This window comes from Cydia pomonella, chromosome 15 (genome assembly GCF_033807575.1).
Source record: "Cydia pomonella isolate Wapato2018A chromosome 15, ilCydPomo1, whole genome shotgun sequence".
In the NCBI taxonomy this organism is placed as follows: Eukaryota; Metazoa; Arthropoda; class Insecta; order Lepidoptera; family Tortricidae; genus Cydia; species Cydia pomonella.
In genome coordinates, this window is record NC_084717.1 from 16,328,293 (window position 1) to 16,472,471 (window position 144,179).

A 144,179-nucleotide genomic window follows, 5' to 3' on the forward strand; every position below is an offset into this window, starting at 1 on the left:
GAAGGGTTGTCCTCCCATAGAAAATTTAAATTTCGCTCCTTTTTCTTTGCCCTTTTTTGCCAGAGTAAAAACGTCCATTTCACTAGTTTGCTAAAGATTATTTTAAATGTTGTTCCAGCGCAACAAGAGTTACGTGCTGGCCTACCTGAGATTCGGCATCACCGTGTTGGTCCTGAGCGTGCTCGCGTGTCTCGTGATGATCGGAGTCCAATGGGGGGAAATTGTCATGATGTACACGCTGATCCCTTTAGGACTTTGCGGTAAGTCTAATGTTTTATACAATATACTGTATCTATACCTACACACATATCATAAACCATTTATGATGGGTTCAGAAACTGCAAATTACGTGCAAAACTCTGCGTAGGGGGCGCCACTAGTACAAACTGTAAACAAACCTGAAAACTTATCAAAATACTCTTTTAGGCATAGTATATATAAGTAATATAAGTTACGCTATGGCTTACGATTTGTGCTAGTGCTGCCTCTAGCGGCAGAACAATGCAGTATATAGGGAGCTATTACGACCAGCATAAAGATAAAATGTTTTGTTACAGCAATTTTCTTATCATGGAATTGTTATTTTAGCGTAATAATAACATCGATTTCGATTTTAGAATGACATGAATGTCCTGAAGGAACGTCCTTGATTTGATCTCCATTGGATTCGAAGTGAAATGTCAGTTGAAAAACAATTGTGACAAAAATAATGCAAATTATCTCGCATGTTACCTACTTCATATCGAACGATAAGGCAGTTGGGCCGACTTTAATTTGTCTCTGAATAAATAAATAAAACTATGGTTGCGTGGCTTTCGCCGCGTAGGTACTTACCTGTTGTAACTGGGAGAATCAACTTTTTAGCGTCACTCGTTGCCATGGTTACGATTAGTTGTCCAGGGGACAAAAGTTCATTGAAATACTGATTTTATGGCACTTAAATGTATTAAACTTGCGTTTTTGTGGTCGTTATAACCAATGTCCATAATGGGCCCCCTACTAAGCATGTTAATAGAACGGCATACAACGTCTCTTCAAACAAACTGTGCCACTGTTGTCCCTTGGACAACGGGACAGGATAACAAAACAAAAAAAAATGATTCACCCAACTGTTTAGTTCTTAGTGCTTGTTTAAGAAAGAGCTACTTAAAACCTGAAAGCCTTAACAGCAGCTATAAACTAATTAATGTTTGTTTCTTTTCAGTTATATACTCCTTAATACTAGTACTCGTCTACCAGACCTACCGGGTATTTTCGGAACGCACTCCCGCTACACACACAAAACTGCTCAACACCAATGATTTTTGACAACCATAAAACTCTCACCTGAAGGCCGACACACGCTAACAAGTGCGCCTGAGTGTACAGGGAGCTCCAAAAATGCATACTAACTCAAGCTAGGGACAAATTATTTCAATTCATGCAATGGAACGTGGGACAGATGGTGCGCGCGCAGGCTTGTCCCGCGTATACGACGTATATTGATATGAGACGCTTAAGTGCCAATTTGCACAACAGCAACGCGATTGGTTGATGACTTGATTGGACGCAACTAGTTGCATAAAGGTCACAGCTCATTAGAGCCACCCCGCACCCGACCCTCACCGCCTCGCCTCGAGCGGTTAGTATTCTTCGTATGGATTTCTATGGGCATGCGCTCACTACATCAACTTATCCGGTGGTGGTACGAAGTTGATGTAGTGAGCGCATGCCCATAGAAATCCATACGAAGAATACTAACCGCTCGAGGCGAGGCGGTGAGGGTCGGGTGCGGGGTGGCTCTAATGAGCTGTGACCTTTATACTGCACGATTTGGCTCGAATTCGTGAGTGACACCACTGAACTAGCACCATTCTTAGTGCCCGTAAGGCCCGTCCTTAGATAATATATATGTCAATGGGAAAGCGGTGACATCCGAATGTCACATTAAAGCTTACGCTGTCAGCGTCCAAAAAAGTCAAATTGACGCCAAAATTCAAACTAACCTTTATATGGCCTAAAACCAGAATACTCAATAGTATACTAAGTTTTTCTAATTACGTAATGGTGACTACCTTCCTCTTGGATTTACTGAATGTGCCAATTAAAACAAGAGGCTAACCAAACTCCAATGAAAACAGATCTTTACATAGAGATGTCCATACAATTTCCAAAATGTGTTTACAATTCAGATGCTCCATAAAATGAACTGTCAGGGATTATCATTGGACGCGCGAGGTACAACATGGCCCGAATCTAGCTTATTTGGTTAGGGAGACCTTGTTCCCACTTGTGGGACAACGGGTCCGGATTTTAATCGGATATCCCAGTGGCAGAACATTTTATACTTAGGTACTGTAATTTTGAAGTAGGTGAAATCCGGGCTGATAATAAAGTCTACTTTTTAAAAGGCACGCTGCATTTTTGTTAAAATGTTAATGTTATTATCTAATAAAGTTTTCTAGTCTTAACAATAGTTTTAAGTTTTATGTACGAATACAATCTTTAAGGATGACTCACGCTACACAGTGCCAGGGCCGGGCCGGGGCGGACCGGAGCGAGCCGTCACACGGACTTTCAGGAGCGCCACCGTCGCCGGACCGTTCCGGGGCCGGGGCGACCGGGCCATCATCTGTATATTATAGTATCTCTATGCGTTGACACTATCGTTGAGTCTCCGAGCGCGAGACAGGCCGGGCCGGGCTGTCCGAGCTCACCGAGCCGTCCAAATAACGGACTGTTCATGACAAATGTCACAAATGTCAATCACATTGAAAAAATTGGTTCGATGGGAAGCAAGTCGATATAGAAATAAATAATAAAATCAAAATATTGGCCCTGGCTGCCATAATAGCTGATGAAGAGAATACTGCATACTCTGGGCAATTGTGCATTTGGACATTTCGCGGACACTTTCGGAAAAAGGAGAATTACACAACATTATGTGAAGAGCTTTATTTCCACATGACCCGAGACTCTTTCGAAGCCACCGTGTTCTCTGCTTAAGGTAATGGAAATACAATGCGTGTATATTGTCTCAAATAATCATGTGCCGAAGCATATTAAACTATTAAAAGGAAAAGGGATGACCGGTTCTCCATACAAACATAGTCCCCATTTTCCTCTCTGGATATTGATATTCCCTTCGTTCTACATCCAATTTTGTAATAGTACATTACGATACAAGTGCGAAAAATAGGAAATTCGAAACAAGTGGCGATAAATTAAAACACGACCGAAGGGAGTGTTTTAAATCGACACGAGTTGCGAATTACTTATTCGCACATGTATCGTACAACGTTTTACAGTACATGGCTCTTTAAATGTTCGACACAGTAACGTAATATGCTAATTTTCGCACTAGTGCGGTAAAGTAGCAACATATGTACCTACTGTAAAAATATTATCCGTAATGGGGACTACGTTTGTATGGAAAAGCGGTCTCGTTTTGAGGTAGGTAACTAGGCAGATTACTTAGAGATTGACTCATCACAAGCTGCCCTAAGTGCTTCTTAGCGAGTAGACAGGCCTATTGTTTTTCAGTATTATTTTCTTCTATTGAGGTGTGCATTTGTGTTGTATTGCAAAAATATATCCGTTGGGGTTCAGTGATACCCGATAGATATTAACCCTGAATCACAAATGATCATTTTGCTTAATGCCGCGTTTTTGCATTATTTTCTCCCATCAATCCTATCATAGACTTGTTCCGTTTCAGGAATGCATGAAAAACTTAAGTTTAAAAGAGAAGATATTTAAAATGGCTGTAGGAATACCACAACATTTTAAAGCATCGATATAAGATAATCATCTACAAACATTCAGCTATAGAGAAATACGCGTACACCACTAAGAATGTCGGTGGTGCGCTCTCAAAGTAAAAAAAATAACCTTTAAGTTCGGTACACTAAGATAGAATTGTCTAACAAGTACAAAAAATAAACTACTTACCTACTGGCTTACTTACTTCTTGCGGAAAAGGAATTTTTGATCTATAATACGAGTGGGTTAGGTAGTTGAAATTTACAGTGTGCATTTTATGGTTCCGTAGCCAAAATGGCAAAAACCCTTACAGTTTCGTCATGTCCATCTGTCTGTCTATCTGTCTGTCCGTATGTCACAGCTATTTTACTCAAAAACTATAAGATAACCAAAAGAGAAAAGTGGAAAGTAGGTATTTTTTATACTACGTTGGTGGCCGGCCTGATGGTAAGCTACTACTTAGTTTAGAAGTTCAAATGTATAAAAATATAATTTTTAGGCACGCCATACATGTAACTAAAAGTGAAAACGTTATTCAAGTAAAAGAGTATTAAATTTAAGATTTTTTTTAAGTAAGTGAGATGGCAAAGGAGTCTTGCGTAGCCCGTCATGCTAGCCCGAAATGATATGAACGCTCTGACGTCGGGCTACAGCGGCGGCCTCATATTGAGAAAGTCGGGCGTAGCCCTTGTGCTATGCGTGCTCTAAGGCCGAGGGCCCCCTCATAACAAATGAATCGAGGGTAGCCTTACGTACCTAAGTAGCTTCCTCATACTAAAAAGTCGTGCAGAAGAAGATAACAATATATTTTTTTCAATATGTCAATTCCAGATTTTCTGTGTTTCTTAAATGTATAGTAACATGGCAGCAGTTTTCATCTTTAGGGTTCCGTACCCAAACGGGACCCTATTACTAAGACTCCGCTGTCCGTCCGTCCGTCCGTCCGTCTGTCACCAGGCTGTATCTCATGAACCGTGATAGACAGTTGAAATTTTCAAAGATGACGTATTTCTGTTGCCACTATAACAACATAGTATTGTGTTCCTGCCGGTGAGTAAGGTTGCCAGAGCTCAACGAGGGGAAGGAGGGTTGTCAGGCTCGGCAACGCGCATATAATTCCTCTGGAGTTGCAGGCGTACATAGGCTATGGAGACTGCTTACCATCAGGTGGGCCGTATGCTTGTTTGCCACCAACGTAGTATATAAAAAACCAAATACTAAAAAAATTACGGAATCACGTTGGGCGAGTCCGACTCGCCCTTGTCCGGTTTTTGTATTTATTCGTAAGCTTGCATTAATTGCCATGGCACTTTAGGCTTAGCTTGTAAGTACAGTCGAGGAAATTGATTCTTTAGCAGTTAACGTGTCACGTTACAATGGACAGCTCTTACCATAAGTATGTACAGCCAAATTTACTTGAACCGCAAGTTGCTAAAGAATCAATTTCCGCGACCGTACTAATAGGATATTCTTTGCTAATAGGTCTAATAAATAATATGTTGCGGACTCTTTTCTTAAACCTTTTTACTTGTATACTTTTTACGACATTTGACGCTGTCATGTTATTCAAATAGTAAAATAAATCTGACAAGAGAGAAAATTGTGATCTTATTTACAGAAAGATACTTAATGTATGAAAAAATAAGCAAAAATAAGAATGAATGTTTTGTGAGTGTGAAAGAATTTTATTTTCTTTGACAAATAGAGCACTGCATTGCATTAACGATTATTATTATTTTAATTTGTATGTCTTTCCCATCACGGAACAATGGTATTCCGGACCTTTGAGAAGCGTGCGCCGAGCCCTAACCTAACGTAGAGGCCCTTTTGACACGTTCATGAAATGTAAGATGTACACCGAGCTGATGCTGCCCTTGCCCATGTCATAGGACGCACGCAGAGGCAGGCCCGACAGGGTGTAAGGACTATTGAGAGTTGTTGGAATCTAAAATAAACTAGGTTATTGTGTGAAAGCGATGGGCTAAACACTGAGCTATGGGTTAAAAAACCAGACACCTGCCTAATAAAACGGTATACAATTTTATTTCCGGCAGACGACACAAAAAGCGACATATGGGATGGCTCAAGAGTAACACTGGTGTGAGCGGCTCAGGGGTATCGAGAGGCGTGCACCGCTTTCAACCCAGTGGCTGTAACAGCCACTGTGCCAACTCGCGTCTTGCACTTCCACCCTTGGAACTTATAGCTCTAACGACTCCACCCTGGCCGGCCGGCCAAGGCAACCCAGAAGCAGATAATCCTGTCCCACCCACCCTCCTTCGAATGACAGAACTCCCTAGGAACACTCGGGTACGTGAGATCGTTACTCCCCAACTGCATGCCACAAGCTGCCCGAAGTTGACTGATTGCACTGGTAAAATCAATCAGATTATTAGTTTGCAGTTCCTAAAAGCCATTGCTGAAAGGATGTTTAGCTATCATATACAAAAACAATGGGTAGACAGTCTCAAAGGGTATGTCTTATGATAAATAGTTTCATGCCGCAGTAAAATAATGTGATTTGTAGTATTTAGTTTTAAAATATATTTTTATAATGTGTATGCTAATCTTAAGGTATTTATCTATGGGCCGCTAGTTGCCTGAAATAAATTATGATAGATAGACGGATAGATGGGGTGTTCTAAGAGAAAGTCGCTTTGAAAATGCTTTTGTCTTGTACGGCAGCTTCCTCAATCAACTGCGTAAAGCTCGAGAAAATACTGCCAAAAGGCTAGGCTAGATAATAAGTTTTTATAAAAGAAACATGTCTTTATGGGACCCATAACATTGAAGCAATACAAAAGTTAGAAATGAGAGTCAAATCTGACAATCGTTATCTACGCACGAAACGCCCCTTATTAAATGATACTTGATCGTGACGTCATGATTAAGTTTAATGCGTTTTATTTGCATTGCATTTACAAAAAGAGGAGCTTTCGAGTTTCGAGGATTATGTTTTTAAAATACGTGTATATTACGTAGGTTTGTTTGTATTGATTTTTTGATTCTAGAAATAATAGTTGTATAACCTTAATATGTATGTAGGTAAGTACTAAGTAGGTACATAAAAGGTACCGAAATAGGTCAGAAGAGCAGTAAATTCAATATTACTATACAGTATATCCAAAAAGAGCGCTATGATAAGTAAAAGTTCCTTTTTAGGGTTCAGTACCCAAAGGGTAAAACGGGAGCCTATTACTAAGACTCCGCTGTCAGTACGTCTATCCGTCTGTCACCAGGCTGTATCTCGTAAACCGTGATAGTTAGTTGATATTTTCATAGATGATGTATTACTGTTGCCGCATTAACAACAAATACTAAAAACTACGGTACCCTAGATGGGCGAGTCCGGCTCGCATTTGTCTGGTATTATTTAAATATAGGAGGCAAATGAGGAAAGCCCATGAACAGAGGTCGTACCTATCATAGGATAAGTAGATATATATGTACAAAGAAACAGCGGTATGTTAAGTAGATTTTTTTATATAGTAGGCAAACGAGCAGAGCCCATGAACAGAGGTCATACTCTTATCATAGAATTGGTAGATATGTACAAAGAAACAGCGCTATGTTAAGTAGAATCGATTTTTTTTAAGTAGGAGCTAAACGAGCAGAACTCATGAACAGAGTTCGTATCATAAGATTTGTAGATATGTACATAGAAATGGCGCTATGTTAAGTAGAAGTATTTTTTTAAATATAGGAGGCAAATGAGCAGAGCCCATGAACAGAGGTCGTATCTTAAGATTTGTAGATATGTACATAGAAATGGCGCTATGTTAAGTAGAAGTATTTTTTTAAATATAGGAGGTAAATGAGCAGAGCCCATGAACAGAGGTTGTATCATAGGATAAGTAGATATGTACAAAGAAATGGCACTATGTTAAGTAGATTTTTTTTTTAATATATGAGGCAAACGAGCAGTGCCCACGAACAGAGCTCGTATCAGAAGATTTATAGAGATGTACAAAGGAATGGCGTTATGTTAAGTAGAAGTATTTTTTTTTAAATATAGGAGGCAAACGAGCAGAACCCATGAACAGAGCTCATATCATAAGATTTGTAGAGATGTACAAAGGAATGGCGTTATGTTAAGTAGAAGTATTTTTTTAAATACAGGAGGCAAACGAGCAGAGCCCATGAACAGAGGTCGTATCTTAAGATTTGTAGATATGTACATAGAAATGGCGCTATGTTAAGTAGAAGTATTTTTTTAAATATAGGAGGCAAATGAGCAGAGCCCATGAACAGAGGTTGTATCATAGGATAAGTAGATATGTACAAAGAAATGGCACTATGTTAAGTAGAATTTTTTTTTTAATATAGGAGGCAAACGAGCAGAGCCCACGAACAGAGCTCGTATCAGAAGATTTATAGAGATGTACAAAGGAATGGCGTTATGTTAAGTAGAAGTATTTTTTTTAATATAGGAGGCAAACGAGCAGAACCCATGAACAGAGCTCATATCATAAGATTTGTAGAGATGTACAAAGGAATGGCGTTATGTTAAGTAGAAGTATTTTTTTAAATACAGGAGGCAAACGAGCAGAGCCCATGAACAGAGGTCGTATCATAAGATTTGTAGATATGTACATAGAAATGGCGCTATGTTAAGTAGAAGTATTTTTTTTAATATAGGAGGCAAATGAGCAGAGCCCATGAACAGAGGTTGTATCATAGGATAAGTAGATATGTACAAAGAAATGGCACTATGTTAAGTAGAATTTATTTTTTTTAATATAGGAGGCAAACGAGCAGAGCCCACGAACAGAGCTCGTATCAGAAGATTTATAGAGATGTACAAAAGAATGGCGTTATGTTAAGTAGAAGTATTTTTTTTTTAATATAGGAGGCAAACGAGCAGAACCCATGAACAGAGCTCATATCATAAGATTTGTAGAGATGTACAAAGGAATGGCGTTATGTTAAGTAGAAGTATTTTTTTAAATACAGGAGGCAAACGAGCAGAGCCCATGAACAGAGGTCGTATCATAAGATTTGTAGATATGTACATAGAAATGGCGCTATGTCAAGTAGAAGCATTTTTTTAAATATAGGAGGCAAATGAGCAGAGCCCATGAACAGAGGTTGTATCATAGGATAAGTAGATATGTACAAAGAAATGGCACTATGTTAAGTAGAATTTTTTTTTATATAGGGGGCAAACGAGCAGAGCCCACGAACAGAGCTCGTATCAGAAGATTTAAAGAGATGTACAAAGGAATGGCGTTATGTTAAGTAGAAGTATTTTTTTTAATATAGGAGGCAAACGAGCAGAACCCATGAACAGAGCTCATATCATAAGATTTGTAGAGATGTACAAAGGAATGGCGTTATGTTAAGTAGAAGTATTTTTTAAATACAGGAGGCAAACGAGCAGAGCCCATGAACAGAGGTCGTATCTTAAGATTTGTAGATACGTACATAGAAATGGCGCTATGTTAAGTAGAAGTATTTTTTTAAATATAGGAGGCATAAGATCAGAGCCCATGAACAGAGCTCGTATCAGAAGATTTATAGAGATGTACAAAGGAATGGCGTTATGTTAAGTAGAAGTATTTTTTTTTAATATAGGAGGCAAACGAGCAGAACCCATGAACAGAGCTCATATCATAAGATTTGTAGAGATGTACAAAGGAATGTATGACCTATTATTCACCTCGTAAATTATTTGCAGGTGACTAAATAAACACCCTGTATATATTTGTTGTTGTATCAACAAATCAAGCATTTACATTAAAAAAGTGAGTGACATTTAATTAAGTGGAACTGCTGATGAAGACCAGACGGAACACCTCAACTACGCGTATTTCACGTTTGGCGATATCTTCTTCGTTGAGATTGTTCTGCAAGTTATTTTTTAAGCTTCATTTTAGTCAAGATCTATTTCTGATAATGGATCCCAGGAATAATGGATGAAACTCTTCAAATATTTTACATATAGTATATTTTTATATTTGCATTTAAACAGTGCTATTTGGTGAAACGTGTTCATGAAGATTAGAATATAACTTCTCCTTGACAAGTATTTTACGAGTTAGGGCTTAGGTATATTCAGGGGTCGGACAAAAAGTGCGGATGACGTAAAAATGACGTAATCTTGCACACAGGATGATGTTTGAGTTTGTATTTAAACTTCCGTGTGACATGTAGTAACAAAGTAGTATTAATGAAGTAACAAAATAATCGTAAATAAATCCATGGAATTAATAATACAGGTGGTAGGGTGATGTAGTGAATGAAATAAATTTCACGAAACTTGTTACCATAAGGTATAATTATTTGAAATTAGTTAGAACAAGTTTGTGGGATCCTCAGATAAATAGGTTTAATAGTCAAAAGTGGGAACAGTAGGTAAGATTAGCAGTATACGTGTTTGTCACGTACCTCCAAAAACAGAAAATTGCCACAATATTCGAGTAAAGATGACATTTTAGAGCGTTTTCTTATACATTAGTAAATATAAATTTTAGCTAAATATAATCGTGAGGATACAATAGCTAAACAATAACGAAGTCAATTTATTGTTCATCTGATTGACATGTGTCAGTCAAAAACGTACTTAGGTACTCATTTCAAGTGGCGATATCGTTTAATAAAGAGGTTGATAAATGATAAGTGATAATTGTTTATGAAAATCAAAAATACTATTTGAAATCACCTATAAGTGGTTTGACGTCATCCGCACTTTTTGTCCGACCCCTGGGTATATTATATGGGCTTACCTATGGGCTATTGTTTTTCATTCAATAGTTTACATATGTGAAAGAGAAAGTATAACAATATGCTTGTTAGACTAAAATAGCTTTAGTTTTGTTAATTTCAAAAACTTAGTAGGTGATAATTATAACATAGGTATAGAATCTTCAAAAATAAAACAGTAGATACAAAGCAGGTGTTATTGGCCCGTCTTTATATATAGAAAATCGATGGCATGATTCCTAGGAACAGATCTTCGTATGTGTTATAGTTTCAAACTTTCCCATACTGAACGATCTAAATAGGCCACCATGTATACCCTACGGAACATTTTATTTCGTTGGATGAATTTAGGGTGTAGGGGAGAAACTACCCAATTATGAGCTACTTACTGAAAACTATCATTAATAGACAATTGTAAGGATATTTAACATTGCCAAAATAAGGTTAAAGGTGCCCTCTAGTAGTACTTAGTCGATATTGTGATACAATGAATGGTATTATAAACATTTTTCTTTTTTCATATACTATGGACATTCCTCGATGGCACCAAGCTGCAACTGGAAAGCGATGATCACACGGCAAATAAAATCGTGAAGACTGTAGCAGCCACGTCTAAGGAGGATGAATGTATCCACATTCAATATTTTTTATTTATTTTTTGTTTGATATGTAAAAATGCACGTCAATAAGGTGGCAAACTATTATTAACAGAGACCGGAATTATTGTGGCATTCTTGAACTGTCATAGAGAGTTCTCATTTATCGACTTCGGGTACACGTATATCGATACAACGTAGAACACAAAATATTAAAAAGTTATAAAGTTAATGGATATTTAACTGTAAAAGAAGTAACTGCTTTTTTGCATTTCTTTTTACTTATTAAAAAATAGCTCTATAGTTAGGGAGTACAAGTCCAGTAAGGGTTGCTAGATAGCATCTCTTCAGCAACTCTTACTGAGTTTCAACATAATTACTTATATTTTCAAGAAATGAGAGGGGAAAAAATTATAACTAACCATATTATTCTCAAAATGTTGGATTGTTTTAAGCATGACATCAGTGGAATACATTTTGAGCGCTGGGATTCGGTGGTTAACAGTCATAGTCGGTCTTTCGCATGTATTGCTGTTATTCTTTAAAAACGGATGGGAAAGTTACTTACATTTTATTCACAAGAAATGCAAAGTAATTTAATCATTCAAATTTTGAAATATTTTATCACCTAGGAATGTAAAATTAACGACGACGACGACATGTGATGATTTTGAAGTTTAAATATTTTTTGGCGTTGGTGTGGTAATTATACATTAATTCATAACGAGTTCAATTATTCACAACCAGTGGCAGTAAATTAAAACACGATCGAAAGGAGTGTTTTAAATCGAAACGAGTTGCCAATTATCTATTCGCACATATACAACGTTTTACAGTACATATGGCACTTTAAATTTTCGACATAGGCGCGTAAAGTGCTAATTAACGCCCTAGTGCGGTAAAGTAGTACCATATGTACTATAAAAAATGTTGTGTTTCAGTCGTTAGAAAAAATTGTTTAACCCTCGTGTCTTCAAACCCTCGAAACGCTCAAGATTTCCACTTCTCTAAAATACATAACTGTTTTAGCCAAAAATATTAACTGTTGAACTATATTGAAGGCCCGGTTCACATTGAGTGGCTGCACCACTGTGCACATACAAAGTGTATTCTAACTGTAACTTTTTTGACCACATTATTTTCAATATTTCTCGATTTTTAGCGAGGTAAAATTTTTTTGATGTCATGTACCAAATAATACAAAAAAGGTACTAAAACTGGGAGTAAGCGTCAGGATGTCAGGACCATGATAGCTATTTATATCGTTATAAATAGCTATCATGGTCCTGACATCCTGACACTTACGATACTACAATACAGTAAGGGCTATAACCGCGAACCACTTCATTAGTTCATCTATTCGCCTCTCTATCACTGCGCGATCTTTCTTTGTGCGAAAGAGAGGCACATAGGCTTCCCCTTCCCCCTGACGAAATTATGCGTTCCACGTCTTAATCATTAATTTAAGAACAATAAAACATACGAAGAGTATTATTGTATTATTTCAGTAGAATCAGTAGTTACAATAATAATAGGCATAAAATAGGGAATATTACGCAAAACTCTGCGTAGAGGGCGTTACTAACGCACACGGGGCCTACCGCGAAATGGAAAATCTAAATTGTGGTTTCTGCCTCCATCATTCTTGCATATTCGATAGACAGAGAGGCAGATAGGTAACGAAATTTCGTTTCGCGTTAGACCATCTGTAACCAAAACGCCTTGATGCATCAATGCCATAGTGAAAACTTGTCAAAAAACTGTTTAAGGCATAGTATGCATAAGTTACTCTCAGGTTTATAATACATGCTAGTGCTGCTCTCTACAGCCTGAAAAAATGTATGGCCTATCTATTTCAGGAGAATGCATCGTACGCGAGCAGTTAGCAATACCTAATATCGCCAACGACAGATTGCAAATGAAATATAGGCACCTTTATGAGTAATTCAATAACTGCACTGAAATATGATGTTCGTACTCTCTGCTGGCAGATTTACAGAAGATCAGTTGGACTCTAAATTAAGTAAGAAAGAAATAGTTTCCCGTAATCTACAAATTTATTAACGAGATATTTCATTATATATAACTTCGTACGAAATGAAAAGTAATACGTGGGAATATGAGAAAAAAATAGTATATTTATATTAATTTATAACCTACATGCTCATTAATGAATAATTTTTACAAGCAGTAACATTACTAGATATCTCATTTAATATAATCCGACTAAATTACATTTCCGCAACACCTCCGTATTTCACAAAATAAATCAAGACATTATGCAACTTATATAATTTTGACGTATATATCCGAGTCGCCCGTGTTGCGACCGTCGCGACTTTCATGTAGTAACACCTAACATGGAAAAGTAAATAATAAAGACTGAATCTTCACGGATACCGCGTTGTTCGGGAAATATATATAGGTCAAATAAATACTTAACTAAGTCGCTTGTAATAAACCTTGCGTAGATAGATAGATAGATAGATGTATAAATAGAATACTCTTTATTGGAACACCTCAGTAAAAAGATACAAAAGAAAATAAAAAACAAACAATTGATTAAATGTAGAGGCAGACAACAGGCGGCTACGTAACGACTTATATATACTTATAGTACGTTATTCTTTTGTTATATAATTTATTTCATTGTCAATAATATGATAATCCGACAATATGTACGAAAGGGCAGTATTTAGTTCTTAAAGCTCTGTTTCTTCTGAACATTTTTTTATTCCACTTCATTTACTATTAAAATTGGTAACAAATTCTTAGGCAACTTGTCTGGCGCTATCAACTATCTCAAGTAAAATGTGGAGCCAGCGTGACTAAAATAAATATAAGTACTATTTTTTTATTGCTTTCCACAAAACCGGCAATATGTAGAATTGTGTAGCTTTATTTACAGAAATTTGGTTTCATATAGAGATTGGCAGTCATTGTTAATTAACTTCTCTCTGCGCCGAGTAAAATATAACCCGACCAAGTAATGTATTGGCTATACCATCCATATTTAACAAACAAATTTATGACGTTTTGTAACCTTCTTATTTTGGCAAATATATACCGACACATCCGAGCATGCACATTGCGAAGGGTGGTATTCTGGTTTTTCATCTTGGTCCAATGTGTATTTGCGTCTGACATTTTGCTTAATGAGAGAGTGAGACGCAATGCACATTGGACAAAGATCTTAGACTAGTGGAATATCACCCGAAAGGAAGAATTGAGTCACCGGGTGGCCCGGAGGCTCCGGGAAGTCCGATTTTTGCTCATAGCATGACCGGCTAGTCTCCGGTCCGAGCCCGCACCGGGCCACTACAGAGCTCCGGTGATGACGTAATGCTTTCCATAGAAAACGAAGCGCCGGAAGCTCCGGCCCGGCCCTGCCCCTGTGTAGCGTGAGTCAACCTTTAAAAGTGTATTTAACATTTGATTAAGAAATATATTTTTTTACTACACAAAAAGGTTTTTTTTTTCACTGATTGAATGTGAGTTATCGATCTGATCTAGGGTTGCCAACCGTACTATATTATATAGTATTGTACTATATTTTGGCTCTCTGTACTATATACTGTTGAAAAAATATATAGTACGCTAAAATACTATATTTCCGACATCCTTCTAATTTGTTCAAGATCGATTATCAATTTAATTCTAATCAAATAAAATTATTTCAAGTATTAAGACAAAATGGCGTGAGGAATGCAACAGGGCTGACATAAATTTAATAAAAGTGAGCTATTAAATTGTCATAATATTCAGGATGAATGTACTGAATCGTTGTCTCATTTTATTAAAAATTAGACATTACTAAAAAGTGCACAAAGCTCAATAAAAAATATGAATTTAAACTTTAAATAAATATTGTTATTAAAAAGATTTTTTTTACTCTTTATTATTACTGGGCGTATGAGATGACGAGTGAGCAGTTTTACTTATATAACTAACTCATTTAATTAGTAATGATTGTTTTTCTGATGAACATTTAGGTAAACGCGCGTAAAGCACTGATTTTATCTTCTTTGTAAATTTCGTAAAGTTTGGACTGCTAAAAATGGTAAGTTTGTATTACACATATCCTGTACTTCAACTTTAATAAACTAATTTTTGTTATTATAAATTTGAATTTAGTTATTTGAATGAAAGTTAGACGTAATCAATTTTCTCCAGAACTAACTTGAAAACAAGTGACAATTTCTCTGAAAATCGACTTAATTTCAACGAAATTTTAATACTTAAACAATCTACAACATTTGCTAAAACTGTTCTTATACATCATTTTGTATAATTTACTACCATAGTTTTTTGATGAATTTTTAAAAATTGTCCCTCCCTTCTCTTCACATATTACTGGGGACGCACGCTTGCGACCTCATTATTAAAAGGCAAGATGAGAAGACGTGCTAATAGAAACCAATACTTGTTATTTAGATATTACGTAACAAAAGGAGTACAACGACTAAATCTCTCAATTTTACATTTTTGCTCTAAAATCGTTACCATAACTAATCTCAACAGAGTGCTAGTAAGTATGATTAAACGTATATTACACTTATGTTAAGCATTTTATCTAAAAGTACTATATTTTTTTGAAATGTACTATATTTTTAATGCCTTATTCTGGAAAATACTATATTCCACCAAAAAATAGTTGGCAACCCTAATCTGATCTGTCAATGTCAAAAGTGACGTTTCTTCAACCAAAACTTCAATTTTGACACTGACAGATCCATAACTAATCAAGGTCTTATAATATCATGTTATTCAAATCAGAATGAACTTGTTACCTACTCGTAATAAAAAAAACTACTGTCCCGTAGCAAAACATTGACATCTAAAATTATAAGAGTTACATTTATAGCTACTTAAATAAAAATAAAAACATTGTACAATTCTAATAATACACAATCCATACTATAATATACTACATATAATTATACTATCATACTATAGAAACGATGTTCGGGATATGATTCTTCTTAAGCCTTTAGAAGAATATTTTCCAACAAACCGCTGAGATTAAATATTTTTCTTGTTTTCCAATAGAAAGCCTTTTTACAAAGTTTAATTAAAGTAGGTACTTATCTTGCTTGTAAAACTACTATTTCCAATCCCATTTTAACTCCATTTATACATCGAGGGCTTCATGCTAAAGGGGCGTATAAGCAAGAACCCTACTTTTCAGGAGACACAAAAAACTGAATAACTTTTGTTACAATGTACCGATTGTTCTACAATTTTGCATAGAGTATTTAAATTACAATCTTTTTCATGTGTCATGCCTAGTTTTGTTCTACGTATCCTAAAAAGCAGTAATTATGTAGTTACGCCTCTTTACCACGACAGTAATTTCCGACATTTAGGTTGAAATTTTATGAAAAATACTTGAGATTTATGGTCGTATAATTCATTTTTTTTTCTATTCGATAATTTAATCCTGAAAGGTGGAAATACTGTTAATTATTAGAAATACTTTAATTTTACAGTAATTTAGTCATCCTTGTGTAATTTCTTCTATTTTTTCTGATTTTTATACGCCCGTCTGGGCTGACGAATCTATCGTGTAAGTATCCTTTATTTGTGGTCGTATAATAGGGCGCCAAATTATATTTTGAGTAAATACTCATAAGTTCATCTAGATTTTACCATTGAAATGATTCCTGATGGTTTTGATAGTGTCACAACTGTCCACGAGATTAAGCAATGTCGACTCGAGCTGGTTACCGATTGGGTAAGTAACTGTTTTGAATTGCCACTTTGAGCATTTCAATGTTTCAATAGCCTCCGTAGTCTAGTGGTTAGAGCGGTTGTCTCTCGATTCGGAGGATCCGGGTTCGAATCCCGGTGGGGACACTGTCAAGCAAAAGTCGCTTTGTGACTTTGTGAGACTATTCCCGGTTTGGCTAGGACATTGCAGGCTGAATCACCTGATTGCCCGAAAAGTAAAATGATTCTGTGCTTCGGAAGGTACGGTGTAAAGTCATTGGTCCCGGCTGCAATCTATCCGGTGATGCTCGTCATGAGAGCCATGTCAGAGGCCTTTGGCGGCTCAATAACTCTAACACCAGGGTTTTTAAGGTACATCAATCTTACAACCCACACGATAAGAAGAAGTGTTTCAAAAGACAATCATGCCAAAAGAATTGAAATCGGTAGTAAAGGATGCATGGAAATTGCTAAGACAACACAATGACAGCTTTACTAAAAAAGCAGTCAAGAAACAATCAAACGATTAAACTTAGAGTGCATTAACTAAAACACAAGGTTAAAACGTATTAAAACTTGTATTCAGACAATAAACATTACTCCTTCTTTAATGGTACCACTGATAACAAAATTATAACTATCTTAAACAATAAAATATTAATCAAAACTTCTAAACAATTAAATACGACATCATTTATCGTCATTTCATAAAAAGAAGCAATATTAAATCTTCTGTACTAATAAACCTAAAAGTAGTTTAGCTAACAACTTAACCCACTTACGTCTCCATCAAATTATAACACAGGAATGTTACACTTAAGAATTACAACCACCCCGACGGAGGACGAGTGGCCCGCAGCGCACGCAGTGGGCCTTAAACAGCTTTGACTCCTTCAAATCTCTAGGAATGGATGGGATCTTCCCTGCGCTTCTTAAATGGGGCGGGAATCATCTCACTCTGAAGCTGACCATTGTTCTGCGCGCCTGTCTGGCTCACAGGTACGTGCCGAATCAATGGAGGGAGGTCAAAGTTATCTTCATACCGAAACCAGGTAAAAGCGACTACTCGGACCCCAAATCCTTCAGGCCCATCAGCCTGACCTCTTTCATGTTGAACACATTAGAGTGGTTGTGTGACAGGTACCTTAGAGAGTGGGTGCTAATTCATGTGCCCTTGCATCCCAACCAACGTGCCTACAGCCCTGGCAAATCTACAGAATCGGCACTTCATGCAGTAGTAAATAAAATTGAGGCGGCGATCAAAAACAGATCCATGTGCTTAGGAACCTTCATAGATATAGAAGGGGCTTTCGACAGGACCAGGTTCAGCAGCACTGGTAAGACATGGCGCGAATGCAGTTATGACAGAATGGATAAACAACATGTTGAGCCAACGAACCATCAAACTCGGGACGGGCGAAACACAGCAGGCATTAATGGCAAAAGGATGCCCCCAAGGAGGAGTCTTATCGCCACTACTATGGAAGCTTGTGGTGAATGACCTGATTACCACACTAAACAATAATCACTATTACACAATCGGCTATGCTGACGACATAGTGATACTGACAAGCGGCAATCATGCAGGTACGGTATGCGATGTTACCCGAACTCTCAGTCAATCCCAACAAAACTGAGCTGGTTATGTTCACTAACAAACGCAACTTGGGAAACTTCCGCCTTCCCAAACTGTTCGACACAGAACTCCAACCATCTGCGGAGGTAAGGTATTTAGGGGTAATACTTGACAGCAAATTGAATTGGAGCAATCACCTAAACGGCAAAATTGAAAAAGCCACAGTCGTATTCTGGCAATGTCGTAGAATGGTGGGTAGAACCTGGGAGCTAACCCCAAAGATAACTCTATGGCTTTAACAGGCAGCCATATGACCAATAATAAGCTACGGTGCGATAGTTTGGTGGCCACGCACCAAACTATCCATAGTTGAAGCTAAACTACAACGACTCCAGAGGTTGGCCTGTATGGCGACCACGGGCTGCATGAGGACAATACCAACCGCGGCCCTGGAAGCCTTACTGGGCCTGCCGCCGCTGCACCTCTTTATACAACAGGAAGCGCTAGCTACGGCGGTACGTCTCAAAAAATCTAATCTCTGGAGACCACCTAAGGGTACCACACACCGAGATTCTCTACGAGGCGATAGGTAAGGAACCGCTAATAGAAGCGGTGACTGACAGGATACCCAGACAATTCGTCTTCGACAAGAAATACAAGATACAGTTACACGAAGAACCTCGTGAAGGACTCAACCCAAGACAGCTCAGAATCTTCACGGATGGATCAAAAACAAGGTCAGGCACTGGCGCTGGAGTATTCTCAGAGGACCTAAAAATACATATCTCAACACCACTAGGTGCCCACAACACAATCTTCCAGGCAGAATGTGTGGGCATCATAATGGCAGCACACGCAATCGCCTCAAGGAAAGTATTGGACTACCCCACCCGCATACACTCTGATAGTCGGTCAGTACTACAAGCTCTGCAAAGTTATACTTTGACCTCAGGGCTAATCTACGAATGCCACAAAGAGGAAAGCACCACCACCAGAGTAACTCTGCAGTGGATCAAGGGACACAGCAACTCGCGAGGGAACGATGCGGCCGACATATTGGCGAGAGGAGATTCGGAACTGAGGATGGCAGGACTGGAGCCAATTATACCTCTGCCTTATGCCTGGCTCCGGAACATGCTGCGACACAACACCAAGGTAAAACACCAACAGTCCTGGTCTAACCTAGGCACGTGCAGGCAGGCGAAGGAAGCCCTCCCGACAATCGACCCCGGTTTGTTGAGGAGGCTGAGACAGCTGAAGAGGCCACAGCTCCGGCTTTTGACTGGGGCCATAACCAGCCACGCCCCGCTAAACAAACACCTACTAACCCTACGTGTTACAGATAGACCCCTCTGTAGAGCGTACATGGAGGCAGAGGAGACAGCCGCTCACGTCATTCTTGAATGCCCAGAGCAGAGCCATCAGCATCAGAGCGCTCCACTTCATTATTATTCGCACGAGATGCACACCATACTGTAACGCACTAGACACTGACTGAGAGACAGGCGGCCCTAGTGCGCTTACCCGCTTGACAGAAAGGGATAGCAATATGCGGCAATCAAGGACGCTGTCTCCGCGCCCCTTTGGCCCGGCATTATTTGAAGGCCAAAGTAATTTTTGTACGGTCGTATGTTCATACGCCTCTTTGCCGCGACGCACTTTGAGGATAGTTGGTAAAAGTTTATGGTCGTATGTATGTACGCCTATATAGCGTGACACTATTTCGTGGTTCGCACTGTCACGTGAGAGAAGTATGTACGTACGCCTTTATACTCCGATGAATATTGGGGACTAAATGAAAATATCACTTATACGCCTTCAGTACGGCTTTTTGGAACGACATAAAATTATGACTGTCTGTTATACGCCAAATGAGTTTTTAATTATTTAATTAACTAATTGTTATGATAAAATTATGAAAAAAATTGTGCTTACGTATTGTTACAAGACGAATACGATGCCGTTAAAAACGAAAAATGGCATTTTTGCGTATACGCCCCTTTGGCCTGAAGCCCTCGACATATTTTATAAAAAAAAAACAATAATTTTGAATTTTTATCATTATACTACGGAGTTTGTGTTTATCTACTGTTAAGAGCCCTTATTCCTTGGAGCGTTCTCAGATTTCACGAAATAACGCTCGATAGATGGCGTTGGCGCTCGGTACGCGAGCGCCGGCAACGCGACGCGCGTTTCAATGCAGACTAGAATAATCTTGATAGTTTTCAATATAATGTCAAGCAACATTAATTTTAGTGTTATATGATATCATATGGGCACAGTTTATTTTATTTTATATGCACAGTAGTTTTTTTTATGTACACTACTACTAAGTGTACAGACTACAGAGTGTACTATAACCCTTGCTCTTTATTCTGTCTCTTTCACACCAATGGAAAATGAAAAAGTTAGTAAATGACTGCACGTATAAATAAAGTATATTAGTGCGATAGAGAGACAGATAGTGTTTCGTTGTCGTGACGTAAAAGATTGTCATGTTGGCTATGCACCCATGGCGCCTAGCCAACATGACCATCGTTTGCGCATGTTAGTGCTATAGAGAGACAGTAGTGTTTCGTTGTCGTATCATAAACAATTGGCATGTTGGCTACGCACCCATGATACCTAGCCAAGAAGCCAATCGATTGCACATATTAGTGCGATAGAGAGACAGATAGTGTTTCCTTGTCGTATCGTAAACGTTTGGCATGGTGGCTACGCACCCATGCTGCCTAGTCAAGATGCCAATCGTTTGCGCACATTAGTGCTATAGAGTTTCAGTTTTATTTGAAATCACGTTAGGGTTTGTATTATTATTTTTGACCCGAATGAAGTTCATCCAGGTTCTCATGATGGAGTCAGGAGTTGGTCACCAGGAGGCCTACCGCGAACCACGTTCGACGTGTTGCCTCTCTGTCGCACTTGTAAATCCGTACGTAAGTGTGATAGGGAGGTAACTTGTCGAACGTGGTTCGCGGTAGGCCCTCTGAACTCCTAATCTATTCATTATAATTCCATCGTGTTTGGGCTCAAAAGATTTGCCCTGACGAACACCATCGATCTAGATGAGGTCCAGGGTCTCATGACGGGGTCAGGAGTTGGTCACCAGAACTCCCCAGAACTCCTAATCTACTCATCATAACTCCATCGTGTTTGGGCTCAATAGATTTGCCCTGATGAGCACCATCAATCTAGATGAAGTTCAGGGTCTCATGATGGAGTCAGGAGTTGATCACTAGAACTCCTAATCTACTAATTATAATTCCATCGTGTTTGGGATCAATAGATTTACCCTGACGAGTACCATCGATCTAAATGAAGTCCAGGGTCTCATGATGGAGTCAGGAGTTGGTCACCAGAACTCCTAATGTACTCATTATAATTCCATCGTGTTTGGGCTCAATAGACTTGCCCTGACGAGTACCATCGATCTAAATGAGGTTCAGGGTCTTATGATGGAGTCAGGAGTTGGTCACCATAATTCCTAATCTACTCATCATAACTCCATCGTGTTTGGGCTCAATAGAGTTGCCCTGACGAGCACCATCAATCTAGATGAGGTCCAGGACAAACACGATGGAGTTATGATGAGTAGATTAGGAGTTCTGGTGACCAACTCCTGACTCCAGCATGAGACCCCGGACCTCATCTAGATCGATGGTGCTCGTCAGGGCAAATCTTTTGAGCCCAAACACGATGGAATTATAATGAGTAGATTAGGAGTTCTAGTGACCAACTCCTGACTCCATCATGAGACCCTGGACTTTATCTAGATTGATGGTGCTCGTCAGGGCAACTCTATTGAGCCCAAACACGATGAGGTTATGATGAGTAGTTTAGGAGTTCTGATGACCAACTCCTGACTCCATCATGAGACCCTCGACCTCATCTAGATCTATGGTGCTCGTCAGGGCAAATCTTTTGAGCCCAAACACGATGGAATTATAATGAGTAGATTAGGAGTTCTAGTGACCAACTCCTGACTCCATCATGAGACCCTGGACTTTATCTAGATTGATGGTGCTCGTCAGGGCAAATCTATAGAGCCCAAACACGATGAGGTTATGATGAGTAGTTTAGGAGTTCTGGTGACCAACTCCTGACTCCATCATGAGACACTGGACCTCATCTAGATCTATGGTGCTCGTCAGGGCAAATCGTTTGAGCCCAAACACGATGGAATTATAATGAGTAGATTAGGAGTTCTAGTGACCAACTCCTTACTCCATCATGAGACCCTGGACTTTTGATGGTGCTCGTCGGGGCAAATCTATTGAGCCCAAACACGATGGAGTTATGATAAGTAGATTAAGAGTCCTGGTGACCAACTCCTGACTCCATCATGAGACCCTGGACCTCATTTAGATCGATGGTGTTCGTCAGGGCAAATCTTTTGAGCCCAAACACGATGGGATTATAATGAGTAGATTAGGAGTTCTAGTGACCAACTCCTGACTCCATGATGAGAACTTGGACTTCATCCGGGTCAAAAATAATAATGCAAACCCTAACGTAATTTCAAGTAAAAATGCGTTTTTCAGAATATCGCCGCCAAATAACACTAAACCCTACTCATAGTGTTGTGTTCCTGCCGGTGAGTAAGGTTGCCAGAGCTCAACGAGGGGGGTTAGGGTCGGCAACGCGCATGTAACTCCTCTGGAGTTGCAGGCATACATAGGCTACGGATACTGCTTACCATCAGGCGGGCCGTAAGCTTGTTTGCCACCGACGTAGTATAAAAAAGGACCACTGAAAATCCATCGATAAGCGAGTCTGTTGTTAAGCATAGTGTAAAAAATGAACTTTTATTAAGATTTTTTAATCGCAGTATATAGCACTTCTCGGAACTCCGTAGCTGATTACGAACGTAACGAATGCCTTACAATCGAGCACAGGTCCGTCCTCTAAGCGCGCTCCGCGCGGACTGAGAGCGGGGCGTCGCTGCTGCGTGATTTATACGTGTTTTAAAAAAATATAAATTTACGGCAATGTAGGTCCCATAGTTATGATTTTTTTTATAGGTTAACATAAAGTTACAGTTTGCTATAATATTATTTTTAAAGCAAAATATGCGTACAATTTGCGGAAAAAAAATATAATAAAACCCTGTTTTCGCCAAAAAAATTAAGAAAACTCGGAAGGTTATTTATCAGTTTTTTCAAATGAATCTTCGATTGTTCATCATTCCAGCCCCTCGTACGAGATATGTTGAATCAAATTGTAGTCATTCATGTACCAAATGATTCTTGTTTACAGCAAAATTGAGAACCGAAACGCCACATCTCACTGCAAAATTTGGAAAAGACTCCCAAAAAAACTCATTAAAAAAGAGGTTTAAAAGAGAAAATGAAAATTTGAACTGTTGGAGCCGCTAGTTTAGGAAACGATTATTTAAGTACGTTACCAGTTTTTGAATAAATACTAATAGTTACGTCATAATCTTGAATGAAAAAGGAAGCATTTTACAAAATACGCTCGTCTGTAGGAATAAGGACTCTTAAACTAAATATCCAATCATCATCAAAATAAAGTATTTAATACAATAAAACACGGAAAACCAACATAACTTGGGAATCTCCACTATGACGACGCCGCCATTGCAGCGAATGCAGCTACGCTCATCTGTCAGTCCTTATATTTTTATTTTTTTAGAATTATGGCCTGGATGTCAGTCCTTAATTGCCGCGCTATAGTGAAGTACCGATTGTTAGGCTGCACTCGCATAAGCCTCATCATCGGTTAACATCTTATCACTACGAAATTTCAGATTCCTACTTAAAAAACTATGTCATTCCCGATATAAAGTTTCAATCCCTTTTTAACCTTGTATGGCTTGAATTTTCAAAAATGCTAATCTCGTACCCAAGAAGGCAATTGTAGAGTTTTGTTATGCATAGTTTCGATTCCTTTTATTTTCGCTTTAGGCTAACGGGAAACCCAGCTAGTCCACCGCTGCCAAATAATTCAACTAGGTATCTGGGAATACCTAGTGTTTACTAACTGACTTATACAGACTTATCTTTGCGGGTGTAAACGGCGCGCAAGCAGCTTTGCCTTAAGCTAAATGCGCCGCGGTCATATAGTTCGGGATTTGCCCGCGTGTATAGATAAGTATGTGTTTTTTTTCTGTGCATGATTTTGGTTGTAGCTATAGGTACAGACATAAGTGTATCTAGCTAGATATAGCACTGCTTATGTCTGAGCTATTTTGACCGCGCCAGTCGTCCTTTGGCAGTTAGTGATTAAGAACGTGGTTGTTTTTAAGATTTGTGTTCTTGATATTCGTGAGTGTTTTTCTTCTCAATTATTTTATAATTTCGTTCACCGTTTCTCATACATACTTAAAGGGAATGTATGTGTTTAAAGTCATTTTTGATAAAACATAGTTGAAGGTTTGCCGATGGTCCTGGGTTCAAAAGCCGGTAAGGGCATTTATTTCTGTGATGAACACAGATATTTGTTCCTGAGGCATGGATGTTTTCTATGTATTTTAGTATTTGTATATTATATATATGACGATCGGGTTGACCTAGTGGGTAGTGACCCTGCCTACGAAGCTGACGGTCCCGGGTTCAATTCCTGGTAAGGGCATTTATTCGTGTGTTGAACATGGATATTTGTTCCTGAGTCATGGGTGTTTTCTATGTATCTAAGTATTTATAAATATTTATACATATATTATATATATTGATGTCTAAGTACCCTCAACACAAGCCTTATTGAGCTTACCGTGGGACTTGTCCAATTTGTGTAATAATGTCCTATAATATTTAATATATCGTTGTCTGAGTACCTGCAACACTAGCCTTCTTGAGCTTACCATGGGACTTAATCAATTTATGTAAGAATGTCCCTATAAATGATATATATAAGTATATACACTTTATAATACGTAAAATATAAAACAGGAAAAAACACACATTATTCATCATGATTATATCATTTTGTATTGATATAAACAAATGTTTACCTGACCCCGGAAAGGGTTACCATTTTAGTAGTTTATAAAGTTTTATAAACTACTAAAATGGTAACCCTTAGTTAAGTACATATATATTTTTATTTCTGCCTGAGTGGGTTTTGTGAGGCAAACTTTATTATCACCGCACCAACTTGTAAAGGCTCTCTTTATTCGTCAAACACTGATGATTAACTTACATTTTATTAACGAGAGTGGCAAAGTAATCGAGTTGTTTCCTCATGTTGGCTGGTGGAATTGACTTTTAAGTGAATATTTTGAAAATAATAAATATTTGAAACCCTCGCTATGCTTAAAATTCTGCTTTTGTTATTTTTCGTCTTTCGCTTACTAGGATATCAATATATAAGCACAAGGAGTTAGAAAACTTTTCCCCTTGTAAATGTAAAACAAATAACTAAATATTTTTGCAGATATTCCGTACAACACAGGATCAATTGTGATAACATTGGGCGTCAAATCGAAAGAAAATTTGATTTCTGTAACTGAAACACAACAAGATGGATGTCACAAATATGACATTGCCAGACTTAAGAATGTGTTGTTTCTGTATATCTCTCAAGGCTGGTATTTTGACTTGGGGTTATATTAATGTGGTGAGAAGTGTAAAATGTGTTTTTTTAGAATTATATCTCTCAATGTTAACTACCTGAAGTGCCAATTACATCCACACTTTATCAGGCCTGATATCAGGCCCAAATTCGGGTCCGAGAAAGATAATTTTTCCGTTTCACCAAATATCAACATAAATCGTTTACAATATTTGAAATAAAAAAAAAATGATTTCATAAGCAAAAATATCATACACTGAACATTTTTGGCAATTAGAGACAAATCACAATCAAATATTGTTAACAATGTGCTGAGATTCAATGAAACGGAAATCGATTATCAGGCCCGGAATCGGTAAGTGTGGATGTAATTGGCGATTTAGTGTCGTTTTGTGCATTGGTTTTTTTTTTCTGGTATTTATGAGTAAGTACGAAACGCAAAATTGGACTTGACTTGACCAACCGCTTAGCAATGTGCATGTAAAATGATTGTAGACATTTTTTGGAGGCAAAAGACATTGTTTATTTAGCAATGTATCATTTAATGTATTTTATTTCGGTAAAATCATAGTTTACCAATTATTTTTTAAATTATTAACCCCATAGAATAAATAGTACTACCGTACAGAAAGGAAACTTCCTCCAAAACCGAAGTTTGACAGCGATTCAGGGTCGAATCATGTTATCCCTTTCTAATGTATGGCACTCTCCCGGCTATTTAGGGTTGTCAAATTTCAAGCAACTATCTTATCTGTGGTTGTGCACGCAAAGGGATGTCAAGTTTTGCTAACCCTAATAATTTTTCGTAGCAATGCTGCGCCCTGCGCCGAACGGAGCCGAGAATGCCCGAACGCTGCAGTTTCCCTCACTGAGGGCCTACCGCGAACCACGTTCGACATGTTGCCTCCCTGTCACGCTTACGCACGAATTTACAAGTGCGACAGAGAGGCAACACGTCGAACTTGGTTCGCGGTAGGCCCTCTGGTAGGGGCGATCATTCGACGGGGGAGGAATGCCTATATATCTTCCGTCCTATCTTATATATACCTAGCGATCTATGTATCCATGAAATTCATCGGGGTTCGTGGAGTTATGAAATGTAACGTCAGATATAACACTGAACATTGTCTATTTTCAGATTTACCATGCCGTGCTCTTTATCATATTATGCTCAGAATTTAAGTTTATACTTATTGTAGCAATGTTGTACATCCGTGAAGGAAATCGGGATCCAGTGATGGATCATTTTTTTGCAAATTATGTGACATCACTGATACTGTTGTTCAGTTTTACTGTGTACAATGTGTTCCTCGTTTTGGCTAGTCATAAGGTAAGTCACTTTTAAAAATATACCACACACAAAGTAGTTTAGCAGGATAACAGATCGAAAAACCGGCCAAGAGCATGTCGGGCCATGCTCAGTGTAGAGTTCCGTAGTTAGTCGTCCGTCATTTTGTAAAAACTAAGAAACGGCTAAGCCGATCATTTACACGATCAGCTACCTACTTATAGTTTTCCTTGAAAACTTTTTACGAGTTTTTTCCATATTTTTTGGAACTATGGTTCAAAAGTTACGGGACATTTTTTTTTTCTTTTAGAGCCATTATTTCCAAAAATATTTTTTTTTATCAAAAATGGTTCTTAAGAGGGACGTATAGCACGTGTCCGTTTATACAAAAAAGAAAATGTTTTTCCACTTCTAAATATTTTCCATTCTCCATGATTTTTAGTATATTATTGTCACAATGAAAAAGTAGGTTTATAAGTTTTCCTTTTTTTTTCTTTAATAAAAAAGCGTAACCTATAAACCTAGAATATATTATGCTGAAGCGATTAATCAAGGCCCGAGCGAGGGTTAAACAAATTTTGCCACAGAGTGAAACCCTTAACATTTTACCACACAAACGCGAGGAAAATACTAGTTAACTGTAAAACATCAAACAAAATTAAACGAAACCGAATCCAAATGAAAGTTATTCAATGTTTATCATTCAAAATCATAATTAAAAAGTCAACTCCACCATCCATAAGGAAACCACTCAAAATTTGCATCTAATTACTTTGCCACTCTTGTGGATAAAATCACATAAAATACAACTTGTTACCTGGTTCTATTTTACTTTAAAATTCATTTGTAGTTTTACATGTATGTAAAATGTATAATTGTTGGTGCAATAAAGAATATTTACTTACTTACTTACTTTCTCAACAGTTTTTGGTCAATCAAGAGAGCCTTTGAGCATTTCCAATTTAAAGTTGTAACTAAAAAAAAAATTTACAATTTGGAGTTTATCTTATTGCTACTCAAGTACACAGAATCACAAGGTTTTTTAATTTTTTACAGAGAAAAAAGTTTACATTTTTTAGGTCCATTTGATTACGTATTTAATACAAACTATGATAAAAAAGTACAAAACTAACAAAAAAATTGTATGAATTTTTGGGGACACCTTTTTTCTCCTCTCCAATATAATAAATCCAAAATCTTAAATTTAAGTTAGGGTCACAAGTTTAAATAATAATGCCCCCTTTACGAGCTGGTGTGGTATAAAATACTTTTCTACTCGTCAACTGTAATGGTTGAAAAAATTTTTTTTTTCACCAACCCATACGTGTGGGGTATCAATGGATAGGTCTTCAAAACCCTTCATGGGCGAGTCCGACTCGCACTTGGCCGTTTTTTTTCTACTGAGATACTTATCAATTTTCATTAATTATTTTGGTTTTGTAGTAAAAAAAGTATTATTATATATGACTCGTAGAAAAAGTACTCGTACCTTACTTAGGCAACTCAGCAAGCTTCGCTGCCTAAACACGGTACTCGACTTAAAAGCTCTCTAGTATATCACGATTGTAAAAAATATACTATAATATAATAACTTTTTTAACCTCGTTTACGCCTAACAGAAAATAATTCTCTTCAAAAACTAGTAGAAGAGTTGCTAAGAAAAGTCTAGTCAGTGACATAGATTGTTGATAAAACAAAGTTTTTAATTAAGTATTTTATTTAATTTCAGAATAGCGTAAAAATGCTAAACATTTTATTCAAAGTTGGTGCGTTACTGTGGATATTCAAGTTTCTGTATTGCAGTGTATATCTGGGTTACCATCTGATGGCTGCGATTTTCAGAGACACTGAGCATAAGACCGATCCAGTAACTGTACGACTTAAATTATTCCTGGTATTGGTCATATTAGAACCAGGTGAGTATTATTTACTAAGAGACCGTTCATTTATTGCACTTTTAAATTTGCCCTTTGAGAAATAGGACTGTTCAAGTTAGGCAGAACCCGATTTCCTTGTGTTAACGCACAAGTCGCACAACTACACATATGCAAATTGTGGATAATCCAAAAAAAATTAAAAGTTGTCGGAAATTTTAGAAGTTATATCTACAGTAAATAAAGGAAACTTTCAATAAGGAATAGGAAAAACTCAATTCTCGTACAAAAATATGTAAAGATTCAGATTATTTTATGTGGAACATTTGAGATTGTGGAAACTTTCTGATGACAAAATTATCACGCACTCATTCACGTTTTGTCTTAACAGATTCACTGCCAAACAAAAAATTAAACATAATGTAATCCAAAAACCATGCAAAATGTGTGTAGAGCCATCCAGTAGATGGGTAGAAAGACGTACGGGCGAAGCCATAAAACGATCAACACAGTACTTAGTTCGAGAGCTGAAGAGCTAAGGCTCTTTAACATACTTTTATTTTGTTAGTTATTTACTAAGTTATTTACATGGGCACGAAATGACCAAGAAGGGGAATTCCACGAGACTGTAACGTCAGTTACCAATTCTTTCGTGTGTTTTTACATTAATTAAGCAAATTTAAGTATCCAGATATCTACCTGTAGGGCTACGCTAAGAATTGGTAACTGACGTTACAGTCTCGTGGAATTACCCTGAAGTAACGAACGTACTTACACTGACATCTCGAGCCAATAGTTTGTAGACGCCATTATGGTTTGCTCTTTAATTTCTTGATAGACGTTTGATCTTAGACTATACGTACCATCGGTCAAAAATGGAAGACTTCTCGGTACGCTTTTTGATATGAAGCAAAAGACCAAAAAAAGAAAAGAAAAAAAAAGAAGCAGAGGAAGAAGAAGAGTGAAAGAAGATACATTATTAAACGCTTGCAATTCTTTTCAGTTCTTCAACTGTACGGCTTCCTACTAATACGCAGTTTTATGTTGAAGATACGAGGAGAGAACCATAGCGTTGGATATATTAATATTAATCAAAACTTTGATGTGGAGATAGACCGCGAACCACTAATTATTCAACCTACTACACCCATAGTAAAACCTGAACCCAATGTGGAATCAATTAAAATGGACATGTCCGATTTTTATTAAGTAATTACGTATGGTGTTCCAGACCTTTGGGAGGCGTGCGCGGAACCCAACACGTAGAGGCCCTCGTAACACTTTAATCAAATGTAAAGGGTACGCCGAGCGGATGCTGCCCTTGCCCGTGTCATGGGACGCACGCAGAGGTAGCACCCGCAAGGGTGTTAAGATGTGTAAAATCCTGTACCTACTTATTACTGTAAAGAGGTTCGATATTATGTCTATTTAACATCACTTTAGTGTGCATGTCAAACTAGTGTCTACGCCAATTCTGGGGATTAGTTGTCAAGCGGACCCCCAGGCTCCCATGAGCCGTGGCAAAATGCCGGGACAACGCGAGGAAGATAATGATCACTTTAGCGTGCGTGTCCCGAGTTAGCACACGTACCTACATATGATTATTATGTTATAATGTAATTAAGAGGGAAGTAGGTATACCACATGAATCGTGATCGTCCATAGAAAAAGAGAAAACGTTTTTCCACTTCTAAATATTTTCCATTCTCCATGATTTTTGCGTATGTTATTGACGCAATGAAGAACTAGGTCTATAGGTTATCCTTTATTTCAAAATTAGCAATACAAAAAACAAAATTAACGCGAAACCTATAAACTTAAAATATATATTATGCTGAAACGATCGACATCAAAATCATAGTAATTTGTTAAGATTTAATCAGTGAAAACCGTTTTCTCCTGAAATAGAATTTCATAAAAAAAGTAACGTTATTTCGTTAGGATAGCAAGGCTATTCTTCCCTCTTAAGTATGCTTACGTATAAGAATATCAGATGAAAATGTGATTTTTTCTAATATATTTTGTTAATTTATGTTCGGGTATAAACGGTAAGAATTTATGTTTGATAATTCTCACCCCTTTACATACCTATGTATGATACCAAATTTTAAGTTTAGTGTGATTTAAATTTTAAATGATAGAAGTGTAAGTATTTATCTATAGGTGTCACACAAACAAATGATGTACTTCGGTAATTTTTTTATTAAAATTAAATTGTTTAAAGCATACAGGATGTTTTCGTTGAATTCTTACGAGTATTTATAAATAAATATTATACGACATTATTACTAAATAATGAAATAATCACAATTGTAAAACACGCATTATGTGTACTTTAAATAACACAAGAATGCATACCCACTTTATGAATGAAATTAATTCATAAAGTACTTATACAGCCCGCAAGAGGCTATTATTTATTAAAATAAATTAGTGATTTATTTTCTAATTAAATAAAGATTTATCTTACTTTTTTTTTTTTTTTAAACCCAATATTTTATTCATTATAAAAACACAATATAAAAAACTAAAATATTACTAAATTAAATCTAAAATAAAACTAAAATAAATCTAAAAATGGCCCCTGCGGCATAGTACCGAAGACGCTGGCAGCATTTCCTCGCTGGATCGTTAGACTGATGCGTTGAGCGAGGAAGCTGCCAGCTCTTTGATCTCCTGTGGCGTCTCTGAGTCTCTTAGACAGATCTTTGAAGAGACTCAGAGCGCCAGGGCCCCACGGACCAAGGGTCTCGACACCGAATGGAATAAAATTGTACCCGGTGCCGATACCCCTGAACTATATTATATATATTATCTTACTTAATAACATATAACTCCCTTCCTTATATTTTAAGTACCTAATATGTAGTTATTTGTTTTCCAAAATTTAACCAGGAGCATAACGCTGGCTCGTTTATCACACCGTGGCGAAAAAGCCGGGACAACACTAGAGTTTGTTGAATGAAGTTCATCCAATATTCTCCGGAGCTTCTTCCGGCTGACTGAAGTCCAGTTTCCTGCACATAGCCATCACGTTGCGGTCCCGGCGGCTTTTCGGGGTAGGGTGGATAGGAATGTGTTCCTTAGTCGCAGCCTTGGCGGGTAGTGGTGTGGATGAGGAGTCCATGTTTGGAGACCAGGTTGTCACGTTGCATTCTGTAAGTAACAAAAAAAATTTAGACCTTGGTCCACACACTATTAATATCTGAAGCTTATTGTTATATAAGTTGTTATTAGGTACAGTAAATACATAATATTAGTACATTACGATACAAGTGCGAAAAATAGGAAATAAAAACCGGCCAAGAGCATGTCGGGCCATGCTCAGAGTAGGGTTCCGTAGTTACTCCTCCGTCACAATAAGCTAAACTGGAGCTTAAAGTATAGTAGATTGAACAACCAAGGGATGAACTGTGGATGTACGTCTTTTTGGAAACTTTTTGCGATAACTCAAAAACAGCTAAACTGATCATATCCGCTATAGTTTTCGTTTAATTTCTTTTTTAAGCTCTACTTCCAAGATTTTTTTCATATTTTTTGGACCTATGGTTCAAAAGTTAGAGGGGGGGGGGGCACATTTTTTTTTATTTCGGAGCGTTTATCTCCGAATATATTCACTTTATCAAAAAATGTTTGTTGAAGGCCCCCATTAGTTTTGAGAGACCTTTCCAACGATATCCCACACAGTAGGGTTGAGGCAAAAAAAAAAAATTTCACCCCCCACTTTACGTGTAGGGGAGATACCCTAAAAAAATTAAAAATTTTAGATTTTATTGTACGACTTTCTCGGCTTTATTTATTTATTTATACAATTTTCTGAGACTTTTATTATACAACTTATATGATGAAGACAATTAGTATTTGAAGTCTGTTTATTTTATAGGAAATACCCATAACTTTAACTCATACCACCTCATACCTACTAAAGTTATGACCCACTTTGGAAAATAGTAAATAAAAATTTAATAAGTGATAAAGTTATGATCCTTAGACACCTTAGTCGTTCGAAATGAATAAGAGATAATTTTTAATAAATGTTAACTTGTTTGATAAGTTTTTTTTATTTTGTTTCTATTTTTATATTTAATTCACTGACAATAAAATCGACCATGAACTATGAGGGATGTATAGGATAATAATAAATCTGTTGAATACGATGAATATAGCTACCTAACATTATTTCTAATTTAAAATAATAAAATATTTACTTACCCATAGTAATTTGTACGATATAATTGTTTGATACGACAGACACTGTTGATTTACGATTCATTGTCAATATTTTTATTAAATATCACAACACTACGGATCTACGAAGTATGACGACGAACTTTTTAGATTACGAACAATTTTTAAACCGTTACAGTAAGGACTATTCAACGAGTACTCTCTGTAGTAGATTGCTTAAGAATAAATCGTACGCTAAGCTGTCCATCTTTATATTTAAGGTACAACAAAAATACTAATTAAATAATATGAATGTAATTTGTTAATGATCGAGTCCTGTTATTAATAACCCTTTGAGCGAAAATAAATTAGCAGGTAGCGCTCTAATCACTTTTCATTAAATTTTATTGATAACGAACATTGTTTACAATTCAGTTGGTTATTATTTCGAAAGTGAAAATATGAGTACATTTAACAAACATGTTTGTGTAAGTAAGTTTTTTAGTTATTGTGTAAGTAAGTTTTTTTAGTTATTGTGTAAGTAAGTTTTATAGTTATTGTGCAAGTAAGTTTTTTAGTTACCTTTGATTATTCGTGCCTTTGAACTTGATAAACGAGAGATAGGGTAAATCGTCTATTACTGGTCACCCTCCAATTACTGGCCACCTTATTATATTAATAAGCTAAATGACTATCGTTCTGATGATTAACTTAGATTGTGTGATTATTAAACAGAATCCCTTTTAGTATAAGGTGGCCAGTAATAGACGGTTTACCCTATACCTAAATAAATTAGTCTTTATTTTTTTAATACTACGTCGGTGGCAAACAAGCATACGGCCCGCTTGACGGTAAACAGTCTCCGTCGCCTGCAACTCCTGAGAAGTTATGTGTGCTGATATACTGAGTATAGGGGTATAGGTAATTAAGTAACAAACATATTTAACATTGAAATAAATATCATTATTTCAATGTTAAATATGTTTGTTACTGTTTGCCTCATGGCAAATCTCTCCAATGAGTCCTGTCTCTCGATTGCAGGCTACGATGGAAACGAGATGTGCCGCCAGCGCCGCCAGCGGCCAGACAAATAAAACAAGCTTCCTGCTGCTAAGTTTCAAAGGTGTTGCTTTTCAACTTACATGTTATATTTTTGTTTATATCTCAAATAGTTACAAAAATTGGAATGGAATTGCCGCCTTTTTCTGAAGGATTATTACGTACGGCCTTTATAGGTAACTCCGACCAAGCTAAGTTGGCAGCGATTTTGATAGCCCAGCCTAAGTAAACGTCATAATTTCATAGAAGTTTAAAATAACACTTACACTGACTGGGCTGAAAAAATCGCCGCCAAATTATCTTGGTCTGACTCTATAAGCGAATAACTTATCCTTTGGTTCCTTACAAATATGTCGATGCTTTTCAGATATACACTGTTTATATATTGTAGGGGGGACATTCTTACTAAGTCCCACGGTAAGCCCAAGAGGCTTGTGTTGTGGGTACTCAGACAAGGAAATATATTATATATAAATACTTAACTACCTACATAAAAAACTCCCATGACTCAGGAACATCTGTACTCAACACAAATAAATGCCCTTACCAGGATTCGAACCCAGGACCATCGACTTAATAGGTAGGGTCACTACCCACTAATAGGCCAGACCGGTCGTCATATATAATCCGCTACATATAGGTAAACTAATCAGTATAATTACTGCTAATGTTACTCAGCAGGGATCGGAAACCGGTATTTTTTGTATGGGAACGAAAACGGTATTTTTTCGTTCTTTGTTAATTATTTCATTTCTAATTGGGCAATCTAATAATACGAAGTCGTTATCTAAAAACACAACCGAGTCCTATATTTGGAGTATAAAATAAACCGAAATATATGTTTATTTCATAGTTTTTCCAAAAAAACCGGTTCCGATCCCTTACTAGTATACCGAGTAATGAATGAGCGTATGCAAAATTTCAAATCAATCGGAAACCGGGAAGTGGGTCAAATTTAGCTTGCAAGATTTGACCCGTACAGATACAGTTACATTGCAATTTAAATACAAGCTTGTAAAAAAAGCGTGGCGTTCAAAGGGTTAAATTGAGAATTTAGATTGTTTTAGAAGAAATTAAACGTTATTATAAAACTGTTTCGCTATTAACTTATTTTTAGAGGATGCAAACAGAAGGGCGTGACGAGAAAAACTATTTTTATGAATACGATTTATTAAGCGTAAAAACTACTTAACACTAAAACACAAAACCGTTACACAATATCAAGTGATATTTCGTCAAATTAAGGCAATTCAAACATTCAACTATTAAGATTAAGGCACGTTATTCAATTTCCGTAACTTAAAACTGAAATTAAAACCATATTTCAGTCTTATTTGTATGACAAATATTACTTGAGCGACTAATATTTATTTTATTGATGGTCAAAACTGTTACAAAAATTGACTTTGCAAATCATGCAAATAAAAAAAGACTGAAGATTTGGCATTTTCACAGCTTCGAAAAGAATCAAATAACTTAATAACACTTCCTGCTATGGAAGACGAGCTTACAATTAAAAATTACTCTTGATCCCTTTCAACATCAGTCGTTTAGAAAAAGAAACTCACAATACAAAAATATGGCAATTAAAATTAGATAATACGAATTGATTGTTCAATAATAATAAAAACATTTAATCGACTAATGAAAAATCAAAGAATTATCTAAACATTTTGCCTAATTACTAAATTCCGAACGAATAAATGCAAGATATTAAAACTATAAACTTAAAAGAAATAGATTATAGACAACTTAGCAGACACAAGTGTCCAGGGCTATAACCGCGAAAATCGAAGTTCGTCAATTGAGGGCATTTTTCTCTGTCACTCTAATTACGTCTTAGTGAGAGTAAAAGAGAAAGATCCCCGCAATTTGAGAAAATCGGTTTTCGCGGTAAGCCCCCTGGCTATTAAGAATTCTCATTTAACATTCTAAATTTAAAACTGTTTGCATGTACAGTCAGTTGCAGAGAAAAGGTACATAGAGTTAGACGAAGCTAAGTTGGCTGCGATTTTGATAGCCCAGACTGTGCAAGTGTTATTTTAAACGTCAAACTTCCATGAAATAACATTTAGATAACACTTGCAGTCTCGGCTATCAAAATCGCTGCCAACTTAGCTTGGTCTAACTCTAGAAATTTGTATGCAAAGGTGCTAAGCTAATAGTATTGCTGACTGTACATGACGTGTGATCGTGTGCGTGGCTCTTTTCTATGCAATACCCATATCAGACTAAAACACCTGCAGTTGTCCTTGAACATGTTTGAGGCAGGACTGTATTTCCTCAGCATCAGAAATCATGCCCTGCAGTTTATCCTGCACATCCACCAAAAATTCTCTATCAAACGTAGCCTTCTTTAAGGCACTCATGCAAAAGTTGATCAGTGCTTTGAAACATTGCTTTCTAGCCGCGTTATGTGGTTGATGGTCCCACACAGGTGTCGCCCGTACATAGCTCCAAGCTAGAAAAACATAGTCCATAACACTATTCCAGTGTTGAGACTCAACCAAAGTCTTCCCTTGCTCGATAACGCACTTCTTAAACGCGCCTAAATGCGTAGCAACCCTCGAATACGCCGGCGAATCAGTTTTAGAAGTCAAACGTGAAGATGGCAAGCTTTTAAATATGTTACACTTCAAGTAGCTTAAACGTTCTTCGAGAGGCGCTAAATCTGGAACAGGTATTTCCATGCGAATCTCCTTCTCGATTTCTGGGTGTTTGTAAGTGATAGTTTTAATGACATTGATCAGTTGTGTCGGGCTAAGTCCTTTCAAAGCCATATCAATCGGGCTTTTGAAATCGGCTTCTTGAGTTTTCTCTATACGAGGACGCTTGATGGGTGGTGTGCCTTTGATAGGGCTGGTGATTTTGAATTTCTGGGGTGTGCTGATGTCGCTAAAGTCTATTTTTTCTGGCGTGAGCGGGATCCTCTCGTCCAAGATGAGGCGTTTCCTTGGCGTGGAGCGGAGGGTGACGCCGGGCCGGGGCGGGGACGCGCGCGCGGGGAGGGCGCGGGGCGGGGACGCGCGCGCGGGGAGGGCGCGCGGCGGCGTGCGCACCGTCGACTGGAAGGACTGGCGCTTCAGGTCGATGTCGGGGGACCACGTCACCGGGAGACGCTTGCGACCTGGAAATAAAAATGGTGAAGTTACACGTAATAGTACATTACGATACAAGTTCGAAAAATAGGAAATTCGAAACGAGTGGCGATAAATTAAAACACGACCGAAGGGAGTGTTTTAAATCGACACGAGTTGCGAATTACCTATTCGCACATGTATCGTACAACGTTTTACAGTACATATGGCCCTTTAAATGTTCGACACAGTAACGTAATATGCTACTTCTCGCACTAGTGCTATAAAGTAGTACCATATGTACTGTAAAAAACCTTTAGGTGCGTCCAAACCGCAGTTAACTTTAGCGTAGCAGAACTGTGAAACAATAGACAGTAATTAGGTTAGTTCGTGTCATCCACGATGACGCGCAGATTTGTCAAATCTAGCCTTTAATAACATGACAATACGAGTGAACGCACACATCGCCGTGAATGACACGATCTATAATATGACTTGATAATTCAAATCAAAATCTGTCAGTTAGAAATCAGGGAGACAGTACTATGGGCAACTTTGTTTGGAGTCTGGTCCAAAAACCAACAGAAATGAGTCTTCTATGTATGTACTTCATTTCGTTATATGGGCACTAAGCGGAATTCCATTGCAGAACTGAGATACATCTTTGTATTTTAGTCAAAATGTCATCCCATTATTAGGCTAGGCAATAGAGTCCAAGTAAGTAAATTAAATGTTGCGCGAACATCTGCGCACCGCTGCGAATGCGGCAACCTATTTGCCTCGCTCGCCCAGCAGTGGACTCTATTGCCTAGGTAATAAGGGTCATGACATTTTGACTAAAATACAAATATATCAGTTCTGCAATGGAATTCCGCTTGGAGCCCATAGAACGAAATGAAGTACATAGATATACCTATCTAATACCCTAATACTGAATTCTGTTGGTTTTTGGATCATTGACGCAAAGTAGTTTTACTGGCGTGCTCTCTAGCATTAATTGAGCCTCTTTTACTATGTGACCATCCCCGAAATCACGTTTTTTTTGGCTGTTCCACAGAAAATATCGACATCTGATCAGCCAAAATGTGTGACGAAGTCAAACATTTTTTCGTGATTTCGGGGTTGGTCCCGTATTAAAAGTAGCTCAGTGCTGCGAGTAGAATTGTTTATTGTTTATTTATTAACTAACTTACACTAACAGATATACCAAGCATGTAAGTTACTATACACTGAACTTAGTTTAACAAGACAACACTATACGAAACAGATAAACTTTATAAATATAACAAATTATTGTATTACTACTATATACTATATAAATTACTAATAACGCTAATATTAGGACGGTGTAGTCGAGGGTATGGAGATCGACTCCAAATACCGAGTTGCTGTGGCTAGGAGTCTCGGTTCCTTCTGTGAAAATATGTCTGTCTGGGGGTCGAATAGAAGGATATTATTTATGTGATTCAGTGCTGCATACAGAGGACTGGTGACTAAAGTTACTGTGTTGGTGCTGGGAATTGTAAAAAGAGGTGTGGGGCGAGGTCGAAGAGTAGTTCTCACAAATGGCGTAGGTACTTTAAAGGATCGAGCCTTGCATTTAAAGCCGCATGATGGGAGTCACCTGTATACGCAGAATAGTAACTTAGGGAAACTAATGATCAAATGAGTGATGAAAATATTTTTTATAAGTTATTTTTATTTATTACTTAAGGAATGATCAGTCTTTGAAAGACAAAAAGATTACCTTAAAACTATACCCACCTCGTTGTTGTATCAGCAACTCATCAGGCGAAGCCGCCGGGCTGAGGTACCCAGACGGCAGCGCCGGCGAGCGCTCCCTTGCATTCGGCGTCAACCTTGTGTTAGCCAGCGGCTGCAGGGGCGCCGTGCGGGGCGCCAGTGGGGTCCGGGTGCCGGGCGCGGCGCGGGCGCCCGGGGCGCCGGCGAGGGTCCCGGGCAGGGCGCCGGTGATGGTAACGGGCGGGGCGCCGGCGGTCCCGGGCGGGCCGGCGGGCGGCGGCGACACGCGCAGGCGGTCCAGGCGCAGCGGGATCTCGGCCAGGGCGGCGCGCGTGCGGCCGGCCGGCGTCTGCTCCATTTGGGCTAATTGCAAATGAGTTTGTGGTTTTCCATATCAAACAATTGAAGAAGTGACGCAAATGACACAATCTAGGTATAACATTGGACAGTTATTGCGATTGGAAAGCGCATATTGAAACTTTAGGTTCCAAAGTAAATAAATTTGTTTATGCATTAAGAAAAATTAGTCAGGTTGTGTCTCTTCAGGCCGCTATTACTGCTTATAATGGTTACGTGGATTCGGCCTTGCGATACGGAATTGTAACATGGGGAAATTCAACAGACAGAGAGGTCCTATTTTTGATTCAGAAACGATGTATGAGGGCCTTATTTGGACTCAAACTACATAACGGTACATAGTTTGTATATTTTGGAGGTTTGTTTATTTGTACATAAGCACAAATACATGTTTCAAGAGGTCCAGGAATTATCGTCCAGAGAAGTTCGAAACCAGTATATACATAAACTATACAAGCCCTTAGCTAGACTAAAACTGACATGTAATAGTACATTACGATACAAGTGCGAAAAATAGGAAATTCGAAACGAGTGGCGATAAATTAAAACACGACCGAAGGGAGTGTTTTAAATCGACACGAGTTGCGAATTACCTATTCGCACATGTATCGTACAACGTTTTACAGTACATATGGCCCTTTAAATGTTCGACACAGTAACGTAATATGCTAATTTTCGCACTAGTGCGGTAAAGTTGCACCATATGTACTGTAATAATTGTTTTATGATGAGTATTGACATATTTAATAAATTGCCAGATATTTAAGAATCTCAATAGTAACAGATTTAAAAATACTGTTAAGATGTGGCTTATAAATAAGTGCTTTTACAGCCTTAATGATTACTTGGACCTACCATTAACCATTTAATAATTGAATATTATTTATATTTTATTTTATTGGAGAAACAACAGAAGCAAGTACAATAATAGTATAAGTGATAAGTTATACATTGCAATAGACGTGCACCTACCTCCTAAAAACGCTCTCACTAAGAACTATATATAATATAGGTAAGGTAATGCTACAGTAAACTATGCTAAACTTAACGCACTCTAGCGACTAGATGGCAATGATACAAATTGTACGAAGATACTAAATTGTCTCAGCTAGTATTTCAAGGATTTGTTTTTTGAAACATTATATTAGTTGACATTTTGTAATTTTTATTTTGTATTTAATATAATTCTAGAACTAGATGTAATAGCGTGTACACCTGTAAAGGTAGGGTTCAGTGTGACTCATTTTCTGCAATTGTAACTGCTACTTTGTAACCTGAATTTCCAAATACGCAATAAATTCATTCATTCAACATAATCTTATGCAGTTGCTATGAGGATTCGTTTGTACCTAAATTTAAAAAATATACCTAACTTATGCTGTGCAGTAATTTTCAAAGATTATTGCCTTTTGAAAAAAGGTTTACTATTTAAGCGGTTTATTGATCTTTATTGGGTCATAGCGACATCTTAGGCAGTCAATCGGTTAAGAATGATATCTAATTGCATCTTGCCTCAGCCAGTTAGCATGAATACTTTAATTACAATTAAAACATTCCACATATTTTTGTTAACCATGATTCATATACAGTTAAATTAAATATTTTATCTCATGAAAGCAGGTCAATTAGATTAATGACCTCAATTTTATGATAGTACAAATAACATAATATTACATACAAATCACATAAATAAAAAAATTATTCATGCTGATGCTCAATACAAATTCTTGTCTTTAAAAGCTTATACATTTTTCACAAACCTAGGATCTTATCTCCCAGTTTGTCTTGCTTTTTAACTTTGGATATATCATTGCACTTGTCATTGAAACAAATTAACATGTTTGCTGACAGTGCTAGCAATAAGAGTCATTAAGCCTACAAGTACCCCACCTGTCGACATACTGTCAGTAAATGTGTTAATGGATTAAAATAAATGCATTTATTAAATAAAGTAAAACTTTAAGAAGCTTTACCTGTTTTATAAACTACATTATGTCTTATTCCGATCTTTAAAGCCACCATTACAATCCACTCTAATCAACACAAAAAAAAGAAAAATAAAGACAGGTAAAATATGCTTTCAAATCTAGCTCAGATACATCTGAGCACTAAACTCGACGATTGGTCTGGCCTAGTGGGCAGCGAGGTACTGACCCTGCCTATGAAGCAGATGGTCCCGGGTTCAAATTCCAGGAAGAGCATTTATTTGTGTGACACACATATTTGTTCCTTTGTTCCTGATTTATGGATGTTTATAAGTATGTATTTATCTATATACATAGCGCCACCTAGTACCCATAAGACAAGCTTGGCTTAGTTTCTGTGTAAGATTGTCCCCAAATTTTTATATTTATTTATTAACAGGACAAATCCAAAGAAACCTGGTAGAAAAATCAAATAATTAGTCACACCTGAACAAAGATATTCAAACTTATTTTTAACCACTGAAGTTTTTGGAATAGTTGGTTTTATGGTTGCTAAGTGGACATGGTATTCAGAATAGCCTGCTACACTAACCCTAGAACCAAAAAATCTGACCCCTGTATTGTTTATAATTTTTCGATATAGCCATATAGCGATAATCAGCCACTACAAAAAACCAAAAAATAAAGTGGTGTTATAACACCTGCTCTATTGATTGGGTTGATTTCAGAGCTTGCTACACACTACACAAGTATGATAACAATATAATCCCATGGATAATAAAGCAAAAAGTAGAAAAAAGCTTTTATATCTATTACATAATTCACGATCTGTCAAGAGATAAGGAAAATATTACAGGAAAATAGGTCTGAAAACTATACAAGTATTTTATCAATTTCATAGTGAAAAATGCATACTGTCGCGACGCTGCTGTTGGAGGATGTTCTATCATATGAATGCAACAAATTTATTGACTCATTACGTATCAAAACGCCCTAAAACTTGTACATTTCAGGTTCCCGCTCAAAATAAATTATCGTCATGTACACTATTTGAAAAACAATTATTTAAACTATATCAACGCCCATTATTTTATTATTGGTAATAATTACCGTGATATTCGATGTTTCTTGACACTCAAACCTTTAGTAAACGTTTTAAAATAAATAAAAAACAATAAACTTGTTTAACACAATTGGCGCACAAATTGACGCGATCTGACAGACGCCATCCAATCCAACGGTCGTGATAGTGATGTGATGAGTTTCAGAGAGAGTGAGAAACGGCATCGATATCTAAATATTGGAATTGTCAGGTCGTGTGTACGCATTCTAAATGTTATTTTAAGCTGCAACTCTTTAGTCTATGGAACAACAACGTAGGAATATCCAAGCCGAGTCGTAGACATCCCTTCATTTGTCAAGCTGTCATTCATTCATCATTTTTTTGTCAATTAAAAATGTCAAATAATGCGCTGACAAAAGAAAAATAACGCGAGTGTTTAGCTGTTATTTTTAAGAACTGCTGACTAAAAATCGTCTCAACTTTTCACCATTCGGGAATGCGTTTACTGCTTTGCGTTGCGAATAAAGTTTATAACTTATATTTCTATCATTGAACTTGTATTCGAGAAGACCTTGTGCACAGTAGACACGATCATTTTATCATCGAAAACATGTGTTATTTTTAAAGAATACTTCTGCACGTAATAGATTATTCATTAATAAACACTTTGTGAATGTTGCATCAAAGTAGGGCACCGTGAGCATGTGTAAATAAACAAAGAAACAGTCGGTTCGATCGTATGTTCTAGACGTTTTGCTCGCCACCATGGGAGGATTTGTGACTGTTTAGGGAGTATGGAGCGTTTGTATCATGACCTAAACCTGGCCCTAGAGGAGAGTAACTGCGGCCGGCAGGAGCGACGCAAGTTAGGGCTTCGGCGACGGACCCGCTCGGCGGGGAACCTGCGTAAGTATTTTTAACTTAGTAGTTAAGTACAATATTCGCATGTTTACAATTCGTGGAATTTGCATTTTACGCTACATGTCAGCAAAATTTGGATTTGTTTGCAATAGCACTAAGTTTCAGGAAATTAACTTATAGGCCATGGCTATAGACCAATACCACCATGAACTTAGTATTATCACATTCGGGGAGGAAAGTAAAGTAAAAGTTGTAAATTAAAAACATTGATTTAGAATAGGTAATAAACTTGTTACCCAGGACAGACAGGGGCAATTTATGGTTTGACAATAGTGCAAAGGCAAATGGAAATTGATAATGTCTGCAAATGAAATAAATAATAATAAGTTAAATAATAATGCAACTTAAATTGCCCCTGTCTGTCTGGGGTATGTACATTACATTCTTAGCCATTGTTCAATTTAAAGTAGAACTGCCTTCCGTCTGGGTTTACTGGATTTGTCCTAGTTTAGAAAGTGTTTGGGCGGGGGTTTAATTTGTATTTCGGGGTTTAAATTTTTCTAATATATAGTCACTAATGTGGTGGTGGTGGTGGATTTTTTTTTGTGACAGATTATAACTTTAGCTGAGAGCAAAGAGAATTTATTGTAATAGAGAGGTACAGTCTAAGAAAAAAGTGAACCCCTTAGTTTGACATCCAAAACAGATGGTGCTGTACTGCGCCATGTTTTGTGGTCACTGAATTGTCATATGTCAACTTTTGACAAAGAGTTACCACAAAATGTTTGGAGCTGTACAGCGCCATCTTGTTTATCTGTCAAATTTGAAGCACAATATTGTCTTAGATTTTACGCATCTTACTCAATGTAGTATTTTTGGCTGAGAGTAATCATCATAATATAAATAATTATAGAGCAAGCAAAAAAAAACATACATTTGGCAAGTTCAATTGTTGTTAAAAATAACAAGAACTAAAGGAATGAGATTGATACCCATAAATAAAATTAACTGGAACAGATCCCATACAGGGATAAGTTCACCTTTATTTTATTTTATTTACTCTGTAACTGAATACAGTAGAAAAGAAATATCTTTTTATTTAAAATAAAGCATATACATACATAAAGAAACTTTACTTTGACCCACAACAAAGTGTTTGGTAAAACCAGATTCAATAATCACCAGCTACAAGCTTCTATTTATGTATAAATCTATGTATATAGATTTTTTCTGCACATTCCCCACCAGTTGGTTCTAGACTACCAAGTCTTGCATATGAAACTACTTACCATTGAATCATTGACAGCGGCCGCAGTAGCAGTAAGCCTACTCACAGAAGATGGGAGCTCCAGCAGCCCTCCACAGGCACCACTAATAACACAGCCACTGTCCGACTCCGATGACCCTCAACTCAATCCCCACAAGGGCCTCAAGTCCCGACATTACTGTCAGATCGGCAATTTTGAGTCTGACTCCTTCAATGAGAACTTTTCACCCACCCGGCCCTCAAATGCGAGGAGAAAACGGAAGTATAAGAAGATGCCGGTGGAGTATACAGAAGGAGACCGATCTCCCCCGGTGGAAATTTTGACTATTACAACTGAGGTGAGCTTACTATCTTTGCGCACATTAATTTTAACTTTTTGGTTTCCCAGAGTCACACAGCTTGTTCAATAGGCGGGCCCACACAGAGCGAGCATACGCGCTAGGCAATTTCCTCACGCACAAAACGGCCAGTGTAGACGTGCCTCGAGAGGCGGCGTGTACGTTTTCCGCGCCCGAGCGCGCCTCGCGAAATTGCCTCGCGCGTATGCTCGCTCAGTGTGTAAAGTATAAATTTATTAATGAATTACGTTATTAAGTATGTAGGTTTCTTTTAACCTATACATTTTTACGCATAGAATCATTATAATCACAATTTTGAATACAGAACATAGTCGAACTGCTTTACCATTTTTACTGTAACTTTTTGTAATAGCTTATATTTGTCTTTTTCCAGCCGAATACATCACCATCCACAATAATGCTACAATCACAGGGTCTGACGCCACTCGACTATATGCACCGCCATAAATCGTTTCTAAAACATGAAAGGTATATATGTCTTCATCATGTTTAAATTTATCTTAATAATAAGCTCCAACTCGAGTCCACTAAAAGCTCTTACAAACAAAAAGTAATGCTACAATTTGTATTTCAGAAATGCTTTCTGTGGCAAAAGGAAATGGTCGCACAGAGACAAAGGAGATGTCTGTGAAATGAGAGAAAGATCGTTCAGCGGCGGCTGCTCGTCCAAATCTACCTTCTTCTCCAAAAACGACTTCAAATCGAAGAAGTACGAAACAGACAAAAAGAGAAAAGAACCAGTCCTACAGCCTGGCAAGATTGTCCTCAAATCCCAGAACACAGAAGGAACTAAACCCTCTAGCTTTACAAACACTCCATCTCTGCCTGGGAGCTCTAGTTTTAACTTTGTCTATAAGAACTCATCTAAAAACGGCACGCCAACTTTGTCGAAAATGACCGGCTATAAAATTGCCACTGACTTGCCCCCGTTTTTCAACCCAACCACAAGTACAGGGAAACATTTTGACGGAAAGATGTACAGAAAATCAAAGATCAACAAAAGTCATCCGCCTAATTCCCTAAGAAATCCCTTGTTGTTTGATGATCAGAATAGTGGAATGGACTGCGCTGGAAACGAGTCTAGTTCTTTAAGCAGTAGCGACTCAGATGGAGTCGTAACTAATGATAGTGACAGGGAAGGAGATGATGAACTAACAGACTGGCCGGGCATTGAAGAACTCAAAGTCTTCAACAAGAGTTTAACCTTCAAATCGTCCAAATCCGTGAACAACAACTCTCCAAAATCAGTCAGCAACATGCCACCTCCAAAACGGCTGAAAAAAGAAAAGAGTCTAGTCAAAAGCGGTTGGGCCAGTTGCAAGAATAGATTTAAGAAGAAACGATCTAACATAGACTCAGGGAACGATGACGATGCTATGATGTCAGACTCGAAAACCGTCGTAGATCTCGAAGATGGAATCTTGAAAGAGAACAGAGATATTTTACAGCCCCATTCTTCTTTTTCCACGTTCAGCGATATAAAAAATGCAGGAATATCCGGGCAAAGCGCGAATGAGTCCTTCTTTCAATCATTTTTAGCTTTTCAAGAAAAAACGGGCGATCAGGATGGGTTCCAAACGCCACGAACGAATTTTTCTTTACAAAAGACTTCTTCTAGTGATCTAAATGTGAGTGAAAGAAGTCCACAGAGCGATCATTATTTCAGCGAACATTCCATGGGCATAGCCACTGTGACTGAGGTGAGAGAAATTAGGGCGGGCTGTCGGAGAATCAGAGATGAAAGGCCAGGGTTTTTAATTCTCAGCGCAGCCAATGAGCAGCTCTCAAAGTTCCTTCAGGATTCCTGTCAGTCGGAGCTGAAGTTGCCAAGTTTAAATGACCCTGAGGAAAAGGAGAAGCTAGAATCACTAGCGAAGCTGTATTCACTTGAGCTGCAGGTGGAAATGGGACGGCCAGTTTTAAGGAAAACTAGGTATGTCTGTTTTGGTTCTTGAATACCGGCTATTAGAGTAACTGGGGACAGAGGGGTGGCTTTTGACAATATTTTTTGATTAAACTATTTTAGCTACCTGGAAATTTTAGCCTGAGACTATTTACCAGTCTCAGATACCCGATTCAAATATTGTAAATCACTGCTGTTAACCATGTAATCCTTCCTGTCCCCAGTTACCCCACTTGACGGTATTTATTTTTATCTCATCACGGTCAGATTAAAATTTGTCATAGGTATCTTTATGATGTTAGTGCAATGATAAAAGTTTTACTGATTATTTGTTATTCTTAACTTGGGTTATTTACTTGTAATAATTATAATGGTAAAAATAATGTATAATTTTTGATTTTTACATGCTTTATTTAACTCGACATGTTCGTAATGTAACTAACTTTTTTTTTTAAATCTTGCAAACCATCTTTTCAACCACTTTCTGAAATTTTGTATACATATGTAAGTCAGATGACAATGCAATATTATGGTACCATCGAGCTGATCTGATGACGGATACAGGAGGTGGCCATGGAAACTCTGTGATAAAACAACTCAACCTTGTGTTTGGCGTTTTTTAGAATTGTCTCTATGAGTATTAGTTGCCCATGGTAAGAAAAGTACAGTCAGCGACAAAAGCTTGTACCAAAAATTAAAATACTAAAAACTTATTACTTATAAGAATCCTTACCGTTTCATGTCTGAACTTTGACATTTCCCCTGTAAATAAAATGCCATACGCTAAGATAAATTCACAAGCGACTTGAGCATTGTTTAAAGTAAAGTGTTGCAATAAAATTGTTTTATAAACCTGGTTTACGTGTACGCAAGCCTAAGACATTATCATAATTGCGTAACACGCTTGTTTTGACCAGGTGACCGATAGTTACATAAGCCTGTATTTATTCGATAATATATCAAGGTCAGACAAGAGATTTCGACTTTATTTACTACACATAGTGCCGCTATGCGATCAAAGACAATTTTAGTAAGTTACCTGTGCCAAAATTTGCTCGGTTCTTAAGCTTAGGTACTTTCAAAATTCTCCTTTTAACTGCGGATTTACACTCGTGGCTCGGCTTGCGGCTCGTTTCGGAGTCTCGGCCACAGCCCCTTAGTTGAGCTAATCGTTTATAAACACATGCGGCACGAAGTAACCAAATGAAAAGCCGAACGCGAATGTAAACTCGTGCCCAAAAAACCACTCCGGACGCGAGCCCGGCGAGCGGCGAGCCGAAGCCACGAACGAGTCCACCGTTTTTTGTAGGTAACAGAAAAAATAGCCGTTTGCCACCTTTCGGCTTATAAGCTTGACAAATACGATATCGCTATGGAGGGTAGAGGTAAAGAGAACAATCTATGTGTGTCAAGTGTCCATCAAAAAACCTGAAATAGGTGGCGCCACAATACATCACGAACAAATTTTTGACTATGATAAAAAAAACAGTGAAAGCGCACTTCACTCCGTCAATAACGTCTAAGGTCATGTCATGTCTTTGTGCTACCCTAGCGCCACCGGAGAGATTTCGAACTATTATTTACAGCTGCCAGCTGGACACTTGCAACAGTTCTCAATAAGAGATTGTTCTCCTTACCTCCACCCTCCATAGCTATCGCTCCGTGCTTGACAGTCGCCCTAGTGGGTGTGAGACATTGCTTATTTGACATTTGACAGCTGTCAAATAGTATGAAGATTTCTTTACCACGAAATTTCAATACTCCACAATAATATGCATTACACCGAAAGTGCTGATGCGAAAATAAACTCAATTAATTTTATATTCCTTATTTCCAGCAACACAATGCAAGCCATAAGAGTTGAGCATTCCTACTACAACTTCCCGTCGGATCACAAACGGCGTTGCTACGGCGAGGACCAAGACTCGAGTCTCAGTGATCCGGTTAACTCGAACGATGAAGACAAAGACTTTGCTGAAGACTCGTTCTCGCATTCGTTGGTGGATCGATCGCTGCTGCATCCAGGTGAAATTGATTGAGAGTTGGTAACCGGTTAATTTGCGAAACCGGTTTTTTATCTTTAACTTCAACTATAAACGGCAGTTTAAGTTATTAACCAGCTGATTATAACACCAGGGCTGGAGTCTCAGTGACCCGGGAACTCGAACGATGAAGACAAAGACTTTGCTGAAGACTCGTTTTCGCATTTGTTGGTGAATCGATCGCTGCTGCATCCAGGTGAAATTGATTGAAAGTTGGAAACCGGTTAATTTACGAAACCGGTTTTTATCTTTGACTTCAACTATAAACGACAGTTTAGGTTAGATTATAACACCAAGGCTGAAGTCTCAATGACTCGGGAACTTGAACGATGAAGACAAAGACTTTGCTGAAGACTCGTTTTCGCATTTGTTGGTGAATCGATCGCTGCTGCATCCAGGTGAAATTGATTGAGAGTTGGAAACCGGTTAATTTGCGAAACCGGTTTTTATCTACGATACATATACGACGTCTACTATAAACGAAAGTCTAGGTTATTAACTGGTTGATTATAACATCAGGACTCGAGTCTCAGTGACTGCTAACTCGAATATTCAAGATAAAGAGATTGTTGACTCGTTCTCGGAATTGTTGGTGGAAAGCTCGCAGCTGCATCAAGGTGAAACTGAGAGTAGGAATCCGGTTAATTTTTCGAAATCGGTTTCTGTCTTTGACGTAAACTTTTAACGTCAACGATTTATGGTATTAAAGTAAATGCCCCAGAGCTCGACATGCTAATGCCTATAGTTGACACCCTGATGTCACTTCTATTGCTAATGTACGACTTAAGTTTAAACATGACATGTATTGGGACCGTTACGACTTTGGAGTCTAACGGTGTTTTCATATTGGCTGTTCTAAAATGTTATATACATCGTATGACAGGGACAACATGATAGTATTGATAGTGTTTTGTTCTGTTGTCCCTGTCACACAATGGTCATGTAATATTTTATAACAGCCAATGTAGAGGAGCACCATTATATCGGTTAATTTTGATCGCAAGTTGGGTTATTTGTTTACATGATGTTTTGGTTTACAATTTTCGTAAACAGAATAATTTATGAACTTATAAATGTTACACAGAACACTATTTTTGGCGGCTTTACTTATAATAAAACCGTTGCTTTGACAATAATATGGTATTTCACGAGTACGTAGGGTAAACTGGAAAATGCCCGCAGTTTGGTACGCTATATGTTTACTTTATTTATACGTCTAATTATTTATATTTTAGTGTTTATGCACAATGACGTCAATGAGTTTAGTTTTTAGGGACCAAGGTGTTTGATTTCATGTATACGTAATTCTGATGATTTTACGAGGTTTTGATGTTTTTCGTATATTCTTACAAGTTTGTTTCTATCCATTTATAGGTATTCAAACCGTTTTAATAAAATCACATCATTTTGTATGAAATTATTCGTGGGTACATGATACTTGCACAGAAATGAGTACTGAATATATGTATGCATAAGCATAAGTATTATGCTATGTTAAATATAGCACCAATGTGGAAAAGACCGGCATTTTTTTTTTTTTTTGCTGGGAAGTCTCTTAGGACCCATAGGGCAAGATCTCTCGTATTTGTATACGCACGTCGTTCAGACAAATAGTTTAAAAGCCCCAAAAGAAAGAGCTTCACTCCTTCCGCTCTACTGACCTTGTGTATGTGGATTGTGTACAAACGCAAAAGCTAAAGCTACGAAAGAGCTTGTAGACGGTCTTCCCCACATTGATCTTATACAAGGTGTAACAAAATTAGTAGGGATCCGTTTAACATATTCGGCATCGTGCTTTGAGTAGGAAAAAGTAGAAGAAAAAATGTTTTGACGCGATAATTTTTTGTACTTTGTATGGAGGGTTTTAGCCGACTTAGACGACCTGCCACATAGAAAAAAATTTTTTCACCTCAAAAATGTTTTCTTCGACTTTTTTCTATCAGTAGGCCTAAGATGGCCGGCTCTGTATTCTTTGTCACCATACCTGTCACCAGAGCCCGTACATTTCATGCCGTTGACAGAAAAATGACGTCACGCTACATAGAGTATGATTCCAATTAGTATTTTCGTAATAATTAATCATTTGTCAACCTCTTTAGGTAACTGATACATATACTTGACAATCAGTATAAAAACGTCTAACTGACTTTCATTTTATTGTCACACAAATAAATAATAGATTATTAATTTATGAAAAAAAAACAAGCTTTTATTCACGTAACAAGTATTTATTATGATACCCATCAATAAGTAAGTTATCTAAATTTGTAGTAACTCCCTGTATGTTAAATTACGTCATTTTTGCGTCAACGGCATGAAAAGTACGGGCCCTGCCTGTCCCGTTCTAACAAGTATGTAAGTGCGAAAGTGACGCATAACATGACAGGTGATAAAAATGGGTGAATTAAACACGATACCGAATATTTAGGTAAAACATACGTAATTTTATGTATAAAAGATATGTCGTTTTTATGCAGTATTCGCTGCTTTACAGCAAAGGTTAATGTTAATAACATTGTAAAATTGTTAAAGGATTACGCACTGTTATAAATATTTATAATGTTGATATAAGGACTACTGCCTGCTGGCTCAGGCGTAGAAAGTAGATTTCACTTGATAAGTTTACGTGTCGTGGGTTCAGCCTGCAGTTTTTGAAAATTTGTAGCGCTTTTAAGATCACACGGTTGCCAAAAAATATGAATAGTAATCTTAAGGCCTTTCTGTCGTAACATCTTCGACTATAAACCTGATTAAACAACTTACGCTCGATAGAAACAAAATAGATTACCTTTAAAAAAATTATATATTTTTTTATACAAGCTACAAATATATAAATTGCTTCTGAAAATGCTCGATTTAATTCTTGAACGAACTTATCGATGTCCTCTTTTTGTTAATAATTACTAAAAGATAATAATTTAATAACAATGATATCTGCGAATTCGGGCACGCTCGGCTGTCCACTCAGTGCTTAGCAAGCTGCAACCTGAACTCATGGCGCCTTAAAGCTATAGTGTTTGTACAAAATGAAAAATCGAACGTCACAGGTAGGCGATTAGATAAGTAGGCCAGGTAGGCACTATATATAGAGTTGTGCCGTTTACGAGAATGTTAGAATCAGAATTCTTTATTTGTAATGTTCTCCGTTTTGTATGGAGAATGTTCTCGCTCGGGACTATATCCCATAGTAAACTGAGAACCTTCTCGAGAGCGGTACAACTCTTTAACTATATATATCTATCATATCATACCGCGAAAATTACTCAAATTTCAACTTTTTTCAAAAGTGAAAAACGTTTATTGTACCATTTTCTATAATTTGAAGACTAATCAAATCAATTATTGAACATTTTTTCCAAAAGATACACGCAAATCCAGAAACACATGCGGTCTTAAAATAAGAATTAACCATTTTCAATGTTTGTCACATTTGTGCCGTTCGTTTTATTTCAAATTTCTTGGCGCCACTTGCACCATCCTACTAACCCGGGGTTAACTGGTTAAACCGCTAACCTAGGTTCAAATTGTACTGGTAACCATAGTAACTACAGGTTTAACCGGTTAAACCTGGAGTACCACTACCATACCATAGTGCAAGTGGCTCTTAGAAGCGCTGAAATGTCACTAAGGGCCACATGCGCCAATCACCAACCCGGGGTTAACCGGTTAAACCTGGAGTTACCATGGTTACCAGTACAATTTGACCAAATTTGACACTGAGTTAACGGTTTAACCGGTTAACCCAGGTTAGTGGGATGGTGCAAGTGTGCAAGATGAATATTCATTAATATCATTAACGAAAAGGTACTTAAAAGTTGTATTTCTGTGTGCTTAAGTATTATTTTGTACATATGGCTCTACGTAAAACCAATATATTTTTATATTGATATGATTGCAATTAGAGCCACAGATTATTTGTCAATTTTTACTTGATTGTTGTGATAAAAACACTGATGGGGTAAATTATCATCGAAGTCAACAGCCTTGTTGATTGGTCTAACTTTTGATTGAATCCTAAAATTTTAAGCATGGGTGTTGTGTACATATTAGTTAGTAGTAATTATGCGCTAGGATCTAATAGTAAATAAGCACTGAAAGTAAACTATAGTTTCAAAATATACTTTTTAATAAGAGTTTTATGGTTTTTTATTTAAGATTTCATAAAATACACATTGATATCTTATTGTTATCTTACGTTACCATCCATCCATTCGTTTACGGATAAATTTAACAGATTCTGCCGTTTTTGACTAAGGCTTCCATACAAAATAATAATAAAAACTGGTGAAATAAAAAAAAAGATATGATAAAATCAATATATTGCATAAAAGTAAAAGTAAAAATGAAAGTAACAATAATATTACAGAATAATAACAAAATTAGCACCAACATACAAAAACACTTAACTTAGCTTCAAGTACAGACAGATCATCTTACATCTAACAGTTTTAATTTAATTTACAACTTAAGATAGTCTTTTTAGTTTGTGATATGCCCATACTTTTTCATTTAACCCTGTTGTATGGAATGACTAACTCTACTAGGAGCCATTTGAATATGAACTATACCAGCCATACTCAACCTTTTTTTATGAGAGCCACAAAGACGGGTTTGCCCCGGTTTTTGTAGCCCACAAAGACGGCTTACTCCCAGTTTTTGTACCCCACAAAGAAGGTTTTTTTCCCCGTTATTTAGCCCACAAAGATGGGTTTGACGGGTTTTTATAGCGCACAAAGACGATTTTGTACCAGTTATTATAGCCCACAAACACGGTTTTGACCGGTTTTGTAGCCCACAAGGACTGTTTTTTCCCAATTTTTGTAGCCCACATAAACGGTTTTGAACCGGTTTTTGTAGCCCACAAAGACGGTTTTATCCCGATTTTTGTAGCTCAAAAGACGGTTTTGACCCGTGTTTTGTAGCCTACAGAGACGGTTTTGCCTTGTAGCCCCGGGCCGCAAGATGTATTTGCTTAGGTGATCGGAACAAGCATCTATACTAAGATCAGGCGGGCCAACTAGAAAAGCCTGGCGAGCCGCAGGTTGAGTATCGCTGAACTACACCATGTAGGTTATAAAATTGAATATGAACAGGCGATTGCTCAAGGACCGAAAACCGATATAGACGATTTTTTTTAATCCGTGAGACACGGACATTAAAACGGGCCAATAGGCGGATCCACCCAGCGAGGAAATTCTCTCGCGCGGCAACCGGCTTATGTAGACGTGCGAGGTGCCTCGGCCGAGGCAGCGCGCGCGTTACCCTCGGTAGTTTTTAGTCGAACCCCATCAGTGTTTTTATCACAACAATCAAGTAAAAATTGACAAATAATCTGTGGCTCTAATTGCAATCATATCAATATAAAAATATATTGGTTTTACGTAGAGCCATATGTACAAAATAATACTTAAGCACACAGAAATACAACTTTTAAGTACCTTTTCGTTAATGATATTAATGAATATTCATCTTGCACACTTGCACCATCCCACTAACCTGGGTTAACCGGATTGCTCCTTTACAAGCTTAAACTAAGAACGTATTGGCAGACCGACGCATATTCACACATGTCGAGCAATCTTCGACTAAAAAATACGTTAGAGAAAGAAACGCCTAGCACAGGAAGAGCGCGACAGTAGCATGCCGACGAGATAGACTACCCGTCTTTTTCTAACTGTATTAATGCGAGACGGACGGCCAGTGGAATCGCCTAGCAAGCGATTACCGTCACCCATGGACACCCGCAACACTAGAACGGTTGTAAGTGCGTTGCCGGCCTTTAAAATGGGAGCACCTGCGCTCCTTCAATTTTATTTCCAAAATCATTTGTTTTTGCGGTAGAGCTATTTGGCAGACTAGTTTTTGCTGAGTTTATCCGTCAAAAGAAAAAAATAGACGTAACTTGTGGAAACCGGTTTATTTCGAACAATATCAGTTCCGGTGCCTAGTGCTTTTTTTTTTAATTTTGTACTGTGATGCTATTAAGTCACTTCACCACTTAGTGGATGATATCACAGTTCGATCAACATTACCCTTCTGGGCCATGCCGCGGTAGGGTAAGGATTATTAGGTTTCTATATAGCTACAAGTACAGTCGACGTCAAAGATATGTATACATTTTTTGCCTTATTACAAAGGAGTAAGTTGCAAAAGTGTAAGAATATATTTAACGTCGACTGTACCTACAAATATGCCAGTTGCGGAAAGTTTCCAAAAAGTTGGGAAAGTTCTCTGAAACTTCAGGAAATTTCACAGGAAATATTCAATTTTCATAAAAACAGGAATTTTCCATGTAGAAATTTCGCAATTTTGGAAAACATTACGACAACACATCAGCTCAAGTATTTTGCGATTTAATTGGAAATGCTGAAAATGCTTATTTTTCATTTCGCGAACATTTTACTAAGTAAATAAATCTTTAATAACAATGATTCGAATAAAGAAGGAAATAGTTAAAAAAAAATCGCAAAATACATAATATAAAAAAAGATTTAAAACTTCATACAACTTCGTATAAAATGCTGCAAACATTTATGCTTGTGCCAAATAAAATATATAAAATAAATAAAGTCGGGATCATTAAAAATTAAGTAACATTCAAACAACGTATATACGTACGTATAACTATCACTCTTAGAGTCGCTGCGTTTCTAAGATATTAATATCAGTTATAAAAACACATTTAACAAACAACATCGTAAATATAACAAGAAAATTTCGATACAAAGAAAAAACTCAACAAAAAACATACTATATATTGGTTTAAACCAACACAATTTTCGTTCATAGTTTTAAAACGAATACAGAACTTAATCGCGTAAACTTACGTTTATTATATGGCCTGACGTTTCGAACGTGACGTTACGCTCGTGGTCAGAGGCAGACTGGCGAGGAATTGTATCAACATCTTGCTGCGCGGGTTTTGCGAACTACCCGCACTTGATCTTGATTATTCACTTGTACCATCGGATGTCGTGAGTGTTGTGTGTAGGCAAAGTGACAACCCTAGCGTACAAGCGCGCAGCAAGATGTTAATACAATTCCTCGCCAGTCTGCCTCTGACCACGAGCGTAACGTCACGTTCGAAACGTCAGGCCATATAATAAACGTAAGTTTACGCGATTAAGTCCCGTATTCGTTTTAAAACTAAAAAACATACTATTTATATACACAAATATACATAAAATTCGATTTATAAAATCGCACTTCACTTTTTAGATATAAAAAAACACTGAAAAAGTTTAAATTTACCGCAATTTTCATCAAGGGCCGTAACGTAGTCAAGATATCGTTTATCGACAAACGCAAATCGAAAATTAAAAATCGTGATGACAGATGCGATGAAAACTCAGGTAATTTTTCTATACATTTTAGTTTCGATGGCGTTTAAAAACGATTTGTCTAGGCCTCCCATTTATGCAATAAAATATCAAAGAAACGAAACGAGTCATTCAAAATTGCACCTTATGTAGTTCACTCGATGGTCGCGATGAGATCGTCGCCCTCGAGCTTCTGTCCGTTCGTGATGAGTACGGACTGTATGGTGCCGGCCTGGGGCGCCTGGACGATCATCTCCATCTTCATGGCGGACAGGACGGCGATGGCTTGGCCCTTTTCTACTTTGTCGCCTTCCTTTACTTTCACCGCTGTGGAAACAGTACATTTTGTATCAAGGGCGGTAAACAAGGATTTACGAACACAATGGTTTTCATCACACTTGCGAGGAAGAAACTAAATTTTAAGCAAAATAATTCTTAAATACGGTGCACGGTGAAATTTCAAACATTCGTCCGCCATATTGTCATTTTTGACAGGTAAGGCATCCGGCATTCACCACGATTGAAATTTGTGTAAAAATATATTAAACGGCTATTAAATTAATCAAATTACATAAACAAAAAAATATATAAACGTCAGTATTTTAAAAGTAAAACTAATTTATACCTACTTGAAAAAATCATTATGCCCGATATGCCCGTGGGCATTAAATCTCAGTATGCTATCAAATTAAGGTCTATTATATGATATTATGTCATGTTTGACTGGCTTAAAACGAGTATTGTTATTGAAAGAAAAATTAGACACTTATATTGAACGAAGCAAGTTCTTTTAAACATTTTTTTAGGTAAGTACTTACATAAAACGGTGCCTGGCATCGGGGCTCCAACTTGATTCTTGTCACCCTTGATGGCTTTAGGATGGATCTTCATTTCCTTTAATGTGAAAATAAAATATTTATTAATTAACAAATTAAAATCGGAAATTAAATCTAAATGTTGACAAATAACGGCCCGGTCGCGCGGCGGCGGCGGCAGCGGCGAGCGGATGCCATAGGTTGGAACGAAAGGTCGGATCGCTTTGTCTCGCTCCAACCTATGGTCGTGTCGTGGCCGGGCCGTAAATACAGAAAAGGTGTCTCAATTTATATCTTTTAATTTAGTTATGATATTACGTCACCGTTGCTTCCATATATTATTCCATATACAATTTATTATGAAAAATTGAGACGCCTTTTTCTTCTAATACCATCGCCCACACTGTTAACTGTCCATGCCAAATTGCAGCTTTCTAGCACTAACGATCACGGAGCAAAGCCTCGGATGGACAGACAGACAAACTATAAGGGTTTCTAGGTACGATTACGAAACCCTAAACATGCTTAGTAGAGACGAAACTACAACAAGGCTCGGAACCGGTTTTTAAAATACCGATAAATACAGTTTCATTTCGGTTTTCCTCCGAACTTTTATAAGAACGCGAACGTATTAAGAACTTTATTGTAACCTAAAAAAACCGGTTTATTCAACGAGCGACGCAACGGCCGGTCGGCCTGTTGTGCCACGTAAACATAGACACAGCCATAGGAAGAAACCGGTTTTTATTATACGAAACCGGCTAGTTTGACAAGAATTTGTGATCATAAGAACCGGTTTAAAAATAACTGTTTTCGAGAACGGGTTTTATGCCAAGTACATGATAACGGTTTGGATATTTAACCGGTTTCCGAGCCTGTTGTTGAATGTACAAGCGAACATGTTTTTATATGCTGACCAATAATATGTATCATATTTCGCTCTGCGTACATGGCGTACATAGGCAACGGAGACTGCTTACCATCAGGCGGGCCGTATGCTTGTTTGCCACCGACGTAGTATAAAAAAAAACCTAGGGGTTTCATGTACTATACTGTGAATGCAAATAAAGAAATGAAATGTATCGCGATTAGAATGAAAGGGTTAAGTGACCTTGCTGGCCGTCTCGTCCTTGATGAAGACGCTGCGCAGCTGGCCGTTGAGCTCGAAGAACACCTCGCGCTCGCCCGCCGCCGTCATCTCGTCCGACACGGCCAGCGTGCGGATGTCCAGCGTCTTGCCGCGCTCGATCTTCACTTCGATGCTGTCGCCGACCTGAGCAATATCATGGTACACAAGTGAGAATGAGAATGAGAGAAATATTTATTGCCACCAAAAGACCTTATGAACTGCCTACAATATTAAGCTTAAATACTTAATAAAGATTAATAAGAAAAATAGCTAATTAATTACATTTAGAAATTATGTTTCAGATTGGACCCTAGTATGTGTGTGTGGCTCATGTATGTGAGTGTGTGTTTGTGTTTGTGTCTGCGTGGGTGTGGTATTTAGTCTTTGTGGGTTAAGCGTGCGAATGTATGTAAGTTCCAAGAGGTGCCAAATTTCGTGTCATCAGGAGGGAAAAAAAAATTTGCTCTGCATATCCAGTGAAGATAAAGTGATATTGTAACGACCATCATACATACATACATATAATCCCGCCTATTTCCCGGAGGGGTAGGCAGAGACCACGGATTTCCTCATGCTACGATCCTGACATACCTCTTTCGCTTCCTTCACTTTCATAACATTCCTCATACGCGCTTTAGTTTAGGGTGCTCTTGACCTGGATTCTTCAGGATTTCCCCGATTTGATCAGAGAAAGTCCGCCGAGGTCTACCCCTTCCAGCTCCCTCTTCTACTTCTTATCTACGACCATCCCTCGTTATTTATTACAGTTAAGATTACTATGATGCATTTCCATTAAAAGACCTGTAAGACGGCTCAAAAATAGGCAAATTTTTAAACACCAGTTTAAAAATATACTGCTTGAAAAACAAAATACCGGGATACCATACGGTTTTTTGGTTGCGGATTTCAGGATCTAATCGGTATCTAGGAGATTTTGAACCAACCCTACGCACTTACTCACTTTAATTTTATGGCCAATGTTTTTATTTTATTTCTGTATTTAATTTTGCAACATAATTATGAACACCTACACTCCTGTTTTTCACCATCATATTTAGATTTACCCAAATGTAACGTGATCTGGGTTCCGGCAGAAAATCAGCGCTTTGCTCGAAAGCACTTTGAATATAGCTGAGGCGGAACCCTTTTGTTTTTTCTGCAATGCACACAGCGTACAGCAAGTAAATCATTTTTTAGTGTTAAGTGTTATTATTTTTTCTGCTAATTAAATTGTGTACTTTAGTCTTATTCCGTTTGAAATTGTGTGTTTCTGCTGCATTCATATAAACGATATATCTAAAAATCTAAACGTCGAAACAGCAAGCAATTACGTGGTATGCGATAGACTGAAACACATTGTGTGTTCGTAAACTAAGCCCTTCCCAAATGACCGTATATAATGCCGTATGTTATCCCAGCATCTCCACCAAGTTTAAACGCTTCAGCGAAGGGAGCGAAACTGGGGCCCTGCCGCGAAAACCGAAATTTGCAAATTGCGGGGATCTTTATCTTTTACTCCAATGAAGGCATAATAAGAGTTACAGAGAAAGATGCCCGCAATTTGCGAACTTCGATTTTCGCGGTTATAGCCCTGATCCTTTCGGGTATTCTCGGTTCCGCTCGGCTCAGCATTGCAATTATTAGGGTTGACACAATTTGACATCCCTTTGCGTGCACAACCACAGATAAGATAATGACTTCAATTTCGACAACCGTAAATAGCCGATAGGGATAGTGCCATATATTAGAAAAAGACAGCATCATTTGTCCTTGAATCGCTGTCAAACTTCGCTTTTGTAGGAAGTGTAATTTCTGTACGGTAGTATTATTATTTATTGTGTGGTGACGGCCGAGGTTATAATGTTATCCCTTTCCCACGGAATAACCTACTGTGATAAACGTATTATAAGAAAGAATTTGGGTATTTTTACAACTTTCTTTTTTCTGTAACAAAAGCACTTAGAAATGCATAATCGATTATACAAGAATTGCACTCACCGTAGGTCCAACGAGGAAGGTCTTAGTGTCCAGATGTTTGACGGGGCCGTATTTATCGCGGATGCGGAAGAAGTCGTTGGCGACTTGCGGGTACATGGCCGCCGACATCACGTCGTAGTCGGTAATCTGTGGGAATTAAATATTATTTAAATCATGTGGAATTTTGTTCATGACACAACCCTTTGAACGCCATGCCTATCCTGTGCGGTGCGTCATCGTGATTGTGAACCTTATCGGAATGTAAGAAGGTTGATATTGGGTTGTAGCGGCACGTGTCAGTTGGCGACTGGCGGTCAAAGGGTTAACACATTCACTGCCAGACAAAAAACGGCGCACTACCCTAGAAACCGGTGGTCTATAGCTGCGTACAAAACAACCCGCCCAGCGGGTTGTCCGGCATCTGAACAAAGTTCACGAGCGCCCACCAGGTGGGTTCCCGGCAGTGAATGTGTTAAGGATAGTTTGGGTACTAGTTGGGTCTAAATGGGTTAAATACAATAAATTTTATCACAAACGTTACTGGAAAAGTCTTGGTGTTTTTATAACAAAAGTCAGACCTAATCTTTCAGATTGGTAACAGGGGGTAGACTAACAGGTCACACGGTTTTCAAGATACTCTCAATAATAAATGATTTTCCAAACAACGTATAAAATTGAGGGAAAAATATGAGAAATAAATTACGATTACAAAAGGTTTCAAACAACAGATCCAAAGTGTGGGGTTCAAAAAACATGTCAATAAAAAAATCGGTTAGTGACATTTTTAACACTTGACTCTTTAAAATGACGTCTGCTCCCTACCACATTGTCTACTTCACCGGTCACAAAGTTCTGAAAACATCATTAATGTGAAGAACTTATTTGAGCAAATAGATAGATAGTAAAATACGCCATGTAAGAATATTTATTTCGCATCATCCATTCGAAAAAGGTCTTTTTCTTCCCTGCCAGGAGGTATACATTTTAGATCAAAGAGATAATTTTCTGTTCTAGGACACGATTTTATTTCCCTTTTTTATTAAAGTAATTATGATGATATTATAAATAGAATTTGGAACATAATAATTTCCTCATAGGTGGTGTGAAAAGCAGTATATGTCACATGGTAACAAAATTATTTCCACCTTGGGCGTTCACACTTGAATCCCTCACTACGCATTCTATTTAAGGATCCCTCGCTACACACGGGATCAATTGTCGGCTTCGCTTCGTTTAGGTTTCAATGTGCGGCCTCGCTGTAAATATGTAATTTTGCTCCCTTGTGATTTAATCTATTATTATTTCGTCCTACATTCTAATTATGTTTTTAAGCCAATGAATATTACCTGCGGGTAGATTTCTTGGATCTCAGCCTTGAGCTTGTCGAAGTCTAGTGGCGGCATTTCAGCGCCGGGCCGGCCGTCGATTCTCTTCATGTCTTTAAGTACTTTAGATCTGTGGAGAAAAAGTATTTATTTTTTAGACATGACGTAAACCAAGTCATTATATCAGGTACCAAAACGGCAGTTTTTGATTTTAGTACATTTGTACAGAAGCAATATGGACGGGTATAAAATTAGGCACTTCAAATTAAAAAAAAATTTTTTTGTTTATTTATTTATTGAGGAGATAACACAGAAAACATACATGGGATGAAAAAAAAACATAAATAGCATAAATGTCTGTTAAATACAGTTGCCTCCATATACGTATCTCACCAAGTTTTAAATATAAAAGAATAATTTTAAATATGAAAAATTGCATTGACATGTAAAACTATGTTGTATAAAGGAATAAAAAAAAAAAAAAAGGAATAAATGAATGAATGAAGAACATATACCTAATACCACTTTATAATTAACACTAACATGCGGTTTACAACATTACAAGTGTTAAGACAAGTTTTCATTATAGGGAGTGTGCATGAACTGTAGGAGGCAGCACAGGAGCCGTCAGATTTTTGGCGCGAGGCGTAAATGTGATGTTTTTTGTTCCGATGTAGCCCACAAGATGGCAGAACCTACTATGCACAAGAAAAGACGTGACGTGTACATGTGCATGTTTATGGTTCCGATTCAAGCCACAAGATGGGAAACCCTCCAACGCGCACGGTCCCTATACTAGATTAATTAAGTCCCTTAGCAAACTACTGCGCCTTAAGTTTATCGGTCACTGAATTGTCAAACGTCACTTTTGTCAATCAGTGTTACCGCAAAATGTATGGAGCTGTACAGCGCCATCTCGTTTACCTATCAAATTCGAAGCACGAAATGGTCTTAGATTTTACGCATCTTAATCAATGTATACGCATCTTAATCTTTGGCGGTATAGCACATCTATGGTATGGTCATTTTTGACAGAACGAGTACGAAGCACGAGCGAAACGAATTGGTGGAAACTTTTCGATTTGGCGGAGCGAGAGAAGCTCTCAGAGCCACTAGTAGTATCTGGGATATTTATTTATTTTCAGGTATTTACAACAACAATATCTAAACTAGTTTACAAAGTATGGTTAAACCAGTAAACGCTGGTGGCCTAGCGGTAAACGCGTGCGACTTTCAATCTGGAGGTCGTAGATTCGAACCCCGGCTCGTACATATGAGTTTTTCATAACTTATGTACTAAAATGTTTTAGATATTTACCAATCGCTTTTCGGTAAAATGCGAGGACACCGGTCTAATCCCAATAAGGCCTGGTTTCTCTGGGTTGAAATATCTGATGGCAGTTAGGTGATGATGAAGGCATACCTTAAAGGTTCAGGGTATCCTCCATGCGGCTGTCCAATAGCTCCTTGCAGGAACTCCACAACAGACTTAGGGAAGGACAGCTCCTCAGCTTTAGCTTCGATGTCTTTGGCGGTGAGTTTGTTCTGCACCATGAACTGGGCTAGATCACCAACGACCTTGGATGAGGGGGTGACCTTGATGATGTCACCGAGGAGGAGGTTCGCTTCTCTGTGAAAGAAAGTAGGTAGTTATTTCATTTATGCGTGTTTAAAGCATAGTTAATGAATACTGGTGTGGTTCCCCGCTAAGCCTTATTCCATTTGGTAAGAAGTGGCGCTGAAAAAAAAAATATGGGAAAAAATCGCGAAAAAAGCCGGGATATAGTTGGGTGAGATGTTAATTATTTTCTTGATTTTCCACACTCTTGCCTACCATAACGGTCACAGACTTTAAACTTTTACACCCTTATTCATAAACGTGTACTAAAGTTACGATGCCGCTAATCATCGTTTGTCCCTTTCCGACGTATCGGTATGATGGTTGGATGGATGGATGGACGTGTACGTTTATGAATAAGGAGGTTAAACAATAAATTGTATGACAACTATATACATAAACGCAATATTTCAGGGTCAAAATAGCTTTTTTTGATCTTCCACACATTTAGGACAGACTAATGCAATGTGAAGTCACATTACAATATCATTTTGTTAGAGGCGTTTCAATCGTCGAGTGCGAGCGTCAGAATTTAACTCTCATTTCTGACCTTTGTGTTGCTTAAATGCCATGAGTCCTATATAGACATTTGATCCTCAGGAAAATCAAGATCGATTGACATTATTTACAAGAAAGGACAAAATTAAATCTTGCAAGTTAAATTTGACCCACTTCCCGGTTTCCGATTGAGCTGAAAATTTGCATACATATGTAAGTCGGGTGACAATCCAATATTATGGTACCAACAAGCTGATCTGATGATGGAGACAGGAGGTAGCCATAGGAACTCTGTCATAAAACAACGCAACCTAATTGTGTTTGGGGTTTTTAAAAATGTCTCGATGAGTATTAGTTGCCTGTGGGAAAAAAAGTACAGTCAGCGATAAAAGCTTGTGTCAAAAATGAAGTTTTTACCAAAAACTTATATGACATTGACTTCCAATACTCATATACGGAGCACGCAAGTGTCAAGTCGTCGAAATTTCGCAAAATAGTTCAATTAAAGACTTTTATAAAAAGCTGGCAAAAAAATATCACCTGTAAGCCTTCTTGACCTCCTCGAACTGGTTGCCGAGCCCCAGCGAGAAGGCCTGGAACTGCAGGTTGGTGTACTGGCCGCCGGGGATCTCGTTGAGGTACACGTCCGCGTTGCCGGACTTCATGGTGGCCGTGCACTCGAACGGCCCGTACAGCGTGCGCGCCTGCTCCCAGTACGCCGAGTACTCCGACACCTTCTGGAGGGGGATTTCTGTCGACGATTACAAAATAAATATATATTAAAGTATAGTATTTATTCATTGTTAATTGTGTACATAAGATGTCATATACAGGAGATATCGAACCAACAGTTGCCCGTTTCGAGCATGCAATATATATATTATATATTATAGGACATTATTACACAAATTGACTAAGTCCCACAGTAAGCTCAATAAGGCTTGTATTGAGGGTACTTAGACAACGATATATATAATATATAAATATTTATAAATACTTAAATACATACAAAACACCCATGACTCAGGAACAAATATCCATGCTCATCACACGAATAAATGCCCTTACCAGGATTTGAACCCGGGACCATCAGCTTCGTAGGCAGGGTCACTACCCACTAGGCCAAACCGGTCGTCAAAACCACTATAAATAACTATAGAGGCCGGGAAAGAAGATATAGACGGCCGAGCGTAGCTTACTGACTAACTTATTATTATCAAACTGATAATTCCAGAAAAAACTCATTTAGGTTGTAAAACCCATTTTCAATCAACCCGTTTTTTAACTTAAAATGGACATTATTACACAAATTGACTAAGCCCCAGTAAGCTCAAGAAGGCTTGTGTTGTGGGTACTCAGACAACGACAAATATAATATATAAATACTTAGACACATAGAAAACACCCAGGACTCGGGAACAAATATCTGTGTTTATCACACAAATAGATGCCCTTACCGGGATTCGAACCCAGGACCATCGGCTTCATAAGCAGGGCGGCTTTATAGTGATGATATAATTTATATTTCTCTGACTTTCTTAGGGCATTTTAATTTGGAGGCTGAAATTGTGTCGTAAAGTGCTGTGTAGTGTGTACCCGGAGCGGAGCAGCACAAGATCGGCCGAAGGTCTACATTATGTGATGTAAAAAGTTCGGAGCAGCACAAGGTCGGCCGAAGGTCTACATTATGTGATGTAAAAAGTTCGGAGCAGCACAAGGTCGGCCGAAGGTCTACATTATGTGATGTAAAAAGTTCGGAGCAGCACAAGGTCGGCCGAAGGTCTACATTATGTGATGTAAAAAGTTCGGAGCAGCACAAGGTCGGCCGAAGGTCTACATTATGTGATGTAAAAAGTTCGGAGCAGCACAAGGTCGGCCGAAGGTCTACATTATGTGATGTAAAAAGTTCGGAGCAGCACAAGGTCGGCCGAAGGTCTACATTATGTGAAGTAAAATAATCGGAGCAGCTCAAAATCAGCAAGACATTATGTGAAATGGAATGCCCGGAGCCGAGTAACACAAGATTAGCCGAAGGCCGACATTATGCGATGTAAAGTGGCTGGCGCGGGACAAGATACATTATGTAAGGTTGGAGTCGGTTGGGTACTGACTGGTGTCCAGGTCGGTGCCCTGCAGGCAGGCCACGAGCGCGCCCATGCTGGGCTGGCTGGTCATGCCGGACATGCTGTCGGCGGCCGCGTCCACCACGTCGGCTCCGGCCTGAGCGCACGCCAGCATGGCGGCCACGCCGGCGCCCGACGTGTCGTGCGTGTGCACGTGGATGGGCACGTCGGGGTGCTTGTCGCGGATCGCCGAGATCAGGAGCCTGGAATAGTATATTACTTTTTATCTTTTCTGCTTTGCCCTAAGGTTGACTGGTAGAGAATGCCTCATGGCATTAAGTTCGCCTTTTGTACGTTAAGTTTTTCTTTTGTGCGATAAAGTTTTAAATAAATAAATAGAGGCCGGGAAACGAAGAGTTAAGTAGATATAGACGGCCGAGCGTAGCGAGGTCAGATAGGGATACGCGGCCGGCAACTCCATTTCTCACCGAGATTTGTATAGTGCTTTTCTCAAACTTGTCAATGAAATAATAATAAAAATAGGATGATGATGATGATTGTTTCATGTCCTACTGTGATAGGTTATTCAGTGCGTGGGATATTAAAGGTAATAAAAATGTGATTATTTTTGGGCTACGTTGACGTTTAAAAACAAAAGGAGCCTAGGTGTATAAAATTCCTTTAAATATCATCTTCACTCATCGCACCATATGTAGTATTTCCGGAACTAATTTGAAGTAAGTCATATCAACATTTCATTGCAAGTTTGAGAAAAAATTGTTTAGTTAAATTTGAAAACTTACTCCGCAAGTAGGCCTCAAGAGCTCTTTTACAAGTCAATACATAGCAACATTTATACATACAACAGCCAATACCTAGGTAAACATTAACAATCTTAAAAAAATACCACAATATAACAGAGATGTATAGTCTCTATAATTAATAATACATTAAATTTCGAGATGTAAAAGGTCCTCGATGTCAGAGTCCTACTACTAATAATATTTGGAGGTGTAAAGTCTCTCCAACAGTCAAAATGAAATTTATATTAAATATAAAACATCAAACCCTAATACATATTTATCGTCCTGATGTAACGTATGTTTGCTTCAGATTGTGCTTAGGAACTTTTTGGTGGTAAACTCCGCTAGAGGAAAAATGAAGGAGAGAAACAAAATGATTCCTATTTGCTAACACAGTATCCAGCACAAACATTTTGATCACCTACATTTCGAAAGCACCGTTTTGCCCAAATAATGCTTAACTAGCTCAAATAATACTTACTTAGCCGCCTGGGGTTTCAACAACCCCGCCATATCCTTAATACACAGCACATGCGTCCCGGCCTTCACGAGCTCATCGGCCAAGTTCAAATAGTACTTCAGATCGTATTTCTTCTTGTTAGGGTCGGACACGTCGCCCGTGTATGAGATGGCAGCTTCCACGACGCCGCCGGCTTTGCCTGCCGCGTCCATGCCGAGGATTAAGTTGGGGAGGTAGTTAAGGGAGTCGAATACGCGGAAGATATCCATGCCGGCTTTAACCTGAAATGAAAAATAAAATATGAATGCAATGATTACAATATGATGAAAATAGCCGGAGCAGGAAAATATCGACAGCATAACAGGGCAAGATAGGCCGCAGGCCCACTTTATTTGATGTAAAATGGCCGTAATAGGTACAAGATAGGTCACCGGCCCACTTTATATGATGTAAAATGACCGTATACATGATGTAAACCGGCTGGTAGAAGAACAAGATTATATGATGTAAAATGGCCGTAACAGGACAAGATAGGCCGCAGGCCCACTTTATTAGATGTAAAATGGCCGTAATAGGTACAAGATAGGTCACCGGCCCACTTTATATGATGTAAAATGACCGTATACATGATGTAAACCGGCTGGTAGAAGAACAAGATTATATGATGTAAAATGGCCGTAACAGGACAAGATAGGCCGCAGGCCCACTTTATTTGATGTAAAATGGCCGTAACAGAACAAGATAGGCCGCAAACCCACTTTATATGATGTAAAATGGCCGTAACAGGCCGCAGGCCCACTTTATATGATGTAAAATGGCCGTAACGGGACAAGATAAGCCGCAGGGCCACTTTATATGTTGTAAAAAGACCGCAGCATGACAAGTTCGGCAACTGGCTTGTAGCAGGACAAAATTATATGATTTAAACAGCCGGGAAAGGATAATAGGAGCACATGATCGTAAGATTTCCATCGTTTTTTTTTGGTAAATGAAAAAAAATGGTAAGGCACTGACCGACATCTCGCAAAACTTGTAGACCACGTTGTCGGGGTAGTTGGTGTAGCCGACGGCGTTGGCGCCGCGCAGCAGCATTTGGAACGGAATGTTGGGGATGAGGCGTCGCATATCTTCCAGTCGCTCCCATGGGCATTCGTGCAGGAACCTGGTCAAATGGGAAATATGTTACTTAAACGAGCGACTGTGTTAGTAAAAATAGATTTAGTACCCACTAAATGGAAGGACTAGATAAATTCAGAACTGGCTTAGATAAAGTTAGGGGTGAGATAGTCCTACATTAGATTATCATGTAAAATGATAAGTCTAACGAGTAAAAAATACATATGGTTTGTTTTTTTTTCGGACATCAGTCCATAACTAATAGTTCATTACGATACAAGTGCGAAAAATAGGAAATTCGAAACGAGTGGCGATATATTAAAACACGACCGAAGGGAGTGTTTTAAATCGACACGAGTTGCGAATTACCTATTCGCACATGTATCGTACGTTTTACAGTACATATGGCCCTTAAAATGTTCGACACAGTAACGTAATATGCTAATTTGTGGTGCTAATAACTAGTGCGGTAAAGTAGCACCGTATGTACTGTAAATACAATAAATTAAACAAACCTTACTACTCACCTAAGAGCGACATCAACAGTGGCTCATACAAGTTGCTAAAGTTATGCGTGACATACGGCGAGGCAGCCAATAGATCATGTGTCCGAACCAAGGCTCGGAACCGGTTTTAAAATAGCGGTAAATACCGGTTTATATCGGTTTTACTCTGAACTTTCATAAGAACGCGAACGTTTTAAGAACTTTATTTGAACCTACATAAATCGGTTTATTCGACGAGAGACGAAACGGTCGGCCGGCCTGGTGGTGTGCCGCATAAACAAAGACACTCACATAGGAAGAAACCGGTTTTTAAAGTTTTAAACCGGTTAATCAGACAAGAATTTTATGGAAATGTCTTCTTAAAAACCGGTTTTACGAATGAAACCAAAATTACCTAAAACTGGTTTAAAAATAACGGTTTTACGAACGAAACCGAAATTAAAAGGTTATGCGCCAAGTACATGATGACGGTTTGGAAATTTAACCGGTTTCCGAGCCTTGGTCCGAACTCTGGTGGCTACTTAATAGGGACTGATGAGCGTCTCTGATGACGTGTCTATGAGGAGGAAACCCTTGTGTTGTTTGTGTTTCATGTAGATACTGTAAAAAACAGAGATAGAAAGTAGTTACTCACCTAAGAGCGACATCAAAAGTAGCACCACCCCAGTTCTCCATAGAGTATAGATTACTAAAGTTATGTGCCACATATGGAGACGCAGCCAAAAGATCATGTGTCCGAACTCTGGTAGCCAAGAGGGACTGATGAGCGTCTCTGAATGACGTGTCCATGAGGAGGAGGCCCTTGTGTTGACGGACGGCCTTGGCGAAGGCCTCGGGACCGCCTTCTTGTAGGATCTGTTTGAAGCCTTTTGGAGGCTGGATGGCTGTGAGAAAATAACGGTTATTGTTTTATTTATTTTTAAGTCGCTTGCCGTATAAATACTAAAGCAGCACAGAGTCCACTTTTGACCTAGAAGAATTGGAGCTGGGGATATTATGAAAGCAACTGACACCTGACATTCTAACCAAGAAAATATTATTGGGATTAATCCGGATTCTTCACTGTGATTTTTCACCTGATAATAAGTGCCGATGCGGTCTAGAGTGAAGCATGTTTACCTAAGAGCAAGGTTCGGAACCGGTTTTATAAATAGCGGTAAATACCGGTTTATTTCGATTTTACCCCGAACTTTCATAAGAACTCGAACGCTTTAAGAACTTTATTGTAACCTAAATAAACTGGTGTATTCAACGAGCGGCGAGACGGCCGGTCGGCCTGGTGATGTGGACATATAAAGAAATTTGTTTTTATTGTTCTAAACCGGGTAATCTGATAAGAACATTATGGAAACGTTCTCATAAAAACCGGTTTAAAAATAACGGTTTTACGAACGATACCGAAATTAAAAGGTTTTGCGCTAATTACATGATTTGGAAATTTTACCGGGTTCCGAGCCTTGCCAAAGAGATTTACTCGCAATTAAAAAAGATTCAAGCTATGAATATACATAATACGTTTCAAGAAATTTATTGCTATACGACAAGATTTGATCCCACGGCGGTTTGATAGCCTCAAGCCTTACAACCAATAGGGCTAAGATGGTAGGCTCTTATCATTTGTCACCATGCCTGTTACGTTCTAACAAGTATGTAAGTGCGAAAGTGACAGGCATAGTGACAAGCGATAAAAATAGAACCATGCTGCCACTGCAGGCATTGGAATGCATATGTGGTAAATAAACTCGGCTCGTTTAAATTGCGTAAAAAGTAAAGTATAGAAAATGAGAAATTATTTATTATATGTATTACCGGTGTTTATAAAAAAAAATATGATTGCAAAAGAACCAATACAATATTAAAGAAACAAAAGTAATAGAATGTTTATTGTGATTGCAAATTGGTATTCAGGAAAAGGGGAATGGTTTATGTACTTATAACTATTGTTGATTAAGTTACAATTAGTTGATTTTTATTTTTTACCTGTATTTTCTCCGGTTAGTTCGTATTTCTTGACAGCCTCTGGAGAAAGGTCTGAAAATAGGTTAAGTATAACTATGAAATTAATAATTTCAATTTATGATGCATAAAATCTATTTCATGCCAAAAATGCCTTACATCATTTAGAAAAATAGCTCATACTCTTCAAACTGCTGGATCGATTTCTATCAAACATAGCTAAGAACCATCGCAAGGAAATTCGCTTACACGTAAAATCGCATCGAAATCGGTCCATCCATTGGAGAGCTACGATGCCACAGACAAACAGACAGCCAGACATTGGGGTCAAACATGTAACACTACTTTTTTTGCGTCGCGTCGGGGGTTAAAAATGAGGAAACTGGGCAAACATGAAGCGTGGACATTATTATGGAATGACTACCTAAAAGATATATATACAATATAAAAGATATATATTGCTATACCCTTACAGGGTTCATGTGGAACTGTATTAAATAGTTTTAAAGAACTGTACACTAACATGAGTGCAATAAACAATTCTGATTCTGATTCTGAAAGATACCAAACATCCCACAATGATAGGTAGGTACAGGCTGGCCGCAAACAACCCGAAAAATCTTAACTTCGTATTCCTGATGAAGTTACGAGTAAAAATGATTATAACACTTTTCATCAAATACGGAAATGTAAGATTAAAGACTTTTGGGTTATTGGATCCTACCAAGCACAATCAGGTCCGCACCAAATAGTAGACAGTATCAGCCAAAGTGGCTAAATATATAAAGATATTTATTGGTGACACTCACAAAACGAAAAACATGTATGAACATGTACAGACAACAAAAGTGGAGCATAACGGAATGAACCCAACTCGGCATAATGCTAGCTATAAGCCAGCGCTAGTCTTCCGTAGAGTACATTCGGTGATGCCACGACAGATAACACATAAAGCTACATTAAAACAAACATAAATATCCAAGGCAAAAAATTAATAATAAAAAGAGTCACACATCCAATCGCAGGGGTCTCCAATTAGTTTCAGGGGTCCGGTTCTTAAAATAAAATGAAAATGATATCGGAACACATCTGTCCAAATATTCGGTATTACTATCTATATGATTTTGAGTGTACCTACGTTTTTAGGGTTCCGTACCCAAAGGGTCAAACGGGAGTACTGAGACTCCGCTGTCTGTCCGTCTGTCTGTCTGTCCGTGTGTCACCAGTCTGTATCTCATGAACTGTGGTAGTTAGCCTGTTGACGTTTCTACAGATTATGTGTTTCTGTTGCCGCTATAACATCAAATACTAAAAACAGAATAAAATAAATATTTCTTTCCAATCTCGAGGTTTTCATCCAATCACCGAAGTTAAGCAACGTCGGGCGGGGTCAGTACTTGGATGGGTGACCGTTTTTATAGATAATGGTACGGAACCCTTCCTGTGCGAGTCCGACTCGCACTTGGCCGATTTTTTATGGTAAAGGGACCTGCGATTATTCAAGGTCTGCAATTGGCTATGGGATAATATTAATAAAAAAAAACTTTCCGGAAATTGCTACTACATTAATGATCGCTTATTATAGGTAGAAGTACCTACTTAAAAATACTAATAAAGTACTTTTGTTAAGTAAGTATACGTAAGTTATAGTAATGAATTACATATACAAACATATATTATGTATAACCGTGTGCGAAATGAAAATTAATTTAGTTTTATTGTAGCCCTCATATTATAAATGTGATAGGTAGAACCATACTTCAGGATATTTGGGATATTATACAAAATTCTTTTTTTATAATTAGGAAAATGTAAGAAATACTTAAACCCAACTAGGTACAGAATTTTTGAAATCCTGGTTTGAAATGTGGCTTCGCCCGGCCCTCATTATAATATCTATATCTGGTAACCCTAAATGTGTATAGGATGAAAAATTAGTTAAACCCCAACGAAAAGCGATAACCGGAATTTAAATATATTACCTACCACACCCAGGTCGGACTGAAAGAAATCAACAAATCTTTATGTCTTTAGATGGAACTTCGTCATTTTAAGAAATGGAAAATTGATTTTTTTTTCGGATACCTTTGGTTATTTTCAAATAAATAAAAAATAAAAATTCGAGATCTATTATGAATTCTGGTAGATAAGTGTTTTTATAGCATTAATGGCTCCTCTTGACACCATGGCCTAGCGTTGGACCAGCAAGTTGGCCATGTGATGGTTATGGCTCCTCTACACGTTGGCCTAGCGAGATGGCCATGCGATGGTTATGGCTCCTCCACACAATGGTCCAGCGCCGGACCAGCGAAATGGCCATGCGATGGTTGAGAGCACGCACTATGGGATGGGCCACGTGTAGATGCGTACGCACCATCGCTGGCCTACTACCTTTGATGTGCGACCTTCGACGAAAAACCGACACCGCGGCCATGCCATCGCTATCCCGCCGCGCTATTAGCCATCCGACACCACTACACGCTGGCCCATCTTAGTGGGCCAGTATAATGGCCCATCGTGTATAGGAGCCATAAGATATTAGGTACGCAAGGTGAAACTGGGTCACTCAAGTGATACAGGTAAAACTTCAGATTTGTTCTTGGCTGGTCTCAAAATTATAACCATGTACTTACCGAGAGGAACGGGGGGAATGTATGGTGTGATGTCCGCAGGAGGGATGGAGGTGGCCAATGGTGTAGCTGGGCCGTTCACAAGCACCTGGAGATACATTATTTACGTAATCTTATACCTTTAAACGAGCAATTCTTGTATATATATATATATATATATATATATATTTCTGTGATCTCGGAAACGGCTCTAACGATTTCGCTGAAATTTGGTATATGGGGTTTTTTGGGGTTATACAATCGATCTAGATTAGTCTTATGTTTGGGAAAACGCGTGTTTTCGAGTTTTCATGCGTTTTTCTTTCGACGCAGAATATGGTCGCTAATTTCGTGTTGCCGGCCACTGTCCGTCTGGTCCAGCGGGTTAAGACGCGGACTGCTAAACGAGTGTTACGGGTTCGAATCCCGGTGACTAACTTTTTTTTTATATGTTCAAGTTTTTAATTTTTATTGTTTTAGACGAGTTTAATTTAGTAAAAAAATGTAGTTAAGATTATCACCTATACACCACCATATTACAATGAATAGTTATAACCGATCGCCCAGGTACTAAAACATTATATTTTGAAACAGAAAATAATTTACATGTAACTACATTATGTTAAGCTAAACAAATACCTAAACGACATACGAACATTGTCATTTTGTATAGCTAATAAAAAAAGATAATATTTATTCCCACTTGTTTGTTGTTTGAGAAAAATGTTTTATAACGGAAGGCTACGAATGCATCTGAATAAATTATTGATTACTAATTATTATAGTACCTGTCCGAGATAATTGAGCAGTTTCTGAGCACGGTTCTGTGAAGCCTTGAACATGAAGAGCTGAGGATGTTCGTCGATGAAGTACGTGTCCAGGGCGCCTGAGAAATAAAATATCAGCCCTGATTATATGAATAAGGAATAAGCAGTTTTGACCTATTTACAATATTAGTGGCGGTAATTTCTATAACTGTTCCAAATTTTAGCTGTCTCCGTCAAACGGTCTCTAAGAAAACCGCTTTACAAGACCGATTTGCAAGACCGAACTGATTCCATAAGTGTTCCGTGAACAAAGTTTTGTACGGAACATTAAAAAAATACAAGAAAATATAAAAAGTCCGGTATTACAAATCGCAAAATAGTTCGATGTATATACGTAAGTAATCGGTGCAAGATGACAAACGTTAAAAATAATCATCTTTAACGCTAATCGAAAATTAGATTTGTGCTTTATGCATTGTTGTGCTGTTCTCGGAAACGTTCTCCATTTCGTCTCGTGCGAGAACATTCCCATGCAAAACGGAGAACGTTCTCGAAAACAGCACAACTATAGTTGTGTAGCGTCGGCGATGAAGAAAATTAATTGGCGTAAACAAATTACGATCAACCAACCACCACCAGACCAAAGGTTGGAAGAGATCGCTGCTTAGCGATAAGACCGCCTGTTGTTACCTAACTTTCAAGTGTTTTTCATTTCCTGTCTCTTTTGAACTGTATGGTGCACAATAAAGAATATTTACTTACTTACGATTATTACCGTGGGTATGATCCAGCGGTGGCAGCATGGTTGCATTTTTATCACCTGTCACTAAGCCTGTCACTTTCGCACTTACATACTTATTAGAACGTGACAGGCATGGTGACAAATAATAAAAATACGACCGTGCTTAGCCCGCTGAAGAGGGTATATATTAATACCTTAATAACGGATCTGAGATCTGACCTTAAATCACTGCTACTCCAACTACCTATGGGCCGCGATGAAGTCACGCATAAGTAACACGTAAAAAGTAAACACGTGAATAATTTACTAATTCTTAGGTCGGGCCATAAGTTGAAAACAGTGATACAGAAACGCGACATTGGACATTAAACCAGGCGAACTTACCGGAAAGGAACTTCTGGTTGCCGACGACATTGAGCAAGAAAGGAATGTTGGTCTTAACGCCGCGGATACGGAACTCTCTGAGGGCGCGCGTCATCTTAGCCGCCGACGCTGGGAGGTCGTTGGCGTGGGAAATTACCTGAAACACATTGAGTTATTATGTCTGTGACAACCACTTACGAGTATGACACATCGAATGGTGATCCCTATGACAGTTTCTCCAAGTCGCTGTTGGATATAATTAACATTTTACATAATAGATAGCTGCTCCATATAAAAATGAATTGTAATGGGGATTATCATTCGACGCGTCAGGTGTAGATAAAGAGTAAATACCATTACCAAAAATTCAGTACTTTAGATGTGTAAAGTGACAACAAAACATGGCGCTGTACAGCTATCATCCCAGATACACATTTTTAGTCATTACGAGTTTATCCAATTTACAGTGAATAACCACAAAAAAATACGAAAAACATTGAAATCGTCTCTTAAACTCATTCCTAGTTACGATTGCTTAACTAATAACTAGCTAGGAAAGTAACCAACATAATTGTATTTATCTCATGTATTTTGACGTATTAAGATCAGTATCCGTGCAGAATTAATCTAGTGAACATCATATTTCACACACACACACATACACACACACACACACACACACACACAGACGCACCCAACTACAGGTTCCTATTTAGCCGTAAGGCTATTATTATTACTACAACTGCTCTGTCGTCGTAATGAGTAATGAGTACTTCTAGTTTTTAAGTTATAGATTATTAATCAGATAGTTACAATTGTTACAAACAACCATTGTTTATTATGGAGGAGCGGGACTTCCTGACACAGGTATTTCTTACCTACTAGGAAGACCCAACCTTGTTTGTCATATGTGTACCCAACATTTATGAAATAAAATCATTTTCATTTTCATTTTCATTTTTTTCATATTTACGACTGTACACTATGTCAAGACCAAATAGATATAGAACGGGAGCTCAGGGCAACATGCTAATAAGGAGGTTTTCAAGGTGTAGCCAACAGGTAAAAATAATTTTAGTTAAAGCCTATTGTCAAATTTTCTACCCGTGCAGCCTCCGGACTAGTTTTACGCAGAAGACCATCAGTTCCCTGCGCGTCCAATATAATAATAGTTTCAGGATGTTGTCGGGGCTGCCCCGGTTCTGCAGCGCATCAGGAATGTTTGCACAAGCTCGCACAGATGACTACTATGCCATAATATAGTACGAAAGAGGATTGCCTCGTTGCTCTGCAGAGTGCGGGCCAGCTTCAAATCCAACCGCATCCTGGCTACTGTAGCGGGCCGATACGACTCACCTATTGTGCGACATTTTGAGTGTGTCATGACCGCAACCAGATGATTGTTTTTTGCTGTACTGTTCGCTTTTTGTTCTACTAACACTTAGTTTTAAATCTTAAATGTTACTAGCCATTATGGACCATTGTTGTCTCATATCAGCAATTAAACAGCCCTGCGTGCAAAAAGTGTTTATGGTATGGCACCCAAATTGTATAATAAATTGCCCAATTCAATAAGAGAATCTGAAATGCCTGTATTTAGGAAACATTTATTGGACTTTTTAGTACAAAATACTTTTTACTCTTTAAATTAATATTTTGACCATATTCCGCATAGTTATTAAATTTAGTATAATGTAGTAGGTATAACGTTAGATTAATTTTATTTATGAATATAAGATTTGTATGCCCGTTAGCTGGCTGAATACACTGTTCTTTGAAATGTATTTGATAACATCCACTTGACTGTATTCTAACAAATAAATGATTTGATTGATTGAAAAATAAATTGAATTGAATTAAGAAAGAATTATTAAATCCTTTTCCGTAATATATAGCCTGATTTGTATACTTACTTTTACTAGCAGCGAGTCGTAATAAGGCGACACGATGGCTCCAGCATAGGTGGCCGCAGAATCGAGACGGATACCCATACCTTCACCAGATCTGCAAAATATTATTATGTTGTACAACGAAAACTTTAGACGATTCAATCCAGATAATATACATCACAAATACACCTCTTATGTTAATCTACTATTTTTATTCCATAATTTCTTACTCACCTGAACACTTCGAGTCTTCCGGTGCTAGGCTGGAAGTTATTGGCCGGGTCTTCAATTGTGACTTTGCATTGAATAGCAATCCCTGTGTTTTGATTTTGTCTTGAGTCAGACCCAGTTCAGGTAGTTCCACCCAAAACACTTAACTATAAACTTACAAGTACACTTTGAGTCTTCCGGTGCTAGGTTGGAGGTTATTCGCCGGGTTTTCAGCAGTGACTCGGCATTAGATAGCAAATCCTTGTGTTTTGATGTTTTCTTGACTCAGAACTAGTTCTGGTAGTTCCGCACCAGACCATTAACTATAAGCTTACCTGAATACTTCAAGTCTTCCAGTTCCAGGTTGGAAGTTACTCGCCGGGTTTTCAGTAGTGACTCGGCATTGAATAGCAAATCCATGTGTTTTGATGTTGTCTTGAGTCAGACTCAGTTCTGGTAGTTCCACCCAAGACACTTAACTATAAGCTTACCTGAACACTTCAAGTCTTCCGGTGCTAGGTTGGAAGTTGTTGGCCGGGTTTTCAGTAGTGACTCTGCATTGGATAGCAAACCCTTGTGTTTTGATGTTGTCTTGACTCAGAGCTAGTTCTGGTAGTTCCGCACCAGACCATTAACTATAAGCTTACCTGAATACTTCAAGTCTTCCAGTTCTAGGTTGGAAGTTACTCGCCGGATTTTCAGTAGTGACTCGGCATTGAATAACAAATCCATGTGTTTTGATGTTGTCTTGAGTCAGACCCAGTTCTGGTAGTTCCACCCAAGACACTTAACTATAAGCTTACCTGAACACTTCAAGTCTTCCGGTGCTAGGTTGGAAGTTGTTGGCCGGGTCTTCAGTAGTGACTCTGCATTGAATAGCGAATCCTTGTGTTTTGATGTTGTCTTGGGTCAGACCCAGTTCTGGCAGGGTCATGCCTTCGGCTACTCTGATCTGGGACTGGACTAAATCGATGCTTGTTACTTCTTCTGTGATTGTGTGTTCTACTTGTAACCTGGGGAAGAAAATTAATTGTTAAATGAAAACTGGTTTTTATTGTTCTAAACCGGTGAATCTGATAAGAACTTCATGGAAACGTTCTCCTAAAAACCGGTTTAAAAGTAAGGGTTTTACGAAGGAAACCGATATGAAAAATGACCGAATGAATGGTTTTGTGCCAAATACATGATAACGGTTTGGAAATTTAACCGGTTTCCGAGTCTTGATACGACTCACCTGGCGTTGACCTCGATGAAGTAGAAGTTACCCTTGCTATCAAGGAGGAACTCCACCGTACCGGCGTTTTCGTATCCCACATGCTTGGCCAGGTGAACAGCGCAGTCTGTCATCTTTTTACGAACCTAGAGGGGTGAGGCATATATTTAGTTAAGTACTACAGTTTTTTGATATGAGTCAAAGACCGTCAATATGAAGCGCAAAACGACGCGATTAATCGCGATTGCGAGAGTAGAGCAGTGTGTGGGCAGAGAAGGCAACATCGCGGCAGCGCGAGGAACAGCGTGAAGAGCATAGTGTGGCAGTGGCACGCGTATTAGAGAGATATTCCATTAGACTTTGAGACGAGTGACAAGTTTAAATTACTTTTTATCTGAGCGTTAAACCTGGCCTCATTGAACAAAGTCCGAATGCTTGATAATGACATTAATATCATATCAATATAATACGTAGACCAATAAATGAACAATTCCGTTCATTAGCGTGTTATCTTATTGTTTAACCAATTAATATTACGACGGGGGCTCGTCTCTTGTGTAAATATAATTAGCTGTAAGTTTTTCCTCAATCTATAAGTAAATTTAAAGAAAGTAAACTATGATGATATGTCGTAATAAATTCATTGGTTTGGTTTGATTTTCTTATACATAAATAAAAAATAAATAAATAAATATTATAGGACATTATTACACAAATTGACTAAGTCCCACAGTAAGCTCAATAAGGCTTGTATTGAGGGTACTTAGACAACGATATATATAATGTATAAATATTTATAAATACTTAAATACATAGAAAGACCCATGACTCAGGAACAAATATCCATGCTCATCACACGAATAAATGCCCTTACCAGGATTTGAACCCGGGACCATCAGCTTCGTAGGCAGGGTCACTACCCACTAGGCCAAACCGGTCGTCAAGATGATTTTTAATCGTTTACTTGGCACTTGGTGAGGTGGATTTAATACGTATGTCATACTGTACTGTTTAATACTGTCTCTTTTGTGACAAATTTTATTTGACTGAACGTTATATTTTCAAAAACCATTATCTTTTTTATTTCTGAGAAAGGCAACCTGTCGTATTCAGGCTATTTTTTAAACGCCAAAAATAAATTATAGAGAGGTCTCCGATGAAACGAAGTGAATCCATAAAGGGTCCCGTAAAAACTTTAGAAAACAAGATAAAAAACATTTTTCACCACACCAACTGGTACAGGCCCTTGATTGTTCAACAACGAATGAGAAAGTATTTTATCCACATGTGGGGCAAAGTAATCAGATGCAAATTGTGAGTTGTTACCGTATGTTAGCTGGTGGAATGACTTTTAAATGATGATTTTGAATGATATATTTTTATCACATTCATTTCAATTTGGTTTGATTTTTTTGGTTTTTCATAGTTAGTATTTTCCTCCCGTTGGTGATATGGAAATTTTTGTGTTTCACTCGAAGGCAAAGTTTGTTTAACCCTCGTGCCTTAAAACCCTCGCAACGCTCAAAATTCCACTTCTCGAACCATTCGCTACGCGTGTGGTTCAATTTTGGAATCTTTCGCTTGCTCGAGTATTAATTTAAAAGCACGAGCGTTTAAACAGCATCCTTGTAAAACAAATAAGTATTACCTCTGGGTCTAGCCCGGGCGCAGGGGCCACCTCGACGACCTTCTGGTGCCGCCGCTGCACCGAGCAGTCACGCTCATACAAGTGGACCACATTGCCTGCCTTGTCGCCTGAAATACAAAGTACCAAGTTTCAACTAACATTGAATAGTATTCAATATTATAAAAAACCTAAGAAATAAATTAAAAGTGCGAAATTCACTGTCTTGGGTGGGACTTGAACCCACGACCACTGGATCACTAATACAGTGCTCTACCATCTGAGCTACCAAGACCGTACCCAATACAGCGAATATTTTCACCATATATAGGGAGGGTGTTATACTTCTTAAAGTGCTACCGGAGTTCCATGTCATATTAGAAATTCACCAGTAACTATGCGCTATCCCATACTAAATTAATTCAACATTCCGCCTGATACAAAATTAATTTAAGACCTAAGCGTTGGCGGCCTAGTATATATATATGGATATGACGTCGACTTTCAATCTGGAGGTAGCAGGTTCTAATCCTGGCTCGTACCATCGCCCACTCGCCCACACTGTTAGCTGTCCATCGGTGGACCTTATTACAAAATACAGTTAATAGTGTTGCTGTTTGACCAATGAGTTTTTCGTAGCTTATGTACAGATCATTTGATATTCACCACTAGCTTTCTGTATAATAGATTTGACAACTATTGTCATACAAAAAAATGGAGTATATAAAAAAAATCCGATAATATGTTCATGGGCCAGTGTCCATACAAATCTGCCCATCCTCCTTTAAAAGCACGAAAAGTGTAGTCTGTTTATATGGGAAGTTCTACTTTTATATAATTATATATATGTACGCAATCCTGAACGAGTTTTTTTTTTTTTTTAATATTATAGGACATTATTACACAAATTGACTAAGTCCCACAGTAAGCTCAATAAGGCTTGTGTTGAGGGTACTTAGACAACGATATATATAATATATAAATATTTATAAATACTTAAATACATAGAAAACACCCATGACTCAGGAACAAATATCCATGCTCATCACACAAATACATGCCCTTACCAGGATTTTAACCCCGGACCAACAGCTTCGTAGGCAGGGTCACTACCCACTAGGCCAAACCGGTCGTCAAATCGAGTTTAAGGCTTTACAGGAGCTATTTAATCGCGGATTTTCTACCTTACCTTTCACGAAACAAATACCTAATGTTGCTAATTCACTCATCGATGTAATCTTTATACACATCGTTTAAGTAAAATTATCGTTGAATTAAAAGTAGGTACAAAGTTCAGTAACGAATTATATCAATATAAACAATAATGTCATCATTAATATCCAAAATGATTATAACGCAAAAACAACACTTTCTTATCCTAATACCTTACCGAACTACATTTCAAAGCCCATTCAAATATGTACCTTATTGTACGACGATAAGGTATAAAATTTAATGACTTTTTAAATGCAGTTAAGATATAGTAACAGTAAACAATACGGATGTCATTATCAGAAAAGGGATTTTATATTTAATGATGCTTGCACGTTTAGACGTCGCGTTAGTATTAAGACATCGTTAATATCATAAGCGCTTCAGATAATATGGTATTTTACCTGATAACGAAACAAATGATCGATTCAAGTTAATTAACGCGTCATTTTATTGTCTGAACGATTACTATCGGGGGCTCGTCTGTTGTGTCATTATACTTAACGGGTGTGTAGTCCAGCTGCATTTAATTAATTACGTTTTTATTTGTTTCATTGACAATGAACCAGTGTCATATCATTTTGACGATCAGTCTGGCTTAGTGGGTAGTGACCCTGCCTATGAAGCCGATAGTCCCAGGTTCGAATTCCGGTAAGGGCAGTTGGACCTCAATATGCCTCGGCCGTTCGATGAAGCGTTCAATAAATGCGTTCAATGAATGTCACATACTACTCGTATTCCATAGGCTGACTTATTTGTAACATATCATGAGGTACATACCAAGCAGTTGCACTTCAATATGTCTGGGCCGTTCGATGAAGCGTTCAATAAACATGGACCCATTGCCAAAGGCGCCCAGCGCTTCGGAGGAAGCACGCTCAAAGGCCGATTCCACTTCGGCCATGTCTCGTACTACTCGCATACCGCGACCACCACCGCCGTACGCCGCCTACAAGAGGAACGTGTTAGATGTTGAAGGAACTCGATTTTTATTAGTTTTTCCTACTCCTCTACTATTATCTGTCATTTATGCATTCATTAACACGAATATAAGAACATACATAAAAGATTTCAAGAAAAGTCTATATTGTCTATTCCTCATAAAAGCTCTTGTGCTTTTATACGCTATAACGTTACTGCGATTAATGGCTACCAACCTAACAAAACCAAAACAAATACAGTTTTAAACTAAGTGCATTGATGCCAACTTACAAAATATTCATTTGGTTGCATAGTAAAAATAATTACTTCATAAGTCAGAAACACGCATGTGACACCCGTAATATAGCAACACCCATAGACTACGAAGACCGCTTAGCGTCGCTCCGTAGGCTACGGTGGCCAAAATTGAGAAAAAACTGTCCAAAAAATTAATTTAGCAAGTAGCAAGTACCAGCAGGGCCTCATGAGTTACGAGGAGGTGTCGCCGACCGGCCGGCCGCGGCCCGGGGCGGGCCGGGCGCGTAACAAGGTATGCTCGCGCGTCTTGGCTATATACTTTTGCTGTAATTTGTTTACCTAAATTAAGATTTATTTTTGTTGACTCGTAGGAAAAATATTGTATGCAACGTTGTATAAGTAGGTCAAAAAATTCTCGTGGCGTATTCCTTTACAATGTTCGCCTACGCCTTCGGCTCCGGCTCACATTGTAACTCACGCCACTCGCCTTTTTTGACCCTTCTTATACAACTGATGCATAAAATACTATTGCGAATTAGCAAAGTAATGTGTTTGATTTGATTAATATTACTACAAAAGTAAAATGCATTAAATCTTACAGTAAGTAACTGTATACCTTGAAGATAACTGGAAGACCATGTTTTTTGCAGAAGTCCACGGCCTCTTCTTTGGTTGTAATAGGACCGTCCGTGCCGGGTACGATGGGGACCTCTGGAATAGATAAACAATTACCGCAGGAACCGCCTTTTAGAAATAGTTAAAGAGTGACATTAAATGCATAAAGAGCATAGCATCCCATGTAAAGGATGTAAATATTTTAATTTTATTATACGCGATATAATCCGCTAAAATAGTTTTCACGTGTAACTATCGCAGTAAATCTCTTCCTTCTATATTTTTAATCAGTCAAGAAAACATTTTAAATACGTACTAGCTTCAATGGCAGCTTTCCTGGCGGCCACTTTGTCACCCATCCGCTGCACGACGGATGGATGCGGACCGATGAACCGCATGCCGGCATCCACGATTGCTTGCGCGAAGTCTGCCCTGTGAATGGCCAATACAATACGTTGTACAGGAGATAGGAAATATTACAATGATTCTGTTACCAGTAAAGGATAAAAATGATGAAGCCCACAGTTATACCAGCTTACTGATGCGCCGAAGGAAACTTTCCAAAAATGCGAAATTTTCCACATTGGAGAGTTCCGGAAACTTTTTATTATTATGGGGATTGAAAGTTTCCGAAACATATAATGGAAATTTCTTATATTTCTGTGAATATTTCAAGAAATTCCCGAGAACTTTTCCTATTTTCAGTAAACTTTTTCGCAACTTGCACATCTGTATACCAGCTACGCAATAATGGCATATAAAAACTTCTACCTTGTTTTCTTTAGCTACCCCGATATCGGGAATGCTGTTGTACGCTTCTACTGGAGCCAGACCTTTGCCGACCAGGTATGACTCGTCAGCTTTTACAAAAGCTGTGAGATACTTACCTTTCTGACAACAGTCCATAACCGGGATGAACAGCGTCTACATTGTTTTCTTTAGCTACCCTGATGATTTCCGGGATGCTGAGGTACGCTTCTACGGGAGCCAGACCTTTGCCAACCAGGTATGACTCGTCGGCTTTTTGTCTGAAAGAATAACATAGTTTTTGTATTTTTTTTTTCGATTACTTCTCACCTAAGGTAGGTACATTTCTTCCATGATTGGGGATGAGATAGACAACTAGGGACCTAGAGTGCTAACCGTTTATAGAAAACCTAGTCGTAACTTAAATAATGCTTTTAAAGGTTCACGTGTTTTTTTACGTTTGTAGATAAACGATTATCATCTTGGCTACGGCCTATGTTTGGTAGAGAACTGTTTTATCAGACCAAACAAAGGGCGTTGCAGGTAATATTGAGCAAGTTTACAGTACAGGGCGATGCAGATAAGGTCTCCGCGTACCCTATGCAAGAGATAAGTTATGGCGTCTCCTCTGTCACTGGCAACGTCGTGCCACATGATTGTAACAGATGGCGTTATCACTCTCTACATCACGCTTACGGAGTTCCGAATGTCAGTTACAGTGAATTCTCGAAAATTCGACACTTTGATGGCCCGGTACACCCTGTAATCCGGTACTTAAATAGGGGTGCAAATGATCATTCTTTGTCCTTTACTATGTGCGCTTACATTATCACTCTTGAATCTCTTTATAAATGCCTAAAATCCAAATAACAGTAAAATTTTCTTTGCATTTAGTATTTTAGTAGTGTATTGGTATTACTACCACATACTAAAAACATTTCGAAATAATATGCAGATTTGCTCTAACTTCCAGTAATCTGACAATTCCAATAATCCGGCTCTCCGGTGTCACCATTAGTGCCGGATGAGTGAGATTATACTGTACTATAAATACTACTGCTAACCAACTCTCATTGGACTTCGGTCCGGGGCACTACATCCACCTGGAGAAAGTACTATCCCCACATTCTAGAAAGTAATGCCAAAGCCTGCTAGGCTTGTCATGGCGATTTTGGACCAGACAAAAGTTACCTCAACAATTTTATATTCTCAATCTTGGTAGTAGACATTGTTTGATAAAGTAGAACCTTAATTGTCTCTTGTTCTCACACCTAAGAAAAGCATATATTTGTCTCCCTCTCTCACCTGTGCATCTGCAGCTTGTCCTGCTCGCTGTAGATGGCGACGGACCGTATGCCGAGTTCGGAGCATGCTCGGAACACTCTGATAGCGATTTCTCCTCTATTTGCTACCAGAACGCTCCTTATGGGTTTATACTCGACCGGTTTGTTTGCGTTCTGAAACATAAATAAAATAGGAAATTACTTAAAAATATTATAGATAAATAAGAAGTACAGTGCTCACTCCATACATCAGTTTTATTATCGAAGTCGACATCTACCATCGAGTAGCGGAATTATCAGTACTGCTACTACTGTGTCGCTACTGACGAAAAGTGTATTGCTCAACAAAATACAACTAATATTACTAGCAGGAGTTGAAAATAGAGTTCCGGTTACAATATTAGTTGAAAATTGTTGAGCATTCGACTTTTCGTTCGTCGCGACATCTATTGCCAAATAGCAGTACTGATAAATCCGCAATTTGACGCTAGATTTCGACTACGAACATACGAACTAAGCGTTTTGGTAAGAAAACAGTACCCCTAGTGTAAATATTTTCGACAGCGAAACGTGACGTACGCGTTTGCGTTAAGTGTCATTTTGTATGAGATTTTTGACTTTCCAAAACGTCCCGCTTGGCGCGCTGTTTAAAAACCCATAATGAGACTTAACGCAAACGCGTACGTCACGTTTCGCTATCGACTAAATTTACACTAGGGGTACTGATGTATGGAGTGAGCACTCTATGCTTACTTATTTATGTATGCTTGAACAGAAGAAACTGAGAGTACCTATCATTATAAAATTCATGTTTTCATAGAAACTTGGCATTAATGATGACATAGCAATGCCATGCAGTTAGGTTGGTCCGGCTCTAGTACTTACCGAGCTCGCATATCGTGCTCTCGCGCAGCTCCATGCTTGAAACTGATTGGCCGTCAGGTAAATATGGCGCGCTTTGAGGATCTGCATCTTCACTTATCGAAATAAAAATTTACAAAAACAAGTACCACGCTAAGTAAATAGCACTATAGCTTAAACTAATAATTATTTCATTGTATAAAAAAAATTGACTAGACTATTTTTCGTTTTCGTTTCGTTCCGTTTTCTGTAACAAAGAAAAGTTTGTCTTAATATACTATTTCGTCTTAAATTAATTTGTTATCTAATCAAATTTCATAATACTAATGTTTATATGTAAATACAAAGATAAATCATAGAATCAAACAAATAAATACATATTTTATTTAGGTAATGATTAACATTAAGCAAACAAGGGCAAATTAAACTTGGGGTTAGCAGCGATTTTGTTAGCACAGACTATGCAAGTGTTATTTTAAACGTCAATCTTCTATGAAACTATGACGTTTACTTAACAATGCACAGGCTGGGCTGTCAAAATCGCTGCCAACTTAGCTTGGTCTGACTCTAAGTATATTCTTGAATTACAGAGTATGTTTAGGTACAGTCAACCAATTTGATTCCTATGCCACTATATGTAGAGCCATGCCACAATGACTTCTACGACAGTGCTTATTGAGTGATGCGTGTCAAATATCTAGTAGTTAAAGCGACAAGGTTCTATAGTGGCCTTGGATTCAAATTGGTTGTACATATACTTTCAGACAAACGCGTTTACAAGACACTGATTTCAATCATTGTTATAAAAAAAATCCTCAAACACCTAGTCTAGCAAACGATAAAAAAGGAACTTCAGTTAGAACAATTCGATGCCAAGCTGCTTTTCGCGGCTGTTACTCGTAAAAATAAACAAATTAACTACTTCAGGTCACCTAATATGCAAAAAGGGTGTATGAGACTGCAAGTTAATTAAGAATAAGATCAAAGATCTAAACATAGCAACGATTATAATCTAGTCTGCACATAAAGTGAATAGCGGACACGTAATATCTTGTAATGCTATTCATATAGGTAGTGTACGATGTGTTACATACTATATCATTGTATATATACATATATCTATGTAAACGATAGTCGGTTAGCGTCCAGTAGATTACTAGCTCAATTAGACTTGCATACTTGAAGCAGTTAGCGCTATTTTAAACCTAGGTATTATACACTTATGGCCATAAAGGACTTTGTACTGTGTAATATAATATTCATACTCATACTCATAGTTTATTGATAATGTAAATTATAATTGTGTACTGTCAAAATGTACATTTATGGCGGTATTTGCTCTTCACTTCACATGAGATTCCCAATTGAAATTGCTGATTTTTTTTAGGTTTCCGTACCCAAAGGGTAAAACGGGACCCTATTATTAAGACTCTGCTGTCCGTCCGTCTGTCTATCTGTCCGTCTGTCACCAGGCTGTATCTCATGAACCGTGATAGTTAGTGGAAATTTTCAGATATATTTCTGTTGCCGCTATAACAACAAACACTAAAAAGTACGGAACCCTGGGTGAGAGAGTTCGACTCGCATTTGTCTGGTTTTTATAGTTCAGGAAGCCATTGAAATAAAAAAGCATAGCAATTTCAATCGGGACGATGGTTTTAGAATCTCATTCTCATACACATTTATTTATTTATTTAATCTTTATTGCACAATACATGAAGGTACAAATGGCGGACTTAATGCCTTAAGGCATTCTCTACCAGTCAACCAATGGGTTAAACCAGAAAGATTAAGTAGGTGCAGTGTCTTTTAAAGTAAATTAATTTGTAACCGAGACTATATATGAATATAAACTGTGTATTGATAAACTTACACATATACTTAATACAAATAAACATACATATATGCAGAAATTCAGTCATTAGAAAATGTAAGCGAAAACAAATACACCGGTTAGAAACTATACATCGTGAGTGTTCGTTCTGTGTCGACAGAGTGACATACCTAATGTTGAAAAGGTTCTAGTTGATGAACAAGAAAAAGACCACGCACTGAAAGAAATGGTTTGCATAACTGTAACAAAATTTTGGTTACTGTTTACACAAAAATTGGGACTTGCGAACTATGTGTTATATGTTACAAAACCGTGTTTGGCTATTAGTGTTCAGGTACTGGGTATACACTACAAAATAAGTTTGTAAATTTATGCAAAGTTTATTTTCTTATAACCGTAGTTTAGTTATTTAGTAAAGTTACAAAACCAATTCGGCTATCTATTTTTTTCAGTGCGGGGTCGATGCCGTCTTCGCAACGTCGGAGGTAATTTTAAAACTTGATTATACGCGATTAAGTCCCTTTTCCCTAAATAATAATCTATTACTGCCATTTTTAAGTTACAACACAGAGTTAAAGTTGATATATGTATTTTTAAAATAGAAATATTTAAATGCGTATAAAACAAATAACCTAGGATAAAAATTAACAGCAACACGTTTAACTAACCAAAGGTAAGCCTTATGTAATTGCAATAAGGTTTAAAAATGGTCAGGTGCGTAGACGATGATAGTCACAGTAATCTCCTCGGCCAACGAGTGGAACGCGATGACCTGAATGACTTTGAAACTCTATGTGTCGATAATCGATATACGTAATAAGTATGAGTAAGTCCAAGTCACGGTATTACATAATCTAGATCTCTTAGATTCAATACTTCAATATAATGTTAGAGCAATGATTTGGTTACTTTTAACGGTCACGTCAATGTAATTTTTTCACAGTAGTACCCGTACCATGAGTCACTGACAGTGTCATAACTGACATATACGCTATCGAGAACGTAATTTACTTTCTATACATCTCGCTCGCACTTATATGCGAGTACGAGCGAGATGCATAGAAAGTAAGTTACTTTCTGAATAGCGTTTATGTCAGTGCCGAACTGGTGGTAGCCACATAGGTACATTAGGTACATATATGGTGCTACTTTACCGCAATATAATGTCTTTGCCCTCCGGCCGGAAAGCGTCAACTTTCGGCCCACTACCGTAAATAAGTGTCTGCTTCTTCGGCTCCGTTAGAGCGGTTTCTGACTAGCGTATTTTTCTGCGCGTATACGGTCGTTTCGGCGTTACGAGCGAACACGCGCGTTACATTTCCCTACATTTTGTTTTTACGAGCTTACGCGCGCGTTACTTTTCCCCTACATTTGGTCTATACGAGCTTACACGCGCGTTACGCGTACACTCGTATAAAACGTTAGTCTGAAAGGCGTCATCTATTAATTACTTACGTCACACAAAATTTCAAGTTCCCCTCCCCCCCTTGTCACGCTTTTTCCTATCTTTTTTAACATGTACTACCTACATCACTTTTGGCATTGACCCCTGTTGCTGTGACGTAATATGTGGATAACCCCTTAACAGAAAAATAGTACCTATACACATCTCGGGCAGTAAATAAGAAGGATCGGTGACATTTCTAACTTTACTGTCCTAGGTATGCTATTCTAGGTACCCTATTCTAGTGTAGGTATTATCTAAAGTATGTATGCTTGTTTATCCACTAGTTTTTAGGGTTCCGTACCCAAAGGGTAAAACGGGACCCTATTACTAAGACTCCGCTGTCCGTCCGTCCGTCCGTCTGTCACCAGGCTCTCATGAACCGTGATAGCTAGACAGTTGAAATTTTCACAGATGATGTTGCCGCTATAACAACAAATACTAAAAAGTACGGAACCCTCGATGGGAGAGTCCGACTCGCACTTGGCCGGTTTTTTTTGTCTTGTTTTAATAAATAGAACTAGTTAAGTTAATTATTTTTACAGGCTACATTCCCATAGGTCATGTTGGTAAATAAGTTAATTAGATTCGTGAAATGGTTGTTAAACTAATGGATGAAATTAGTAAAGTAACCACCATTGGCTAAACAATATCAGTTCAGTTTGATTGTTCACACTCTTGTGTATGTCTTTAGGCCTGTTAGGGTATACATTTAAATGTGGCAAAATTACTGCCTTGTGTGAGACTTGAACTCGCGGCTTCTGGATCGATACTCCAGCGCTCTGCCAACTGAGCCCCAAGAACCAGCAAATTTTCCCACCATATGGGTCTAGGGGACCGCAGCGACATCTACCGTAAGAACGTTACACTTCTTAAACGGCTATCGGAGTTCCAACTGTTCCAAGGTATATTGGAAATTCAGTAGTTACGATGTGCTACCCATACTAAATATAATTCAGTTCAGTTGGCGGAGCGCTGGAATATCGATCCAGAGGCCGTGAGTTTAGGTCCACTCAAGGCAATAATTTTTCCACTTCTAAATTTATTCTAAGCTTAATAGCATCGTCCGCAGACGTTTCTGCTTGTTGAAAATTAATTACGTTAGGGTATGTATTTAAATACCCTTACTTAATATACATTACCCCTAATTAAAAATATATTATACTTGGTCAAGCAAATCTTGTCAGTAGCAAAAGGCGGCAAATTTGAAAAATCGCGGGTTAGCAACACTGTTTTCGAATAATTGCAAAATCTCGAGTCTACTATGTTTTATCTGTGGAATATGGATAGTGAATGACAGCCATCATGTTTGTTTACATTCTGAATCTTAATGGTTATCGGTTCTTCAATCTTCTATCTCCATTCTGGTCTGCCGGATTTTGAAAGAAATGAACACTTATTTTTATTTTATTTTTAAACATTGTCTAAAAAAACATATTTTTCGTTACTCGATTGCTGTTAAGGATTTTACATGTACGAAATCTACACATTTGGGTTTCGTCTTTGACGTCTCTAAAAACTGGTCAGAGGTTTTTGTTTTAAGCTAATGAACACAAAAGTTATGGCCACAGTTTTTTGGCCTAAAATTGTTCAAATTTGATGATAATAAATATCTCGAAGACAGTGAACTATGAAGTAAATATGGATACTATATTGCTTACAGCCGTTGCTGTTAATATGATAAGCTACAAAAACATTAGAAAACTCAGGGATTCCGATCGAAGGTCATTGGCGTTAGGGACCCCCTTAATGACAAAACTCAAAGCTATCTGTGGAACGAATCTTCAGACTAAGCGGAACTGCAATTCGCTCGCCTAAAAAAGGTTACCTTGACTTTGACCGCACGGTCAAAAACCCAAACAAACGGCCGTGAAGACATTGGCTGTTTTGTAATAAAAGAAGGATATTTTGTTAAAATCAGGTAAGCAAAGGCGCTGGTTGGTAAAATTCGTAGGTAGATACGTAGGTAGTAATTAGGTTTTTCTTGCAGACAACTTTTTTTGCAGTAAGTTACTCAAAAAACCTTGCGATATCTATAAGCACCCGCTAGGCACAACACACAGTAGTGTACGCCGAGTCCCCACTGGGCGAGCGCCAGGGCTGTGCCAAGTTTCATAATACCTATCTGCTTAAATGAATGTAGAAATGATTACTAGATAAGTCACTTTGGGTTACCTTTTTTAGGGTTCCGTAGTCAACTAGGAACCCTTATAGTTTCGCCATTTCCGTCTGTCTGTCTGTCTGTCTGTCCGAGGCTTTGCTCCGTGGTCGTTAGTGCTAGAAAGCTGAAATTCGGCATGGATATATAAATCAATATAGCCGACAAAGTCGTACAATAAAATCTTAAAATTTAATTTTTTTGAGGGTAAAAAAAAATTCACCCCCACTTTACATGTAGGCCCTACACTGTAGGGGAACGTAAAGAGGGGGGATTTTTTTTTTGGTCAACCCTACAGTGTGGGGTATCGTTGGAAAGGTCTTTCAAAACTAATAGGGGTCTTCAACAAACAATTTTTGATAAAGTGAATATATTCGGAGATAATCGCTCCGAAAGAAAAAGAAAATGTGTCCCCCCCCTCTAACTTTTGAACCATAGGTCCAAAAAATATGAAAAAAATCATGGTAGTAGAGCTTATCTTATCTTATCTTATCTTCTAATTACCGGGGGCCCTTGCGGATACACTTCGACCCATAGGGATCTTTTGTGTAGTTGCCCCCTAAGGAAAGACCCATTAGCTACTCAAGAGCCTTTTTGACCATTTCCATGTGTCGGATGATGGAGCTTATGGGTAGCCTTTTGAATTCCTTTGGTTCCAGATAGCCTGCTCCAAAGTCCTTCATTCTTTGTCTGGCGAGGGCGTGACATTCACACATTAGGTGTGTTACTGTCTCTTCCTCTTCACCACACATTCGACAATCGGTGTTGTCAGAGTGTCCCATCCTGGCCAAAACCCCTTTGACCCCATAATGGCCCGTAAACACCCCTGTTATATTTTGGAGTTGTCTCCTGCTAAGTTTCCATAGCTTTTTGCTCCAACCGGAGTCTACTTCTTGTATGAAGAAATTTGTAGTAGAGCTTAAGATAGACATTAAATGAAAACTATAGCGGACATGATCAGTTTAGCTGTTTTTGAGTTATCGCAAAAAGTTTCCCCTTCATAGTAAAAAGACTTACTTTAATTAGGTACTGATTATGCAAATTTGCCTATTTGTTTAACTCGCGTGAAAGGTACCGTTTCATCCCTTGGTTAACAATTTACTATACTTTAAGCTCCAGTTTATTTTTAGTTATGGCCGAAGGGTGTCAAGTTTCGGCGGTTCCGAGGCCGACTCTGACACTGCGGGGTTGCGTAATGCATCGCAAACATAATGTGATTTCAGAAATCAGAAATCAGAAATCATAGCATTTATTCGTGATAAACTATGATATACAAAAGTATAACAACATAACAAAAGGAAGAAACATAGAATAAATAAATATAGTTATTTATAGTGTTTACTTTTAAAATATATTGTTATAATATGTAAGGTATTTATCTATGGGCCTCAAGTTGCCTGAAATAAAGGTTTTCATATTAATAAGAGTGGTATGTCAACCTCGGTTGTAGGTACTCACATATGTGGGGGCATTTGGAGTTGAAACTCTTGAACCGTGGGGACCTAGCGCGCGTGCCTCTATAAGGTGCAGTTACAGTACAGTTTAACCCTGTAATCTGATGAGGGCTATTCAGCGGGGTAATGCAACCATCCTCCTGTAGGGTGGCCGGTGGCCTCCTAAGATGGCAGGTTTTTCATCATTTGTCACCATGCCTGTCACGTTCTAACAAGTGTGTAAGGGCACAAGTGACGCATGACAAGACAAGTGATAAAAATGCGACCATGATACCGCCGCTGGGCACCTTTTTTTTATTTTATACTACGTCGGTGGCAAACAAGCATACGGCCCGCCTGATGGTAAGCAGCCTCCGTAGCCTATGTACGCTTGCAACTCCAGAGGAGTTACATGCGCGTTGTCGACCCTAAAACTCTGCACCCTTCTCGTTGAGCTCTGGCAACCTTACTCACCGGCAAGAACACAACACTATGAGTAGGGTCTAGTGTTATCAATAAAGCGCACATTCGCAAGCAGCTTAAACTCAATAAAAAGTACCTACGCAATGTTTTACTAAATAACCAACGGTAAATACACGTTTTATCTAATCTGGTCATAGTCCATTAGCGGGGCCGGAACTAAGTCTTTATTTACTTTGATACTCGCGCCTGAAGTACAAAGAATTAAACGGTTATTTTGCCTTCTTCATACTTTCATTTAATATTTAATTAATTTGTTAATTATTTCCAACGGTCTAGTGCGTTTAAATTAATTTTGCACTGATTATTCCACTATAATGAAACCACTATAAGCTTTATATTTTCATACGATTGATTCTTAATTAAGTATACAAAAATATGAGAAGTTTTGAAATTTTTGGAATATCACAATTTTGCAAACTCTCCGAGGGCATATCAGTAAGTAATCGTGGCATTTCCTCACTATCGCTTGCTAAGTCGTTGCAGAGTTAGTTTGGACTGACTCTAGTGTTAGAAGTTAGAAGACATCTAAATCACTTAAACTAATTATATTAGGAACGCGAAACGCTCACAAATATATAATAATATAATAAAATATCCACGTCGTCGTAATATTTTTCCGTCTGCAGAAGCGCTAATATTATTACTTTCACAGAAAACAGTTTGCAAAATCGCATTTTGCTGAACTTTTTGTCTAAAGGATGTATTTACTTAATAGGGGTTTAGAAATACTTTTACTACTTAAATTAAATACAGTTATTTTACGAAATGTCATTAATAATTTTTCCTACTCCTCTACTGTTATCTGTCATTTATGTATTCATTAACACGAATATAAGAACATACATAAAAGATTTCAAGAAAAGTCTATATTGTCTATTCCTCATAAAAGCTCTTGTGCTTTTATAAGCTATAATGTTACTGCGATTAATGGCTACCAACCTAACAAAACCAAAACGAATACAGTTTTAAACTAAGTGCATTGCTGCCAACTTACAAAATATTCATTTGGTTGCATAGTAAAAATAATTACTTCATAAGTCAGAAACACGCATGTGACACCCGTAATATAGCAACACCCATAGACTACGAAGACCGCTTAGCGTTGCTTGTTAGTCTCCGTAGGCTACGGTGGCCAAAATTGAGAAAAAACTGATCAAAAAATTAATTTTGCAAGTAGCAAGTACCAGGGCCTCATGAGTTACGAGGAGGTGTCGCCGACCGGCCGGCCGCGGCCCGGGGCGGGCCGGGCGCTTAACAAGGTATGATCGCGCGTCTTGGCTATATACTTTTGCTGTAATTTGTTTACCTAAATTAAGATTTATTTTTGTTGACTCGTAGGAAAAATATTGTATGCAACGTTGTATAAGTAGGTCAAAAAAATCTCGTGGCGTATTCCTTGCGTACGTCGTGGCGTACTCACGCCACTCGCCTTTTTTGACCCTTCTTATACAACTGTTGCATAAAATACTATAAATTATACAAATGTAACTAATGTTTTAAAACGTAAGTAACTTACGAGTATTATCATGAAAATATTCTCCTTTGGTTTTGATACGCAAACTCAAATCTTTGTTACAGTCGAGTTCATAAATATGTATACATCTCTTCACCATAATCCATTGCAATAAGGTGAAAAAATGTATACATATTTATGAAACTCGAATGTACAATTATCAACCATATGTAAAGTAAAGTCAACGTATATTTGGGCCTGTCATAATGAAATATCAAAAGAAAATAAGTACTAAGATCGATACGAAGAAATCAAACTATTAAAAGTATGCAAACTATGTCGGCACCCAAGTGCTAAACATCTCATCACGCTGTTTGCCGTCTTCCTTTGATTGTGTGAAGCCCGCTGTTCTTGCGAGGTTTCATTTCAATCAATTTGTCGATTTCTTATGGCATTTTGGTTAGAAACTGCGGTCGAATTTATACTCTGTATCTTTAGGTATTTAAAAAAAGGTAAACAAACAATTTGTACATTTTTCGGGTAGTTTTAATATTTATTGGTTAACCAACCAAATACAAAACCGCCTGGATCTGTCACTAAACGACCTGACTTTAAACCTACATTATTTCATCATGTAATGTGTTCATCTACCCTCAACTGCCTTAAGGAGCCATTTGAGGGTAGATTTTGTTTACCTTTTTTTAAATACCTAAAGATACAGACTATAGGTAGATTTTTTTTATAAAAAAAAAAAACACATTAATGAAATCTTTGCAACGGTTTTAATAATTATTATTTATTATTCATTGATCATTAAAAATTACTATTGATATTAGTCTATTGTTATTAGTCAAACCGGAAATTATCAAAGTAATTTTATTTTTTATTTGAGAGCTAATTTTCTGATTCCCGAGCTAATTATCTTCAAAATGCGAACAATGGCGTAACATGGACACAAACCATGATAATTACATCATTGGACATAATGGTGGTACTTATGGTTACAACGTTATCGATTTGATATCACTCGGACCACATAAAATGTTCCATAACTTATGTCAAAACATACCTTAAGCATTGATTGTCTTTACACATGCAGCACAAACATAATATTTATTTAAGGTGTAAAGGGGTGTAAGTTCCACGTAACACTTATGCCCTTATACACCTAAACTGCCAGAGACTTATACCCTTTTTCACTAGGGCCACAGTTTTATAATTTATAGTAGGACCATGACGCGTGTAACACAGAGCCGATAGAGGGGTGGCCAACTTGATTAGGCCCAAGATCTCCTGTTTACTAACGAAACCCTATGCGATCTACCTATAATTACATACTTCTTGAAATCTTAAATAAAACTGGTCTACGTATTTATATTTTTTGCCTTGCCACGATCGACTGGACTAACAGTCGCGATCTACCGGTCGATCGCGATCGATCTTTTGGCCACCCCTGCGATAGATAGCTTTGAATTAACCCTTTAAAGTTCAGTAAAAAACACACGCTTCGAGCCTCATCGCTTCCTTAAAGACAAAAGTGGAGGGCCCGCGCGAAATCACCTTTTCATACAAACGTAGTCCTCATTTTCCTCTCTGGATATTAACATTATTGAAAATATTTTGACAAAATTTATTGTATATCAACCACAGCTATGCTCCTACGATTGATTTTTTTTTTTTTTTCGAATTTTTAGCTTTGTACCTATATACTTTACTCTTTGGTTAGAAGCATGAAATCTGTTTTTCGCTCCTAATTTTTACAATTATCAAAAAATCGAAAAAATTCAAACGTAGGGTCATAGCTATGGTTAATATACATCAAATTATGTAAAAATATTTTCCATGATGACAACATCCAGAGATGAAAAAGGGAACTACGTTTGTATGGAGAAACGGCCATCCCCTTTCCTCTTAAAATCATAAAAATTCTGCATAAGAAAAATACAAAAAGATGATGTTATAGGATGGCCATTTTAGCCATAATATAATATCTAAGTGTACCTATACAGGGTGAATTAATTGTGAGATCTTAGCGATTATTTTGGTCGAAAATATTAGGTAACCATCAATGACACCTGAAGTGACCATTTACGGGAAGAACGGTTAGGAATGTCAAAGAGCTACAAAAGTTGATTTGACTGGTCAAATGTTAATTGTTTTGGAGTGTTGAAGAGGCGAAATTGCTGGTCCAAAGAGCCGCATGCGGTTTACCGACCCTGTTCCAAAGGAATAACAAAACTACTACCTAATACCGAAATTAAATTCATTTTTTTGCAGTAGTCCTGAACGCGACGACGCCGTTCATTAATTTCCACATAATGAACTTTACAGTAACTAGAATTATTCGATACTAACTTACTGCGCGCAGCACGAATTTCATAGTGAAATACCGTTCTTGCGATATCATCTCGTTCGAAACGGCAGACTGCCCGTATGCTGATTCATTTTAAATCTTCTCAAGGTTACTGTTATTTCAAGCCTGTAGCTACGTATACACAATATAATTCACCATTCGTGACCAATTAGGCCTAATTAGGAAAACATGCGCGTACAATAGTCTGCGCATTTTGGTTTGCAAATGTAGTAAAGCTGCATACTTATCTTCTTTACTAATAGGAGCTTGTGATGTTTCTCCAAAATTGTTTAAAAAAGTAGTAATTACATAATGTAATATGACTGACTTTGTGTTTAGTTTTAAGTTTAGTTTTGAAATTTATATATAACTTATGTTAGTCTAGAGTACTCTAGAGTTTGTGCGGAAAGAGAAGAGTCGTGGATGATATGGAAACAAATACATTCTACGACTCTTTTCTTTCCGCGCAGACTCTATAAGGTATTTATAATATAAACCTTATAAAACGACAGGCAAAACTCAATACGATTCAAATTACAATGACAGAAAATTATTGATCAGCGTTAACCTAATTGACGAGAATTAAAAGAAAATTGGAAATAGTAAGTCCGTAGCAAGGCAAATACAGCTTCAGGCATAGCTAAGGTACTTTGGTAGGGTGACTGCTAGTTCTTGGCCACTCCTAACGTAACAAAAACAAGTCAATAGAAGCCTTATTGTTAGGAGTGGCCAATAACTAGCAGTCACCCTAACTTATTCAGAGTGATGAGACTGATGAGCGTCGTCACCTGCCCAAACTAAACGCATTTTGTAAGGAAATAAACATAAAATAATACAAAAATATAAATCATTGAGTTACAATTAAACGGTTCAGATATTTAGAATTTTTAGTCCAAATTATGCAAAATCGGAAACTAACTTTGAATTGATAGTTAAATGTTCAAGTTTTCTTTGTCCAATTTAGGTACAAACCAATATAAGTTGGCAGATAGCCCGGACGGTGAAAGGATTATTTTAAACGTCAAACTTTACGAAATTACGACGTGGACTTGACTTGACATTTCTACCGTCTGGGCTATCTAAATCACTGCCAACTTATCTTGGTCTGACTTTAAGTACATATATATATATATAATAACTACATACAATACACACGATAAGCACAAAGTTCAAAGTCCAAGAGAACAGACAAAACCTGATATCGATAACAGAGAAAGAAGAAAGACTGGTTAAACAAAATTAAACATCTGAAATATTTTGACCGAATTGTAACATGTTTAGGTCTCTATACATTCAAATATAGACCTTAAGCCTTAAGTGGGAAAATTCTAATTAATACTGCTATTCTTAAAAAATGTGCGCACATGTTACATAGGTAAGTTTGTAGGTACATAGTGGCCCTGAGATATCATTCCAATTGCATACAGATGACGAGAAGCCTTAGTTAAAAACAGTTTTTATTAATAGGCGACGGGTAGCGAACAAGCGTATTGACTGCCTGTTGATAAGCGGACATCGCCACCTATTTGCCTTACCGACTTTCGAACATTTAAATTAACTGGCATTAAATATGTTGACAAAAGAGACAAATACAAGTCATAGCTAAAACCTAGAGCATTATTAACATTATGCTGTTGCTGAGCTGGGTCCATTTTGTTATGCGCACCTAATGTATTTCTTCTCTTTTTGTTGTCTGTACAGGTCTTGGGATTGTCACGAATAAATGCCTTTTACCTTTATCATAGATACTCGTGAGCATTAAACATACACCTACAGCGTAAGTAGGTAGCAGTCGTGTTATGACTGTGGTCTTCTGCATCCATCCATCTGGTTCTTTAGGTTATTACTTATATAGAGATGTCAGAGATTGGAAGCGGCATTTTTGTTTAAAAATATTAATGCTATGGATACATAATAACTGCGTACACACACTCATAGTGGCTCATACAGCCAGAACTTATTAAGAGAGAAAAATAGCTTTGCGAATTTTGCGATACTAACGAAATAACGGAACTTTTTCTATGAAATTCCATCTCGGGAGTAGTCGGGAGAAAACGTTTTCCGCTAGCTAAATCTTAACAAATCACTTTGATTTTAATGTCGATCGCTTCAGCATTCAGATTCTAGGTTTATTTATACGTTTCCCTTGAAAAAATTTTTTATTTTTATTTTGCAAAAGTTTCAAAAACAAAGGAAAACCTATAAACCTAATTTTTCATTGTGTCAATAACATACTAAAATCATGGAGAATGGAAAATATTTATAAGTGAAAAAAACGTTTTCTCTTTTTGTACGGACGATCACATCTCTTAAAAATCTGTGGCCGCGGTATCTCATGGCAAGGGCACAGAAGGGGTCATGTTACGCTGGCAGTAGTGAACTTGTCCGCAGCGCACGCGTAGGCAACTAATATTATACACCTGACGCGTGTTTGGCAACAACCGGTGTTGGCGAACGACGAACCCGAGTTTGTTGACATACTAACTATTATCCAACCGGTATCGGTCAATGGTATTGATGCTTTAGTTTCCGTGGTGGGCAAAAATTTTATGGAAAAACGAGTTTTCGCGAGTTTTTGGTAGTGGTAATTTCTTGAGGTATTTTGACAGGTAAAAATATTATTTATTCGTTATTGACTGATAATAGTGATAATATTTTTGAAGTGTATGTCACAACTTCTATTTTTTTTTTTCTGCTTTGTGCTGGCCTTTACCCAAAAATGTCAACTTAAAAGGGGCTTCAAAGTTAAACATCTGTTTAGTGTCAACATGCACAAGTTTGATGTGGTTCCAATTTAACCCACAATTACGGAAGGTGGACATAAGGAACGAAATCTCCATGTACCAAAAAGTGTCATCAAAAAACTTTAAATAGGTGGCGCTACAATACCTAGAGTACTTGAACAAAAATATCAAATCATAGACAGCGCAATTCACTCCGTCAATAATACCTAGGTTCTTAGCTACTCTAGCGCTACTCTGGAGAGATTTGGAACTATTATTTATAGCTGACAGCTGGACACTTTTGCAACAGTTCTACCATAAGAGATGCCACTCCTCTTAATTCCACACTCCATACCCACAATTTAAAAAATATTGACAGCTATTTCAATTAAGGAACTTCTGATTTCAAAGGTGACAAACGGAAGATAAGAAACAGATCCTACAGCCTATGCGAGACATTTTACGAAAATAACAATAAACAATCCTTTATCGGTCAAAGATAATATTTGTTTTATTTACGTTGTTTCGCAATATCTAATCTCAAGATAGCATTTCGCAATGTGTAATAGTTTAAGACCGCACGGCATTTATGGAATGCTGTAAAACCGAAACATAAGTTAGAAACGACTATTTTATTACTGTACCCCTAGTGTAAATATTTTCGACAGCGAAACGTGACGTACGCGTTTGTGTCATTTTGTATGAGATTTTTGACTTTCCTAAACGTCCCGCTTGGCGCGCTGTTCAAAAACCCATACAAAATGAGACTTAACGCAAACGCGTACGTCACGTTTCGCTATCGACTAAAATTACACTAGGGGTACTGAGAAGAAAAGATATACATAGACGGTTTAAAATTACTTTTTATAATTTTAGAAATGCTTATATCTACTGTTTGTTTTAGAAGCAAGCAAAAGGTTTCTATGGTAAGCCCTAGAAAACTAGGAAAGAGACTCTTGCAGTAGTCATGTTCAAAAATATATCTTTAATACAGTTGCTCGAAAAGTGCTACTTTACGTTACCTGTATAGCGTTCGCAAAGTTGCTTTTTGCGAACTAGTGCTTGTTACTTTTCTAGCTTTTTTAAATTTTTATCTGACCGTAATCCATACGACAACACCGAAGAGTTAAGATTTCCAAAAAGTTTATATATTTTTTTATTTCGCCATCACGCGTTTATTGCGTCAAAAAATTATTATTACACGATATAAATTAAATATTTATTTGTTATTATACAAATTAAATGTTACACAATACGATATTTCAATAAAATATTTTTTTAATTATTGGCAAAATAGGCACAATGATAGTTGATTTGCGGAAAATGCCCAGCATAGCTAACTAACTAACTAAGAGCGTTATGCATGCGCGACTGACATCATTTAGATATCATTTTGATGTCACGATGTAAGTTCGAATTGGCCTCTATGACAATTCACTCTAAGAGTGCTCATGCCGTATATTCGTGACCGTATCAGTAAGGCTTACAGAAGGTATTGTTTAACAATAAAGATAACAACAACAGATACGAAGATAATAGTAGAATAATATACTAATTGTTTATTTTGCAGTCTGGAGTTCACTGTCCAGAGAGAATTTGAGACAAGTTTCAGTTTTTCAGGCGTCCATAGGCTACGGTGACTGCTTACCATCAGGCGGGCCATATGCTTGTTTGCCACCGACGTGGTATAAAAAAAACCTACAACATCACAGAGGCTGCCAGTATGTTGCCGGTCTTTAAGATTAGGAACAGGACATTTCAAGTTGGACAAAGATGAAATTCTAAGCTCATTATTAAACTAAAAAGGGGCTTTATCACGTGTGATATATTTTCTAATATTTCTTGACGTTTCGAACGTGATACTAAGCTCTTATTGGTTGCATGCTGTTTCCCTGATTATATAACTAAGCCCCTAGTATCTACATGTGTACGCCAAAAAACAAATTAATTAAAAAAATATATACATATAGTTAATTCTATCGAAGAAATGTTTTTAGGAAGCAACATTATAATTTAACAATATAATTTATGTAATGTGTGTATGTGTAGTTGTTTGTGTGGTTTGTTTATGTATATAAGCAAACCACACAAACACGTATGTAAGTTAAAGATAACAACTTTGTTACAATGTATTAATTAGTGTTTTTATAAAGTCTTTATGGTAAGTGGGTAAATCAACTATTTCTCGTCACTCGTTTCCATGGACACGGTCGCTTAGGTCACTCATATGGCATTTAAATTAACCAAACAAGCATGTTTTGTATACAATAGATTCCAATATCATTAAAAAATCGGTTTGGTGTCAGGCGCATGTTCGAATTGGCCTGTTACTGTAAGTAGATAGTCGGAGTCAGATACTACAACTTATGGTTTTGGTTTAATATTGAATAGAATATACGATATTCTTAGTCTTAACAGATTACGGTTAACAACGAATTAAACTAACAAATGATAATCAGATAGTAGTCAGAGTTGAAGAACCATTGGTGGCCTAGCGGTAAGAGCGTGCGCCTTTCTATCCGGAGGTCACGGGCTCAAACCCCGGCTCGTACCAACGAGTTTTTCGGAACTTATGTACGAAATCTCATTTTATATTTACCAGTCGCTTTTCGGTGAAGAAATACATCGTGAGGAAGCCAGACCTATTCCAATAAGGTCTACTTACCCTGTGGGGCCTCTGGGTTGGAAGGTCAAATGGCAGTTGCTTTCGTAAAAACTAGTTCTTACGCCAATTCTTGGGATTAGTTGCCAATCAGACTCCAGGCTCTAAAAAAAGCCGGAATAACGCGAGGAAGATGATGATTATATAGAAGTCAGAGTTAACTTACGTAATAAGATAATGAAAGGTCGTCTGATTGAGTATAAATATTAAATCTAGGCTTCAAGCGTCATCTGGGTTAGTGTTATTATAGACTCCAAGATGACTTGGTCCTTATCAGTCTAGGTTGACATTGATCCCAGTATCAGTAGGGCAATTTACAAAAAAATCCAACGCTGCCTAGGTTTTCGGCCTCAGGCCTGGACGTACCAATGTATCAGACCTCCAATTACTCATAGATGTCAAAAACCACCAATAAGATCCATCCAGCAGGTTAACCTTTTTGACGCCAATGATGGATATACTCGCTCCGTAGGTCCAACGCCGAAGACGGATTAATCCGTCACAGACCACAGAGCAACATTAGACCTACGGGCATATGTATAAAGTTCAATTGTAGTTTTGACACTTTGGTAACGTGGCGTCCGAGTGACAGCTTTTGTATTTGACACGGCATCGAAAAGTTTAAAGTTGCAATTGATGTATCTGCATATGATATGAATATGCTAAGAAGGCAGTCAACAGAGAATGGCGGCGTCTTGTGAAGCTCGCCACCAATGCAGAAACGATGACTAGACCACGACCAGAGTGAAACGACCATCTAAGAACGAGTCAAAAATCCGGGGGTTCTATACATTACGATCGTTTCGTGAAGACCACATTATGTTGGTAGGGACTTAACTATCATTACTGCCTACATAATAACAGGTCCAGAGTTCACGATGATGTAAAATAAGCACACACTAATAAAGTAAAAAGAGTCTTACTCACTTTCTGTCCACTCATATGGGAGATAGAGGTGACCTTGGGTATTCATGTACATATATTTATTAATACATAAATACATATAGTACCTAGAACCTAGATGAATAGCAAGTCACAATATGGTCACAACTTATAATGAAGAAGCAACAGCAAAATTAGAAGGTATCTAATTTAGGCACATATTTAAGGATCTGCAAAAAGTTTTTACAAGCCAACATAAAAATTTGATTATCTCTTGCAAAAAGGCTCAAGACTCAAGATAATTCATATCTCAAGTTTATGTATGTGATAAAAAAGTACTTTAAACTATTAAATCCCTATAATAAAACGATAAAACAAACGTACCTTAGATTAGTTTAAACGGAGCACACGCGTATACGCGGTCGCGGTCGCCGCGACACTGACGTTTGTAAGCAGGTCAATACGACCTCTAAGTTATCAGCGAGGTTTAATGGCAGTGGAGGGTGATCCTGGTTTCGTAATATGTACGATTGTGGTAAAATTGTGGAGACTGGGAAATTATAGAACGGTGGTGACAAATATCAGCCATGATTCGAAAAGTTTAGCGTGCTAATGCGACCAATGCAAGCCTAATGTCGTTGCGTTAGTAATCGAAACTTGAACTCACGTGAACTCCAAGCCGCTGTAAGCAAAACATGACCAAATGAAGACTGCTCCGTAGTTCCTCGACTCAATGTACCTATCTGCGCCACAGCGCCGCAAAGCATGGCGCATCTCCTGGCGTACCCGCATGCTCGTATTGCTGCTCGGAGTTGGATCTAAGGGTCGTGACAGCCAGGGCTGTTGACACCTCTGCCTATTGGACATCCCTTGTATGAAAAAAACCAAGTACGACACGAAAAAAGAACTCCAAGAGTTTCAGTGGCAGTGGAAGGTGATCTTGAGAACCTTGCATAAGTACTCGAGCGATACAGAGGTAAATAGGCGAACAAACGGACGAAATGGTTTGTGGTAGGCCCTCTGTTTCAAATAATGAAGATAGTGGTAATTGTTTCACAACAATAAAATTGTGGAGTTTGTAAGGTGGAATACGAAACCATGGGAGACATATTGCCATAACCAGATCTGAACCACGGCCTACTCGTACATGGTGCGACTTAAAAAAAGGCCAATATCATGGCGTGCTTTCTACCGGCAAAAATATACTGATATCGTTCTGATCACATTTTGCCATAGGACTTTAGCGTTGAAAGGAAGATATTGTAGGCATAGTGGATAACTCATCGTTGGTGGGTCTTAAGGCCAGACCACACACAGGCATGCGTAATGCAACAGGGCTTCGGCTAGTGTTAGTAGGAACTCGAGTATTTTTAGTCCTGAGTCGAGTCGCGACTCGAGTTTCGACTTAATTATATAAGTCTGGAAAACACAGTCGAGTCTTAAAGCAGAGGATTCAAAGCAAAGCTACGGCTCTCTGCTTAGTATTAGGTACTATCGCTTTCGTTGCGTACTCTTATCAAATGCTTAAGGCACGCAACGCTATAGTGACTGATGTACAAGCCAGTGTGATACAGGCATGCGATATTACTTGGCCGTCGCGGCGGGATATTTCAATGGGAAATCTGCCAAACAGTAACTATAATGGTCTGGCTATTTGATTTGGCACTACCGCAGACCATTCACAACTCATCCCGTCTCATCACAATGCGTAGTTTTTCAAATAAAAGCCAATCAGTTCGTTCGAAATAGCGCCAAGATCTCACTTACGATTAGGCGCCACTGTGAGTAGTGCCGAGTCAAAGACCTTATTAAATCTGTTAGAGTGGTATGCGTAGTTCAATACTGTTTCATTGTCACGTCTTGTAAACCTATAGTATCTTTGGATATATACATTTATAAGTACTACCTACTGCACGTTAAAAACTACAAGCATTACCTATTTATTTTCTTTTCTGCGATTGCAGCCAAGGCTTAAACTTTGTACTCATGGTTTGTGCTTTCTACAGTAAGTAAGTACAGTAATATGGCAATAGGTACCTACTTCAATAACAGTCTCATTCTAACAAAATAACCATTTTTTTTTCAAGGATTGTAATCAGAATGGCTAACGCTATAATTAAAATTCAAAAATCCTATATCAATCTGAATCAAGTTTCGCATTACGATATTCGCAACGCAATCATTCCCCAAGGACCGTGAATAGGGTTTACTCCAAGCGAATTCAAATTTCAGTCGTACGCATAGAACACGCATTAACAAGAGTACCAAAGTCCGACACAGGTAAGGAAAATTATTAAATGACGCATCATCGACTATCTAAACCACGAAGTGAGTATTGTTGTGGGCGTGTTAAGGAAAACTGTTGTTTATTCATAAGAATTTATAAGACAGGTCAACACACGTATGTTTATTTGCTTATTTGGTATGAAGGGCTGCCATCCGTCCGGGTTTTCCCGGATTTCCCGGACACTTTTCATGTAAGGAAGCACATTAAAACTACATGTAAAATTAAAGGAGTTGTTTTTTAAAAATATTATTTTCGGACTCGTCCGGGGAAAAAATGCGATTTACGCCAAATGTCCGGGTTTTTTTAAATCTTTGTCCGGGTTTGGCGAAATTCGAGATGGCAGCCCTTATGATAAATGTCCTTGATAAGTTCTACTTGTATTTTCTGATAGTCGTGGACAGGGCATTACACACGTATATTTTGATTAGTTTGGATATTGGATATGGGCCAAAACTGTGTCAGGAGAGTTATGCGAAATGATGAAAATTTAAACCATTATTAAATTAATATCGAATGAAATAGGTGCATGAAAAGCAACTGAGCAATTCTGTTCAAAAAAAGTGTCAAAAAGAATCTACCTTATTTTCCACAATTTTTTTCTTGTATCTACTTACATAATGGCCTTGATGGGGGGTAACTTCTAAAAGTTAATACTTCTTAAAGAATATTTAAGGAGTTACCAGATAATATTTTAATATTTCTAACATTACGTGAATTTATGTCTTCATAATCGTAATCATTTTATTCATTAAGGTAATTTACATGTCAGTCTAGATACAAATTTAAAAATTTACTGAAAATAATTATCCATACATAATAAGCATAATCCAATCAAATGTCAGTTATTAATCTAAAAATATAAAGATTCAAAATAAATATTCAATTGTATAAATCTAATAATAGCAACAGCAAGCAATTAATAGTATTTTATAGAACAGGACTGAAAAGCTCTCAATAATAATAGCACTATTGTATGTATACAATACTTTTTCTACGAGTCATCAAAAATAATATTTTTATTGTTATAAAACCTAAATAATTAATGAAAATTGGTAAGTATCTCAGTAGACAAAAATGTAGACATAAACGTGACTCCCACCCCGCGCCCCTTTAGTCTGTCTATGGGAGCGTGGCGACACGTGATTGGGATTTTTTTTTTATAGTTGACTACAGCGTATAGAAATTAATCTTATTGTTGAGTGGGAGCTCATAAAGTTCGACCAGAAATATATGATCATTGTCAAGAGGACGCTGTTATTCTCATGTATAGGGTGAGAGTTCAGTTTAGTGTGAAAAATTTAGTTCCAATGAAGTTCCGCAATTTGGAGCATGATCAAATGTCCACGAGTAGAAAAAGTATTTTTTCAATTATTCTTTGTTCATTATGAACTCGTCATAATTGTAGAACTCGTCGTAATTGTGTGTTGTTGGCTCAATAAGCCAACTTTTTAGGTGATGTTTAAAACTGCTTAAGCTACATAAACTAATTACAGGTATAGATACCTTGTCTTATTGTAAGTAAAAAATATCAGAGAAATCTAGCTAGTCGTTTTTAAATGAGAGCGTAACTATTTTTGTATGGGAAGGTGAAATTCGAAACAAGAATTTTTAACTATTTTTAACTTTTCTAAAAGTTCACAAAGCTGTCAGTTCACGTTAAGATTTCGTGTTGTCTCAGCTATTCTTAGTGTCACAAATGCCAAAATGCGTTATACAATTTATTTTTGTATACACACATGTGCAAACCTTGGCACTGGTCTGGAGTCTAAATTCATTGCCTATTCATTACTAAACAATAACAAATGCAATGTAATTAAGACTTAAACCCTATTGTTATAAGGCTTTGATTCAATACTAAGCAAATGGTGGTTATGATAATAAATTATGCATTACTAGTAAACTAGTACGCATTGATTTATATCCTTAAGACAAATGAATAACTACAATTATGTACGTGCTTAATAAGTGTAGGATTAGAACTATATGCACTGGTATTAGAACTGTGTGGATGCATTGCACACTTCGCGCGGTTATCAAACTTATGAGGTGTATGCCGCTTGGGTGTGTGAGCGAGACAGCGCTATGTACGTATATGGCGATGTCCCGCTCGCACACTGGAGCAGCGTGCGGATCCGCATCCAATGTGAATAAGGTCTGACCAAGATAAGTTGGCAGCGATTTTGACAGCCTAGCCTAGACAGTGCAAGTGTTATTTTTAACGTCAAACATTTATGAAATTATGACGTTTACTTAACACTTGCACAGGCTGGGTTATCAAAATCGCTGCCAACTTAGCTTCGTCTGATTCTATGCCTTATTCAACAATCTTCTAGTTATAGAAGTTTGCCAGTAGGGGGTCAGTCCTTTGGACAGCCACGATAATTATATAAGTACATACCACGCAATTGTAGACCTTTTTGAATATAAGTGAAGGTTCATTTTAAACTGCACTTCTTAATATATAGACGACGTTGGCGGCCAAAGTTAAATTTGTAGCATTAATATTGTTTATTTATGTAATGATAACCTTACATATAACGCATTTTGGCATTTGTACACAGTAAAAGGCACTACTTAGAAGATGTTCATACATTGTATGAGGAAAACTTATTAGTAATGGGGTTGGCCGGTCGAAGTATTAAACAGATGGCGCCATCATAGCTTGCCCTGTCAATCCCTAGAATTGTGTCAAATTCTTGTTTTTTTTTTGGAATTTTGTGACCTGGATTCCAGTACTTTAAGCCAAATCTCATAGAACAAAACTAGAGACAGGGGCAAGCTATGATGGCGCCATCTATGCAATCCTTTGACAGTTGCCAACCCCATTGATTTACAATTTTAACACTTCCATTCATACCAGGTTGGCACATTACAAATACATATTAAAACCAAAAAAAATGCCAGTGTCTATAAGAAGAAGATTTTTAATTTATTTTTAAAGGTCTGAAAATAGTACATTTTGTAAAACAAAGTCCCCCTCCGCTTCGGTCTGTCTGTATGTTCGCGATAAACTCAAAAACTACTGAACGGATTTTCATGCAGTTTTCAATTATCAATAGAGTGATTCTTGAGAAAGGTTTAGGTGTATAATTTGTTAAGGTTAAACCGTTAGCGATTCTGTAGTATAATACTAATAAATAGTCCGTTTTGTGAGTGTGTTGTTTGTTTTGTGTGTGTTTGTGTTGAGTAGTAGATTTTCTATTTATCATGATGGTGGTTATTGGTTAAAAAACATTATTTCATTTATCACAATTTTCCATTATGAAATTTCCATAGCATTGTCAATAAGAATACCAAACAAAATACAATAAATTTTTGAATTCATTCAATAAACTTTTCTCTCTGTACCAATTGTATGCATCTCTATTTCATCCTATGGTTGACTGATATAGAATGCCATTTGGTATTAAATCCGTCATTTGTACATTGCTGTATTATATTTTGTACAATAAAATTAAATATATAATATATCAATGAAATCTGCCCACAGGTAAAAATAAAGGTAAATCCAAACAGTTGAACAAGTTGAAAACCTTGATCTACTAACTGTTAGTACTTTTCATGGCATTGAAAGTCAGCAAACAGTGTTTGTTTGCACTGTTGCCAGACGGGAAAAGTATTAACCCCTTAATGCATTTAATGAAAAATATGTGTTGAAATTTGAACTTTAAATAGAGTTGAATATCATATCTGCCATATATGGCTTTGTAAAAGTGTTCCCTTTATCAGAGAAACAAGTATCAGAAATTACAAAAAATTGGACCCTGTCATTTTTAAATGAGATTTAAATTCATTGTTATAAGGTGACCACCAATTTTTGCTATAAAATCGAAGTTTGTAAGTTAAAGGGTTAATAATTTTTTTTATTAATCATAGTGTATAAATGGTAAATTAAACAATTTGTGACATTATCTATGAAAAGGGACCTTATTGTCGGTGGCGCTTACGCCATTTCATCGATGCTCCCATATTATAAACAACGCCGCGCTATGCAGTGCGGCGTAAATGCCATCAACAATAAGGTCCCTTTTCATAGATAATGTCATATTTTACGAATTTATTTTGTACTGATCATATTAGGAATGTATTATTAAAAATTTATTTGCTAAATAAACATAATTGAAAAAAAGGTTTAAATAATAGTGTCCGTTTTATTAATAACACGAAAATGGCATATCGTGACAGAGCCAGCATGATAGTGTTTTATTATGTGGTCCCTGTCACACAATGTTATACAACATTTTATAACTGCCAATGTGGGAGCACCATAATTGTTTATACATTAGTGATACTGATAAATATTTGGGAGTGCTTTAAAATACCAAATATAAATGAATACAAATGAACATTCCAAAGAAATATTTTTAAAATGTTTATACAACAAATACAAATAACTTTTATTGCCTTGTAGTTTTATCTATTGTATTAAAACATATTTTTTTAATTTTCGAGCATGGGAAATAAATAGAAAAAGAAGTTTAAATATTGCTATTTAAAAGCTTAATTTGTAGTTAATTATTTAAGGAGTAACTAGTCGTGATCCGTTTTCATAACGAACATGAACACGAGAATAAATAAAACAACGCGCCTGCGAGTGCACAGTGCAGAGCAAAATAAATAAGCAAATATTTAATCATAAAACTATTTAAAACTCACCAAATGGTCACTTTCCACACATCAAGGTATACTAACACCTTATTCTTACAAATAACTATTTAATCGTTAGTATTTCACTTAATTTTATTAATATTCCGAATGATTACTTAACACGATTTGAACTTTACAAAACGAGGTAAGCTACGCAAATGACAGTATTGAATTGAAACATTTGACAGTCTTGACAGAAAAAGTAATGTTGCCATGTACAAGTTATTAGGGCCACTACTGACCAATAAAATTACTCAAGGGCTCTACAGACAGTTGAGCAGCGTTGGCCGAAACGTTAATGCAATTAAAAATTATTGGCCACTAACCATTATAAATTGAGCCATCAACTGTACCCGTCTGTTACGGTTACGGTTCAATTTATAATGGTTAATGGTTATTTGTAATTAACTTTCGGGCAAAACTGCAGTAAAATAAGATAGATTCAAAATTCAAAATCAACTAAAGGTTCTGGGATTTTTTAAGTATTTCGTAGCAAAGAAAATGACGTTGATATGACGTATATGTACAAAATGAAGCTGAAGAAATGCCTAATATAAAATAATTATCTGTAGAGCCCATCAGGGAGCGCGCATGAACTGTAGGAGGCAGCACAGGAGCCGTCAGATTTTTGGCGCGAGGCGTAAATGTGATGTTTATTGTTCAGATGTAGCCCACAAGATGGCAGAACCTACTATGCACAAGAAAACACGTGACGTGCAAATGTATATGTTTTTAATTACGATTCCGGCCATAAGATGGCAGACCCTCCAACGCGCACGGTCCCTATTGACTATGGCACAGACCATACCAATGCTATGTTTTGGTTTGACCGTGTATTATAGCTTTAAGCGCCAATTACATCCACTCTTCCCGATTTTCGTTTCCTTCGTTTTCCGTTTCACAATATTTGAAGTGTAAACAATACTTTGTCTCTAAGTGCCAAAAATGTTCTATGTTTGATATTTTTGCATATGAACCATTATTTTACATTTCAAATATTGTAAACGATGAGCTGATATTTGGTGAAACGGAGAAATATTATTTCTCGGGCCCGAAAACGGGTCTGATATGGCAAGTGTGGATGAAATTAGCACTTTAAGCAATGAGAATCTATGACACTGACAATGACACAATGTTATTCTTCATGGACTTCATGTGTCACACATCATTTATTGTCGATGTTTGTTATTCTCCTTAGAACTTTGTTTTGTAATTATTTAATTTAATTGCTTACTATAATGAAAATAATTCTTCTGATCATAAGATTAATGAGCTTCTGAAATGGCGGACATTGAGGACACTACAATTTTTACGGAATGTTGTCGAACCTGCATGTCCAATTCAGCAACTAATATGATTAATATTTTTGCTCTTAAAAACTCAGTGAGTCCAGCTGATATAATAACAACTTGTACTTCAATTAAGGTAAGAAAACTTAGTTATGTTTGAATATCCACATTTTATAAGTTTACAATAGTTTTTTTAAAGTAACTTATGACACATGGTTGACTTTGAATCTACTTTCTAAAAAAAAATTATACATAGTTACTTTTTATTATTTCAGATAAGCTATACAGATGTATTACCGAAGAATATATGTGATATTTGCTACAAATCTTTAATAGACTTTTATGAATTTAAAAAACATGCTGAAGAAGTTGATTTTAAATTTCACACCAAAGAAATAGAACATGAGACAGTTGAAATAAAATTTGAAGAAGCTCAACATTTAGATATTAAAGTTGAGTCTGAACATGGTGCTCAGGATTCAACATATGAATGCAGTATGACTTCAGAATCCTTCCAGGAATTGCCAAATGTACAACACAAGACAAAACAATTACCTAAATGTGATATTTGTGGCAAAGAGTTTCCAAAAAAATCTAAACTAGAGAGACACAAACGCACTCATGAAAATTTTTCATACACTTGCAATTTATGCTCCGAAACATTTAAATACCATTCCACATACGTAAAGCATTTAATTCAACACAATGAAGTAAATAAAGTAGAAACGGTAGACCAAAATGAGAACCAAAGCTTTGACTGTAATATATGCTTGGTAAGTTTTAAATCTATGCAATCACTATCTGGGCATATGCGTAAACACAGTAACAAAGCCCGTATACTTAGTTGTGTGGTATGCCAGAAAGTATTTAAGAAAACAAGTCACTTGAAAAGACATGAGCTTATCCATGAGACCAATAGGCCTTACAAGTGTTCAATTTGTCCGAGGACATTTACTTCGGAGATTATCTATAAGGAACATGAGAACAAGCATGCTGGTGTGAAAAGTCACATTTGTCCATTCTGTTCGAAGGCGTTTTCGCATTTATCAACACTTAATACACATATAAAAATACATACTAAAGAGAAGTCATATTTGTGTCCATTTTGTGGAAAGAAGTTTGACTCTAATACTAATTTAAATGAACACACAAAGAGGCATATAGGTTTGAAGCTGTTTGCTTGCAGTTTGTGTCCCAAACGATTCGTCAGCAAAGGTAATGAATTTCTATATATGTTTTTATATTTATAAAAGTAAAGTACTATTACTTTAACTGCATACTTACTACAACACCTACAGTTCCATGGGCAGCCTTTTATGAAATGAATCCTTATTTCATAAATTAATAGCCCATAAACAAATACCTTAAAACTAGCATACATATTATAAAACATGAATCTTAACACCAAAGAGCACACTATGGCTGTGATGAGTTACGCAACCAATACAAAATAATTAAAATTCACATTATTTTAGCTTGAAACATTTGGATTGAACTTTCAAGTATTGCAAGCTAAAAACCTGCCTATTGAATTGCATTGTTTTTTTTTTAAACCAGACAGTCATGAATTTTTAGATGTTTTGGCTTAAAATTATAACAAAGTAATTTATTTAAAAAATATATATTTTACCTCTAGCGTCCCACCATCATAATACTACTTATTAATAATAGTACTAATTAAAGGTTGTCTGGAAGAGACCGCTTCTTAGCGATAAGACCGCCTGTTGTTACCTAACTTTTACGTGTTTTTTCATTTCCTGTCTATTTTTAAATGTATGGTGCACAATAAAGAATATTTACTTACTTACTTACTTACTAATTAGTCTAATTAGATTAATTGTGGGTAATTACCCACAATGAAAATTTAATAGATTTTATTTTAAAGTAAAACTCATTCAATTATATTTTCTAATTGATTTAAATGAGACTGCCAATTTTTCATATATGGTGGGCTGCTATACGTTACAAGTATATATATAATTTGTGAAGTATAAAGTAGATGTCACATAAAACAAATATGCCATGCCCAGGACTGGGTTTAGAAATCTCTTTCCCATTCATAATGAACTCTGAATACAATCCAACCTCTGGCACTTTGAATGCAATACAATCATCTGTTGACCTGTTCTGTTGGTGAATATACCTACACATCATCATCATCTTTGGGTCGAAACCCTGGGGCCGTGGGGGCCTAGCGCGCGTTGTCACTATAAGGAGTTGTTGAAGTGCCTTATAGAGGCTTCTGGTGACCAGAGGGCTGGCCTATATTTTGCTCAGCGGATCAGCATTTCTATCCAGTGAGGCAATGTGGCCAGCCTTCTGGGCACCCTGCTGAGCGACCAGAATTTAAGACAATTTTTTTTATTAAAAAAGTTTGTAATTTGTTATGTTTTTTGTACAATTAAAATACCTTTTACGTCAAAAATGTGACACCTAAACATCCACTTAATTCTAGGTGAGTTAAAGTCCCACGGCACTACACATTCTGGTGAGAGATCATACACTTGCGAGCAGTGTGGCGGGTCCTTTACCAAACGCAGCTCACTGGCTAAACATATGTTGAGGCACCGTGGCATCAAGCCGCATCAGTGTGACGCCTGTCCTATGAAGTGAGTGAAGATATTTTCCGTAATCTCTGCTTAACTCTTTACCCTTCGTTGTTCTCATTTCGGGACACTTAACAGTATTTGGTACTATAAAACGGTTACAATTATGAGCACTTTCACATCGCGTGGTCGCCCAGGTCGATTCATAAGAGCTGGCGCGAGATTGGTACTGAGCTGTCAAAATTCTCATATAAAATCCGCGCGAGCTTTCGTGTATCAACCTATAAATAAATAAATATTTAGGGACAATCTTGCTCAGATTGACCTAGCCTCAAACCCAGCACTAGGTATTAAATTATTACACATATGTAACGAACGAATTTAATGTGTTTTAGTTAAAATATTTTTTGTACTGTTTAACTTACGATTTATTTGTAATCTTAAATTAGCTGCGGAAACTACTAAAATGCCCTTCTAAATTTAGGTTCACAAGCAAGGATCACCTGAAGCGTCACTACAGAATACACACTGGCGAGAAGCCGTACCGCTGCGAGCTATGCGACCGCGCGTTTACACAGAGCAACGACCTTGCCAAACACAGACGGACTCATCTTGGCAACATGCTTTACAAGTTAGTATTCTAAAATATTCACAAGGACGACCTAAAGCAGTACTACAGGATGCATAGTGGGGAGAAATCATATCACTGCGAGCTGTGCGAACGCGCGTTTACGCAGAGTAGCTACTTTACCAAACACAGGGGATTCGTCTCGGCAATATTCTCTACAAGTTAGTATTTTAAACCCAGCTTTACAAAAACTATTTGAAGCGCCAGTATATTAAGGGGAGAAGTCATAGCGCTGCGAACTGTGTGACCGCACATTTATACGACCGCCGTAGCGAGCAACGACCTTGTCAAACACAGGCGCACTCATCCCGGCAACATGCTTTGCAAGTTAGTACTCTAAACCCATGTTCACAGGGACCATCTGAAAACATGATACATGGTAGGGAAAAACCATACCACTGCGAATTGTGCGAACGCGCTTTTACGCAGAGTAAGAGTAAAGACTTACCAAACACAGGCGGACTTATCTCAGCAACATGCTTTACAAGTTATTATTCTCAGTCCAGGTTAACAATAACCACCTGAAGCGCCCATGTTCACAGGGACCATCTGAAAAGGTATTATATGATACATGGTAGGGAAAAACCGGGAAAGAAAATGCGGGACTACGAGTAAGTAGATCGAAAACCGAACATCTTGAATGCAACTATAGCAATGTGGCAAACAGATGCAATCTCTACTACCCGGACGGAAAATAAGTACCAAAAGCTAGCCAATTTAAATATCTAGGCTCGGTTATAACAAATGACGCGAATGTAGAAGTAGACGTCTCCCATAGAATCAATGTCGCATGGCAAAAATGGCGGACACTCACCGGAGTTCTTTGTGATCCACGAATGCCCATACGTACAAAGGGCAAGGTATACAAAACTGCAGTGCGACCAGCAATGCTGTATGGGGCTGAATGCTGGCCCGTCAAAGAAACGCACGTCAAAAAGTTACATGTGGCCGAAATGAAAATGCTTAGATGGTCAGGTGGCGTTACAAGAATAGACAAGATACGAAACGAATTTATTAGAGGCAGTTTCAACGTCACCCCCATCTCCGAGAAACTTACGGAAACCCGCCTAAGGTGGTACGGCCATGTTATGCGGAGAGACAACGGCCATGTCGTGCAAAAAGCGTTGGCTCTGCCAGAAGACAAAAAACGAGGAGGACGGCCCCATCTGACATGGTGGACGAGTATGGCCAAACTATTGGAAAAAGCCCAACTACCCAACCCGACAACTCAGGACAGATCGTCTTGGCGCCGAAGGACAAGGAGAGCCGACCCCACCTAATGTGGGATAAGGCAAAGCAAAAGAAGATGGTAGGGAAAAACCATACCACTGCGAATTGTGCGAACGCGCTTTTACGCAGAGTAAGAGTAACGACTTTACCAAACACAGGTGGACTTATCTCAGCAACATGCTTTACAAGTTAGTATTCTCAATCCAGGTTAACAATAACCACCTGAAGCGCCCATGTTCACAGGGACCATCTGAAAAGGTATTATATGATACATGGTAGGGAAAAACCATACCACTGCGAATTGTGCGAACGCGCTTTTACGCAGAGTAAGAGTAACGACTTTACCAAACACAGGTGGACTTATCTCTTAGTATTCTCAATCCAGGTTAACAATAACCACCTGAAGCGCCACTAAAGGATACATAAAGTGGAGAAATCATATCGCTGCGACCTGTGTGATCGCGCGTTTACATAAAGCAAAGACTTTGCCAAATACAGGTAAACTCATCTCGGCAACATGCTTTGCAAGTTGGAATTTTTGCACGCGGCACTGCAGGATACACAAGAGGAAGAAATCTTACAGCTGCGAACTATGCGATTGCGCGTTTACAGAGAGCAATTACTTTGCCAAACACAGGTAGACTTATCTCGATATGTTTTAGGTACAAGTTAGTTTTTTTTAATGTTTATGGTATATTGCCTTATATGGATAAATTCTTGTGTGACGTAGGGACGATTAAACTTTTTACTCAATCTGTCATGTGTACTTGGAATAGAGACGCTTTCATATAGAATATTTAAATTTGTTCCCAGGTGTGCGCAATGCTCAGAGAGTTTCCGTCTAAAGACTGAACTCCAGAATCACATCTCGCAACACTTCGCCACACAACTAGCTTCTGTTGTCGGTAACCTAGAATCAAAGGAAAAGCCTGTCCAAGACTACACGAGGGCAATCAGAGAGATGAATGACGTGGGAGGGAAATGTGATGACTTTGTTACTAGTAAAGATATTTAAAACTGTTCAATTTCAAAAATTATCTACAGTGTATTGTGTTATATAAAAACACGATTTTTCTGAAAATTTCTGTGTATTAGGAGATTATTTTTGTATGACGATAGGATTAAAATAATATGTCATCGATTAACGACGCAGAAAAAGCTTTAAGAGGAATTTCTAGTTGCGGTTTTTCCATACAAACGCTCTCGACTGTTTCCTCCCTGGATTTTTAACCTATAGCAATGATTTTTTTTTCAAATAAGATCTAATCATCAATATCTGTGCCGCTATGTTTTGCTTTTTTGGATTATTATATTTTGAATAATACAGCGCCTCGAAAATCGCAAAAACGGCTCTATTGAATTGGCTGCAAAAAAGGCGCAGTATACAAATATGACAACAAATATTCAAAAAATCAAAACATAGCGGCATAGATTATTTCTTCCTCTTGCAGTTTCCAAAATTACATAATGATTGGTTGCGTTTTGGAGGAGGAAACAGCCGAGATCGAAACCTCGATTTTTGAGTTTTTTGCGTGGGATTTTAGTCCGAGCTGGAGTTGTCCTTATCGCATGCACGTCGCCCACCGCAGCGCGACAGAGACAGCTTCAAAAATTCGAGATTTGAAAAGTTGCTCAGCGAGGAATTGCGCTTAAATTCATATCCATGTGTCATTTTACGGGTTATTCCCACTAGTTACCACCAAGTTGTTACCAGTGTGAATTTGGGAATTTTATTCCCACCTTTTACCAGCGGTAACTACTGGGAAAAAATCCATCTAGTTACCACCAACTCAGTTTAGTACGGTTTGGTGGTAGCTACTGGGGATTGTGTTTACTGCTTAAAATAGCAATTGTGAATTTGTTCATTGCGAACCATAGATACAAATACCTATACAAAATCATTTGTACTTCAAAATTCAATCTTTGAAAATTCGAACGTCACTTTTTAACGAAGTTTTAATTTTATATAGTTCTCAAGTTCTCAAGGAGCGAAATAGTAAAGATTTTCTAGTAATTATTTTATTTTGGTCTTCTAAAGTTCGAATTGTTAATATTTCTGAAGCTGCAGAGACAAGTGGTGTTTCACTGTCTCTGGTACCCATATCGTTATATTGATTTTTTTCGTCGATAGTTTCGTTCTGTCCCCGAGACAATAAACAAGTCACTGAATAACTGTGCCTTAATTAATGTTGTGTTAGCAGAAACGTCTGCAAAAGATACCACATTGCCAGTGTAAGGAAACTGCAGCGTTCGGGCGTTCTCGGCTTCGTTCGGCTCAGGCCGCGTAGCCAAAGTTACAATCGTTAACGCTCTGTAGCGTAGCGTAGTCATCTCTCTATCACTCTTCTATATTAGTGCGACTGTGACAGTTGCGTTTCGTTCGCCACGGAGCGTGAATGATATGCACGTTGGTTACGCGGGCAGCATTGCTAGGAGCAATTATTAGGGTTGGCAGAACTTGATGTTCATTTGCGTGCACTACCACAGATAAGATAATCTCTTAAATTTTGACAACCCTAAATAGCCGAAAAGGATAGTGCCATATATTGGAGAGGGACAACGTGATTCGACCCTGAATCGCTGTCAAACTTCGGTTTTGTAGGAAGTAGCCTTTCTGTACGGGAGTACTATTATTTGTTCTGTGAGATAGCTTAGAAAATAAAAGAAAAGTGGAAAATTTACTGTCTTGCTCGATACTCGTACTTGCGACTCTAGGATATGGTGGAAATATTCGCTGTTAACGGGTAAGTCTTGGTTCGAGTCGCTCGAGACAGCGAGTTTTTCCATTTTCCTTATTTTCGAAGTACCCTTACAACTGTTTATAATATTCACATTTAACCTTTTCGACGCCGTGTCAAACAAAAGCTGTCGTTCGGACGCCACGCCACCGAAGTGTCAATCTGAAATTGAACTTTATGCATATGCAAGTAGGTCTGTGTTGCTCTGTGGTCAGTGACGGATTAATCCGTCTTCGGCATTAGACGTACGGCGCGGATATATCCGTAATTGGCGTGAATAAATCAATCTGGATAATTTCGTGTATAAACAAGAAGATGGTATAACATAGGTATCACCTACACCGCCTTTACCTGTATCAGATAACCTGGGTGTATTACGCTCGGCAGCGAACGAAACGCAACTGTCACTCGCACTAATATGGAAGAATGATAGAAAGAGATGACTACGCTACGCTACGGTGCGTTAACAATAGGCATGTCGCCTAACGCAGCGGCTTACGTGAGCGAATAACTCGAGAAGCGGCGCAGTGCGGCGCGGGTGAATCAATCCTTTGATACCTATGGAAGTGTCCTACGTGGGCGATCTCGTTGCGAACGCGAATGCCGTGGGCACTCGCGCCGCGCGTCTTCTCGTTCGCGAGTTATTCGCTCACCCTTTGACTGCCACGCCTACCTAACGCCCGTGGCGCGTAATTGTGAACCTTGTCGGAATGCATGAAGGTTGATATTGGGTTGTAGCGCTTGTCAGTTGGCGTCTTTGGCGACCATAGGGTTAAAGTGTATTTTTACTATGGACCCATTTACCTGTTAACCTATAGTACATTTAAGATTGTTGCTAGAGAAATAAGAGTTAAGTTAAAATAATTATAATTTTATATAGGTTTCACAAAACTACTAATAAAACTCGTTAACCCTCTGTGTGTTTAAACTTGTAATATCCTCCTTAGTCTATGACTAACTTTGAAACGGAAAGATGGGTGTCAACTATCGAGTGGGTACCTGGTATCCATTGAACTCTATTAGGAACTCATAAATACCAGTTTCTAATAAAATACTACCCAGGGCCCATTTCACGAACGGTATTAGACTAATAATATTAGTCCACGAACTGTCAAGTCGTATGGGTTACCATACACTAATAATATTAGACTAATACCGTTCCAGAAATGGGCCCCTAGTTACATTGTCAATTACCATGTTAGCTTAAAACCTGTTAAAATGTGTGTACTGTAACAAATTCGCCCATAGGTAGGTACAGTCAGCCTCGATAGTAGCAGATGAAACAACGCGCCAAAAGTATCTGCCACCCTGGAATTCTTTTCCAAATAAAGATATAAAATAAGAAGAATTTATCAGCACAAAAAGAAACACACAAATTAATATTTAAATGAACAAAAAGGTGTGGTTGTGGTCAGTTTTCCGTTCTATAATTTTTATTTCTTTCATCTAATATGAGAAAAAGCGCTCATGATATTCAAAACTATAAACGTGTATGGTGCTTTATGGAATGTGGATTTCAGTCTTTTTACGAAGTGGTTGAATTCCAGCGGCTTTTACGCTCACACGTTTACTGACGCATGAATATCTCATATTATTAATGCAGCTCTTAATCTTTTACTTAGTCAATCAAAGACCTATCCAACGATACCCCACACTAATGACATGTACCTAATAATTTTAAAATGCATAACTTCCATACATAACCTTAGAATAATCAATTTTAGCATGTATATATATATATATACTTTAGAGTATATTTTGTAATTGTATTTGCATGTATTTATACGTGAAAGCAAATTAATGTTCTAATTCTGATTCTGACTATTGGGTCAAACCGATATTTTTTTGTAGTTTTTATTTTACCGTTCTGTCGCCATGCATGATTAATGTATTCATGCCAAATCGCAGCTTTCTACCACTAACGATCACAGAGCAAAGCCGCGGACGGACGGAGAGACGGACATGGTGAAACTATAAGGGTTTCTAGGTGTCTACGGAACTCTGAAAATGTTACGGGATGACGACGCTGTAAAAAGTCACTTGTCTATTTCCATACATTGACAAAACTGAAATTCTTAAATTGCGGGGATCTTTCTCTTTTACTCTCACTAAGACGTAATTAGAATGACAGACAAAAATGCCCGCAATTGACAAACTTCGATTTTCGCGGTTGAGGCCCTGAAATGTATGGGAAGATCCGTGGATCTGGATCCAGATCCGAATAATTTCATACTCGACTTTCATACGATCCGGATTGCAAACCGTACTTTTGCCCGTAGACAAGTAGGTGCGACGTATGTACTTAAATCAATAGAGACCCTTATGGAGCTCGAGCGCGGCTGATTGAATTGAAGTGCTTGAAAAGTGAAGCACCGCATGCACGTCGGTCGGCAAAATGATTAGCTGCTAACCCTTGCGTACAATGTGGATTACCACAGTCAGCGTTAACAGGAGTGCATAGATTAACACGCCCACATTATCTTGTTTTATCTGGCAGTCTATTAGCTATCCAATACTTGGACATTGTGAAACAGGCCCTAATACTTTTATTATTAGAGATAAAATTTTCGTAAATGTCCGTTCAAAAGTATCTGCCAGTGTCAGCTTTGTTTGGAGATTATATTTTCGTACCTAATCGTTCGTTCATAGTACATTACGATACAAGTGCGAAAAATAGGAAATTCGAAACGAGTGGCTATAAATTAAAACACGACCGAAGGGAGTACGAGTACGATTTATCGACCACATACGCCACAGTAGAATTTCAACTTTAGCATTCCGATTTAAGGTTCAAATTAGAGTTCGTTTTCGGGAAATGTGACTCTGTTCTAATGAATCATCAAAGCTGGACATGATCACAATATTTGGAGTTTTTGGGAAAACCTTGTAGATTGGTGGGGCCTGGAAAAGGGTTAAATACTTATGTGTATTTTATGTTGAACTATAACCCGCCTGATGGTAACCAATGAACGACTGCACTTTTTTGACTACAGATACTAGTATTATATAATCTGTGCTACAACGTTGTCACATAAACCTTATCGACATTTTCGACATCGACAAACGCACACTCTTTTGAACCGAAGACTGTTATAGAAATCCTCCATGAGGAGTCTATTCTAGAGCCGGAGTATTTTGCGAAAGACATTTCAAATCGCACAGTTCTTGACAATTTACGTTAAACGGCGTAAGGATGAACTCTGTGCTCAATGCTGTGTGGTATTGGTATAAACTATAAGGTACCGAATTTATATTCTTGTTCTAAAGAGTGTGCAGAAAGTGATAAGTGCACGTTTCTGCACTAGAGTATTTTACTTTCCAAGTACGATTTTTTCATTTTTTTACCATAGTCAATTACAATTTGGTTTTAAATGGATTTCTTATAAAAGGACCATGGGCAAATTTGTATGGGCACTGTCCCCACCCACCAACAGAAACGAAACATGTCTCATTCAATAGGTCTTGGCAACCTGATGATTTGTTACTATGACGAGGATGTATTTTCTTTTTATATATTTTTCGCTCATTTCATTGAAAGTTGCAGGCAAAAGGTTATAGAAACATTATGTTACTGGCAATAATAAACAAACTATGTGTCTAAAGAAAAACAAAAATTCGCTTAGAGCTGTATATTTTTTTATATCTACAATATCTAATACTACTTTAGGTACATATTGTTGGTTTTATTTAATAATTCATAAACAAAAATCAATCACATATAATATAATCAAATGTAAGTCGATACTTAATTAAATCGAATTATACATTGAAATGTAGCAACACTAAGTTACATTATTTTTACTGTGGTAATTCTCATATACCCTCTCTAGAACACGAACAGATCTGTACTTGCTTCCCAGTGTTTATGAAAGATAAATCAATATAATTATCTAATCCGCATATAATCTTTTATTCCACGGCCCTAAAATTACAATAGGTTATGTGTCCAGTATTTATAAAGTAGTACGATCGTTGTAAAAGTGTAAAATCAGTGTGAAGTGAAAGTGTCGTAGTAATAATAATTGATAACCGTTAACAATGGACAAGTTTAAACAAAAACGGAACATTAAGCCTTTTGATGGTGAAAAATATAGTATATGGAAATTTCGAATGCGATCGTTGCTCAGCGAACTAAATGTGATTGATGTTATTGACAACGAAATTCCTGAGATTCAAAATGAGGACTGGGTGAGCAACAATCGAGTGGCGAAGAACATGCTAGTTGAGTATTTATCTGATTCGTATATTGGATTTGTAACTGACGCAATTACAGCCAAAGAAGTGTTTAAAAATCTTGATTCGTTGTATGAACGCAAAAGTTTAGCAACTCAATTGGCTTTAAGAAAAAAGCTTTTATGTTTGAAGCTACAGGGTGACATGTCCCTAGTAAAACATTTTACTATATTTGATGATTTAATCACGGAGTTGATTGCGGCAGGGGCAAGATTAGACGAGACGGACAAGGTTGCGCATTTGCTGCTGACACTGCCTGGATCTTATGACGGCGTTATAACGGCTATTGAAACTTTGTCGGAAGATAGCTTGACTTTAGTTTTTGTCAAAACCAGGCTGTTAGATCATGAAGTTAAATTGAAAAATGAAGGAGGTGATACAAGTCTTAAAGTGTTACATGTTGAGAACAAAGGTCAAACCAGCAAGAAACGGAAATTAAGTGATGAACATCCAAATCATAACTACCCTCAACAAAATAATAAGAGGTTCAAAGGAAAGTTCAAATCGAAATTTGTAAAATGTCATCACTGTGGTCGCAAAGGACATACTAAGAACGATTGTTATTACTTTAAGAGGAGCAACATCCAGCAAAATAACCCGGACAGGACGAGAACAGTTCAAAATGTTCAGTTAAATCAAGCATCAACGTCAGATGATTTTTCTGGATTTGCATTTATGACCGGCGCGCACCTGCAAGAAAATAACGCAAATAAACTGACGTTTTTATTGGACTCCGGTGCATCGGAACATCTTATAACCAGGGATGATTTTTTTAATACTTGCGAAACATTAAGTACACCTGTAAAAATGTCTATTGCTAAAACTAATACATTTATTTCAGCAACAAAACGAGGCCATATCAATGTCGTCAGCAATGTCGGCGTCCCTGGTGTTTTGGAGAACGTGCTGTTCAGCCCGGAGGTGCCATACAACTTGCTGTCAGTTTCGAAGATGCAGAAGGCTGGCTTCACAATAATATTCGATTCAGATGGGACCTGCCGCATCACGAGGGATGGTGAGGTCATCATGAAAGGTAAACCTTCGCGCAATTTAATTGCTATAGATTTTGATCTGCCTGCCAGAATAAATCAGTCTGTTTCCCAAGTATGTCAGAGCAGTAATAATTCTTACAAATTATGGCACGAACGTTTAGGTCATATAAGTATAACGAAATTCCTTGAAATGAAAGGGAATAATATGGTTGAAGACATGCAACAGATTGAAAAAGTTGTTCCAAATGACAACTTGTGCGAAGCTTGCATAAATGGGAAACAGACGCGACTACCATTTAACAAAGTTAAGGATAAAAGTTATGTTAAACGACCTTTATTCATTGTGCACTCAGATGTCTGTGGTCCTATTACTCCACCGACAACTGACAACAAAAATTATTTTGTTCTGTTTGTTGATCAGTATACACATTATTGTGTCGTATATACACTAACGTATAAATCAGACGTTTTCTCAGCATTTAAGGACTTTGTTGCAAAAAGTGAAGCAAAGTTTAATGTTAAATTAGTCAATTTGTATTGCGATAACGGTGGAGAATATTTATCTACCGACATGAAAGATTTTTGCAAGGAAAAGGGTATAACTTATCATTTAACAGTACCTAGGACTCCACAGTTAAATGGTGTGTCTGAACGCATGGTTCGGACAATAACTGAAAAGGCTCGTTCTATGTTAACTGGTGCTAAATTGAATAAATGTTTGTGGGGTGAAGCAGTGCTAACTGCTGTACACTTAATCAATATAACACCAACAAGGGCTTTAAAACAGTCTAAAACACCATATGAGATGTGGCACGACAAAAAACCTAGTATCAAAACCCTTAAAGTGTTTGGTTCAACTGTGTTTGTCCATAATAAAACCGGTAAAACTAAATTTGATGACAAGTCTTGGAAAGGCATATTGGTAGGTTACGAGCCAAACGGTTATAAGGTATGGAACACAGAATGCGAAAAATGTGTTACTGTCAGGGATGTTGTGGTGGATGAGACGAATTTTCTTGTGTCCAGGCCAAGGCCAGAAGGGAGTAAAGTTGAATATTCCCAGGACAAAACTGATAGTGCCCTTGTGCCAAAATCAGTATCACAAAAGTCTCAAGATACACACGTTCCTAAATCAACGTATTCGAAAGTTGATGAGCAAGGCAGGCCAAGTAAAATTCGCAGATTAAATTCAAATGAACCACTTGAAACTGAGATGAACTCTGATACGTCCGAGACACCTGTAAATACTGATGAGTCGAACCTAAGTGCACCTAGAAGGAGTGATAGGCTTAAGGGTCGTACGCCTGTGTCATATAATGAAATTGATGACGATTATTTGTATAGTGTACAGTCATTTACAGGTAAAGTACCGAAAACATTTCATGACATTAATACCCTTGATGATAGGCCTCAGTGGGAGAAGGCAGTTAGGGATGAATTAAATTCATTAAAAATAAATGATACGTGGTCACTTGTACCACGACCCGCGAATAAAAACATAGTCGATTGTAAATGGATTTTTACGATTAAAAGTGACGGATTTGGAAAGCCTTTACGGTACAAAGCTCGTCTTGTAGCTCGAGGTTTTAGCCAAGAATATTTGACTGACTATAATGAAACTTTTGCACCCGTTGCAAGAATAGCTAGTTTTCGATTTATAATTAGTTTTGCTAATCAAAATAACTTATTAATTCATCACATGGATGTTAAGACAGCATTTTTAAATGGAACTCTAAAAGAAGAAATATATATGAAAGTTCCAGATGGCGTTTTGAATAAAAATAATTACGTGTGCAAATTAAACAAAGCTTTGTATGGGCTTAAACAAGCTGCAAGATGTTGGTTCGAAGTCTTCGAAAAATCACTTATGGAAAAAGGTTTTCAAAATTCGTCAGTAGATAGATGTATATATATTATAGATAAAGGAGATATCAACAAAAATATATACGTTGTATTATATGTTGATGATTTGGTCATAGTGTGTGCCGAAATTCTAACAATGAATAATTTTAAAAATTACTTGAAAACAAAGTTTGAAATGACGGATCTTGAGGACATTCAATTCTTTCTCGGTATAAAAGTAACACGGTACAGTGACACTATTACCTTAGACCAAAGTGCATACATTCAAACTATACTTAGTAAATTTAACATGAGCAAATGTAATCCCGTGTCTACCCCCACTGAAGCAAAACTAAACTATGAGGCATTAAACTCAAAAACAAACTATGATGCCCCTTGTCGTAACCTTATAGGATGTTTAATGTATCTTATGTTATGTACACGACCTGATTTGAGTGCTTCAGTAAATATACTAAGTCGGTATACAAATAATAATAATCAAGAATTGTGGCAATGTCTAAAAAGGGTACTGAGGTATATAAAAGGTACTATGGATTTAAAATTAACCTACAAAAGAGGTAGCTATGAAAATCTTTTAAGTGGGTATGCCGACTCTGATTGGGGAGGCAGTGATAATATTGACAGAAGAAGTACTACTGGTTATGTATTTCAATTGTTTGAGCGATGCACAATTACTTGGTGTACAAAGAGACAGGTTTCAGTTGCAGCATCATCTACTGAAGCTGAATATATGGCTTTATATGAAGCTGTTAAAGAAGCATTGTGGCTTAAGTCTCTTGCAAACAGTATTAATTTAAAAATAACTGACCCAATCATTATTTTTGAAGACAACAACGGATGCATAAGTATAGCTAATAATCCAACTTGCCACAAAAGGTCAAAACATATTGACATCAAATATCATTTCTCAAGGGAACAAGTTCAGAATAATGTAATAAAATTAATGCATGTTCCTACAGGTGATCAGTTGGCCGATGTATTGACGAAGCCGTTGCCTGCAGTTACTTTTCAAACGATGAGAAGCAGGATACCCATCCTGAATAAGTTATTATTGTAATGATTGCAAACTGTGCTAAAATGATTTTCTGTATTGATAATTAAAATAATGAGTAAAATCAAATAAAGGGTCATAGCCTTACATGATTAATTAATTTGATGCAAATGGTCTGATTAGGTTTTTCTGGGTTTTCCCTAATCCTTGCAACGAATGTTGGATCATAATGTATTTCCCAGCATACACTCGGAAGTAATATACGGTTCCTGAATTAATGCTACTTGAATTTATATAAATAGGCGATTTATTTTTGAGGGGGCGTGTTGGTTTTATTTAATAATTCATAAACAAAAATCAATCACATATAATATAATCAAATGTAAGTCGATACTTAATTAAATCGAATTATACATTGAAATGTAGCAACACTAAGTTACATTATTTTTACTGTGGTAATTCTCATATACCCTCTCTAGAACACGAACAGATCTGTACTTGCTTCCCAGTGTTTATGAAAGATAAATCAATATAATTATCTAATCCGCATATAATCTTTTATTCCACGGCCCTAAAATTACAATACATATTATCACTTATAACATTGTTAACTCAAAATTCATCTAATATTACATTACTTAAGAGTTCTGCTGGCAGAATAAAATCAGTATACCTAATGATACTCTGATAAGGAAAATTCAGAAATAGATGTCGTTCGGGTACTATTTAGAATTAGAATAAAAGTTAGGTTTGACATTCATTTGCATTTGGCGGTTTTTTTTTTCATTTGGCGGGTTTTTTTTTTGGATCGCACTGTTATGGAAAATCGAAGATGTCTGGCCTAAATATATGTATGTATAGTAGGAACATTATTGCTATAACCTTCTGCCTGCAACTTTCAATGAAATGAGCGAAAAATATATAAAAACAAAATACAGTATTCCAAGAAAACCCCATACATAGGGCGATCCTCGTCATAGTAACAAATCATCAGATTGCCAAGATCTATTGAATGAGACATGTTTTGTTTCTGTTGGTGGGTGGGGACATTTCTGCCCATGGTCCTTTCCATTCTGATATTTAACTCGCCGTTCCATAAATAAAGATACTTTTCCCTAAATGGTTAATTGAAAGTACCCCCAAGAAATGCTATAAAAATTATACTTAGTCGTGTTTTGTACACACATGTATTTTACTTTCCTCATATTCGAAATGAAAAGTAGAAGTGCTTAACTCGGGTGAAAGGCGTCATTTCATCCCTTGGTTAACAATCTACTATTTCATCCTATGTTGTATTATAACGTCTATGCTATGCTAATTTATGTGATAGGCTTTAGTACTTTGAACCTAGTAGGTACGCAATAGATACGGTATAAGGAAAGTACAGTACAAAAGAGCTCAGCAGCGGACAATAGTAATGGGACAGAGAACGGACGCGAGGATCTCGTCTAAGCCGAGAAGGACACAGATTATAGGAATGCTGTAATAGAAGCGACTATATGACGTCGGTTGTTTTAGCAGTGGACATAAAATGATTTATGATTTTTTTTTATATAACATGTGTACGTATATTAATTTATAATAGACTACCTACTGATGACTTAAAGATACTCCGAGGCAACATATTCAGGCGCAAATTGACTAGATGGCTTTTGGATAGATGCTTTTATAGTATTAAGGATTATTTGAATAACTGACTTTGCAATTCGATTTTTTTATTTTATATACAAATTATTTTTTATTGGCATTTTCATATTTTTTACTAATGATTATATTATTCTTATTCGTGTTTGTATTTATTGCTTTATGATTTGATATAAGAATGTGCTCCTCTATAATGTTTGCTTGTTTGCACGCAGACTGAATAGGTACACTGGACTTTTTTGTATATGATCTGCATGAATGTGCTTGTACGTGTATTCTGTGCAAATAAATTATTATTATTATTCTTCTAAAACAATGAATGGAAATTCAATAGTAGCCTATTCACTCTTGCTTTAAAGAGACCGAGGTCATAATTATCGGGGAATACAGATGACGGGAGCGCATTCCATTCTTTAGCCGTCAATCTTATAAAATTGTCAATTTTTTTTATCATTATAAATTAGATACATTTCTCAGAAATATTGATAATTGACTTGTCCATTCTATCCGAATATTCTATGCAGGGCGGGCGGGCCTCCAAGCCGCCCTCTTATCAGTCCGCAGCCGAGCGCCCGCCCAACCGCACGCGGTGAGTGTTCCTACCTTTCTACTATTAATACTACTACTATACTACTATTACTACCACCTACTTACGCTACTAGAGCGTTAAAGTCCATGCTTTAGGTTTTTATACAGATTTCCGTTTGGATCGATGTGATTTGATTCAATAGAGCTTGGAGCTTTAAGACTCATTTAATAAGGAACCTTTTAGTTCTAATATTAAGCAGTATTGATGAAGCTCATTATTGTTGATTGTAATTAAGATAGCGTAGTTTATGTGCGAGGAAATAAATTTACGTGGCCTTGCTTAAGAAGATACATAATATGTATGTTTAATTAGTTATGTAGTATACTATAGCCCTCACTTAATAACTTGAACTGTTTGTGCGGAATTGCCGTCATGATTTTCTGTTCGAAGGTAGCTTTGAGAGGAAAAGGAGGTACTTATGTTAACGGTACCAATCATGGGACATTTAATAGAAAATTTGGAGTATTTTTGATATTTCACCTGCATCTGTAATATTTCTACCGCTTTATGAGTTAATAGTTGAAAGTCCTATTCTTCCTTTTTGTTTTCTATGTATTTAATGAAAGCTATCGCATGAGTTTCAATATTACTAACAAATTAAAACTATGTTTTTTTGCTCCAGTCCTGGGATGTATGGCGCCTTTAATTTTCAATCTAAGAAATACTCGTATAAATGAAAAATTGAACTTAAGCAGTAGCCAAAGCTCTTGTTTATGGCAAAATGTTTCCAGCGTTTAAAAACTTATGGTAAATACTTGTTTTACAGGATTTGTTTATACCATCCCAGTACTGGTGCCTGTTTCATCATAGGGTCGTTTACTATAGTACCTTTTAAATCTTTGCTTAGTGAACATAATACAAATCACTCACATTCAGTCAAACGTTCAAACACACTGTAGTCACCCGTAGTTAAACATAGTAACTTTTCACTAAGCGTCCGAGTTAATAACAGCTAAGCAAGTAAGTAGGCACTGTAAACCTTATCTCGTTTAGATAAGGTCGCTTGTCTTGCTCTGCTAAAACTTATAACTGTAGATATCCGTTTCCACTCAAAGCATTCCAAATAGCTAAGCTCAGAATAAGTGTTCCGTGAACAAAGTTTTGTACGGAACATTAAAAATGATCCCGTCGCCAGCTGATGGGCTAACAGCTGATGGGTTCATAGAGCGGGAGGGACATAAATTTAGTTAGAAATTGTATTCTATACCCCTCTTTGGCAAACGCCCTAATACATATTCCCATAATTTTTACTCACATAGGTATAGCAACATGTGGTTAAACAGAGTGAGTTTGATTGTGACCAGTTATATTCGAATTCTACAGCGTATTGATATACCTACGTATTGATATACGGGACAAAAACGGGACGGGTAGAAATACGGTATGTGATATTTAAATACGGTGATAGCTAATATATACGGGACGTATGGCAACCCTACCGTTAATGGGCTGCCCTTACAAAGTGCTAGAAATGAATTTACGTATTTGAACCTGCTTTTTCAACTCTCTTTGAATTGAACTGAGCAATACCTATCGAATATTGCCTATCTGTGACGACATGAAAACATCATGAATAAAACCGTCCAATATCGATGATTACTTATTGTGTTTCCATCAAATATATTATGTACTGTATTAAAAGGTTGTTCATGTCATCAACTCAATACCTATTACGAAATAAAGTTGGTAACGAAAGGTACACACATGGATATTTTGTGCCGTATCCTACGTCTCGCAAAAAAGTAAACCATCTTAGTTTACACGTTTACACAGAACCACTAGTTTATGGAAGATTTTTTTTGGGGAATTGCGTTTGTAGTGTAACGTACAGAATTTTTTTTTATGTTGGCAGAATGAGAATTTACGTAAGTCTATTACCTTGTAACCTAAAACGGAAACTTAAGCTTAACATTACTTAGCTACTACTTCGCGCCAATATACTTACAAACCACTTTGCTGCCCCCATACTTCACGCGTGCTTCCTTATAGTACTCTACGAGTAAACTACCTACATATTATACAGTACGTATACGACTCTTACGCAAAGATTAGACAGGTTTATTTTAGGGGGCTCAGTTTTCTTTGATTTTAAGTTGCTTTTCGGGGCGTGCGTGACTTGATCACTTAATTGACGGGCAACACGGAAGGTAAGACATAAATATAATAGGCACAGGCGTCATAGCTTCTTTGCATATAAAACTTAAGAGTAGATATATAAGTAAGTGTAATAATTATATACTTACTGCGAGTACAGGTACCATACATTTTTACGCTTTATCTTTATATAAATATATATATATATATATATATATATATATATATATATATACAGTAGATCCAGAAGCACTTCTCTCCAGGTCTATTTCACAATCTGTGTCGATCGGACTGAACTTAATACACTACATACTGCCCTTATTTCTGTGCCCATCTGACATTGGACATCTGAGGAGGTTAGTTCTTAAATACAGAATATAATTATGTACTAGTAAGTACAAGTGTCTAAATGCACTGAACTCCTGGACGCTTCGGCGCCCTACACGGAGCTCGTCCCGAAGGACCGTTTGGACACTTGTTCTTACCAGCAATATGGGTATCAAATGAAAGCTAGTGAAAATACCATTCAAAAATATATGTGGCAGTCGGATTTTTTTTCGTTTTTATGATTAATTTACTTGTTTGCTGAGTCGTTAATGTCCAGATCCGAATTTAAATAAGGTCGTACAATGTAAAACGCTTATAACTAGGTGCCTGGCGATGTAGAAATATTTCTCATTAATTAAGCCACATTATGAATCCTGTTATCTAGTTTTATAAATCCGTTGTAGGTTTAATCCAAGATAATTTAAACTCAAAAAATATACTTACCCAAGACAGCCTACCAAGATAATTCTATCAATCATATACACAATTCCATCTCAACCGAATTCATTACGAGGGGGATCCCATCAATACGGGATAGCCGGGATAGGGGTGGGGGAGGGAGGTGCGAAGATATTCCGATTAAATGTACGCTGACGGCGTAAAGGCACGAAACGGTCGTGTAAATGATGACTTAGCTGAATAAGTTGGTGTGAAAGATATGTCAATGTCGTATAACAGAATATGTTAGTACTATGTAATTTCGTGCACGTAAGTTTCTTTGTAGGTTAACGACGTATACTTACTTATTATTTATTTTATTTAAAAAAATAATCAAGCAACAAGGTCCATATTTACAAACACCTTAGAAACATATATTATGCATGTTATAAAGATAAAAACGAAACACTATTTAGGCGACAAAACGGCGTGGTTCCGTTGAATAGTTTGGTCGTGTGTCGGATGCGGCATTTTGCCCCAGAACCTCCGAAACAAGACACCTTTCAGCCAGAAGTCGGCGCACTCGATGGTCCTGCAGCGGTCGCGGCAAGCGCACCACATAGGAGTTGAAGTGCACGTAATGGCGTGATTGAAGCACCGGCTGAGACCCTCAGCGTGTAACCGGTCTTCTGGGGGCCTAACTGAAATTCGCAAATTGCGGGTCGCTATAATACGCGCATAGCGTTGTCTCGCTCAAACATTGGAGCGACGTGCGAATCGGATCCAGTGTGCTAAGCGCCACTAGGTATCTGATTTTTATTGCTCGACGTGCCACTTGGTGCCGCGGCAAGTAGGTATAGGTACTGCGTTCAATGACCTTAGCCTGAAGTTTGAATTTTACTTAATACTACATTTACAAAACGGCGATCGATATTACTATCAACTTCAAAATGATTTCCAAACTATTAGCATCACAAGCGAATATAACCAAAACAATAGGAATGTTTACGCATATTATACGCACAGGCCCAAAAATTCGTATTCAAGGTCAATGTCTTAGGAACGTGATAGAATTCGCTAACGGCGGAAAATGAACTGCCTTGAAAACGCACCTTACATAAGTATAACTTGGAAAGGAAGGGAAATGTAATCGGCATAATAAAACTTTCGAAGAAAATATTAAGGGCAAAAGCGTATTTTCCTAATAAGGGTGAAGGTCGTGTGAAAAAATAGAAACGAAAACGTTATTAGATCAAGGCCGAAAACGAAGAAAGACAGCAGCTTTTAGTGTAAATAGGGTAAATAAAAACCGACCAAGTGCGAGTCGGACTCGTCCACCGAGGGTTCCATACTTTTTAGTATTTGCTATTATAGCGGCAACAGAAATACATCATCTGTGTAAATTTCAACTGTCTAATTACCTATCGCGGTTCATGAGATACAGCCTGGTGACAGACAGACAGAAGGACGGTAGGCGGAGTCTTAGTAATAGGGTCCCGCCGTTTTACCCCTTGGGTACCGAACCCCTAAAAAAAATGGTAGGTAGGTACCACATATCCGTTCTCATCACACGATTAAATCCCTTACCAGTATTTGAATCCGGGACCATCGGCTTCATAGGCGGGGTCACTACTCACACAAGGCCACACATGTCGTCATGTCGTCATAATAACTGTACAAATGCTAAACTAAATTAATAACTAGCTTAAACTTAAAATAAAACTTTGAGGCATTTTACCAAGGATGCTGGCGTTGTGCGAGAATAAATAAAATAATTTCATTCCCGTTAAACTTCTTAAAATACCTACATATTGTGCTTGCCTGGAAGGGCAAAATTGAATTATTTCCCAACTTGTTCACGACATGTTGGTACTCAAGACTTCACTAATTGAGTTGGCAACTCAGCCTTCGTCCGCCCTCTTTGATCTTGGCTCGCAGACCACTTTCTTACTACAGTATGGACCGTATTTATTAACCCGACCCGGGTATCCTTAAACTACGTCCAAAAGAGAGGTATCGGCACTGTGAATGTCGTCTCGCTTGCCTTAGACGGATTCTCAGTTTAAAAAAAGTTAACATATTTAAGTTAGTACTTATCTTATTTACTATACGGAGTTTGTTAAAGATAGTCTATTCGCTTGATTGAGTTGGTCGACTTGGTCGCAACCGTAACTCCCTAGTGTACTCGGAAGTAGTTAGAAATTCAGAGAAACGTAAGTACAGTGTAGTTGTGTAGTCCTTGTCGTAGTTGTGTAGTGTTGCAAGCGTAGTAAGGAACAGGCCAATTCGAACGTACAATGACATCAGAATAATATTTTAATCATGTGATTAATTTACGTCCCGCCCGTACCAATACATGTACGGGCAAGAACGAGCGATATGCACGATATTTGAATGGCAATAGTTAGGTGTCATTCCGATATCAAATAATGAATAGAATCAGGTGTTACTCTGCGGAAATCCATATTAATTAAAGCAAAAAATATTACTTTGCTAATCTGCAAAAAGATAACGTGCTAGTCAATCAGTGCTAACCCGTTATACTGACGTGCGTATTTTTACATGCAATTAATGTTCCCATCCTCCCACCGCAAAAAAATATAACAACCTACCACCGAATGTACAAAACTCGACACGTGTTTCGCCTCTCTACGAGGCATCCTCAGGAGAACCATGTTGACAGTCCGAAGTCCGACGACTAAAAAGTGGCCACATCCATCCACCATCTTACCGGGCGCAACCTAAAGGTTATGGCGCCATCGCTCGAAACGATGTCGCTATACCTTTTGGCCTTTGACCTGTTAGATGGCGCTACTTTTTGATATTTAACGAAAACTCATATCAATCAAATTTAACTCGGATCAAAGTCAAATGGCGTTCTTAAAGTTAAATGGCGACGCCGCTTGATATTTAACACATATCATTGAAAGAACATGGGTCAAATAGCCATATGTCGGTCTAAGAGTTTTAGTCCTGCGTCAAAAGATGGCAGTAAATTTAGTACACTACAAAATTTACTTTGACAATAATGCCTTACTCAATTCTCTTTGCTAATACTCACCTTTCTTTACAAGAACCTCGAACAAAAAAAATCTACATATGTATAGCATGTAATGTAAATCAAAAAGACAATAACGAATATCTTAAATGTCCCTGACGTCTATCAAGCGAGAATTCACGAAGGGCTCAATAAAAATTCCCTTGGGGAGCAATTTGGCCGTGACAACCCATGTTGTTCCCTTTGCCTCCCAAGCCGAAATGCTCAGTTGAACCAGGGCCCTTATTCGACATGCTAAAAGTGACGTTTCGTGTTGATTTCCATTTGATGTGAGAAATATTGTGACTTGTCGAATTGCTATTATCACCACCTGTCAGTGAACAATATCCACACTAGAGGCGGGGCGTTGTACCGGAATAGTTTTTGGAACAGGTTATTTGTAATAGACTACTTTTAGCTTGTCGAGTATTTAAAAGTACGGACTTTGATTTCTGAAATAAAACAAATATGAAACTTTTATCACCTCGTACCTCCATTCTTACCGTTACTTTAGGTAAAATAAAATTTTGTTAACAGATGGTCGTCTGGGTGTCTGTTGTATCTAAAAATAATGTAATAATATATAACAAAAATATGACAATAGATTCATAGCCTTCACTCAAAACGTCACCATATTTCCGACCCTTACCGAAATAATAAGTCGATATTTGTATAAATAATCCTTATTTGTAAGACGCCTAAGCACGGCAAATACGTAAACTGCCTATTGGGGGTCATACTCGTAAAACTGGTATTTTAGACGTACTTTTGGTACGAGTAACAGAGACGTACTTTTGGTACGCAGTCCCAGCTCTAGTCAGGATTCTAGTTGTCAAATATAAGCGTGTCGAATACGTATTAGTTAACTGTCAAATGAAATTAGATCAACGGTAGACTTTTTTGTCGATGGGTATGGCTGCCATGTTTGGATTTATGACATTTAAAAGGGGATCCTAAGGCAGAGAGTAGTTTTACCTGTACGATTTTGATTCTTCTACTGGACGCAAGATGGAGTTAGCTGCCAAATTCCGATCAGGCTGACGCAACTAGGAAGAAAAAAGTTTTGTATGGAATTTGTTTCGCAAATCATTGCCAACGAAGAAAAAGAAAACGTCAGTGCTATTTATTCTGTCAAGTTTACATCAAGTCTACTGTCAGCCTAATTGCTTTGTTTGTTTTGAAGGCTTCAATGTTTTGTTCGGGTATTTCGTGTAATTTCTTTATTATTTAGTGCAAAAATCGAAAATAGTCAACCGTGATCAGAGTAAAGAGCGAGTTTGTTACAATGCCAGCGAGAAAACGGTTTACTAAGTGTGAAATATGTGGCAAGCGAGCCACTCGAGAAAATCACGAAAAAAGGGATTTTATGGCGAAATTTCCCTTGGATGAAGACTGGTAAGTATTGCTTTAGATACTTTTGACCTTATTTTGGGTCAGCAGGCTATAAACACATCGAAAATTAGATATTTTACATTATTTTTCGTTGTGAACTAGGGATGTACTATAACTATCGATAACTGTAGTTTTATTTGTATATCAGTGTAAATAATTAAATTAAATATGTGAAATTTCCTTAGAACTAGCATGCAATATGACCATAATTAATTCGTCGAAGATTAATAATGCATAAATTATCTATTACTTATGCATTAATGGTCATTAGTTAACATATTTTTTTTTATCTAGTGATTATTTAATATATTAACCTAAAATGTAAGAAAATTAATCTTTGTTTTTATGATAAATAAATAAATATTATAGGACATTATTACACAAACTGACTTAGTACTAAATTATGAATGGCACGTGTTGTGGGTACTTAGACAACGATATATATATATATATATATATATATACCCACAACACATGCCATTCATACTTTAGTACTAAGTCAGTTTGTGCAATAATGTATATATATATATATATATATGTACATAGACCTAATTTATAAGTATTTATAAATACATAGAAAATACCCATGTCTCAGGAACAAATATTCATGCTCATGACACTAATAAATGCCGTTTCCAGGATTTGAACCTGGGACCATCGGCTTCATAGGCAGGGTCGCTGCCAACAAGGCCAGACTCGTTCTCATGATTAACAGACATATAAATACATAAAAAGTTAAAGCATTGATAAAGGGTTGTTGATAACTGGATGCCGAAAAACATGATTTATAGATGCATATTAGGGCGAAATAATCAGTTGATCATCTCATTAGCAAACACATGGAATATAAACTGTAGATAAAGTCATGTTTTTCCAAGGCTGTATGTTTTCAGATGCAGGCAGTGGGCCAAATTTGTTGGGAACGAAGACCTGATACATCTTCCCATAGAAAAGTTACATTTATTCAAACATGTATGTGCACATCATTATGAAAATCAAGCATTTAATAAAATAAAAAAACACGACTTAAAAACTGTATTAAAATAATTCGGGTCCACATTAAGCCCGACCAGATAGTAGTCCAATTAAGAACTATCCACTATATAACATACAACTTAAATGTGGACTCGATGCTAACCTGATTTCGAGTACAACATTTGTAGACAGGAGCCTATGTTTCAACCCTCCCCATTTTATCGATATCGATAAGAATCGTAAGCGTGTAGCGTACTACACTATTTAAATCGCTTATGTTGGTACTATGGTTCTTTGACAGTTCTTTGTCGTACATTTTGGTAATGATTTGCGAAACAAACTGATTCCACTCGCTAGAATGGAAGTCCCGTCTCTTAAAACGTAGTGATTATATGCTCTTTGACAATGACATGCAGTTGCGTCGATGTAGATCTATCATAAAAACGTACATGTGACGCATGTGACAATTGTCCAGGATGAAAGAAATATCTTGACAATTAACATCAAAGAGTAGTATTAGTATATAGATTAACATAAAGCAATACAATACCACAAAATGTCAACAAGAAAACAGATTTATTATAAAAATACAAATTATATACAAAGCTTCATTTTAAAACCAATGGTCGTGGGTTCTAACCCCGGCTCTTAACAATGTGCATCTTGTAACATGTACCGATTGCTTTTCAGTAGAGTAAAATATATTATCATGAGGAAGATGGAGTAGCCCCAATAAGGTATATTTTCCCCTCTGGGTTAGAAGGTCAGATAGTAGTGAGACAGGGAGATATAGTGAAGAATGCGGAAAAACAAGCAAGCTAGTTCTTTTTTTCAAAATTTGAAAACGAACGCAACAGCATGCTCAAAGCCCCCTGTGAGTCAGAATCTGTTAAATTCAAGCTTAAGACGAAACAGGAGCTGAGCCCGTACACAAATTTGAGATTTTTAGGTAAAAGGTAAAAAATATCGCCGTCGCGCTGACGAGTGTGGCACCCCGTACCTAGCTAGAGACTATCCCTTGTGTGTGTACCAACAAACTAAATTTTAGACAAATATGATACGTCTTCTTCTTCTTTGTCGTTGTACTCTTTGCAGAGCGTCGTGGTCAACTGCTGATATCAGGCGCAGATGTTGCTTGCCGTACGATTTCTCGCCATTTTTCGCGGTTGGGGGCCATTCTGGCAAATGCGTTCAGGGGACCCTTCATGGCAGATTTGATTTGGCCAGTCCATCGCATAGGTGGCCTTTTGCGCGGTCTTTTTCCGTTTGCTCTACCCTGCACCACTAGACGCTCTATGGAGTCGTTGTTCCTCCTCGAGACGTGACCGAAAAAACTGAGTATGCGGGTCTTTACGAAAGTCGAAAGGCGCTGCTTGATACGGAGTTCTTTAAGGATGGAGACATTAGTCCGAAACTCGGTCCAGGATATCCCCAGCATTTTCCTCCAGCACCATTTTTCTAGGGCGTCTATCGTCTTTTCCTCTGTCTTTCGGATAGTCCAGGTCTCCGCAGCGTATAAGAATATAGGAAAAACGAGGGCCCGTACAAGCCGAACCTTCGTGGTGTTTGTGACGTTTCGGTGACGTAAAAACTAGCCAAGACAAATCCTTTATAATTTCAGGATTTTCTACACAGCACGGAACATGGCACCCATATAGATCTCAATTCCGTTGTCGGCGAGTCAACAACGACACATATTCTTAATATTGAACTTAATTGGCTCTCATTTCACATTTATGTTTTAAATTAATTATAGGCATAGACATACCATATCCTATTGTAAGTACAAAGTTTCAGAGCAATCTAGCAAGTCATTTTAAAATGAGAGCGTAACTACATTTGTATGGAGAACCGAATTTGCTGCGGACGCACAATGTAGCATAATCGGATTAGGACCAACCTCGAAATCTCTGTAACAGTCATGAAATTTATTATGTATATAAATTAAAGGCCCCTTTTTCATGCCCAAACCATTTAACATTTGGGGACCTCGAGGAATCCGAGCCATCTTGGAAAATGTGTACCATCAACACAACAGTCAACATTAAAACTTATTAAATTCTACACAAAAAAGTCCTCGATATCTTTGCAGAACAATACATCTTGTTATAGAGAATACTTGCTGAATCTAAGTTTAACGCTTATACACTTCCAGGGGACATTCTCTTAAAAGGAAACTCGGAGGAATATGAATTCTATTTTTAACTATACATTTGTACGTGGTCTACCCCAATATTAACATTTTACTCTACTGTGACTAAACCAGAAAGAAGGGTTATGGGTGTAAGTACTGATGATTCAGTACACCCAGTAGCTAGGTATTAGGATACTGGACGGATTTTTTTAAATGACGTATCGTTAGATTCCTCTTGCCGATTCTTGATTTCACAACCTACTTTTACATGTTCTATTAAAGAAAAATCAATACAGCCGCCTTGAGAGGACTCCGAATATTAAATCATATTTTTTCTTCTAGCGCCTAAACTATTGAGCGGAGTACAGTAAAACAGACATCAGTAGATCCACAGTTAGTATACAAGTGCTATGCAATACAAAGTTACTAAAATTAACGGAAGAAAAAAGTTTAGGGCTAAATAATACGTCATTTAAAAAATCCGTCCAGTATCCTAAGCTACAGGGTGTCCTGAATCCTCAGTACTTATACCCATAACCCTACTTTCTGGTTAAGTTGCAGTCAAGTAAAATATTGATATTGGGGTAGATTATGTACAAATGTATAGTTAAAAGTGGAATTTTTATTCTTCCAAGTTTCCTATTAAGAGAATATCCCATGAAAGGGTATAAGGGCTAAATCTGGGTTTAGCAAGTATTTTTTAAAGCAAGATCATTTTTTTTCGCAAAGATGTCTCAAACTATTTTATGTAGAATTTTATAAGCTTTAATGTTGCCTTACACGATTATTGAATAAAGAACGTAGATTTAGAGTAAAACGCGAATTTCTCCTGGATGTTCCACATTTTCCAAGATGGCTGCGGTTCCTCGAGGTCCCCAAATGTCAAATGGTGTGGGCATGAAAAAGGGGCCTTTAAGGGGCGTATATACATACCAAATTTCATGACTGTTCAGACATTTCGAGTTTGGTCTTAATCCGACTGTGCTAATGCCACTATGTACGTAAACTGTAACTGTACTGCGGACTCAACCTTCACGTTATAATTTTTGAAGTATTAACGTTGACATAGTAACGAAAATAATAAACACGTCAATTGAAGTAAACAATATTATTATATGCAAGAAAATTTTGCAAAATAGGTAAATTAATGATTAATATGTAAAACACCATTAATTATTGAATTAAAATTATGATTTTGTGTTAAAAAATATGAGACCAATTATACAGCCCGATTACACGGGCTACATATTAAAAATGATTATCATGGAAACAGTAAATATACACAGGTGAACAAAGTTATAGTAAAATAGGTGTATAATTTCAGAGCTTGCCTGGCCCACCTGTACCACCTACCATGACCACGGCCGTCTCCTACTATTATTTTTTTCTAATACCTATGGCCTTACTAGCGAATAGTATTCCATGTTCTTGATCCAGAATTTAAACCCTTAACTACATATTTGTGGCACTTGGGGTTGAATTTGAAACTCTAGGGCACTAGCGTGGCTCTATGAGAGCGCCTTATATAGGCTTCTGGTGACCAGAGGATCAGCATTGTTAACCAGCGCGGAAATGCACCCAGCCTTCTGGGCACCCTACCGAGCGACCAGAATATAGGGCAAATATTTTATGTATACGTTTTTGACTTAAGTGTTTTTATCATGTTTTATATTTAAACTTACAGATGTCGAACTACCAGCAAAGTTTTTGAAGAGGTGTAGTTTTTATATTTCCTGGTACCAAACTGATACAGGAAATTGGAACATCAGTAAATAATCTACACCGAAGACAATGAAATATAGTCACATAATACTTTAATGTTTTATTTTATTAAAGAAATCGGTAAAAAAATGTGTTAACTGAAAAAGATAAATTTTATTTTATTTGTAGTTGAATAACGAAATATGTATTTAATCTCCTTTTAACATAGGAATTCTCTTTGTGTAGGTACATATAAATAATAGGTACTTAGGTCTTGGTAAGTAATATAGACAGTACAGTAGGTCTTATCTTAATAATTTGAGATCTCATACATGCGTTCCGATATATCTGATGGCGACTGTACATACAATGGGGCCGCGTATACGCGCGTTTGTATTGTACTCACAAAGAGCATTAAAATAGTTGTTGATAGACCAAGTGAGCGAGCTACTATGGTACCTATCTTTATATCAATTTTATGCATTATGTAATAACGCAATACAGAAATTTTTTTTGACAAATGTAGTATTATTTTTATAGTAATAAAGGTTATTCATGAACCATCTCGTAATTTAGAAAAAAACGGACTTTATCTCTAAATCATATGCCATATATTTACAGATGTGTTAGGTTACAACTTGGTTCGTGAACGTGGTTTAGAAGCAACTTGAGACTGGGTGCGGAGTAAATTGCATCAATTTTTTTTACAATTTTGAGCGTTTATAGGAGAATATGTGGAGCGAGCATTATTCGACGTGTAGGTGTGGGTTCAACAAAAAGATCGCATGTCAATAGTTCTTTATTGTCGTTAAAATTCAATTAATAATCGCCTTTATCGACCATCAACTGTGTGGTCACTTTTTAATTGATTGACGTTGTCAGGTACAGTTTCACTACTCGCCGCCGCATTGTTCATAGCGCATTACTTATCCTATCGAATACAAGATGTCGCTGATTCCTGTAAACTTATGTTTAAAAAAAAAAAGACGCTTTACTCTATGCCATATATTGTAGAAAAGGAAGGGTATTCCCTGTCGTACGTCAAAAAATCCAAGATGGTGCCCAAGCCCATGGACAAAAAAGTCTAGCAATAAAATCAACACTTGTCAAAATTTGACATTAGCAATCCACAGTCAGGTGACAATCAAATCAGACCGAACCACTTCGAGTTCAGAGCCATTTCAAACTATATAGTAGTAATAAACAAAGTTGATTTTTGTTTGATTATTTTTTCTATGAATGAGTTTTGATTGTTCCAAATGATAATATCCACAGTTGATAGAATCAACACTTGATACAATCAACATGCGATAGAATCAAGTGTTGATTTGATGTGGATGCGAAATTTGACAGTTGTGCATCTCGAATAAGGCCCCAGTGTTATTCTCAATTTCTTTTTTTTTTAAGTGAAAACTTCTTTAGCAGCGCTGTGCACTTTTTGTGATGGGGAAAAAATGTTAAACTCGCGACAGGTCAAGTGACCGACAGATTCGTCAGATTGAAAATTCGTATGACGGACACGTGACCTGAGCCCCTAGTGTATATTTATTATATTTCGTGACGTGACGTACCTACGCGTTTGCGTTTAGTCTCATTTAGTATGGGGATTTAGAAACAGCGCGCCAAGCGGGACGTTTTGGAAACTCCAAATCTCATACAAAATGGGACTTAACGCAAACGCGTACGTCACGTTTCGCTATCGAATAAATTTACACTAGGGGTACTGATCGAAAAACTCTATGATGGTTCTAGTAATGATGATGGTGTAAGAGTCGTTGAAATTATGGATAGAAGTTGATTTTTCTGAGAGATAAACTTTTTAATGTTAAATAATTGTAATAGTTCTGAAGTGTCAAATTTTTAATGTAATATAAATTGTCATGTTTGTGTACGATAGCGCAATAAATGAATATTGTATTTTACCACATAAATAATAGTACTTTTATACTAATAATTAAAGCAATTAGTGCAAAATTATTCCATATAAATGCACAACGTTAATATTCAAGTTTCCACTTCTCCCGGAGTGCAACCCGTGGTTTTTTTTTTTTGTCAAAAACATGTTTAAGATGTGATGTGTACTATTTTTTTAGGTTTTTAGAATTCCTTACCGTATTTCTAAGTTGGTCATAAATTGGTTATGAATTGATGTCTGGGAGAGATCAGTTTATAGCGATAAGGCCGCCTGTTGTTAACCTCTTCTTGATTTGCTTGTTTTGTTTTCTGTATTGAGGTGTGCAATAAAGAATATTTGTATTTGTATAACTTTGTACATTTTGAGCAAATATACAAAGGAGCGGAGTAGGATTTATTTTGCCGTACCTCAAAATGAAAAAAACGGAAGCGCCTGTGTGTGGTACAGTCAATTTGCTTCGAAACTACCGAAACGGTTGAGTTCAAATTTGATACACATACGTAAGTCGGTGAACCAAACACGTCCATAGAAACAAACATAAATAAATACATTTTAACATGGTGGCCAGTTCTGGAAGATATAAATTCTAAAAGTTAAGTGGGGAATTTTTGAAGCACCATGCATTTTGATTTAACGTCAATTCGCCTACGCTCGGCAAGAGATTGGAATACTGTATCAGCCCAGCCTCCCGAATATCCGGATTATCCGGCCAAGGTCGACCGGGGATGTAGCGGATCAATCAAACGTATAGACAATACAGACACACATCAATATAGTTCCTTTTTTTAGCTTTAGAAAGAAGGTAAGCGATTTTGACGTGTCTTTTTATTAAAATAACACTTTTGAAAAATAAGTTACATCAAATATGTAACAATTACAAATCATATACGATTATTTACATTCTTTTACTTTCATATATAATATAATTTATTTTTTTAAAACGTTTTTAATTATTTTTTTCAAAAAAAGGCACGAAAAAACCAACTACTTATAGCAATGATCGGAAAGCGGCTTTGGTTTCAGTGCACCTTAGTTTCATTTTACCCATTTACCAAAATTACTAGATCTCAAAACAGAATAGTGTTAAAATGCCTGAAGCTCAGAATGCCTAACTTTTTTCTCAAAACACCACATTCCCAAAATGCCTAACTTTAAATTAAAGTGGTGTCATAATATCTAAATATCAAATTACTTACTTGGATGAGTGCTATTTTATCCAATATTATTGTATTTAGTTCCATCAGTTTGTTAAAAAAATATTGATAATAAGACAAACGTAAGAATGCACTTAAGACATAGCTAAACTTAATATGTTTAAAAAAGAAGTCCATTGAAAATTCGTCATTTGATAAAACCAAAAAGAATTTGAAATAGAGGTGGATTGTC

General features: G+C 37.4%; 6 protein-coding genes and 1 non-coding gene across 11 annotated transcripts in view; 4 read left to right on the top strand and 3 right to left on the bottom strand.

Moving 5' to 3' along the window:
* LOC133525995 (uncharacterized) overlaps positions 1–2,482 on the top strand; it is a 4,978-nt gene extending 2,496 nt beyond the window's left edge. Inside the window, exons 4-5 of the mRNA XM_061862451.1 lie at positions 119–260; positions 1,205–2,482. Of these exons, the coding sequence (XP_061718435.1) occupies positions 119–260; positions 1,205–1,308 (246 nt within the window). The 3' untranslated portion in view covers positions 1,309–2,482. The remainder of the gene's footprint in view (positions 1–118; positions 261–1,204) is intronic.
* Positions 2,483–23,947: 21,465 nt separating this feature from the next.
* Positions 23,948–31,244, top strand: LOC133525993 (uncharacterized). Of its 4 annotated transcripts, none has more exons than XM_061862449.1 (5): positions 23,948–24,746; positions 25,717–25,899; positions 26,993–27,184; positions 28,872–29,058; positions 30,020–31,244. In XM_061862449.1, the coding sequence occupies exons 2-5, from the start codon at positions 25,804–25,806 to the stop codon at positions 30,223–30,225; spliced, it is 681 nt and encodes a 226-aa protein (XP_061718433.1). In that variant the 5' UTR covers positions 23,948–24,746; positions 25,717–25,803; the 3' UTR covers positions 30,226–31,244. The 4 variants fall into 4 exon arrangements, 3 of the variants coding, with proteins under 3 accessions (XP_061718433.1, XP_061718432.1, XP_061718434.1); XM_061862448.1 differs by having other exon boundaries at positions 23,948–24,608; XM_061862450.1 differs by having other exon boundaries at positions 23,948–24,435.
* Positions 31,245–35,394: 4,150 nt separating this feature from the next.
* Positions 35,395–42,753, bottom strand: LOC133526004 (uncharacterized). Its single transcript, XM_061862466.1, has 3 exons — positions 42,455–42,753; positions 39,084–39,425; positions 35,395–37,369 (listed from the first exon to the last, which is right to left on the bottom strand). The coding sequence occupies exons 2-3, from the start codon at positions 39,418–39,420 to the stop codon at positions 36,474–36,476; spliced, it is 1,233 nt and encodes a 410-aa protein (XP_061718450.1). The 5' UTR covers positions 39,421–39,425; positions 42,455–42,753; the 3' UTR covers positions 35,395–36,473.
* Positions 42,754–42,872: 119 nt separating this feature from the next.
* On the top strand, positions 42,873–52,972 carry LOC133526002 (uncharacterized). The gene is made up of 6 exons (XM_061862465.1): positions 42,873–43,313; positions 44,575–44,873; positions 45,268–45,362; positions 45,469–46,827; positions 48,635–48,822; positions 48,934–52,972. Exons 1-6 carry the CDS (start codon positions 43,202–43,204, stop codon positions 48,948–48,950), a joined length of 2,070 nt encoding a protein of 689 aa, XP_061718449.1. The 5' UTR covers positions 42,873–43,201; the 3' UTR covers positions 48,951–52,972.
* Positions 52,973–53,141: 169 nt separating this feature from the next.
* Positions 53,142–110,260, bottom strand: LOC133525998 (pyruvate carboxylase, mitochondrial). Of its 2 annotated transcripts, none has more exons than XM_061862454.1 (26): positions 110,107–110,260; positions 85,763–85,985; positions 84,900–85,051; positions 83,735–83,875; positions 83,164–83,279; positions 82,849–82,943; positions 81,834–82,002; positions 79,866–79,972; positions 78,239–78,363; positions 77,808–78,017; positions 76,819–76,909; positions 74,927–75,062; positions 73,822–73,919; positions 73,058–73,142; positions 70,449–70,499; positions 69,103–69,352; positions 67,861–68,008; positions 66,868–67,127; positions 65,632–65,846; positions 64,061–64,271; positions 62,828–63,034; positions 61,426–61,534; positions 60,101–60,226; positions 58,085–58,246; positions 56,977–57,052; positions 53,142–56,485 (listed from the first exon to the last, which is right to left on the bottom strand). In XM_061862454.1, the coding sequence occupies exons 2-26, from the start codon at positions 85,847–85,849 to the stop codon at positions 56,313–56,315; spliced, it is 3,600 nt and encodes a 1,199-aa protein (XP_061718438.1). In that variant the 5' UTR covers positions 85,850–85,985; positions 110,107–110,260; the 3' UTR covers positions 53,142–56,312. The 2 variants fall into 2 exon arrangements, with proteins under 2 accessions (XP_061718438.1, XP_061718437.1); XM_061862453.1 differs by lacking the exon at positions 110,107–110,260 and adding an exon at positions 103,548–103,641.
* Trnat-agu (transfer RNA threonine (anticodon AGU)) lies at positions 80,064–80,136 on the bottom strand. The gene has a single exon. It is a non-coding gene; the product is annotated as a tRNA-Thr (tRNA).
* A 928-nt stretch (positions 110,261–111,188) lies between the features above and the next one.
* Positions 111,189–119,444, top strand: LOC133525996 (zinc finger protein 501-like). The gene is made up of 5 exons (XM_061862452.1): positions 111,189–111,522; positions 111,662–112,601; positions 113,842–113,995; positions 114,417–114,563; positions 116,604–119,444. Exons 1-5 carry the CDS (start codon positions 111,379–111,381, stop codon positions 116,803–116,805), a joined length of 1,587 nt encoding a protein of 528 aa, XP_061718436.1. The 5' UTR covers positions 111,189–111,378; the 3' UTR covers positions 116,806–119,444.
* Positions 119,445–144,179: the final 24,735 nt, after the last annotated feature.

What these genes read in the sequence shown, in the direction of transcription:
- LOC133525993 (XM_061862449.1), top strand. Translation starts at nt 25,804, where the DNA reads ATGGATGTCACAAATATGACATTGCCAGACTTAAGAATGTGTTGTTTC. An exon ending in CTTGGGGTTATATTAATGTG is followed by an intron (nt 25,900 to 26,992) that starts GTGAGAAGTGTA and finishes GTCTATTTTCAG; the next exon opens with ATTTACCATGCCGTGCTCTT. An exon ending in ATTGGTCATATTAGAACCAG is followed by an intron (nt 29,059 to 30,019) that starts GTGAGTATTATT and finishes AATTCTTTTCAG; the next exon opens with TTCTTCAACTGTACGGCTTC.
- LOC133525998 (XM_061862454.1), bottom strand. Translation starts at nt 85,849, where the DNA reads ATGCAGATCCTCAAAGCGCGCCATATTTACCTGACGGCCAATCAGTTT. An exon ending in TGCTCAATTATCTCGGACAG is followed by an intron (nt 73,143 to 73,821) that starts GTACTATAATAA and finishes ATGTATCTCCAG; the next exon opens with GTGCTTGTGAACGGCCCAGC. An exon ending in TTGAAACCCCAGGCGGCTAA is followed by an intron (nt 65,847 to 66,867) that starts GTAAGTATTATT and finishes ATACTATTCCAG; the next exon opens with GCTCCTGATCTCGGCGATCC.
- LOC133526004 (XM_061862466.1), bottom strand. Translation starts at nt 39,420, where the DNA reads ATGGAGCAGACGCCGGCCGGCCGCACGCGCGCCGCCCTGGCCGAGATC. An exon ending in GTTGCTGATACAACAACGAG is followed by an intron (nt 37,370 to 39,083) that starts GTGGGTATAGTT and finishes TTTTATTTCCAG; the next exon opens with GTCGCAAGCGTCTCCCGGTG.
- LOC133526002 (XM_061862465.1), top strand. Translation starts at nt 43,202, where the DNA reads ATGGAGCGTTTGTATCATGACCTAAACCTGGCCCTAGAGGAGAGTAAC. An exon ending in TTTTGACTATTACAACTGAG is followed by an intron (nt 44,874 to 45,267) that starts GTGAGCTTACTA and finishes GTCTTTTTCCAG; the next exon opens with CCGAATACATCACCATCCAC. An exon ending in TCGTTTCTAAAACATGAAAG is followed by an intron (nt 45,363 to 45,468) that starts GTATATATGTCT and finishes TTTGTATTTCAG; the next exon opens with AAATGCTTTCTGTGGCAAAA.
- LOC133525996 (XM_061862452.1), top strand. Translation starts at nt 111,379, where the DNA reads ATGGCGGACATTGAGGACACTACAATTTTTACGGAATGTTGTCGAACC. An exon ending in TGTGACGCCTGTCCTATGAA is followed by an intron (nt 113,996 to 114,416) that starts GTGAGTGAAGAT and finishes TTCTAAATTTAG; the next exon opens with GTTCACAAGCAAGGATCACC. An exon ending in CTTGGCAACATGCTTTACAA is followed by an intron (nt 114,564 to 116,603) that starts GTTAGTATTCTA and finishes ATTTGTTCCCAG; the next exon opens with GTGTGCGCAATGCTCAGAGA.